Source organism: Dipodomys merriami, unplaced genomic scaffold (genome assembly GCF_024711535.1).
Source record: "Dipodomys merriami isolate MVZ:Mamm:240054 unplaced genomic scaffold, mDipMer1.0.p SCAF_8, whole genome shotgun sequence".
In the NCBI taxonomy this organism is placed as follows: Eukaryota; Metazoa; Chordata; class Mammalia; order Rodentia; family Heteromyidae; genus Dipodomys; species Dipodomys merriami.
In genome coordinates this window covers 23649608-23793786 of record NW_027206401.1, presented here as the reverse complement: position 1 = coordinate 23793786, position 144179 = coordinate 23649608, and the positions used below count along the sequence as shown (strand labels likewise).

The following is a 144179-nucleotide window of genomic DNA, read 5'->3' as shown; positions in this document are numbered from 1 at the left end:
TGTTTAATATTTAAGTTGTGAATGTATAGTTAAAGGTGTCAATTTTTCCAAATATCTAGTATGTATGTAGGAGTGTGTTTATGTGTGTGTGTGTGTGTGTGTGTGTGTGTGTGGTAAGTGAGGAAAAGAAAGAAAGTTTGTATTTCTAGCTGAATAGACTTTCTTATGATTAATAGACTTCAATATATTCCTGCGGAAATACTTACTGACCCTGAGGTCATTAGATATTTTCCTAAGCTTTTTTTTAGTGAAAAGTTGATCCTATAATTTTTCCTTTTTTCAAGCCACTAACGCATGCCTTTTAAAATATATTTAATTTCCTATTACATTATTTAAATCATCACCTTTGAGTTCACAATGAGGCTCATCTATAGAATCAATCCTTTTTGTACTATCTTTCTTTGGGTTTGGTAGCAAGTACATACTAACCTAATAGAAAAAATTGGATAATTTTTATTTCTCTTCTAGTGCATACAGACTAGAGATTTCCTGTTCCTTAGAGTTTATAAAACTCATGTAGAAAAAATTCCAGCTCTGATGTTGGGAGAAGAATCAGAACACCTTTGAATACTGAAATGATGAATGATGAGAAGATTCAATATTTGCTTTATTTTACTATCTTTTAACTAGTTACTAGGAATTCTATAAATAATGCATTTTATCTAATTATGAAGACAACAGTTTTATCTAATTATTCACAATGAAACGTGAATAATTTCTAAAGTTGCAATTGGATCTATAGTTTTGTACTATGATCATATTATTTATGCTATTTGTATTTTTTTCATTGCACAAATCTTGAAAAAATATTTGTACATGTTATTAATCTTCCTAAAGGACCAGATTTTAGTTACCCTTTCTTTTCCTTGTTCCTTTTAAAATACAAAGTTCTTGGCTGGATATTCCTTGCCCTCTTCTTTGTGTCTCATTTTTCAGAACACCATCTTCCAAGATGGGGCCAGCATCTTAGTAGGACTTGAGCAGGGAGTAGATGCTATACCCATTGTGTTCATTAGTGGTGAAGTAGTACAGCAGCCAGCAGCCAAGATCATATTTCAAGGCCATTGCCTATCTAGATGATATCGGTGGCCTCCTGAATGTGGCTGCATCAGAACCAGGTGTCAGAACCTTTTGTGTTGCATCTTGTGGACTCATGTATGGTTACTGGTCATGTACTATGACACCTTCACTGGGTCTTAGAGAGGGAAGGACAAGATGTGGGCTATGCCCTTATATACTTCTTGAGCGTTTGGGGCTGCCTCCATGTTCCAAGTGCCCTGTAGTGGGACCCACCATTGCCAGGGTCCAGTACCATGGTAACAACATTCTGACTGGCCAAAGTCTTATCTACAACAGTTGCCTGCTCACCCACAACCACATGGTCCACCTAGGGTTCTTCTGGGAGCATCCCAGAGCCAGCTTCCAGCATCACTGTCTCTTCTAGACTACTTGAATTGCTTGTTCATGTCCCATGGTGGAGCTGAGGATCCTCGTGGAATTGTGGGAGTGCAAGCCTCAGTCAGAAAGTGCTGGAACCCAGTTGTTTACTGCTTTGTATGTGGTGGCTCATCACTCTGGTAAGTCATGCTAGATGATTGATATCTCAACTGTTACATCTACCTATTTTTAAGCATTTCTTAAGATATGATTTTATACTCTTTGATCATTTTCAAACATGTTCAAATCAAACTAATAAAATGAACATGTGGATCTATCACTCAATCATCTTCAAAATTAATTAACACACAATCAACTTTACCTCATTTATTCAGTACCTACTTGATTTAATTTTTATGACCTTTTCTGGCCATATAAGATATTCAATGATAGCCCTCTGTATTTTGCAGATATAAACAATTTGTTTACTTAAATGTTTGGTTCCTTTTTATTGCATTCTTAACTTTTTGGTGATTTTTCTCTCAATCATCTGACTGAAATTTCTGGTTGGACCGCCTGTCACATGATAGCCTTCTTTGGGTGAGTGGTTAAGTAAGGGCAGCAGTGAGCTGCCAGAGTTTGTGCAGAAATGCACTTATAGAGATGTCTTAAAGAGGCAGAATATGCTTCTGGGCTGAGCACATTAGCAGCTGGTTCTCTGAATGTCAGTATATCTCTCTTCTCCTTGGTCTTGCTAACCACAGAAAGTTCTGTCTTATTCTTGCACCTAACTTTCTACATACTGGAGACTCCAGCATGCAGACATTCTGACTGGCCAAGAAGTCAAGTACTAGGAGCCTGCCTTCTTCAAAACTCTTGCTATTGTATCCAGTTAATCACCCTGAGGACTTATACAGCTTCTGTGTCTTCCACCCATTCTGTCTCCATTCCCTGTTCCCTCTATCTACCTAATGCTTCCCTATTCCTATTTGTTTTTTCTCTCTCAGGCTTTCCCACAGTCTCTGGTTAGTGAGAAGTTCCTTGTCTGTTGTTCTAATAAAGTTGTAGATTTAATATTTTTGCAGTCATATGGTAGTGATTAAGATTGTGGAGTCTGAACTCAAGCTGTCTGGGTTGACTCTTGGCTCTGTTATTTCTTAACTACATGGCCTTAAGTTTATTAACTTCCCAATACCTCAATTTCATTGTGAAATGGAAATCCAATGGGTTCATTTTGTTATTTGTTTTGCTTTTTTCTTTAAGTAGCTGTGCAAAGGAGTTGCCATTTAACCAAGTCATTAGGTTATCATAATGATGAACTGTATTGGCTTTGAAATGCTCAGGATGGTGCTTGATTCAGAGTGAACTTTAATTCTAAAACACAAGGTCACCTTTATTATACTCTCCAGAAAAGGGAGACCTGAAATCAAGAACAAAACCTCTCTCAACAAAACTTGAAAGACTTGTCTACATCTTTCTAGGTGAAGACCCCAAATTTGGGATAATCATAAAATACCATACTCTCTAACTATAGTAGAGTGTTCAACAAGGCTTTCAAACATAAAAATATATTGGTGTAATATTCTCTGGAGGAAATAGAATAAAAATGAGTGCCTTCATGACAATTTTTATACCACACTGTAAATTTTACTTCAGAAATTATGAAGAATATATCTGTCATCACAGCTAAATGTGCGAGGAAGGAGACAGTTTAAGAAATCTCCATGAGCAAATATGGACACAATACACAGGTTCTCCCCTAGCACAGGGCAGAAGGGGGGGAGATACTAATTTGTACAACAGCACCTAGAGTCAAGATTTTATTGAATCAATGCCATTTTTAAAATGAAATACCACCAAAGGAGTTGCATATGAATTTGTGTTAGATTTTGCTAAATATTTACTTTATTTTTATGAAAAAAATATTTTATTTGAAAATTGAATAGCCAATGTCCTCTTACAAGCATGATTAGTACAAAACTCTCTGGTGCTTCACCAAGATGACTTTCAAACAAAATCTCAGAAACAAAACTTATGAACACTGAAGTTACCGATAAAGATCTTATTTAGAGGGAAATACGTACATCTTCAGTACATATTCTTTATTACCTATTTGGTTCAGAAACCACCCACAGTGATAATAGAAAACTTTGTGTAAATATATACGCAAGCCAGATGTTGGTGGCTCACTCCTATAATCCTAGAAACTCAGGAGGCTGGGATCTAAGAATCCCTGTTCAAAGATACCCAGACAGGAAAGTCTCTCAAACTCTAATCTCCAATTAGCCACCTAAAAACTGGAAGTGGAGCTGTGGCTCAAAGTAGAAGAGCCTTAGCTTTGAGCACAAAAGCTCAGAGACAGTGCTGAGGCCACCCCCTAAATTCAAGCCCCACGACTAACAAACATATGTGTATATACATACATACATACATACATACATACATACATACATACATACATACATACAAACACATGCAATCCTCAGATTGAAAGGCTCCAGAGATGTGTGACACTCCATCAATTTGTTGTGGTTCTGAATATCCAGAATTGCAGGAAACTGACTCCTGTCAGGAGGGGTTTCTTGTCATGAGAAACCAGGACTGAATCAAGGTAGGAGGGCTAGACTCCATCTAGTGGCCAGAGTTTTGTGTTATTACTACCATTGCACAATGAAAACACTATTGTATATACTTTATAATTTAATTGTATTGTCTGATCATACTATGTTGCTGTTATTTTCTAATGTCTATCAAACTTGAAAAATAATCAGAAAATACAATTATTTTGAAATACACATACCAAAATGGATGGATTGCATATACTGTCAAATTCTGTGTAGCTAAATCTCTGCTACAAAAATAAAGAAAGGAGAGCGAAATTCAGCCTACAAAAAAAAAAAAAGGAAAGAAATTTAGTGATTCTTCTAGAGTCCTCGTTCACAGCTTTTTGGTGGTTAAATGGAGATAAGTTTTCCACAGACTTTTCTGCCTGGGGTTAACTTTGATCAGTGATCCTCATAAAGGTGAGTTTAAAAGCTTTGACTTTATTTTCTTGATTAGGCATTTCATTTTGATAGCTACATGTAAAATGATGTTCATTGGTGTTGGAGGAATATCAACACCAAACTTCAAGTTCTATTACAAAGCCATAATAATTAAAAACAACTTGACTGGCACGAGAATAGGACTGAGGACCAATGGAACAGAATAAAGCACACAGAAATGAACCCACAGACCTATTAATAGCCACTTAATATTTGATAAGGGAGTCAAAAGCACAATAAATGGTGCTGGCAAAATTGGCTATCTGCCTGCAGAAAAATGAAGCTAGATCTTTAGAATTGATGCTAAATGGTTCAAAGACCTCCATGTAAGGCCAGATATCATAAGGGAAACACGAGAACCCCGAGGCACAGATCAAAATGTCCTAACTGAAGATCCAAAATCACAATAAATCCAAGAAAGACTGGGTCAATGGGATTGCACTGTATTCCCAAAGCCATCTTCCATCTCTGGCCTCCTGCACTTATTCCCTATAGTTTTTACTCTAAATATGGCACCCCAGACATAAAACTCTGCTTCACTGTTAGTTAGAAAAACACATTCAACCTTGGTATTTGTGAATGTAGTAGTAAAGACTACTGAAAATTGGGGAAAAGAGGAAGAAGTTTAGTTGGGTCTCATATAACCCTCATTTGAACATCACATAGCTGGAATTTCAAGATGGCCTTCTGATTCTCTGCTGCTAGAAAATCCCCTGTGGTCTTTTCTCCACATTCTCTCTAGACTCAGCCAAAAGGCCACTGACAAATAGGATGCCCACTTTAGAAAGGAATTGTGAACTTTGCCCCCACTTTGGGTGAGCTAAAAAAGTAAGTTGCAGAATTTCACAGGACTACCCTGCTGAGCTCTTGAAATATAGAAGAGCAAAAATGGCTTTTTGACCTCAAAAATCTCAGATATCTAAACTCAAAACCATTCAACAGCAAAATGGTCAATCTGGTAGGTAAGAGATTATTTTGAATATAAATTTCTTACATACCTTATAATCTTCAAGCAAATCACAACAGAGGTTTATTCAAAATAAGAGAAGAAATGCCCTTCTTTGATTAAGTTATTTTTAGCACAATCAAAGTTGAATATTATTTTATAGCCTAGAATTTCACCACCTAAAACTTGTGGCAAGGCAGATTTTTATGTCTACATAAAAATTTAAAATTAAAAAAGATGATAGAAACATTGGCAAGACAACTCTCAGATGAATTATTCCAGATTAAAGTTGAATTTCTTTTTAATTGTGGTGTTTGAGATATCTCTTCTTAGCTTCATCAGATCCTTAGCAATTTTCTCTCAGCCCCATTTGCCAGGGGGAATAAACAAAGAGATTAGTGAGAAGAATGCATGGATAAGATTGGAGGCCTGCCTCAATTTCTTTTTTAAAAAATGACTTTACAAGAGGAATATGACATTAAACAATTATGAAGACCAGGTACTATGAACTAATGCCTTCACAGAGTTGTCTTCATACACACAGATGAATGCAGTTTTTGTGTAGCGTAAGAGAATGTGTTGATTCTATTGGTTAAACTTGGCTTGATATGATGGGTTTGGAGCTAAAAGATTTCTGAAACACCAGAGCAAGGGTCAAAAGTCATAATCACCTTGTTTGAGAGACCCTTTCTCCTTTTTTCCCCTGTTTACCTGGTGTGTGTCAATAGATGACTCCCTTAAGAGCCTCACCCCCTTTTGCTCAGAGCCTTATATGTCCTTTCCCTTTCAACAGAACGTTCCCCAGGACTCACTTGGAAACAACAAAATGAGGAGGAGTCAAGACCCATCCTAGGTGAGAGGATGCCTTAGAGCTTCCATCTGAGTTCATCAGAGCCTTCAATCCCTGTGAAAGAAAAGCGCTGTGGTTGACAAGGCCTGTGATCCAGAACCACAGTGTAAGGGGACCAGGGTGCAAGGCAGACATATGTAGGAGTGCACAGAGAGCAATGGATCCAAGACTTCCTGACAGAAGCGGAGTCCTGAGTGACCACAAGACCATCTGCATTCCCTTCCTATCTGAATTAGAAGCAGGGGAAGTGTATAATTACCAGAACAAAAATAACCTTATACCAGCCAGAATGTTTGGGTTATCTGAAGTTAATATCAAAGATTTCAGGCATATCTATCCCTGGCACAGATATCACTAGGTCCATGTTGTAAAGCTCCACCTATCATCATAATGGTTGGAGAAGACCAAGTAGGGCCATCATGGTAGTCATTACCCAAGATGGCTGCAGTCATGTCAAACTGAATCATCTTGGCTTACGAGAAAAAACATACAACTGTATGAAAATCATATGCAACATATTGATCAGCCAAATGCTGAAGAGATACTGAACAGCCAAACTCTGAGGAGATTCTGAACATACATTTTATTACTTACAATATGTAACAAAATGGCTGCTTGATGCCACTAAGTTTAGAAATTGTTTGTTGGTCAGCAGCAGAAAACCAGAGCCCAGTTTTCAACTTACATTCTAACTCTTAGTACATACATTTCATACATTTTAGGAAGATTTTCTTACTCCATAATGTGGATTAGACAGTCTCTCTAAGAACAACCTTGTCCTAGAAGCTCACATACTGTATTAGACTTGTCTGAGCTTACTGAAATGTCTTGTCTTTGCTTGTCTTTTCTGAATTGATTGTACTGCTCCCTCAGAACCAGGCTGGCTGATCAGCGCTATGATTCTCATACAGTATATGTTCTTCCAAGATTCAAGTTGTGCTTAGAATGGATGAGGTACTGGATCAATCTCAATCATGATCCTGCCAAAATAAAGAAAAAATAGATCTGGCTAGTGAGAATGTACTTTTCAAATATTCACTTAATTCTACTGTTTTGGATTTTTTATTAATCAAATATCGAATAGTCTTGGATTAAGATTATTATTCTCATAGCTTTTATGGATAAAGAGAATATTGAAACTCTGAAGGTTCATGATCTGTTTTCTAAATGAAGAGAAAATATCTCCATACTAGCTAAAATAAGGCATCTGTGAACTGGCAAGTGCTAGCACAAACAAGCTCATTTTGTAACAGTAAAACTGTCAAGAACACGTTTAAAGTGAAAACATACAAGTAGGAAAGTTTTTACAAGAGGCAGATGTCATGTAAGGTGGTGAGATGCGCCAAATGACCCAAAAGATGTAATGGGTAAGAAGTTTTTACCAAATGAATAAAAGATCAGGGAAAAATGAAACACATGCACGCACGCACACACACACACACACACACACACACACACACACACACACACACAGTGACCTTCACTCTACCTTCACTTGGTAAGTTTCCACAAGAGAATATGGTCCACAAGCTCTGACCTTGATTGAAGAGCCTCCAAGATAAAAAGGTCAAAGGTGTTTCCGGTTATCTTGGATAAGAGCATCAGTTGGTCTGCACTCTTGGCAGTTATTTTCAATTTTTCCTAATCCTGCTTCACTGCTCTTCCATGACGTGGAGAGTGAGGAGCTTCTGGGATACATGCTATTACAGTATGCTGCTATTACAGCGGCCCCCACACATTGCTCTCTCTGAGGTCTCTTTTAGGGAGTAAAATCTCAATTTAATTTCATCCTCCTCAGTGTGTCCTGCAACCTCTTTATTATTAAGAATTTCCTATAAAAGTCAAGTTCAGTATGAGGGCATTAGACTGATGTGACATAATACTTGTTTTTTCCTGATCTACTCCAAAACATGTTATTTTATGTCCTCATTTATTTTTTATTTGCACAGAAGATATGGATTATTAGTTGTATGTTATATTGTTTCAACATTATCCAAAACTAGATGATAGAGACACTTATCAGAAAATAATGTTACTCTATTTTTCCCTCGAAAGAAACACCTGAAGTCGTAGATGAGAGATTTCATGATTTGAATAAGAAAACAGATGGCCTTGCCCTAGAGGAGGGCCTTCTTCAGCCACAACTGTTTCATGTCTCTGCATTAGAATGTTGTAAATTAGAACTCAATATACTCCTAAAAATCATAGAGACAAACTCCTTACTTTAAAGCCAAGGCCTAGAAAGCTTATTTCAATTCATATAGATACCTGTGGTCACAACTCACACTTTCTATGCCTTCATTTGACATGTTCCTTATTTTTGAAGCAGAGATTTCACTACCTGAATCCCACTATCCCTTCTGTGGAAGAAAAGGCATACTGCTTTATAAAATCAATGTCACAGATGACCAAGTACTATTAATCATAATAGGCTACTTCCTAACAGATTTGGTTTGCTCTCAGACACAGGAAGAAATTTTAAAAATATTCTCAAGTAGCAGTGGCCAAGAATGACCACTGTGTATGTTTCCCAATCCATTACTATATTCTGGATTCTAGCCGGGGTAGGGGTAGGGGGAGTGAATCTGCTATAAGATAACTGCTGAGATCTCAGCTAAGAGAGTATTTTTTTTTCTTTCTAAGAAGTAAGGAGGTGATTTTTTGGATGACAAGAGAAATGGGAAGGGCTGACAAGGGGAAAGAACAAAGAGAAGAAATAATGAGGTCCCTTTAGTGGAACCAGATGCCTAATTACCTGAAGGAGAATTCTGCAGTTACACTTGTTATATCTGCTTTTCCCCGGTATTTCATTTCCCTCCAGTCACCTCTCTCAGTTCACTCTAGCTTTATTTATCAAGAAATATTCCTGTGGTACCAGCAGATTACTTCTGGAAGGCATAAAACTAATTTTAAAAATAAAAGGTCAACCAGCGTTTCATAGCAAAGCAATAATCCTGTCCCGTGGTTGTGTTTCCTTATGCCCTGACATTATGACATTTCTATTGGCTTTATGAACTCGGTCATGAAGAGGGGCCAGCAGACCCTACAAGCAGAGGGCTGAGAAAAGTTCACCAGCAATAGGGGTGTTTCTCTTGTGTGGGAGCTGGATGACTCTCATCACCCCCTTCTCAAGCCACACACTCTTAGATGTTCTTATTGGAATGAAAGAAGAAGAGGTTCCTCAAATAAATGTGTTCTACTTGATTTTTCTCCTAAGAGATGAAGTAAGAAACCAGAAAAAAGATTCATCTACTCCTGTGATTGATGAGTGGTGGTTTATAGGCTCACAATGGTGTTGAAATGCAAGTGTTAACAATTTGCTTGCTGATGACCACAAACATGGACCATCCCTTAGAAACAAGGGTGCTGCTAAAGTGCTGTTCCTGGGGCCAAACCCAGAACATGGCATTAAAATTATGAGGCTTGGGAGGATCCTGAATCATAAAAAAAATATTTCCAAATATGAAAATGAGGCACAAAAATTAATGTTTCCCAAATTAAGGATGCATGTGTACACCTGTTTGAAATCCATTTACAAACTTATCTTCATGTGTCAATTATGTATAGAATTGTCTATCCAAAAATTAGTCTACGTGATGTCATACATATGGCTATCCATCATACTTCCTACTCTAATTTTTATATACTTAAAAGCCTAGTTAAGATGGGATATTTTCCAATTAGATTTTACTTTCCTTCACTATCATTACTTATCTCAAAGATGTCAAATTATTAATATTTGAACATTTTCCACCAAATGATTGCTAACATCTCTGAGGGATTGTCAGGTTTTCAGTGAATTGTATCATTTATTTGCCAGACTTAGAAAAAAATTGAAATAGCTGTATAAAGAGTAGTGAAGGTCAAACTGCTTATAATGTTTCATTTTATCATCTGCCAAAGTAGGAACTATTTTTCCTTGCATAAATTTGGCCTTTAAATTCTCGGTTCTGTTGGATTTCTAACACTTCAAAACCTTCATGAGAATTCTACAAAGAACAAATAATAATCAAAAAAAGTGTCTGTTCTGTGGTTTAAAAAAATTCCTGACAGGTTCCTCCCTAAATAAAAATAAATGGAGAGACTCCCATAAAATTTATGTGGTCCACACAGAAATAGTTGGACTACATCAAGACCTCAAAAATGTCTGGTGAAATACACAAGAACCACATGAGAATAAACTTCCTATTGAAGAGATTTCTCTGATCAAGGAATTCCCATCAAGAGAAGTAAGGGAAAGCTTATCACTGGAGCCTTTGAAAAACACCAGACAAAACATCAAATAGTAAAATCACAGGGACGAACTCCATCATTTCCACAGGTGCTAAGATTCCCAGAGATTGTTTGGTATCTAAAGCTGATTTTCTTCAGCTCCACATGATGTAAGTATATCTTGCCTCTATGTTTTAGCCTCAGGTTCTCTAATCCATCATGATAACGATGAAAACATTTTAGATGCTTTTTTTTTGCACAACCTACTGTCTCTAGATCAGCATTGGTATATTTTTATAGTAAATTTTTATCCTCTACCCAATCCGAGGAAAGGGCTAATGTAATTGTAGGAAGACTAACTAAGAGAAGGCTGCTTTCTTTGACTTTGGACGAGGGGAAAATTAATTAGATTGCCTAAGGACTGAACTTATAACCTGTCCATTAATTTCATGCTATGACATGTCAAATTAAATTGCCATTTAAAAAACTAGCACAAATGAAATAGTAGTACTGAAGACATAAGTGGTTTTTAAATTTGTGTAATTATTAAGATTAAATTTAGTCATGAAATGATTAAAATCATAGTCAATTTTGGAAGTGAAAAATGACTTTGAAGATATACATAATAGTAATATGCTATATGCTATATGGATGCTATATTTGAATAGTGGCCGAATGCTTAAAAGTAGAGGATAGTATTTTATGCTATTAGTGTGTTTAACACAGAACTTATACTTGGCCTGAACACTTACACTAAACAGGATGTAGTAGCTACTGTAAAAAAAGATAAATGAAGTTGACTCACTGTAATATAAACCCTTAAGCCATTATTCATGTCATTCAATCTATCGCCATTATTCATGTCATTCAATCTATCACCCATTCTAGACATTGGAAAGGGACAATTTCTATTTTTATTTGCGTCCCAGATTTTGAACAAGTTCTTTCGTTTTGTTCAGTAGTTATTTCTACATACGATGTCTAAAGAACTGGGTATTTAGTATGTGGTTTATTTGCTGCTTTCTTTTTTATTCTATTCATTTAGAGTGCATGGAAATGAAGCATAAATAAACAAGGGGAAAGAAACATACTATCATACAAATATGTTCATAAATTGGTGGTTCACACAGAGCTAGTTAAGGTTTCCAACTTCCTTCATCAAGCTACTGCCTTCATCTGCCACAATAACATAATTGAGAGTCTAACTACATATGATACATGAGATTTCTGCAAAACACTATGGAATATCCAATTTAATTGATCACAACATATCAAGGCCTCATTCCTGTAAATGAGGTGATTGGTAGAATTTTCCTGTGTATCAGTTGAGTTAGTCAACATAGCTTGTGTGTTTCTAGACTTCTGTAAATATTTTATGTGGTTAGCATGTGACTCCTTCCACATCTGTTCATGGCTATGAGTTACTGATGTGGTCCTTGTGTTACTCATAAGATATTTATAATTCAGATGTGGTTCATGTATCACTGATGTGGTCTGCACATGCATTAAAGAATCTTTATTTTAAATCATTTTTTCAAGGAGGAATTCATTTGGAATTCCTCACTGTACAGTTTGGGGTTTTCTGAAAGATTGTAATGTTGAAGAGCACACCACTGTCATATTAGGAGAGGAGGAACTAGAGCCTTTGATGGTAAGTTGACAACGGTACTTTGTGCCTTGGGTCATTTTATTATACAACTACCATATTCTGCCAAGGAAGCTGAGACCACCTACCTGCACATTGAATAACACAGCTGAAACCTGTCTTAGTGACCCAGACACATGCCCTCTCAATTTCTCTGTAACTAAAAGAGAACATCGCAACCAGTCTCGATGAAAACAAGACTTTTTCCCAGTTATTTTCTGTGGGAAAGATGAGTTGAAACCAAAGTTAATATATTTGAAAAATCTGGGGGAAAAAAAACAGCACAGACTTTTTAAAGTCATTCCTTTACCCTTTGGCATGCTTCTTGCAGGTATCTTATGAAGAAAGCTTCTGTTGAGTGGAAAACATTGAGTGAAACCCATGTTATGTGAGACTTAATTCCCTGGAGTCTGGAAACGTAAAAGAATCAGGTCGCTATACGCTTGGATTGTTTTCATTAGTTACCAAGAATGTTTATACAACTGGTTTTAACCAGTTCATCAGGAATCCCCTTCATATCATTGATACAGTTAGCATAAATCAGTTAAAGCTAATTATAAAAAAAATACAATAGTATATGCAACAAAATTCTGTAGACAAAGGCACACAAGAGGAAGAGTTGGTTTGTTATTGTTCATTTTTAATGTTTTTTTAACTAACTATATGTCTATTTTCCCACCAATACAATTTGGCTCTAATTTCATTAAGTCCATGATGTAATGTTAGTCATGTCTTAATACTTTCTTCTTAGGATGGGTACATTGGTATTTTATTGTACCCAATTAATTCATAGTCCTCTGGCCAACCTTGTGAAATGATTGGCTCAAATAAAGCTAAATCGCCTAATAAAATTCTTAGCAACAGCTGCCTCCATTTTATTTGATCACTAAATTACTGATGAGTTCAATTTAACTATATAAAAATAAAATGTGCTAGGCTATTTGGTATTCTGCCTGATGGATATACCAACTCCACCAAGAGTGGAGCTCGGTTTCTATCAGATCAAACACTGATATAACGGGATGTACTTAAGATCAGTGTTCCAGATAAAACATTTCAATGCAATAATAATCATGCTTATTTTATGTGGTGTTCTTCAATTATGTTCACTTCTATTCTACCTTAACATATATAAATTATATTTCTATTTTCCTGTCCTGAATAACATTGAAATATATTGCATTAGTTAACATCTACTCTGAAATGGATGGCCTGGCACAAAGTAAAATTGCACCTGAAATAATTAGCAATGACCAGATACTACTGAGCACCAAGCCAAGAAATTAGGACAACTCATACTCTAAACTAACACCTACGCAGGAGGCTGGGTTTCAGATCACTTCTGAGACCTGGGAATATTCAATTTTCATCAGGTGCTGCAAGTTAGAGAGAATATTTGAAAGTCTTACTTGATTCTGAGAGGATCTCCATATCTATAGAATAATTACAGATTCCTTGCCCATATCCTTCACTGGATAGACAGCCAGCTAGACTTGGTCCTTTTCATGGGAACTACATATCAAGGCAAGGTATGTATGAGTCCACTGCCTAGGATTGCTTTTTATATGAAAGTAAGTTCATTCTATGATCTGAGAGAGCAATAAATTGATGACTTTACTCCAGCTAACAAAAGGGAAAATCCGACTATCATATGGGCCTACAATAAATCATAATGATAAGGGTTGGGTTATAGCATGATCCAGAATTTTCCTCTTCAGCAGCTGGAGTGATCATGGCACCATGTTCTTCTAGATGTAGAGATTCTCAGACATATCAGAGTGTTCCATTTTGTTTGGCCGTTGACCTCTGCACTGAGTTTGTAATTGTCACTAATTGGTAGATTGCCCATGGGACAAAAAGTAACTCAGATTTGTTATCAAGAAGCCTCTGAATTGGATTATACAAGATTATGTTCTCATAGACTGCCGGATGAAACTGTTTCATCATTAAGGCAATCTAATGGGTGAGCAAATAATTAATTGGATCTTATGGCAACCAAAACAATTAAGTAATTGAACAGAAATGACTAATAAATTGCTTGACAATTTAACATAATTCTGAATTAAATCAACCAAACTAATAAGGCTAAATGGGTCACAGGATAAGGTGTAGGTCTCTGATTTTAAAAAAGGTATGTATTCCAGTTTCTTTCACTCATTTTTAACAAAATTTTTGGCTGAACAAAGGAAATATTTTCATCTTAAGTTCTTTTATACTGTTCCCTGGAATACGTACATAGATTTTTATATAACTTAAAAATCTTGCCTTTTCTATTTTCTTTATCTTTGGAGGAAAATGTACTAATTCCTAAATTCCAAGACCACAAGCTTTTGTAGTAAATATGCTAGCACATTGTATGTGTTTCCACCCTTTCTTCCTAAAATATAAACTCCATAAGAACAGGAACTTTTGTCCTTCTTTGTGTCTTAAATTTTATCCTGAAACTAATCAGCTTCCTAGCAGGGATCATGTATTTTATCAGTGGTCATTTTCAGGAAAAAAGTTAAAAACATTAAAAAGATTTAAAAATTCATTAAACATTTTACAAACATGCATTTTAAAAATACATAATCATTGTAAAATAATATTTATTTCTGTGTTAACTGTACAAACATTTGAGTGACTTCTATGCTGTATTTAGGACTCTTAAAAGTTTAAATAAGTTCAAATGATCAAAATCCAATTTCCAAGATGCGGAACTATTCCTTACAGCATTTGTATTCAGATATCTGTTTTGGGAGAAAGCATCTCATGACGAATTTGTATTTGGGGGGTAGAGAATGAAAATTAATATTGAACAATAATTCTCACAGTGGCTGTAAATCAGTTAAAAATGTTTAGTAATGAAATAATATGCAGCATTAAAGCCAAGTGACTAAACTGTTCCCTGAAGGAAAAATGGTCATCTGTGAGCCATCTCTTCCTAAATTGGACCTCATTAATGGAGCTGGCCTTACACACAGGTTTTGTAATAACTGAAGTCATTGATCAAGCAAAAACAAGTCTACAAACTCTTTGGGCAGATGGAATGTTTTTCACTTCCCCAGGAAAACAATGTCCAATACCAAAGCTCTGAGAGATGCAAAATGTGTCTCAACTTCATACATCAGATCTCTAAAGAAACCATAGTAAGTTTTTCCTTTTTGTAAATCATATAATTATACTGAATAACTCTTACAGAGGTCAAGAAAACAGATTTCTATTCTTCTCCTAGCTGGTATAAGTGCATGTCTTACACAGACTTAGTCTACTGATGGTATGGAACCTAATTAGTTGATGCTTACAGATATTTAGGTGTTGTCCTACTCATGTGCAATATAAATTAGATATTTTTAACTTAAAAAAAGTGAGAAATAGTTTCAGTAAACCTTGTAACTTTTTACTTCACAACCATAGTGAAGACAACCTCCCTGAGTAAATAAACACTGAATGTACATATCTGAATCAAGTATGAAAACCTGCTGGGTCAAGTAGTCAGTGTGTTGACTTGTACACAGTCACACTTTTCTGTTTTGCCAAAACTTACCTGATAGGCTGGAAAATAGTTTCCTTTATATGTAATATGCTTCTGAACAAAATTCAGTCAGTAAGTTTTGTTCTGTAAGTTTGCTTTTTCTCTTCATGCTATGACATAATACGTGAGTTGTAAAGTGTTTTTTTCTGTTGGATTGCTACTGATGAGAGAGTATGTTAGAAACTCAATATTGGAGTTACATTGCTATAAAGCATCAAAGACAGAAATGAAAGACACTACCTACAGGTAATAACCAGCAGGTATATAATCTGTGAAATCCGCATTGTGCCTTTGCCAGCCATTTGATTCAGTTAACTGGTAAGCAATAACTCTTCCAATTCTTGGTTAGTGGTGCTTTATGCTAACAACCGGATTAAATGGAGCCCAAATAAAAGAATCCCTTTGTAACAGAAATTCTTCAATTCTTTCTCCTCTGTAGTTCCCGTAGATGTTCTTTATCTCCATTTTACCTCTGATGACATGTTTTCTACAATCTATTATTTGATACGTGTCATTTTGTTCTCTGACTCCAAATGCATTGCAATGCATTCACCACTGCAATCAATGTCTTTCACTTCCTTCATGTTCATTAAGATACCAAGTTTAAGGCTTAAAGCAAGACATAAAACAAATATTTGCTTTTAGTTTGTTAGTTTGAAAATATGATGCAATTTAAAAAGTATATAATAAATTTTAGAATATACCTATATAACATAGTGATAGTACACCTTTCTATCTAATTATACTTTTACTTGCTTAATAACATCTAACATTTATTATTTGGAAAGCTTTATTTAACAAATAATTATGTTTAATAATAGTACTTACAATATACTTGATATTATTAGTATATATAAAATGCATTTATATTTGATAATATTTTTCTTCCCTCAAATTCAAACTATATTTCCAGAAGAGCTAGTGAATGCTAAACAGATTTATGAAAATATTCAAGAAATTTCACATAGTAAGCACTTCGTTGGGGATGTATGAAACATTAGACCTTAGGCAAAGAATATTTTGTATGAAATGGAATTCTATGTCTCCATCAGAAAGAATGACATCCATTTGTTAGGAAATGGAAAGATTTGGAAAAATTATATTAAGTGAAGTAAGCCAGGCCTAAAGAAACATAGATCCCATGGTTTCCCTTATTTGCAATAACTAGTATATGTCTGGGTCAAGCAGAAAAGGTCAAAAACTATGTACATATGACCATATAAGATGATGTTAAGCTAAATGAACCCCAAGATAGGGACACAAGTTGTTTTTTTCTTGCTTGCTATTGTTTTTATAATGTGCTATGTGATTTTTTGTTATTGTTGTTTCTTTGGTATGTTCCTCCCCCACTGTATAACCCCTGTTTTCACTGCATTTGATTCCAGTGCACTGCATCTTGTATATACAATTTTCTAATTTAGGGAGAGGAAGAGAAAAAACAAAATGCTTAAATAGGGATACAGGTGGACCCATTGTAACAATGAGATGTACACTGTGTTGAAAACAAACTACAGTATTTTTACAACAAAAATGTACTAAAAAGAATATTTTGTATGAGAAAGAAGTTTGGATTAATTAATTTCTAAGATTATTCACAGCACTCAACATTATGGTACTATCTCTTACTGAACAGCCAGGGGAAAATACCAGCTTGTACTCACAAATACTGTTACAGTGAATAAGTCTGTAGGTACATATAGATCTAGGAAAACCATGGCCAACACCAAGGTAACATTTTAAATACCAGCTTACCTGACTGTCCTGAGCTATCCTACAATATTAAAAGGCAGAGGGAGAGCCCAAGATGTCCTCATTGCTCCCTGATGAAGGACTGTCTGAAAAACAGTGTTTACCGAAACATTCCTTTGCTGATTGTCTGCATCCCTTGCAAGGTCTAAGAATTCGGGAGAGCTGAGGCAGTGATGGGTGAATGCATCCTTTCTCACCATTCTAGAGCCCACCCTCAATGAGGCCATTCTTTCAAGCGAAGTGGAAAGGAATCTGATGGTGCCTGTTTGTGTTGGCAGTCCCTGTCCTGAAGATGCACACATCCAGAGAGTGACAGAGAACCATTTTTCCAAGCCAAGTCAAACTTGTGTTTCCATAACACAGTGGGGAGTTGGAGATGCAAGCCACACAGACTTGTCCTGTCTGTCAAGAGGTAGTCTTCTGCACTCAGAGACATCATCCCTGAATCACCTTTCATCGCAGAAGATTCATTGTAAAAGCAAATGCTTAAAGAGACACATTTTAAAACCCCTGTGGTCTAAGTTATCAAACAGATTCAATATTCTTAGGCAGAGACAGAAAGTGATAACTGATCATCCAGACAGCTTTAATGTCTTTGTTAGATTCTTTACAATCCTCAGAACATCAATTGAGTGTTATTCTTAATGTTCATGAACTTAGTTTTGAAAACCGAGATTCAATTGGCTCTCCGAACATTCTTCTAGCCAGAAATGAACATGATTATGCTTTGTTGACATAATTCTCATAGGTTGAATTTCTTCACCAATAGTCTAATATGTCATGATAGTTTGAGTTCAGGAGGGAGGTGATATAAAAAAGTAAATGAACTCCACATTAAAGTGTTCCCAAGTTTCAGTGAAGTCTTTTACACAGAATGTATAGCTGCCTTCCAATCATATCACATCTGAGAAATAATTCTTTTGGAATAATGGTGTTAACAATCCAGTATCAATGGTTGTATCTACTTCTTTATTTCTTTAGTCTTTTTATAGAATATGTAGTCTCCCCCTTTATATTACTATTGCTACTTAATTTTGGATACACATTATGTATATATTTTCCATTGTACATAAACCATTGATAGACAGTTCAAGCATCTTATTAGTACAAAAACTCTCAAATGCTATTCAGATTGATTTGTAATCTTCAAATAAGTAAGGGGCACAAGTCTTGGCCATGAACTTTCCAGACACATACAGTGACTTTACTTAATCATCCATTGTTTTTCCTGAATAGAATATAATCATAAAATCATAATAGTTAGCATTTACCTACACTTATTAGAATGTCAAGCACAACACTATTTTTGTACATTGATTTATTTAAACAGCAGAGTAACCATATGAAATAGGAACTAGGATTATTTTCACTCTAAGTAAAAGTAAGGATTAAGCAATCTTCCCTTGTATAAAGGGCATAAGAGAATAGTGAACTAATTAAACATCTTTCTGATGTTGCATCTAATATTTTTGTTTTTTAATGAAACTGTTGATTATGGTTGACTAAGCTTCTTGATCAACTTCCTACTGAAAACAACTAAAATGTCAGGTAAGGCAAATATATCACAACTTGGAAAACAAAGGCTAATTACAGGATTAAAAACTATGTGAAGTATAAAACCATGAGGGAGGGGGGATAGATTTCTGCTTTCATGCTTACAATATTCACCAAAACTTACTGGCTTTGAATTTAATTCTACAGCTTCATGGTGCACAGAAGACAAGAGTTAAGACCCACCACTTATCAAACTGTGGACCAATATATATTATCCTACTTTGCAAAAAAATAAAAAATAACTCAAATGCTGTTTCCTCACAGGAAAATTGGATGAAAATTAAAGCTGTTTCAATTTATTCTGGGGACTGTAAAGAAAAGACCTGAATGGACGTTAGTACTAGGCAGAGCAAAGGGCATTTCTCTTTGAGAATTTGTATTAAAAGTTTTATGTCTATGGTTTTCCACCAAATAGGTAATTCTGGGAAACTTCTAACTAAAACATCATAGAAATGAATTCAGATCTTCTGTGGAAGATCTTTCAAATCTAGATTTCAATTCCTCCAGTAACATGTCAAGAAACATGAGTCACAATGTAAATTAAACTATGTAGGCGTGGGAACAAGAGAGGAAAATGGAGGAGAATGAAGGACATAATGTACTCGTAACCTTATGGAATTTTGCCCTTTGTACATCTACTTAATAATAGCAATATAAAACAAAACATGAGCCCAAAATAATAAAACACAAAACACAAAACAGATAATATAAGAGCCACCCACAAGAGATAGCAGACTCATTCACACAGGTAAACATTAGGGAATAAAATAGGAAATAAGATGCCTCCTATTTTGAACATAGTAAAACAAAAACAAAATCCAAAATATTATTGGAAAAATGTACTACTAAGTGCAATAGGAAAGGTAAAACTAGAACTTCAAAAAAATTTTTTCCAGGCATCAGTGGCTTATGCCTGTAATACTAGTTACTCAAGAGGCTGTGATATGAAGATCTCAGTTAGAAGCCAACCTTGGCAGGAAAGTCCATGAGACTTATCTCCAATAAACTACTCAGAAAAGGCTGGAAGTGGTGCTGTGGCTCAAGTGGTAGAGTGCTAGCCTTGAGCACAGAGAGGCTCAGGGACAGAGCCCAGGCCCTAAGTTTAAGCCCCAGGACCCACAAAAAAATAATAATAATAAAATAAAATAAAAAATAAAAGAAATAAAGAAAGAAAAAGGTAAAAAGAACTTGATGTTAAACACTCACTAGTTGTGTTAATAGCTAAAGTCATGTTTGATTAACTACAACATAAACCTGAAAGTGGAAAAAAAGTACAGAAAACAGAAACTGAATATTTGAAATAAAGTTTAAAAGACATGGAAGAGAAAATGAGAAGATCCAGCACTTACTAGAAGTAGATGTCCTGAAGAAATACTTAAAGAGAATATGGCTAATAATTTTCCAATCATGAAAAGCTCCAACTCAAGACTTAACTATCCAGTTAGAATCCAATTACCCAAATGAATCTTAACAGAATAAATTAAAAAAAAAACTTCATCTAGGTGGGAAATAATTGTGTTTGAAATTGGTAACATTTGATGCATGCATAAAAATGACAACTCAATAATGCTTATTTAAAAAGGTTAGGTAGGGAAGTGGTGCTATGGCTCAAGTGGTAGAGCACTAGCTTTGAGCACAGAGAGGTTCAGGGACTGCACACAGGCCGATTTCAAACTCCACAAGTGACAAAAAACAAATTAGATAAACGTGAAGGGGGGAATCTATCTATGAAAAATACCCTATAGACTGAAATTAACTCGATGAACAGAAAAATTAGAAACTAAAGATCATGAAAGAAAATCCTCAAAGTGCTGAGGGAAAAAAAAAAAAACCAATAGTAGACTAAAGCTGCAAGAACTTCCAAAATAAGTCAAGAGAATGAAGACGAAAGAAAATTTCAGGCTAAAACATAGCTAATTGTTGTAGTATATGACAGTAACCCTAGCACTTGGGAGGCTGAGGTAACAGGATCAGTCTTGGTTACGTAGTGAGACCCTGACTCAAAAAAAACGCCATCCTTTTAGCTCTCCACAATCAAATTTCATAAGATTCAATTTAGGCAGATCATCTCAGAGTGGGAGAATTGAAGGCAGTGATATGCAACCATACACTCCTGAGTCTTGTGCTAGCTTCTGGTTTCTGCCAGGAGCTTAGCAGAAGCTGTCAGCCAGAATATCAATAATATCAACAGCTGGACTTTTCATGTGGCTTTTATTTTATTTATTTTTTTACAAATGGCTGCTCAGCTCCTAGGGCAAGCATCCTAAGAGAAAAGCCAGAAGCTGCATCCTTTTTATGACCTAACCTCAACAGTCACATAACATCATTTCCACACAAGATGCTGATTGCAGTGGTCACAAGTCATTGCCCGGAGTTATGTAACACAAGACCCTAGTGCAGGTTGGCAGGTATTTCTGGGTAAGGAGAGCATTTTGGAAGGGACCTCAGAGGTCTTCTTAGGTCATGGTGCTGCTTAGGTATATCGTGGGCTTTTTCTCCCTCAGGCTCTTCGCAAGCCCTCAAAATGTATCTGATCATGACTTGATTAAACCCTTCCCAGGAGTCACAGTTCTAAAAAGTCAAAGTGAACCTTTTTAACATGTTAAAAACTGGCTACCTGTGCTCAAGCCCCTGCCTAGTTATCTCATCAGTCCATTCTCTCATTTTCATTCCCTCAACAGACTTTGATCATAACTACAGCTTTTTAATCTTTAAAAAGAGAAAACAGATCAATACCAAGACCAACACTGAGACTCCAACTAGACTGATTTCCATAACTCAGCACCCTTCACTTGTGTGTTGGCAGTCTTTTATCTATTCCTTGAGAGAGTGAAGCTTTGAGAAAAAAAAAAAGTCCCTACAGTGATGCTAATTTTTCAGGTCTCTTCTGGAAGCTGAAAAGGAAAAATGTGTTTTGCACATTTGAAAAGCTGGAAATAGCCGTTCACGCTCTGGTTTTATTCAAACCACTGACTTCTAATTTGTAAAAGTCTTCAAATGGTGTGGACAGAGAAAGGCTCTCCTAAAATTCTTGAAGGTATTTACTTCTCTGAATTATGTATGTGCTTGTCATCGTTTCCTTGAAGGGCATTACTTTTAGTTAGCACTGCTCGTGCTTAGCATGCCTCTTGGTTAAGGAGACACCCCTGAACTGGCTTCTCTGTTGGAACATATTCCTTAGGTTCCAATCAATCAGCAAGTACCTTCTCTTAGGCTCTTCGTATAATGGAATCCTTTATTTTATAAAATTTACTTTTATTCTTGTATGTTGAACTCAAGGGCAAGGTAAGCACTCCACCATGGACTCAGATAGTCCTTTCTTGCTTTATCTGTTTTGTTTGTTTGTTTGTTTGTTTTAATAGGGTCTTGAGTATTACCCTGAGCTGATCTCAGACTGCAGTCCTCCTTCCTTCACTTCCCACAATGCTGAGATCACGAACCTGAACCATCCCATCTAGTTTGTTAGTTGAGATAGTGTCTTGCTAATATTTTGACTAGGTTGACCTAAAACCATGATCCTCCCAAATCTCTGTTTCCTGAAGAACTATATTACAACATGAACCACTGTTTTCAGCCATTGGCTTCCATTACTTTTTTTTTTTAATTTTTTTTATTGTAAAGGCTTCCATTACTTTTGAGAAAATCTTGTTTACTCTGAATATACAACAACAATACTACTTCACAAGAATGTACTACAGTTAATAAATGTTGAGTTTTTTGGTGACAAAGATCAGTGAGCAGATCATCAGATGACCTGAGCTCCTCACTGCTGCAAAGAAGAGTAAATCCATGCTGAAAATATTTGCATATGCATGTAACATCTGCACATTATTTATATAAAATGATTCTCATTGGATTGAAATGACTCTGACTTGTTTGTGGATCTTCTTTTCCCAACATAAAATAATGCTGTTACTCTTGCTTCTAAATGCTTTACCAAGCAACAGAAAAAAAAATAACCAATCAGATGAATTTTTTAAATTGAGCTTAACTATATCCACTCATTTTTTCTCTGGATTCACTACAAAATAGGTAAAAGTCTACTATGCTCTGGAAATTTGAATGGGTCTGAAGAAATGTTCTCTCAGGTAAAAACAACAATAAAATGGAGAAATAAAATCTTCTGTAAAGAATTCTTTGTTTCTTTTCAGTCCTAAAATATCAAAACTCAAGCAAAGCACTGGTGGCTCACGCCTGTAATCCTAGCTACTCAGGAGGCTGAGATCTGAGGATCATGTTTCAAAGCCAGTCCTGGCAGGAAAGTCTGTGCAACTCTTATCTCCAATTTATTATGGAAAATGCCAGAGTGGTGTTACAGCTCAAGTGGAAGAATGCTAGCCTTTAGCAAAAGTTGCTTAGGAACAACACCCTGGCCCAGAGTTCAAAGCCCAGGACCAGCAAAAAAGAAAAAGAAGTCAAAACTCATAGACAATTCATCCAAATTCAGTAGCTCAGCTATTTTTCACATGAGAACTAATTTTCCAAATAACCTTGAAGCAATTAGGAAGATATTTATCCGTAAATTACTTTTCCTAAGAGTTTTCTGGAAATGTCACCTTTCAAAAATCAACCTAGCAGTGCATGCCAGGGTTTTTTTTTTCCATGTTACCTATTTACTAATAAATACTGTATATACTTATGTAACTGTAACCCCTCTGTACATCACCTTTAAAATAAAATTTAAATTAAAAAAATAAAATAAGATGAACGTTTTCATAGATGACATTGCTTAGGGTTGATTTTTTGAGCTATTGGTACAAGGCTCAATTTTAATCCTTAATTGAGACTTCACAAACTGTAAATGTAATTATTTTTTAATGAAATGCATCAATTTGATTTTAAAAATAAATACTGTGTATATATGCATCTATGTGTGTATGTATACATGGTTATGTACAAAAGAACAAAGGAGATCAGATGGAAAATGTGGGGCAGTTTATTTTGCTGTCTCTATGAAACCCACCCAAACATCCTCCCTTGCTGCCTATTCAAATACTGGCAAGTTATTCAGCAACGAGAGCATATATTTGGCATGTGTTTTTTTTAGTGACCACATCAGTGTCAGGGATAAGAAATATTATCAGGTATGTGTGACTTCCAGAAATACCACATTATCAAAAAAATAATATTGTACCAAGTAGGTCAACCATTCATTAAAGTCTGGGGTAAGAGCAATCACAGACGAATGTCAAGAAAAAGTAGGTCTGGCACAGCCCAGAGAAAAGCACTTTGTCTGCAATAGACCAAACACAGAAGTTTGGAAATAAAGGAGGAAATTACTTCCTCTTCAAGGGTTCTTTTTAAAAAAAAATCTTTGAGGATTCATTCATTCAATAAATATTTATTAAGTATCTACTACATTAAAGACACTATCCTTAGCATATGGGATTTAACAGTAACAAAAAAGCTTCTGTTCACAAGGATCTCACTTTCTAGTAGGGGAGACAGAAAATAAACAGATAATAAAACAATAGCTAGTGACAGGTTACTCTCCAAAGACATATCTTTAGTTTAAAATTTCCCATCATCGTTACATCTAAGTTAACATTGGCATGATTTCCTTCAAATGACTATATCTACCGCTCATAACAATAGCTACTGTGTCACATAACATATAAAAGAAGCTAAAAGACACCATCTCTGTGACCAGGGAACTGAGACACATGGCATGGGCACAAATTTTTGTAAAATGTAATATTTATCAAAGTAACATCCAGTACTTATGCAGACTATTTACATTTCACACCATTACCAATAATGTCTTTTTGTTAAACAATGCCTTTATATCTACACAAACTCATACACATATATAATGGCAATTTGTAACCCGGAGTTAGTATTATCGAATGTGGTGCTACAAAACAGAATAAATAGAAAGTTGGCATGTAGACTACTAAGGTTGTAAACTAACCTCAAATTTCACCAACAGCCAACCAACTTTCATTGGATTCAGAGACTTGCCATGATATTTTCCCATTCATTCAAGGATTTGGAGAACACTGATTGTGTTCAGTAGATCTAGAGTTGTTTGTGAGGTTAAGGCATCCATTCTCAGCAGATCCCTATTGTTCTAATCTAATCTAATCTAATCTAATCTAATCTAATCTAATCTTTCACAAGGAAAACTCTAGCTCAACAGCAGGGTATCAAGATAACCAAAACTAGCAAATCTTGGCTAGCTGGTTCACACGTGAACTGAGTTTGAATGCTGGAAACTCTAAATCCTACTACTTTCAACAGACATACATCTTCCACATCATGACTTCCTATTACTGCCTGGATCGGTGGTAGGCTTCTTATGTAAAATTCCAAAGATATAACAAAATTGACCCCATTGTATCTCTATTCAGAGTCTTCTGTGTCAGATGACCCTATGGGGTCCTGGTCAGAGTATGGATTACTCTTTACTCTTGGTTTAGGTTGCCCATGCATGCATAATCCCATCCACAGTAGCAGTATATTGTTACAATTATGTGATTGTATTGCTATATTTAAATGCTCTGAGTGGGAGAGTTTCTTTTTTTAATTTTTCTTATCGTTAAGTAGTTGAAAAAAGGGGGTTCAATTTGACATATCAATTTATGAGTGCAATGCATCTGGATCTGTATCACCCTTGAAACGAGATAGGAGCGCAAGTGGAAAACGTGAGTATCCATATTAAGTGGAATATATCACTTGCACTCAACTACAGACTGACTCCTGGAACTCAGATTATTTGGTTCTTCTATCCTGGGCCTCAAGACAATAAAAAAGAGGTAAGTTTGAAGGAGAGTAGAGAGACAGGATGATATTGAGTAAGCTTTCATTCTACAGAGGGTATATTTGGATGGTATGCAAAAAGAGTAAAAAACAAACAAAAAATAACTAAAGAGACTAAAGGTGGAGAGAGAGGCTTTCTATAATGGAGTACAGAGTTCAAAATGAGGTGAACCGGGTGCCGGTGGCTCACGCCTAGAATCCTAGCTACTCAGGAGGCTGAGATCTGAGGATTGTGGTTCAAAGCCAGCCCTGGCAGGAAAGTCCGTTAGACTCTGATCTCCAATAAACCACTAGAAAACCGGAAGTGGTGCTGTGGCTCAAGTAGTAGAGTGCTCACATTGAGCTGAAGAGCTGAGGGATAGCGCCCAAGCCCAGAGTTCAAGCCCCAGGACCGACCCGCCCCCCCCGCAAAAAATGAGGTGAGTACAAAACCACACCGTTTCTTCTTCCTTAATTTTGTTAGAGGCCAGCCCTCTCTCTGTGACACAAAATGATGCATTTCCACTTTTTATCTGGTTGGTTAGCAATATAAATGTAGTTCTGATGCTTTGGAATAGTCTAGCAAAACAAAGGATAAAAACATAAGATTCTTCCTGAACTAAAGGAGGAACAAGTAAATGCTAATAGAAATGAGCTGAACACATTTTCCCAAGCTACACAGTCCTTTCTGGACAAACTCAAATAGTCAACTCCTTGTCTTCCACAGGAAGGGCTGACGGGCTGATGCCTGCCAGTAAAGCCATTTGCCATGCACTCTGTGAGACCCCTGTTCCTTCCCCCAGAGGGTCTGACTCCAGGCTAACAAACACAAGGAAGAGCAAACGATTTGGAAAGGAAACTGGTTGATGTCTCTTCCGCAGAAGTACTTCAAGCAGTAAATGAATACACAATCTGTGTTTATTTTCTTTGAAATATATTTTTGAAAATAGTCTGTGATCCAAAATATGTGTTTTCAATTTTGCTTGCTATTCCCTGGCCATGAAGTGATGTATTTTATCCATATTCATAACCATGCACAAACTTTCTATTCATAGCTCACTCTGCAGTATAAATTCTGGCTGCAGGGAAGAATTGTGTAGCTGTGTGGCTGGCATATGGTATTTCTTTACCAGAGACCTGGCTCTAAATTGATATTTGCATTCCTCCAATGGCTCGGATTAAACATAAAGGAATGAGGTACTTGGATCTTCCTTCAAATAATTAACTACATTTACATGTTTGGAGAGGATAGGACAGTGTGTTCATAAACTCTTGCTAGCTTCAGGAATGTCTAACCTGATTTCCTGTCATAAATATTTGATTTTTAAAAAAAAGCTTTAGAAATGTGCCAGTGCAAACTCAGTGTAGACCCTTCCAGCATAGTTCTCTGTGGTGATGGGAAATCAGCCTCCCAGTCCCTAGTGCCCAGCGCTGGGGAGGTCAGGGACCTCCCCACGCTCCTCCTCTTCACTCAGTGTGAGGGAAAGTCATCCCACCTGGGGGTTTCTACTGGGTGGTAGAGGGAGACTTGTGGGTGGTACCTCAGAATGTGTGTTGCAAGGTTTGGAGGAAAGATGTGTTTGCTAATGGGTGGCTTCAAAACTCGCATAGAGAAAGTCTCTGTCCCCAGGACTACGCTGGATGAGGAGAACAGGCCTTTAGTTCAGGTAGCAAATCTTGGTTAGAGCTCCCTCTTTGAGTCGATGCAGCCAGCTCCTTTGCTTTGCCCTTTGATGAGGTGACATTGGCTAATCCCGGGTTCCTTCTGGTGCCCAGACTTAAAGGGCATCCTACAGGGCATACCTGTGGGCTGATATCTGGAATGATCTGGACTTTGGAGGCAAATGAAGAGTGGTTAAACCAATGATCGTAAAGCCGGTCACTTCTCCCAGTTCTTCACCCAGTCACATCTTCCCACTTGGCATTGGTTCCTAGGGCTGCCAGTGAACTGAAACTGAGAGGCTACAAAAACACACACAGGACAGAGAGGGAGAGGAAGGGCATGTGTTGTTTCTCTGAGATCCAAAGTCATAACTCTTTCTGGTTTCTTGTTCTTGCCTTTCCTAATTTGGCAGTCCTGCCCCCAAGTAAGATATCCTGCTGTTTCCTTTGATTTACCTCTGCTGGGAATGCAGGGTAAACTTTGAGGAGGAAGCAAAGGGATGTGTTGAAACCCACTAGGAAGCAAACTCACAGAGTGCTCCTTCTTTCCAACAGGAGACATTCCTGTGAGGGAAACAGGAGAACTTGGGTGTTTGTATCCTACATTTCCCAGACGCAGTTCTCAGGTTTCCCGCAAATATGACTCGGGAAGATCCTGTTTTTGCTATTAAACTTGTGTCCGTTCATGTAGAGTTGTTGCAATCACTGTTTTGATGGTTTTTAACCCTACTAGCATGAAGTTAGTAACATCGACCAAGGTCGGCTGTGTCAACAGAAGCCAAGCAATGATTGAATGGCTAATTTTTATAATTCTGACATAATGATGGGTCAGTAATTATACATACCAATAGTTACTGAAACAATCTATGCATTCTGCATATTTGAAAAGCAACTTCATCAACAGTCTCATATTTCTTAACTGGAGTATGTGTCTTTTTCCAAAAACATTTGCTTCCTTCTTCATTCAACAGTTACACATTCATTCATGTAGCTAAGAAAGGATGGGTGGCATCTACATTTCTGAGGTCATGTGTGATGCACAGGGATAGAAGCAGGAAGATGTGACTTTGCTCCTTATAATGTAGATGAATGAACAAACAGTTATAAGAATGCATTACTATAATTTATAGAGTTGGAAGTCTGCTTAAGATACAATAACAGTAAGAGACCTATGTAAATTAGATTGAGAAGTAAAGTGTCAGGAATTCATTTTAGAAGAGAACTTTAGCTGAGTCTTGCTCAGGGGTATCTACCAGGCTTTGCTAGGATCAGGAGTGTAACAAGATATTCTGACATGTGCAGGGTATGAATTTGGACAATCAGAACCCTTGTCAAATATGAACCAAAGTCCAATTTAAACATTTGAAGACCACCTATTCTCTGGCAAAGCTAAGAGAAATTCCTCCAAATGCAAAAATCACATGGATGGATAATTCCATCTTGGATGCACTTGATGGGAATTGTAGGCCCTTCTCAAATCTTCTCACCAAGAAAAGGAACATAATCTTTCCAAAAACTGTGACTAACCTCATGACACCCTACAAATGAAAAGAAAGAACACTGAGTTTATTATGGGCTGGAATATAGCTTGGGAGACCCTCATACCCACTTTTAATTCTGTTTTTGCACTGAATTTTCTGAATCATCTCTCCTTGGTACAATTGTTCATCTCTTCCAATAAGCTGGAAAATGTCTGATTCATATTTGTACTTTTTTCTTATACTTCCTCTTCAGTATAGTAGAAGTCACTTTATTTTAATTTTTAAAGTTTTAGACATTCTTCAGACTTTCATAATATACATCCTGGATACCATCCAAAACATAAAAAAAAATTCAGAAATCAAGTAGAATGGCTCAAGAAGTTTCTGTAAAGCAAGATTTAGAAAATCTTATTTATGAGGCATTGCTACTTTATTTTTTTTTGGCTGAACAAAGTCTCCCATCATTCTAGCCTAAAATATTAAATTACCCAAATCCATATATTCCATCTTAAAGTCATTAAAGACTTTCTGGATTCTTTGATGAAATCACAGTTTACTTTTTAAAGAAAACAATGACATCAATATATTAATTTGCAGATCATGTACAAAGTTTTTGCTGCTCTGAATTTTAATAGCCCAATTAGCATTTGTCTTCCTGTTAACCATTTTAAAGATATAATCTATTTACATGCTGTAATGTTTTCAAGTTGCTATAGTTCACCTGGGCCCCAAGGCTTATGTCATTAAAACCATTACAACATTATAAAGTGATTTTAGTATTACACAGAGAACAATCCATGGCTTGTATACCACCACTGACTTACATCTGAAAATCCAAGAGTTAGAGTTTTCCCAGGAGGTGGAATGGTAATAATAACATTTGACAGTAAAGCAAAAGACTGATTTTTAGATGACCAGTTAGAGTAAACTAAAGCAATACTTTATTAACATCGCTATAAGAAAAGGTATAGGTGTTCAAAAGGAAAAATGTGACATCTGGGCACTTTGAAAGGTCCACGTTTTAGAGTATGAATGTTCGTGTTCAAATTCCTGCCATAGAGTTAACTTGCTTTTTTAATCTTTTTGAATCTTAGAAACTGCAAAGTTGCATGGAAAATAATTCAACATTCTTGTGAAACTTGGAGATAATTTATAGCAATTGCTTTGCATAGCAAAATAATTCATGCATTGGTAAAACTGTGTGTTTTTTGTCATTGTAATATTGTTCTACACCACCAACAGTAATATGCTTTGTACTTAGCTGCTGCCGAGTCTTTTCATGCATAGGAATATCCACTTTTTTCTTTATTTTTGGTTACCTTTTTAAAAGAGTAACACTTGGCTGGTATTAAGCCACCATTTGCCCAAACATGATCTCATGTAATTTTCAAATCAACCCCAAAGAGAAGGAACAATTATTATTCACACTTTAAACAAAATGGGTAGAGAAGATAAGAAAAACTGACCCCAGGATGACTAAATGTTAAATAGTAGGGCTAGGTTTACAATCCAGGTCTGTACACTAATTCTAAAACTAAGTATACCACCCTCCCTGCTTACTGAGGCCTTCTCTTCCTTTCCTCCCCACACCATGCCTCAGGAGTTTCTTGCTTTCCTCTGCATATGAGTACCTTGGCCTTCCTTGAAGTAGGATGCCTACAAAGCATCCTCCTTGTAGTTTGTTAATTAGCCTCTGAGTTCCTTGAGATTTGTGTCCACCAGTTTTCCACCACTGTGACAAAATGCCTGAGATAAATCAACTTAAAAGAAGAAAGGCTTATTTAGACTCACAACTGCAAGAGTTTCATTCCATAATCACTTGGCTCCATTGTTTCTGGGTTGTGGGCAGACACAGCATCATAATGTGGCAGTTTATCGTATGATGGCCAGGAAGCAGAAAATAGGAAAGAGAGGCAGGGATCAAGATTTACCCTTCAATGACATGTCCCAGTAAACTCCTGCCAAATAGGCCCCAACCTCCAAAAGGACCCATGATCTCCTAATCGCCCTTTACGTTAAGGATTTATAAATGAATGAATCCATTCATGAGGTAGAGCTCTCATAACCCAATCACATCCTAAAAGCCCCACCTCCAAGCATTGCTGCACTGGGGACCCAGCCTTGACCACATGAGCTTGAGGGAGACATTTAAGATTCCAAACTATAACAGAATCCTCTACCTTTCATCTTTTCCCAAATAGTATATTCATCTGACAGTGGAGCAGGAATTAATGCATTGTACATTCTTCACGTTCTCAGACATGGGAAACGTTGATCTACTTTTCTTTTGGTGTTTATGGGGTCACATCTACAATCTCAGGGATACTGACATACCACCATAGGATACACCCAATATTACTGGCCACCAGCACCTAAAACCCCAGCACGTGATACCAACCAAACACCAGCCTTAAATTGAGAGAAGACCCAGATTTCTATTTCAGACAACTCTTTCACTCAAACATTACCCATGACTTCCTTCTTGAGGGATGTCCCTAAAAGTCACAGTCATATATTTAAACTTGTCCTGGGAGAGATAATGTTTACCGGGAAAATAAACTTTGAGAAGTAGCTTTTGGGACTGCTAAATCTCAGATCTGTAAACTAGTAGGGGGGGGGGGAAAAACCTCCCCAAAGAATGTGACGCTCAGTAAGAACAGCAGGGCTTTCCTTTCATGCCCAGACTTTTCTCTGAGCACAGGCAAATCAACACCCCACGGGGGATTTTCCAGGTTGGTTTCCGCCAGTGCTGCCCAGCTCTGGCAATACATGTTGACAGCCAGATGGAAAATGTTGAAACACTAGGATGCTCTTCCAAGAAGCTGGAGCCTGTGGAATAGCCCTTTGATATCGGTCCTCCTTCCTATACTTTTCCAATTCTCTCAAGTCAAGAAGGGAAGAGCATGGCCTAAAGGTACTGTGCTGAGCTTTATTAACTAGTCTGAGTGGATCATTGAGGATAGATTTTTAGCCCTGGATGTTTTACATTCTCAAATATTCATGGACTCTTAAAACATGTTTTATGGTGGAGAAGACAAGGTGCACATTAGGGTGCAGTAACTGTGGGATTCCTTCTAAAGACCAAACATTGTCTTCTAGGGTAGTTCACAAAGACAAAGAGGGATTTATATCAATTAAAGGAGAGGGGATGTAAGGAAAATATGTTTGGCTTCAAGAGAAGGAGAAATCTGGGCTTGGAAGAAAATGCTTAAAAGCATGTCCCAAGAGTCTTAATTTCAAAATACCCAGGGCTCCTTACCCAGAGCCCAGCTCTTACTCCACCTTTCTGTTTTACCTTCCTAAGGCTACCTTACCTCCTTAAGTTCCTTCTTGCTACAACCAAGCTAAACTAGACTCTTCATGCCACCTTGTGGCAATTCTTGAAACTGTTTTAAAAGAGTATTTCTGGCTTCATTTAGTCCAAAGTATTCCCAAAAGAACCTCATGTAGTTTCTTTGTTTCCTAATTGAAGAATAAATCATTTTCTAGTTCTTCTCTGAAGCACTGGGGATTGAATACAAGACTTCACACATGCAAAGTAAGCTTTCTTACAAAGCCATTCACAACAACTCTAAAACTCTGTCAAATACTAAATAGTATAACATATATTATATTGTAATTCAGCAACATGAACTACTGTTGATCATGCCTTATCATTTGTAGTTATATTATTAGCTTTCATTTCTTATTAAAAATAGTTTCATTTAACTTTCTAGTTGAAATAACTTAGAAGTATGATCATAAGTATGCAAAATTATAATAATATAAAATTTTCAATTCAGAAAAAAATATTCAGAGAAAGAATTATATGCAGTCAGTACTCCTTCCCTCTCAGTATGTTTGCTTTCCAACTGTGGTTTAGAAAAATTAACTATGAGAAAGGAGAAGTTATAGCCACAAAATGCTGTTTCAGTTGTTTTATTTTATCATTAGTTATTGTGATTAATCTCCTACTATTGTGCCCAATTTATAAATTAAAGTCTAGAATCGGTGTTTATGTTTGAGAACAGAAGAATATATAGAGTCTAGAACTATCTCTAGTTCACCCCTAGCTGATGCCAGCATCGACAGGGCATCTTGGAACAAATCCTCTGCATGTAGTGGGACTACTGAACGAGACTTGCTGAGTTCTCCTTCGAGTATGAGGCTATTGATGGTACCTGCGTACATGGTACAGAACCTCATACTCACACATCACAAGGAGAGACAGAGAAATGAGCTTTTCTCCCACTTCCCTGTACAAAGATCTCTTCAAATAGTCTAAAGCAACCATAGCCTGTTGTTATTCCCTGTTTCCGAGAAAAACTCTTCAAACAATTGGTAGCTCCCAGACTTTACTACGCTCCTAGATATTCAACTAGAACACAAATATAGTGTGTCCTAGTTTTTTTAAATAGTCTCTTTAGGGAATGAAAACTTTTGAAGCCTTATTCCAGTATGCGGATTGTGTTCAAGATAGAAGGAAATGTGAATAAATAGCTAAAGGTGTGATGGTATCCACAAAGAAATGGAGATGTCAGCTTTAAAGAAAATAAGATAGAAGTTTCCAGATTTCGAAGGAAACTCCAAACTCTCATTCATTAGTAGGAGGAATTAGAAGACCACCCATAGCTTATGGGTACAAATGAGGGACAAGAGCCAAAAACATTTCTTATCCTCAGCTCATTAGGGAAATGGAAGGTATTTTAGGATACTGAGATCATGCCAATGAAGCAAAATGGGAAAGTTATGGTAGTATTCTTCTTTACGATCTAAATATAATCAGATGCTTTGTTCTAGGTTGTGCTTAATACATGGAGTTCTATGTACAAAGAAAATGACTTGGTACTCCAAGATTTTGGTCATAATGATAGGCAAATCAAGCCACCTCTCCAGCACTTCCCAGTGACCCAAAAATGAAGTAGCAAGGAGTACTTTTGGATTTTTTAACAGACACATGAGCTTACACATTACTTCTATATGAATTCTGAACCTGCTTTTCTCTTGGGTTTATAGAAACTGCAATCTAGCTTCTCTTCTTGGCACGAAACATCCTAGACCAGGCTCAGAATAATATACCCAGTGGATAATCTTCCTCTTGGCAGAGCAGTTCTATCAAAGCTGTAGCAGCCATCCGTTAAAAATCTCTCTGTCATGGTTGTCAGTGGAAATTCTACTTTGTAACTAGAAACACATTGTATCTGATTTTTATCATCTCATGCTAAGGAGATTTCCCTCTTGTGTTACACATAGAAAATTTTATTCTGTCACTTGAGCTTGTACCAGATTTTGTGCAACCTATGTGCTATACACTGATTGCCTCTGCATTGAAAAGGAGAAAGACCCAATGCCACCTGGAGCCAGCATCCTTTTCAGTGTATGGTGTTCCAAGATCACTCTTGTTGAACACAACAAGGGCAAACATGCTGGGACATCGTTAGCTACGAGTGTCAAGGAAGGACTTATTGCAGGCTTAGGCTTGCTAGGCTTTGAAATTGGTTCTCAGATTTTTTGGAAACATGATTATATTGTCTATGAATAAATGGATTCAGTTTTTTAGGCTGCCAAAATGTGATAGATGTGAGAGACAACATGGAAAGTTCCTGCGCCTACAGTTCCTAGTTCCTATATGTTTCTGGGATTGATATATACTAAGTAGGAGTTGGATCTAATCTGGAAAGCAGTTACCTTTGAAGCATCTCATTACTGACCTTTACATTTTTATATGCTATGGTATGTAGACATCCATATAGCTAAAGCTTAGGGAACAGAAATAGTAGCTAAGTATTTGGCCCTCAGAGTCATTTCTCCATCAATTTTTAATATGTAAAACTAGAATATTTATCCTTGAGATTTGTTATGTTACATTACATAATGCAAGTAAAATATTACTCAGAACAGACACCTAATATTATTGTAAAAACAACAATTACCTACAAACATGACTGATGCTAATAATCTGGATAAACAGTGAGAACAAGACCATCATCTAGACTTTATTTAAAAAGTTGAGGATCTGAAGATATTTCAAATAGTTTGTTGATTTCTTTTAATTTGGGAAAACATAAATCCTTAAATTGCTTTCTTCAAATACTTAAATGCTTACATTGCTTTTTCCAAATACTGACTCTTCACCCTCGATATTTAGTATAGCGACTGCCATATAATTCAGCAGTATAAATATTTATACAATGAGTAAATAAATAATGTTTTACACATCATACAAAATGTGACTTACTCATTCAAATCTTATGTAAAAAAATGCACCAGAGAGTATCCTCAGCTTTCCTGAGAACATCTGGAAATTGAAAGAATGGAAGTTTTTATGAATGTGCTCATTCCTACTGACAGTTACATTACACATAATGATAGTATCTTATTACTATAGTGTAGCTAGTAGTTTTAAAAACACTTTTCCAGTAAATACTTCATGGATGAAATAGAGTTGTCATTACATCAGAGGAAAGAAAACAATGTTCATCTAAGGTTATATAGCTAGTTAAATGAACTAGAAAAGTGTTCACATATGACTGAAGCTCAATCTGTGCTGAATGGATGAATCGAAGGCCGGATGTATAGCTGAACGGTTGGCTGAATAAATAGCTGTACACATCCTAAGTCTGTTGCCTTTTCCACTACCTCACAACAAAGAGATGAAGATTGTGTTTGTTACTATGGTTATCTCTTTCTAGATTACAGCACATACCTTTTCTTCATGTTTATATTAAATATATCATATTTGATAACAAATTATTCTGTGAGCAAGTAATGCAATGCCAGGCATCAGGCATTGGCAATACAGCTGTGATGAAGGCATTTGTATTCTCTTTAAGGACTGGTGAGTTTAGACAAGAAACATTACATTTGAAGAAAATAATTTACCCTTTTTAGTTACTGAGAACTTATGGAGAAAATAAAATGAGGCAATGCGATCAAGAGTAGAATATAGGATATAAAGGGACAGTGGCATATTATGATTGAAAAGGATACAGTATATACAGTGACATGGATGCTTTTGTAGGGCTATCGGGAGAAGCTTTTCTGAAGAGATAAGGAAGGAGAAGACAGTTGTGAACATGTGGAGAAAAAGCCTTAGTATTTCTCTAAAAATATTGTAAGTGGGTATAAAATATTTGTTCAGTGGTGCCTGTATATAGTGCCTTTTCATTGATGTAATAGAATGCCTGGCATAACTTCAAGCAAGAATGATTTAGTTTAGCTCTTGGATGCAGAGGTTTCATTCTACAGTTTGTTGCTCTGTTGATTTCAGGCTCATAGTGACGCGGGAGTATATGGCAGAGGTGACTTAACTCATGGTGACTCAGAAGCAGAGAGCGAGAAGAGACCAACAAAATACAGACCCCATGAACATGTCTCAGGAACCTACTTTTTCCAACTAGACTCTACCTTCTGAAGTTTCCAGAAGCTTCCAAAAAACATTGCCATCAGATCAACTCTTCAGCACATGAGCCTCTTTGCAAGAAACTTCAAACCCAACCCATAACATTCTGTCCTTGGCTTCCAAAAGGCTCATCTTCCTCTCACGGTGCAAAATGAATTAAGTTCATCTCTAAGAGTCCCTCCAGGATTGTCCAAAAGTTTAAGTTCAAAGTCTACTCTGAGACTCAAGACAAACTGTTAGCCGTGAACCCATATAAATAAAAGTCACATAGAAGATCACAGAATCGACATTTTCATTTCAAAAACCAGGACTTGGAGAATGGCCAAGAAAGACTAGCAAAGGTAAAGCTCAAACCCACCAGAGCTCCATGCCTGGCATTTAGAGAAAGTGATATCACGATGTGTGCTCCAGTAGGCCGGGACAAGCCCACACTTATGGCTTTGCCATTTACCAACCCACATGGCCTCTCTCCGAAGCTGGCTTCCCTCCTTGTGGCTTTACTGAGAAGAGGCTCCACATTCCTGTCATCACTAAGAACCTGGGGTCTCCACTGCCTTTTTAACCCTCAGCCTCACAGCTTCACACCTCACCCTATGTGAGGTTTCCTTCAGGGACTTTAATTGCTACATATACCTGCCTCTCATGCTTTCCTTTGAAATCTGGGTGAAAGCCTCCTTTATTTTTATTTTGCTGGCATTTTTTTCATGCTAAATCAGTATCACATTAATTTCCATCCATCACTAGATCTACAGACAGCTAGAGCAGTGAGACTTGCTTTGTACCACAGCGACACTGGCGTCTCACTGCCTAGACAGCTGAATGTGATTAAACAAATCCTGCAGAAACCATTTCCCAAGCAGCTCTGTAGGAGAAGCACACACTTTCATCCCAAGGAACCATTTGTAAATGTTTCTTCTCTTTTACCCTGAACCTACAATGGCTAGAGGAGAGCCAATTACTGGGGTACACTAAAGGCATCTTTGCCATTGTGCTGATGCCATAGGGGTGCTTTTCCTGCTTTGAAATCGTGATACTGTCTCTAGCTCCAATTTACACTGCTTTTCTGACCACACTCCTGTGCTTTTTTGCTTACAGTTCTCATTATGAGCTTGGCTAAAAGCACCTAACAATAACCCATGCCACTGTCTAAATTCTGATTGACCTGAAATTAAGATTCGTTAGTCCATCATCTTTAAACTCAGTTTCCCACAAAGTGTCAGGATGATGAATTCCTAGCGAGAATGTAGCATGAATATTTTCTAGTCCCGATCCCAACAAAATCCTTGCGCCCATCTGAAACTTATGAGAAGTATCTGTGCTTGCACACTCTGCATTCTGATTTTATTTCTTCTGTTCCCTATTTAACCTGAAAACTATTTGCATGTTTATAGTCACCTTAGTTGGCTGTAGTTATTTCCTTGCTTGGATAGGTGTTTTGTAACAGTTTAGGTAAGTTTTTATTGTTGTTGTTGTTTGGGGTTTTTTTTTGGTCAATCATGGGGCTTGAACTCTGGGCCTGGGCGCTGTCCCTCAACTCTTCTGCTCAAGACTCGTGCTCTACCACTTGAGCTACAGCACCACTTCCTGGTCTCTGGTGGTTTATTGGCGATAAGGGTCTCACAGACTTTCCTGCCTGGCTTTGAACCGCACTCCTCAGATCTCAGCCTCCTGAGTAGCTAGGATTACAGGTGTGAGCCACCAATGCCCAGCTTAGTAAGTTGTTTTAAAACATTTAGTATCTGACAGCATACCTAGCTGGAGATCCCGTAAGAGCTCAAATGACTTCTCTGCTCAGAGTTTCATAAAGCTGAGAGCAGATGCTAGCTGGGTTGGGTTCTTAAGTTGGAGTCTTGGCAGAGGAGAGAGGGGCGTTTAGAGTCGTTATCCATCCTAATTCTAGATGTTGCTGAATTCAGATGTTCACAGTTTTAAGGCCAAAGTCTCTAGATTCTTGCTAGATGTTAGTCTTTTTCAGCTTCTAGAGGCACTCCTTAGCTTAGCCTCTCTATCTTCAACCAACTGCAGACAGTCCTTTTCCATGAAGATGCCGAATACTTGTTCTTCAAACCTCTCTGAGCGCCTCTCTTCCTGCTTGTGGCCAGAGAGACTGTGCTTTCAAAGAGCTCAGGAAGACCTGTATAACCCTGCCCCTTTGCTATTTAAAATAACATAACCAGAGAAATGGAGCACTAAGAAACAAAGGATTCTCACTTTCTCCCTTGCACAGGACTGTGATGCAACGATGAATGCAGTAGGTGTGTCAGGATGAGGAAGGACAGACAAATGAACCATGTTCCATCCCATCAGTAACCCAGAGCTAGCACTGCATGAGCATTTACAAATCCAGATGTAACCCAGTGCTAGTACTTCATGAGCATTTACAAATCCAGATGTAACCCAGTGCTAGTACTGCATGAGCATTTTACAAATCCAGATGCAACCCAGTGCTAGTACTGCATGAGCCTTTTAAAATCCAGATGTAACCCAGTGCTAGTACTGCATGAGCATTTACAAATCCAGATGTGGAGGAAAATGTATCCTTTTTTCAATACTATCAGTATCTGTTTTCAAATATTATAGATATAGGGCATTTATGTTTTTTCTTGTTTCTACCTTTTTTAAGATTTTTTTTCTCTTGAAAAAAATGAAATGGATTTATGAATCCCCAAATTAAAATATATCTCATCACTCCACAGCTTTAACCAGGCATCTGAATTTCCATTCTCCAACCTCACATCATCTTAATGATGTTCATTCTGTCATGGAGGACTGGTTCTATGAGAATTCTAAGATAAATTAAGACTTTGAGGATATTGAAAACCAAAGACAGTCGACCTTGTGAGTTCAAGTTGCAGCTCTGTCAGCACCACCTGTGAACACTATGCACTAAAAAATATAATAAAAATATTATACAGATAAACAAAAATCATTTCTGTTGGATATAGGTAACCTTTGGTGATTAGTTTATAATCTATAGGTAGATCCACCCAGGTTTTAGGTCTTTTAAAATCATGATTTGTACCTGGGTATCTCTAACATCTGGACTTCCTCTGATACCTGCTAGGCCCATTCTTAAGGTTACATGTGTTCAATGGGTTAATGATTATATCAATCTCAGTAAAAATGAGATAATCATGTATGTCATCAGTCTTTCTCTCAGGAATGTGACAATAACCAGACATATTTTGTCTCTTTAGAAGAGTCATTGCCCCAGGTTTGAGACCATAACATGAGGTGTACTTCAGTACTTGAGACATGGTCTAGAAACAAAAAGCATCAACAGCATATTTTTTAAATGTGTTCCACAATTGAAACTACGACTGCTCAAGTAAGCAAATTAGTCTTTGATGATATGTTCACATCATTTAGAAATTTCCTCAAAACATTTATTCTGGATATAATACCATTATTTTCACTTATTTATTTTTGTCAGTTGTGGGGATTGAACTCAGGGCATGGGCGTAGTCCCTGAACTCTTTTGCTCAAGACTAGCAGTCTATCACTGTGAGCCACAACTCCACCCTCATAAATACCATTCTAAAGGTTTCCACAACTCCCTAAGCTATCCTTTTGGATAGTTTAGTGTATAATCTCTTCCTTCTATCAGAAATACTCATTTTTAATGTATATCATCAGTCACTAAAACCCTAAAGAAGATCTCATTTGCCTCTTTACCAGTGACACATTTGCCAATTTGCCTGATATTATATTCAGAAATCTTATCAAAAGCTTATCTAAAATTTAAATTTTGTATGCTTTCAAAAATTTATATAATACAAAATAATATATAATACAATCTATAATTACACACTCATATAATTGTATTCCTTATAAAACTATACAGCATGTAAACACAATATATATTTACCATACAATATAAATATAGTATAAATTATATATCAATATATACTATATATTTTTATATAGTGTATATATACTATATATGCTATATCTAATAGTGAGAATTAAGAACATAAATAATGAGTGATGAATTACTGAAAAGTATTTTTCAGTCAGTGGTACAAATGAAAACTCTACCACATGCAACACACTTTGAATGTCTGAGCCAAAGAAAATGTGGTCTTGAGGAAGCTCAGATGCTCTCCACAAAGAAGGCTGACCTGCTACTTCTGCTGCTATCCTCAAAGAGAAATGTCATCTAGTGGAGTCTACAGCCACATCTGGGCATTTGGAATGACAGTGTCATCATAGTATCACTGACTACCAATTGCCATTGGAGCAATAGCAACACAGATGTTGTTGCACAAAAGATAAATAAAAGATGTAGCCCAGTGCCTGTGACTCATGCCTGTAATCCTAGCTACTCAGGAGGCTGAGATCTGAGGATGATGGTTAGAATCCAGCCTGACAGAAAAGTTCCCATTGAAGTCTTATCTCCAATTAACTACTCAAAAAGCAGAAGTGGTACTGTGACTCAAAGTGGTAGAGCACTAGCCTTGAGAAAAGAGCTCAGGGACAGTGCCCAAGCCCCAAGTTCAAATCCTATGACCGACAAAAAAAGATGTTAATATTTAATATAGAAACAGTAAAATCCAATTAACACTCTACAAGATCTGGATGGGTCGTCAGCCATTCTTACGTGGCAATTATCACTTCCTCAATTGAAGTCTCCAGTGCACTTTGAAGAGAATGGCATTTATCAACCAAAAGGAACTGAATTCTTCAAAGTTATAGAGTTAATCCATATTTTGTTAATGTCACAATTTTTATTTTGATTATGAAACTAAATTTAGATATCCAACAGTTATGTTTAATTGAATCCAGCCAATTGAATCCATGCTGAATTCTCTAGAAAAATAATTAATTAAAAAAATTGTGTTATTTAAGCGAAATAAATCTCACACCTTAAAAGCCAGCTGGTTTTCAAATAACATTAATTGGTTTTTTAACGTAATCTATTAGAGTTTCCTTTTCTTCCATTTGAATACGTTTTTACTCAAATATAGCAACCAGAACTACAGTTTGGCTCTCCTGCCTCAAGGCATTCATGGGTCTAATTACCGCTATTTTTAGCTTTAAGCAGTTGTTCCAAGAACATACCTTTTCTCAGAAAAGTAGTGTTTTCTCTACCTTCAGAGAGAAAATTTAGAAAACGTTCAGAAAATGCAGACTCCCTAAAAATCAACTTAGTCTGTTTCTCAGACCTTAAAAACAACTGGCTTTTTTGAATCTAGGACAAAGACAACAGAAGAATGTGCCTGTTTTACTATATAACCCTAGACTAGTCTACTGTCTCTGCTATTAACTGACTTACCCTGTCTGGACGGCTCTCCCTTCTTCAACCCCCTTTCTCTCTTTATAAGATGGATTCTTGCTATGTAGCCCAGGCTAGTCCTGAACTCCTAATCCACCTGCCTCAGTTTTCTAAGTTCTGGGATATGGGAATATACTACTACACTGGCCTTTACTGTGTTTTATAGTTTAGACTGCTGCTCATAATCCACAAAACATTGACCCAAGAAACCTGGTTACTTCCTTCTTGTTTTCTGTTTAAGGAAAATGGGAATTCAGTAATAGAATCCTAACAGAGCAATGTCCTCATGAGCCACTGTATAATGGACTGACCATGGGTGCAACAATGACATTGATAGTTATGGAGCTGTGATGTAATGAGCTACAAATTAACAAGAACAAGTAATTCTAGAATGAAATACCAAGCAAAGTACCAGATTAGGGGTTGAGTGCAATTCATAATGATTTTAAATAATGAACATTATTAAAAATAAAAATGAACGATGGTGATTTTATAGTGTTTGGATAATTAATAGTGTCAAAATAAATCTCTATTCCATCGGGCAATGAGAACAGGCTGAAATTTTAAAGTTCCAATGTATATGAAGAGTTGATAAGTGATTCTTTGTTGGCTCAGACTTGAGAGGAAGATTAAATTAGGACACCCCAAAGTGCTTCCAGAAAAAGCAAGCTAGTGTCACATTCCCAGCCTTCAAACATCACGTGTTACAACTGATGTTCTTTGCCATTCTTCACATAGGCCCAGAATAAGGGATGCAAATTGGTGTTTGAAAAGGGGAATCTGTTCTTACTAGGGAAAGATGCCTCATCTACAATGTACATTCTGAAAATGAAGCATCTGCTACATTCCCAGTATTCAAATCCCAAAGGTTTTAGACCTGCTGCTACAAGTTTCTTTGTCATTCTGTACATACAGTGAGATGGGAGATGCCTGGAGAAAAAGAAGACAACAGTTTTTAACAACCAGTCTTCAGAAGAACCCAAAGACCCTAAAACAAGAATGGGGAATGAGCTGGGTGCTGGTGGTTCTCGCCTGCAATCCTAGCTACTCAGGAGGCTGAGATCTGAGGATCGCAGTTCAAAGGCAGCAAGAGAGTCAGTAAGATTCTTATCTCCAATAAACTACTAGAAAACTGGAAGTGGCTCTGTGGCTCATTGAACTGAATGCGCTAGCATTGAACTGAAGAGCTGAAAGAGAGCACCTAGGCTCAGAGTTCAAGCCCCAAACTCAACAAAAAAAAAAAAAAAAGAATTGGGATTCATTTCAGGTTATATGCAATCTGTAGCTATAAAAACTCATTGTGTCATACCTAAACTTTGGTAAAATCTGGAATAAACACAACATCCAATAACATCTGGAATAAATACAACATCTGGAATAAGCACAACAACCAACCCAAAGCTTTAATCGTTTTCAAACACTAGCTCAAATGTCACTGTACTATGTGACTTCACCAGTCACTGACCCACCAGTGTCCCACGAAGCCCATCTGTGCACACCTAACTTCTGCTATGGAGAACATGACTTCTAGAACTTAGCGCCTGAATTGTAACCGTGCTTTGAACATGCATCCCATCCATCTGAAATGATCTACTTTTAGTTGAGGCCTTCCTATATCTTTTTATGACCCCTCAATTCTAGTCCTTTGCATGGCTGGCACCTAATGAGTATTCAGAAAATGTTCATTGAAATGAATTAATCAAATGAGCTTTACAGAAGCAAGTAAGCTTTTTAAGAACCACCACCATCACCACCATCACAACAACAAAAAAAATAACCCTAAAACTTCCAACTGATCAGAGGGACTGATGGATAGGAACATTAATCTTATTAGGGTAGCAATTAATATAGACTTAGTGTTTGCAGCTTATTATCCAGGGTAAGAGGTATTTGGTATATGTATCCATTCATATGGTTGTGTGGCTATAAATTGCTTTCAAATACCCAATAGGCTGCCAAGGTCCATACCAAGACGATTTGCTCTTCTGATTATGCTCTTCAGCCACTTAGTAGCTTGCACTAGAGTGAGGGGCTAGGAAATTGAGAAAGGAATTAATGATACAAAAAAAGAAATTAGATGAGTGGAAAAAATCAAAGAGTCGAAATTTAAGAGTGGGGTATAGATAGTATTTTTCAAATGGATTTTTTTGGGATTGGCAATATCTTGGACAAAGTAAGGCTCTCAGATAGAGAAGCATTTCCAAGTTGACAGCGAGGGATCCAAAAGAAAAACTGATTCTTTCCTGTCTCCTTCTCGCTCCTCAGATGCCACATAGGCGTCTGAGCCACGTCAGAACAGAAAGCTGGATTGCTTATATAAAAATGTCCTGGCAGGCGATCCTCCTGACCTTTAGGAATCCATCACTGCCAATGGGCGTGCAGTCAAAAGGAAATGATCTTCAGCTGGGCTCTTGCTCTTCTACATATGCTGGCAAAGAGGCAGACATACACGTAAGTACAAGCAGTACCATTTCTGTGTTCAAACTGCTTACCCAAACCTTCTAGTATTTTCCATAGCTTTACTGCAGAAAGTAACACTAGCCTCAGAATTGAACAGGATGTGAAAAATTCCTTCCATGTCTCAAGACAATTTCCCTGTGATGCTGCTTTTCGGTTTTCCCAGCCCTTTCTTATTTAGCCCAGTGGTTTTAACAGCTAGATACCAAGAGCAAATATTGTCCTTTCTTCTTCCTGTGTTCCTCAGTTATCTTTTCCAAGTTTAGGGTCCACCTGCCTACATCTAGTGGGTTATTTTGAGAGACCACATACATCAGGGGGTTAGACAGCAAATGAAAAACCTATCTAGACCTTCAAAACTAAATACAGAATATGATTTCTAGGATAATATGACTGACAATTGTCAACTTATGAAGTATTTGCTTCTGTACAGTTAAGTGATAATGGATAGATTCTATTCTAAAGAAGACATAGATATGTACACACACACACACACTCACACACACACACACACACACACACACACACACACACACACCTGTACCTTCCTAGAGAAAACAAATTTTGTGTTTGAAAAACAGGAAGGGAAAAGTAGGAAAGAGGAAGTTGCTGCTTTTTTTGTAGTAGTGTATAATGTTTTAAGGTTTAAAAAAATCTGGTACATTGGCTACCAAGATTATACTATTATTTGGTTATGAGTCTTTTTTGTCCTGAAAAGTATATTCTACTATATATAAAAGTAAGTTTTAGAAATGAAACTAAGCAGCTCTCTCCAAACTGATGTGGCAGACACTCCACTTTGGACATAGGTTTCCTCACTAGCTAATGAGATGTAACTATTCATTGAAGAAGTTACCATAGCATTCAGTATCAGTCTAATATTGCAGATAAGATACTGCTGATCAAAACTCTCTCTATTCTGGACAAATCTGTAAACTGTAATACATACAGTAAGCCCACCAGATTCATAGATTTATTACATGACGTTTTAACCAAGTGTAGCGAAACCAAATCATTCCTGTGCATGCAATGTAAAGTTGAGTTGCTTTCATTGGTGTCAGTTGTGTTTAAACTTTACACTTTCTGAAAATGTGTGGGTTTTCTTCAGCAGTGATCTCCTTAGAACCATGATCCATTTTCTACTGTATTATATTCATAGATGCTGAGAACTACTGCATAAAAATCATATTCTAATCACAAAATAGGTGCTCATATAACTGCTTTTGAATAAAATTCATACAATATTTCCTTGCTTAAAAAACCTAAACTGATACTATCTTTTCTTTTAGATGTATCATAGGTGAACAAATCTCTTAATATTCGCTTGGAGTATTTTGTTTGGTTTGTTTAGTTGGTTTTTGTGTCTTTGCTGGTGCTGGGATTTGAATTTGGGAATTTGCACTTGCTCTTTTGGCACGCTACCACCTGAGTCTGGCTCTTTGCTGGTTATTCAGAGTGGAAATCTCTCAACTTTCCTGCCTAAGCAATTCTCCAAATCTCAGCTTCCTCAGTAGCTAGGATTACAGGTGTGAGCCATGGATCCCAAACTACCAACTGTTCTTTCTTGTTAAGATATGATACGGTTTGCATATGATTTGAGTGTGTCCCCAAGGCTTCATGTGTTGGATGGTAAGAGGAGGTGGTGGACTCTTTAATAGCTAGCTCTAAATGCAAGATCGTTCCATCATTGGATACATTGCTTTGCAGCTTTGGAGAGGCCACCTACTGTGGTGGGAGGGTAGAGTGAAGCAGAGCCTCTTACCTGTGGCCAGGAAGTAAAAATGATGTGGCCAGCATCCTATCTCCTTCCAAGGCATATGCCTCCCTTACTCCACTCCCCTTCAAAGCTTCGCTCTGGAGACCATGCTTTTAACACATAAGGGAAGGTTCAAGAATGAGATAGTTCTGTCAAAAAAAGAAAAAGAAAAGAGCTTTTCACTCTTCCAGTGTTTTTTTTTTTTGAGTTACTGTGTTTTCCAGAAAATTCATCTACTAGGAGAGACTTTGGTCCTGGAGCCATTAGTGGCAGAGCTGGGGGCGTCCAACAGCTCCAGAAGCAGCACATTCTGTTCCCATTCTTGACCAGACAAACAGACAGCCCTGCAGACAGACCAGAAAAGACGCCTCTCGATCTCCAGAGCTACATTCCAGCGTGGACCGCTGGAAAAGGGCCACAGCTCCGGTGTGCGTTTCCTTACTGGAAAATTCGCTGTGTAACCTTTTCCCCACGAGTTCCTGAAGCCTGACCGGGTGGACACAGCGAACAGCGCTCACCTTGCACGCCCCCACGCCGGCTTCCCTGCTGTTCCTGGAGCTCACTGCGCAGGGCATTTTGAAAGATTTGTCATGACTGTGGCTTAAATGTTTGAGTCTCTGAGAATGATGGAGAAGTGAAAATCTCAGTGACAGAACCTTTCATATTATATACGCATTCCAGGTGTGAGCCACAAACAAATTCTGTCTCTCTCTCTCTCTCTCTGTCTCTCTCTGTGTCTCTGTCTCTGTCTCTCTCTCTCTCTGTCTCTCTGTCTCTCTGTCTCTCTCTGTCTCTCTCTGTCTCTCTGTCTCTCTGTCTCTCTGTCTCTCTGTCTCTCTGTCTCTCTGTCTCTGTCTCTCTGTCTCTCTGTCTCTCTGTCTCTGTCTCTGTCTCTGTCTCTGTCTCTGTCTCTGTCTCTCTCTCTCTCTCTCTCTCTCTCTCTCTCTCTCTCTCTCTCTCTCTCTCTCTCTCTCTCTCTCTCTCTCTCTCTCTCTCTCTCTCTCTCTTCCCTCTGTTTTCTTCTAGCAACCCATCTGGTGGTTTTGTCTCAGGAAGCCTGATGGGAAAACAAATTCTCCCAGGATGCAGATCCACTCTCTATTGGACTCTATGTCTATTGCTGCACCGTTGGCCAAAGCTGCCCTGCTTTCCAACAGACCACCGGTGTGGAGAGCAGAGAAGGGGGCTGAGCTTCTGAGATCAGCTCAGAGGCAATCCCCGCTATGCGCAACCTCTGCTGCAGAGGCCGGCAGGCAGGACGCATGCTCCATGGGCTCTATGCTCCATGGGCTCCGCTGTGCTTCCACTAGCTACCTCTTCCCTCCCTCCGCCACCCCCCAGTCACTTGGCCTCGCCAGAGAGGCCATCAAGTTCACATTAGCAAGCTAAAACCTTCTTCCCACCTAGTGCAGACCGTTTCTAAGCTGGCACAAACCTCTAACTTTGAATCTACTCGCTTCTCCCACTTGTCCCGCGCTTGCTGTGGCCTGGGTAGACATCCCCCCTTCAGCGGGAGCCTGGCCTTCATGTTCACCTGACCATTGCTAGCCTCGCTCCTGGCTCCTGTTCCATACAGACCCACAGTCCTGCTTTCTTCTGCCACACCCCGTCGGGGCACGGTGGGCCTCTCTTTCCAAACTCTGGTGTCTTTCGGGATGCTATTAAATAAGTCTTATTAAATCAGGTATAGAAATCTTTTAGCACTGAACTAGCAACACGATGCTACTCTTGTTTTTTTTTTTTTGTTGGTGGTGGTGTTTATTTCCTATTGCAATGGTATTTATCATCGTGCATCCTTGTGATTTGCTCTACATCCAAATACACTTGGGAAATGCAGGGAACTGAAGCTCACCCAGACTGCATGGAGATTAACAAGGCTCATGGCCAGTTTTCCCTCAGCATTCCATTTTCTTATCCATACAGCAGGGATAGTAATAGCGGATTCTTCCAATATTTTGAGGTACCTGTATGAAGCACTTCAGCAAAATACCCAGCATATCATATATGCCTACATGTATAATGTTAAAATTTCTACTTAGAATTTCTACACTACTTGGAATATCTGAAATGAAAACACAAAGTAGAAGATACCTTTTTTAAAAAATGTTTCAGATCCAAGTGTTTCCCAAACATTACTTAACCACAGCTCTTTCTAGGGCTCAGTGGAAAACATTAGCTAAGGAATTCAGCCTTTTCGATCTTGTGTAGCTTGTAACAGCAATCTCCTGAAGAAGTGTCTTAATCCAAGGAAATGTTTAAGCTCAGGGAATCCTACCGGGACTGCTGACATAACGGGTCATGAGAAGGAATACTGGAGAGAGAACAGTAACAGCAAAATCATGAGTCATTAAGACTCCAGACATGGGAACATCCTAGCAGAGAGCCAATAGCATCCCCTCTCTTTTACAAATGCACACCAGAACTTCTGAATGCTAGTATGTAACTAAGCCTTGCTGGGGAAATTCGCTGTTTCTCTTTGCAGAACAACAGGCTACCACAGGAGGGCACTGTACTCATGGCTCACTCAAATAAATATATGAAAAATAAAAATCATATTCTTAGTGACAGGACAGTGCTCTGTCCTGGTTGGGTCTTCCCAGAGAGTTCCAACTGTTTGCAAAAAGAATGTATGCATGTGTCTCTTGTGTTTGGATGGAAGTGAAATAGAAAACCCATATGAGGTCCCCAGCTCCCAAAGCACGAAAACTTCTGCGACACCTATTGAACACTTAGTCTTTTGTAAGCCACACGATGGCACCTTGATCTCAATTCTGGTTGCACAGCAAAGAACGGAGCCATCTGTCAAATTTTTGCTTTTAGAATTTAGGATGGCCTGCCAGGTCTGTCATTTTGAAAATAGAGCATTTCTGATGAGAAGATACTATCTGAGGAAACCTTATCATTGTCAAGTTTTCTATTCTCAACTACTTACAGGAATGTGCTGCTTTTTTTTTTTTAATTGTGAAAATACCGTACAGAGGGGTTACAATTACATGGGCAAGATAATGAGTACATTTCTTATCAAGCATTGTAGCCTCCTCTTTGTTTCCCCTTCCCATCCCTTCCCATCTCCCCCTCCCCCCCAATGTTGTAAAGTTCGTTTTTCGACATAATGACTTGTACAGCTCATTGTTGCCATGGGTCCACCTGTATCCCTATTTAAACGATTGGTTTTTGTCCTTCAGCTGGGAAGGTGGCTCAGTGGTGGTGGTAGGAATATGCTGCTTTTAAATCATGTGTTCAAACAACGTGTTTTTGAGATCTTCGTGAGTCTTCCATCAGTGTAGATAATGCAGATTTTGACCCTAGTTTTCAGTCCTCAATTAAAAGTCTTAACAAGAGAAAGGAAGCCTTAAACAATGCATTAATACCAATTCTCCCATCCAAACTACCACATAAAAGATAATGCCACGGGTTTTGTTGTTTTGAAGAATGTGAGTTCATTATTTGATGTAGCCATTTGCTGTTGCACTCTGCTGAGTGATTAGCCTGACTACGTTGCTGACTTGAGCTTAAGGCATTTCCAGGTTGCGGGGAAGCTCCTTGGCCTGTGGTCCTTTCTCATCACCTGTGGGGAGGGGGGAGGATATGCATTCTTTTTGAGACCAGCCTGGGGTATAAGTGGGTGTCTGTGAGAAATATACATTGAGACAGTGCAACAGTGTGAATACAAATGTGTGTATATACATACGTGTATGTGTATATATATGTATATGTATTTATATACATATGTGTGTATATATGTATATCCATCAGATTGCTTCAGTTAAGTTGTGAGCAACCAGATATGGCTTTGAGGTCCCTCCTCTGAGACTATGCTGTAGAAAGAATGAAGTGGGAACTTGACATCTGTGTGTTTATAATGTGTCCCAAATGATTCAGACTCACAGCCAAGTTTGGTGCTAATTCACAAGGAAGTGGTGTCAAAAGACCAAATGAAAGATATCTAAGAACCTGAATTAAGTACATAGCAGTGAGCTGTGTGGCTTAAGACATAGGGAACAACATATCGCAAAAATTGGAGAAATTAAGTGTTGCACATGAGAATTCCAAATTTCAGTTTAGGTGAATGATAGGATTGTGGTTTTGGTTGCTTGGTTCACTTAAAAAGGAAATAGACAAGAACATGAATTTTTTTCTTTAAAAAAATCATCTTTAAGTAGACATACAAAGGGTTTCAATTCAATAGATCAGTTTGTAAGTACGTCTTGATCACCCTTCCACCATTATCTCCCTCCTGTCCAACCCCATGCAGCCCTGAAGTTACGTGAGAGTGTTTTCACATGTACATTGGATAATATGACTGCATTTGCCCACACTTTCTCTCCTGATTGTCGGTCCCCTTCAGCCCCACAGACCTCACGCCCCTTTTCACAAAGCCCCTTTCAGCCTCCTGGCATTCACTGAAAGTTAGCTGAAGAACATAGAGTGTTCTTCCTTCCATGCTCTATGAAGTGAGAGTACAGCTCCAGCTGTTTATCTAGTCTGATTGGAGGTCTAGAATGATCAGGACACAATTCTTAATCTTGAGAGGAAGACAGATCCGAGGCCCCCAATACAAAGCCCAGAAGCTGATAGTGGTAGTAAAACAAAACAAGACATAACATCTTTGAATTCATCTAAAATCCCCAGTTGCTCTCAGTGTTCCATACTTAGTAGATGAGCACTCTTGTGTTTACCCAGAAAACAGGCAGGTATATGTGTGGACTCTTAAATGGGGGACAAATATCAGCGTTCATCATAATTCTTTTTTTTTTTTTTTTTTTTTTTTTTTGGTCATAGGGCTTAAACTCTGGATCTGGGCGCTGTCCCTCAGCTCTTCAGCTCAAGGCGAGCACTCTACCACTTGAACTGCAGCACCACTTTTGGTTTTCTGAGTGGTTTATTGGAGATAAGAATCTCATGGGCTTTCCTGCCTGGGCTGGCTTTGAACCATAATCCTCAGATCTTAGCCTCCTGAATAGCTAGGATTACAGCCATGAGGCACCAGTGCCTGGCTTCATCATAATTCTTGTAACCATACATGATTTACAACTTGTAAAGAAATGCTGTGGTAAGGCTTTGCTGTATGCCAACAATGAGAAGAGCCTAGCTGAAATCAGGAAAGCAACTCCTTTTGTAATAGCCTCACAAAAAATAAAATACCTAGGAATTAAATTAACCAAAGAAGTGAAGGGCCTCTATGGTGAAAACTTTAAAAACCTGAAAAAGGAAATCAAAGCAGAACTTAGAAAATGGAAAAACCTCCCATGCTCCGGATTGGAAGAATCAACATCGTGGAAATGGCAATACATTCCCAGGCTATCTCCAAATTCAATGAGATACCTATCAATATTCCAACCTCATTCTTCAAGGAAATGGAAGAGGCAATCCAAAAATTCATATGGAACAATAAAAGACCCCGAATAGCAAAAATAACAGAAAGAACAGTGCTGGAGGAATACCAATGTCAAATTTCAAACTCTATTACAGAGCCATAGTAATCAAAACAGCTTGGTACTGGCACAAGATCAGACCTCAAGACCAATGGAATATAATTGAACCCACAGACCTATAGCCATCTAATCTTCCATAAGGAAGCTAAAAAAAAATAGAATGGAAGAAAGACAGCCTCTTCAGTAAATGGTGCTGGCAAAATTGGTTAATCACCTGTAGAAAACTAAAGCTAAATCCTTGTATATCACCCTGCACCAGAATCAACTCCAAATGGATCAAAGTCTTCGGAGTCAAAGCAGACACCCTGAAAACTTTACAGGACGGAATAGGAGAAACCCTAGGTCTCCTTGGCACAGGCTGAAATTTTCTTAATAGAGACCCGGAAACACAACAAATCAAAGAAAGGTTGGACAAATGGGATTGCATGAAATTGCAGAGCTTCTGCCATGGCAAAGGACATAGCTAGCAAGATTGGTAGAAAGCCCACAGATTGGGAGAAGATCTTCACTAGCCATACAATGGACAAGGGTCTCAAAAAATTAAATCCCTCAACAACAAATCCTCAAAGAAACAACTGCCCAATGAACAAGTAGGCTAAAGACTTACAGATAAACTTCTCTGAAGAGGAAATAAAAATGGCCAATAAACACATGAAGAAATGCTCAACCTCCCTAGCCATAAAAGAAATGCAAATCAAAACAACATTGAGATTCCACCTCACCCCAGTTAGAATGGCTATAATCAAGAACTCTAATAGCAACAGATGCTGGAGGGGATGTGGCCAAGAGGGAACCCTACTGAATTGTTGGTGGGAGTATAAACTTGTTCAACCACTTTGGAAAGCAGTATGGAGGTTCCTCAAAAGACTCCACATAGAGCTCCCCTATGACCCAGCAATCCCACTTTTGGGCATTTACCCAAATGATCACAAACAAGGCCACACTAAAGCTACCAGCACGACTATGTTTATTGCAGCATTATTTACCATAGCTAAGATATGGAACCAACCCAGATGCCCCTCAGTAGATGAATGGATCAAGAAAATGTGATATATATACACAATGGAATTCTTTGCCTCCCCCAGAAAGAATGATATTGCCCCATTTGTTAGGAAATAGAAAGACTTGGAAAAAATTATATGAAGTGAAGTAAGCCAGGCCCAAAGAAACATAGGTCCTATGGTTTCCCTTATTTGCAATAACTAGTATATGTCTGGGACAAGCAGAAAAGGTCAAAAGCTATGTACATATGAGCATATAAGATAATGTTAAGCGAAATGAACTCCAAGATAGGACACAAGTCATTTTTTCTTGCTTGCTATTGTTTCTAATGTATTTATAAGGTACCATGTGATTTTTTTGTTGCTTTGTATGTTCCTCCCCTATGGTATAACCCCTGTTTTCACTGTATTTGATGTTGGTATAATTTTGGGAAGGGAAAGGAAAAACAAAATGCTGAAATAAGGATACAGGTTGACCCATTGTAACAATGAGACGTACAAGGCACTGTTGAACAATGAATTTTACAATTTAGTAGGGGTGGGGGAGTGGGGCGGGAGGGAGAGTAGTTGTGGAAGGGAGAGAGAAGGGATGGTAGGGGAAAAACAAAGGAGGAGGTAACAATGCTGGATAAGAAATGTACTCATTACCTTGCTCATGTAACTGTAACAGTTACATGACATCTGTACAGTATTTTCACAATAAAAAACTTATTTTAAAAAACTCCAAAAAATGCTGAAGAGAAATTTTCCATCCTAAGAATATTAACGTTTGGCATATAGTAAAGAAAAGAAAAGCCTTCGTGCTCAGTAATAAGTGTTTGACTGGGTAAATAGTGTAGTGCAATTATATTCTGTTAGCAAATGTTTTTTTGGTTGTCCCCGCAGCCATTTGGACAAAGGTCGACGTTCTTAAAATGTCTTCCCTGTTGACTGCACTGCTTCTAGGGCCCTTTAGCCCTGCTGGAGCCCCTTTCAGAAAAAAATGATCACCCAAGGTGCCCTCAAACCTTAATGACTGTTAATGCAATGTCTACCTCATGCTCCCTGCCTCTCAGTATCGAGCTAGGGATGGGGCTCAATGCTCTCTCAGGTCTCAGGCAGTCTTATGGAATAATTGTAGAAAGCAAATGACATTGACTTGATACAAGTGGGCAGCACAGAGTCACTATGATCAAAGGATCAGTAAGAACCCGGGGATATGCAGGCAGGCCTACTCAGTATAAGAACAAACAACTTAGAATATAATCTGATTTCCACAGAATTCTCAATAGTCTATCCCTATTTCAATGAAAGAGTCAGTTCCTCAAAATCATAAAGATTCATGAGAATTCCTAGAATAAAACAATGTCAACTTTCTTCGGAGTAACTTCAATGGAAAGGATTTCTTTGGCTGGGTCTACAAATGCAAGTTTACAAAGTGCTTAACTCTTTTGTAGCTGATGTGGTCACCTTCCTTGCCAAAAGCAATGGAAATGGATAGAATATTACTTCATTTCAAATTGGAATCATTTGGGCTTGACGCTTCAGGTTCAGATATTTTAAAACAAAAATAACTATGAAATTTTAAACAGACTATTGAGAGTGATCGGATATCTCACCCAAATATTTGAATGGACCAAAAAAACCCACAGAATCTGAAACAGCTTTAATACAATAAAAGAAGTAAAGTTAGTTATAAGATACATCTTATAAATATGTAGAACAATTCCAAAAATGGACAAATAAGTTCTAAATATCAAGAAGAAAACATACATAATATTTAATAGACAAAATGTTTATGTTGAAGATCTTGTGGGGTAGAAAGGTTTTAAGGTGAATAGACTATAACTTCCTTATTATTTTTTATTATTTACTATAAGCACTTTTTTTGTAATTTTTTTCTAAGCAAGCACTTTACCACTTGAGCCATGTCTTCAATCCCTTTTTTGCATGTTTTTGTTGGGGTTTTTTTTGGTCATAGAGCTTGAACTCAGGGCTTGGTGCTATCTCTGAGCTTCTCTGCTCATGGCTAGTGCTCTACCACTTTGAGCCACAGCTCCACTTCTGGTTTTCTGTTGGCTAAATGGAGATAAAGAGTCTCATGCATTTTCCTGCCTGGGCTGGCTTCGAACCATGTTCCTCAAATCTCAGTCTTCTGAGTAGCTAAGATTATAGGCATAAGCCACCAGTGCCCAACTGCATTGGTTATTTTAAGATGGGATATCCTTTATGCCCTGTGACTGCCTGGACTTAGATCTCCCTCCTTGTGATTTCCTTGTGGTTGACAGGCATGAACCACCACACCCGTCATTGCTTCCCTGGAATAACAGGTGCACTGAGGCAGAGACTAGAATACTTTTATGTTGGTTTTGTCCAGGCTTATTAGGATTACAGGCTTGAGCCTCTGCTCCCAGCTAAACATTTCACTTCCTTAATTGATTTTATTGACAACACTTGACGATCTCCAGGAGCATAGAATACTCAAAACTCAGTGACGCAAAACTCAGCTTTCATTTAGTTTATTACGATGAGCCAAGCAAATTCAGCTTAAGAAAGGAGGCTAACACATATAACAAGTTAGGGCTAGATTATACAAAGAGAGCAAAAAGAGTGACAAGATTTTTCAATTGGTGGAACTTCTATGTGGAAAGATGATTATTACTAGTATGAAAACAAATGTGCAATAGCAACTATGACTCGTGCAGAGCCACATGCAGCAGGTGTGAAACAGCACTGCCCTTGGTGAAGCGGGACCTGCCTTTCACCCGCTGCACCTGCTCATGTGTCCGTTTGAACTGGGATTTCATTGAGGCTCCTTCACAGTGCCAGTGTAGGGTTGGCAATCAGCTGTGAGTTCTTCTCACACCAATCAGCAACTCCCTATTCTACATCTCTCAAATCCTTTTTCTTTTTAGTTAGTGATTGGGGGGGGGGATCCTCAGTGGAGAAGGAGGAGGAACGTATTTTGAGGTGGGCTTGGGGTAGCAGGGGAGGCATCAGTGGAATTAAGAAAGCAAGAGGAGTAGAGCAGACATCAAAAGGCTGAAGTGAGAAGTCCACGGGAAAACCCAGAGAAGACAGGCAGGCACACTTGTTACACTTAGAAAGTTACACTGACAAATAATTAAGAAGAACACTGGAGTGGAGTGTAGTTCCTTGTATGTTATTAAGGTAAAATCATATCACAAAACACAGCTATCAAGTGAAGAGTAAAAATGTCAGTGAAAAGGCATATAAAAGGAATTAAAATTTCTTCCTACTTGATGGCCCAATTTTTACAAGCAGTCATTTTATTACACACCTGCTCAGAACCTTAGGTATGTCTGAGGATAAGCAGAGAATCCCAGTGACAGTCCTTAGGGAGGCTGGTGAGGCGGGGCAGGGCAGGAAGGGAATGTAGAAGCGTATCCCCTCCAGGGTCTCCAGGACCAGCTCTTCATGCCCAGAGTGGACTGTCTTCACCTGCATTTGAGAGGCAGACACACTGCGATTGCCACGTTGAAATCGAGTACAATCACCAGCACTTGGTGTTCAGTGTGCTTCCGAGCAGCAGGAAGCCTAGGAGCACCTGGAAAGAGATGTTTCTATGAAGAGAAGGAGACGAAGAGGTTTCGCACACCGGAGGCTCTGCTTTATACGGTCTTTCGATATCTGGTGGTAAGGCTGTCATCCCTTGAATCTGCAAAGGAAAGAACAGACAGTGCATGGACACGTGACTGAAGATTGGGACCATGGGCAATCTTGCTCACTACAGATATTTCTACAGGGATCAAACTGGTCGTGGGCTGCTGCAGAAGCCAAACACCCCAGGAAGTCAGACCCTGAGGGATTAGGAAGGAGGCAGAAAAGAGGGCAAAACATTACGGGAGAAAAGAGCCACAGAGAAGGCACTGAGGAGTTTTGTTTGTTGGGGCTTGGTTTGTTTTGTTTTTGTAAAGGCACTAGGGCTGGATTTGGGGCCGTATGCTCTTGCCCAGGCTTTTTTTTCCCCCTCAAGGTTGGTGCTTTACCACTTGAGCCATACTTTCACTTCTGGCTTTTCACTCTTTCACTGGAAATAAAAGTCTCATGAACTTGTCTTCATGGGGTGGCTTGAATCATAATCCTCGCTCAGATCTCAGCCTCCTGAATAGCTAGGATTACAGGTGTGAGCCACTAGTGACTGAGTCTGATGCTTTCCAAAGCTCTTTTCCCTTCTGGTACCCACTTTACGTTCAGATAAAGTTCCTCCTTCAAAGGGAGCTCTCAGGAATCAGTTTTCAATCATTTCAAGCAATTACTGAACAAACAAATTATTATACATATAAAAGAACCAGCCAGGCACTGGTGGTTCACACCTGTCATCATAGCTACTCAGGAGGCTGAAATCTGAGGATCATGGCTTGCAGCCAGCCCAGGAAGGAAAGTCTGCGAGACTCTTATCTCCAATAAACTACTCAGAAAAAGCTGCAAGTGGTGCTGTGGCTCAAAGTGGAAGAGCATGAACACAGAGAGATTCAGGGACAATGCCCAGGCCCTGAGTTCAAGTTCCAGGACTGGCAACAAAAAAAAAGAAAAGAGGGCTGGGAAGGTGGCTCAGTGGTAGAGCGCTTGCCTTGCAAGCCTGAGGCCCGGGGTTCAATTCCTCAGCACCATATAAGCAAGAAGAAAAAAGCCGGAAGTGGCGCTGTGGCTCAAGTGGTAGAGCGCCAGCCTTGAGCTGAAGAGCTGAGGGACAGCGCCCAGGCCCAGAGTTCAGGCCCCACAACCGGACCCAAAAAAAAAAAAGAAAAGAAAAAGAAAAAGGCAGGAGAGAGGGACTTTAGATGTATAGATATGTCTGAATCTTCTATTTTGTTCCAGGCAAGATATGGCAGTAAAGTTCTCAGTTTTCAGAGGCGGAATCAAAGTGGGACTTACCGACCACTCTGCGTTGTCTGTCTTGGAGCATCTCACGTTCACTGGCAGACTAAGGACCAACTTATTGAAGGAGATACCTTCCTTTTTAGTCCATTTGAATTTATTCATCGCATCCATGAAAGAAAGATTTTTGTACTGCTTGGGGCTTTTGATAATAAAAGGCCATGTGCTGAAATTAAATAATCACAATTCTATTCAGAAAACCATTACACATTTTTTAATTTTTGACATAATAGAATAGACTTTGTACTTATTGTTATACTCACAGATAATTCCTTCTAAAGCATTTATGAACTCATTACTGGATGCTAGATTAAATGAGACTTTTTAAAGAATGGTATTTCTTGTTATAATAACAAGTGTATTACTTTTAGACAAATAATTTTGCCTCAGAAAAACTGTTGTCTCTCGGTTCCAGTTTAACAATTCAACTGGTAAGTATTCATTTCTGAAGAGTAAAGGCAAAAGATGGAATTAGGAAACCTGCAGATTCTTGAAAGCTAATGCTAACTGATGTTCATGCAAAGCATTCTGTGGAAAAGCCTGACCCCTACTGGTGGTCCTGTTTTGCTCACCTATGTGAAAAGATAACACAAAATATTTCCATTTGAATCAATTGCTTGAAAAAAATTGTGCCCAACATACTCTACTTTCACTTGCCCTCTTAAAAAAAGCATGTTAAATGTCCAAGAAAGACAGAAGAAGATATATGTTGCTTGAAATAATAGTCTTCCAATACTATTGTTCATTAACTGTTTTATGCCATTGACTTCAGGAAAAAGAAACACACTTTATTGACACATTAAAAAATGAAGACAAATTAATCAATCGATGTCACAGGAGATTAACATGGGGTGCCTAAAATGATGTTCCGGTGATTTCCAGTAATTATCAAATAATTTATCTCAAGCTGAGGAATCTTCATTTTAAATATTTCATTGTCACAATTTGTTTTTTTTGTCTTTATTTTCTCTCTTGCATGCATAAAGATTCTCAAGGAAACTGTATATTCTCTTTTTCAATAAGTGTTCTGAGTTATACAAATGAAATTTAATGTAAGCACTGAAAAGTACTTCTATATTCTTAACAAGGGACAAAATGAGAAAGGAAGTGAACAAAGTGTGAAGATCTCGATATTCTTCAGTTCTTTAGTTAAGGTCAATATACCTTTGTTGAGTTTTAAGTGCTTTATTTTACAGAGATCTTAAAGTTAAATAATAAATTAAGAGCTATCACATTCACATTATATGAAACATGTAGCAATTGCCTAAAATCTACAGCATTTTCTAATTAAATTATGGTGAAATACAGCGATAGTATCTAAAATTAGTATAGAACAAGAAATTGACTTGAAAGAAGCCTGGTGAATATGCATGCAATGGTACTTTCAAATACCTGCTAAATTTTATGAAATATAAGTCATTTAAAATAGTAAAATAAAATTTCCTTTTCCAAAAGATAAGATGACTATTTTGAAAAGCCTGTAAAATAAAATGAAATAATATAAAACAAAACAGGACATTATCAAGGGAGGGGAGGACAAATTCTCCATCTGCAGACACCTAATATACCACAAGGTGGCGAATGATTTCTACTGAGGTACTTAAGAATGAACCCAAACTTTTCTTACCTAGCTGTTAAAACTGAACACTGTAACCATATACAATGATGAAATAAGCCAATATACTAGTGTTTATTAAGACTGCATAGCACAAATAACCTCCGTTTGTAGAATTTGGAAAAGCTCAATGGTTCATTTAATGGGACGCAACGTCTGAGGATGGGGAATACATTTCTTTCATCTTGTAAACATACAGCTTTGGATGTCCATTTGTTTGTAATGTTCTCTCCAATCAATCCATGAAGAGGAAAATGTCCTATTCAATATATAAAGTATATTCTAAAGGAAGAAAAGCTATTTTGGCCTGAGTAAGAACAATAGCAGATGGGTGTTGGGGGCTGGGGTAGAGCTCTGTGGTGTAGCACTTGACTGCATGTGCCAGGCCCTGGGTTTGATCCCCAGCAGTAGAGCACAAATCAAAACAAAAAGAACAAAGAAGAAATCCCCAATGTATTTTCAATACAAGATCATACTTACCAAAGTATTTTCAAAACAAGATTATTTGTAAATGCCATTTTATGTGCTGTTTTGATTTCTATGAATGGTTTATTAGATGTGAATATTTTGATCTAATTACCTCAGTCCCTTTCATTTTGCAGTCCTAATTATCAGAAACTTCTTCCACAGGAGGAAGAGAAAGATACTCCTAACTGTCCCATTTATTATATACTGGCCATATTAAATCATGAGTCAGTTTCTTAGTTCTTTAGCTGCTGTTTTCTTTTCTATAAAAGTGGGAGTGTGTCCTGACAGACCATTATGTTGTGTAAAAACAGATTAAATAAAATCACGCATGGGAAGATTCATAGTACTACAACACAATTTACCAAATATTTTGTTGTTTGTATTTTACTAAGTAGACTTCTGTTCTCCTGGTCATTGGGTTGTTTAGAAATGAACCAAGTAAAATATATCTATGGATAATTAACTTATAAAAAAAAGAATGTTTTTAGTTCACAATTTATAATCTCACAAAATTAAGTCCTATTTATAACCTACTTGACTATCTACATTTTACCATATCCTCTATGTTTTTACCTCACTCTTAAAAATAGAATTCTCAAGGGGCTGGGAAAGTGGTTCAGTAGTAGAGTGCTTGCCTTGCATACATGAGGCCCTGGGTTCAATTCCTCAGCACCACATAAGCAGAAAAAGCCAGAAGTGGCGCTGTGGCTCAAGTGGTAGAGCACTAGCCTTGAGCTAAAGAGCTGAGGGACAGCCCCCAGGCCCAGAGGTCAGGCCCAACAACCAGAAAAAAAAATAGAATCTCAAAAATATATGTGCATATTTTTGTCTAATTACACAAGTCCTTACATTTTGAAAAGCATTAATTATCAGAAAGTACTTCTTTCTTTCTTTTTTTTTTTGGGGGGGGTCCGGTCGTGGGGCCTGAACTCTGGGCCTGGGCACTGTCCCTCAGCTCTTCAGCTCAAGGCTAGCGCTCTATCACTTGAACCACAGCACCACTTCCCGTTTTTGCTTTTTGCTTATGTGGTGCTGAGGAATTGAACCCACGGCCTCAAGCATGCAAGGCAAGCGCTCTACCACTGAGCCACCTTCCCAGCCCAAGTACTTCTTTCTTAAAATAAACTATTACCTATCAACATTTACACCAGCCATTCTAGTTCTTCTTATTGATATCTATAAGAACTTGTAAAATCTTTTTCAATATCTACTTAAAAAAAATTAACTTTAAGCAGTATGCAAAGAGGTTTCAATTCACATGGCAGTTTATAACCACTGGCTTCTACTTGAATTTGTCCAAACAATTTTCTCTGTCTTCTTTTCTTTTTTTTTTTTTTTGCCGATTGTGGGGCCTGAACTCTGGGCCTGAGCGCTGTCCCTCAGCTCTTCAGCTCAAGGCTAGTGCTCTACCACTTGAACCACAGCGCCACTTGTGGCTTTTTCTGCATATGTGGTGCTGAGGAATCAAACCCACGGCCTCAAGCATGCAAGGCAAGCACTCTACCACTGAGCCACCTTCCCAGCCCCTGTCTTCTTTTCTTTTTTTTTTTTTTTTTTTTAATTTTTTTATTGTAAAGATTCTATACAGAGGGTTACAGTTACATGAGTGGAGTAATGAGTACACTTCCTCTTGAACATTGTTACCCCCTCCATTGTTTTCTCCCTACCATCCCCTCCCTCCCTCCCTTCCCCAAGGTTCTTTTTTTTTTTTTTTTTTTGATTGTGATTAAGTGATTACTTAATTTCCGGAAATTCACAGTATTGTGGAATAATGATGCTCATTTAAAGTCACACGTTCATTCTAACTTTCCTGGAGCAAATTGTCTATCACAGTCTGTAATATATAACGGTGTTCATATGTTATATACCATACACGTGATCAGCAGCATGGGGATATTTAGTAGTGGTTCAACCAGATGAGTGGGAGTTCTTTGTTTCTTAAGTCCTGTTAGTTTTGTCATATCACCTAACATTTTGGATTTATCATCCGCTTATCAGGGAGACCATGTACTGTTTGTCTCTTCGTTCTTGGCTTACCTCGCTCAACATGATTCCTTCTAGCTCCATCCATTTCCCTGCAAATGCCATTATTTTGTCATTTCTAATGGCTGCATAATATTCCATTGTGTATAGATACCACAATTTTTGGATCCATTCATCTGTGGTGGGGCATCTAGGTTGTTTCCATATCCTAGCTATTGTGAACAGTGCTGCAATAAACATGGAGGTGCACGTGTCCTTGTATATTGGTTCCTGTTGTTCAGGGTAGATGCCTAGAAGTGGTATGACTGGGTCGTAAGGGAGGTCAATCTTTAGCTTTCTAAGGACCCTCCAGACTGCTTTCCAAAGTGGTTGTATGAGTGTACATTCCCACCAGCAATGTAATAGCGTTCCTCGTTCTCCACATCCCCTCCAGCATTTGTGGTTGGCTGATTTGTGGATGTGGGACATTCTGACTGGGGTAAGGTGGTATCTCAGGGTTGTCTTTATTTGCATTTCCTTCACCACCAGGGATGATGAACATTTCCTCATGTGTTTCTTTGCCATTTTTATTTCTTCATTTGAGAAGTCCCTCTTTAGTTCCCTTGCCCATTTAGTAATTGGTTTGTTAGGTTTGGGAGGGATTAGTTTCTTGAGTTCCCTGTATATACAGGATGTTAACCCCTTGTCTGATATATTGCTGGTAAATATTTTTTCCCAATTAGTTGGTTGTCTTTCTAGCTTGGTTGCGATAGCTTTATCTGTGCAGAAGCTTTTTATTTTAAGGTAGTCCCATTTGTCGAGTCTCTCTCCAATTTGTTGTGACCCTGGGACTCTGTTCAGGAAGTTCCTTCCTGTGCCTATTAGTTCAAGTGTCTCTCCTACTCTGTCCTGCAGTAGTTTCAGAGATTCAGGTTTAATGTTAAGGTCTTTAATCCATTTTGAGTTGATGTTGGTGCATGGTGATAGGCTGGGGTCCACTTTTAGTTTTCTGCATGTGGCTGCCCAGTTTTCCCAGCACCAGCGGTTGAAGAGGCTGTGTTTCTTCCATTGTATGTCTTTGGCTCCTTTGTCGAATATCAGCTGGCTGTAGGCCTGTGGATTTATTTCTGGATCTTCTATTCTGTTCCATTGGTCTTCGGGTCTGTTTTTGTGCCAGTACCATGCTGTCTTTGTTATTATAGCTCTGTAGTAGAGTTTGAAGTTCGGCATGGATAGCCCTCCCATATTGTCTTTATCCCCTAGAATTGTTTTGGCTATTCTAGGTCTTTTGTTGTTCCATATGAATTTTTTGACTGTTTTCTGTATTTCAGTGATGTATGTCATTGGGATTTTAATAGGAATTGCGTTGAATTTGTATATTAGTTTTGGAAGTATTACCATCTTTACTATATTAAGTCGGCCTATCCAGGAGCATGGGAGGTCTTTCCATTTCCTAGTGTCTTCTGCAATTTCTTTCTTTAACTTTTTATAGTTCTCATTAAATAGTTCTTTTACATCTTTGGTTAGGTTAATTCCTAAATATTTTATTTTTCGGGAGGTTATTGTGAATGGGGTTGCTCCCTTTATTTCCCTCTCTTCCTGTACATTATCAGTGTATAGGAAGGCAACTGATTTTTGTGGGTTTATTTTGTATCCTGCTATTTTGCCGAAGTGATTTATGATTTCTAAGAGTTTGGGGATGGAGTTTTTGGGATCGTGGAGGTATAGTATCATGTCGTCTGCAAAAAGGGATAGTTTAACTTCTTCTTTCCCTATGCGGATCCCTTTAATGTCTTTTTCTTGCCTTATTGCCCTGGCTAAGGGTTCTAGGACTATATTGAAGAGGAGTGGAGACAGTGGGCATCCTTGCCTTGTTCCTGATTTTAGGAGAATTGGTTGTAGCTTTTCCCCATTAAGTATAATATTGGCTATTGGTCTGTCATAAATGGCTTTTATTGTTTTTAGAAATGTTCCTTCTATTCCTATTTTCTCCAGAGCTTTTAGCATGAATGTTGAATTTTGTCAAAGGCCTTTTCTGCATCTGTGGTGATAATCATGTGATTCTTGACCTTGGCTCTGTTGATATGTTGGATTACATTTATTGACTTACGTATGTTAAACCATCCCTGTGTCTCTGGGATGAAGCCTACCTGGTCATAGTGAATTATTTTTTTTATGTGTTTCTGGATTCTGTTAGCTAGAATCTTGTTAAGGATCTTTGCATCTGTGTTCATCAAGGAGATTGGCCTGTAATTCTCCTTTTTGGTTGGGTCTTTGCCTGGTTTGGGGATGAGTGTGATATTGGCTTCGTAGAATGAGTTTGGGATAGCTCCTTCCTTCTCTGTTTCTCTGAAGAGCTTGAGGAGTATGGGTATTAGTTCTTGTTTAAAGGTCTTATAGAATTCTGCTGTGAATCCATCTGGTCCTGGGCTTTTTTTTGTTGGAAGACTTTTGATAGCTTCCTGTATCTCATTATAGGATATTGGCTTATTTAATTGGTTAACTTCTTCTTTGCTCAGTTTGGGCAACTTGTATTTCTCTAAAAATGCATCCATTTCTGCCCGATTTTCTTCCTTTAGAGAGTATAGCTTTTGAAAGTAGTCTGTTAGAATTGTTTGGATATCTTGGGTACGTGTTGTGATGTTTCCCGTGGCATCCCTAATCCTATTAATATGGGTTTCCTCTCTTCTTTTTTTAATTAATCTAGCCAATGGGCCATCAATTTTGTTTATTTTTTCAAAGAACCAGCTTTTTGTTTGGTTTATTTTGGTTATGGTTTTCTGATTTTCTAATTGGTTAATCTCTGCTTTTAATTTGGTTATCTGGCTTCGTCTAGTAGCTTTAGGTCCCATTTTTTCTTGTTTTTCTAGCTGTTTTAATTGCAACATGAGATTATTTACTTGGTCTGTCTCCATTCTCTTGATGTGGGCACTGAGGGCAATAAATTTGCCCCTCAGGACTGCTTTTGCTGTGTCCCACAAGTTTCTTTGTGAGGTGTTTTCATTTTCATTGAGTTGTAGGAAATGCTTTATTTCTTCTCTGATCTCTTCTGTTATCCAGGCATTGTTAAGGAGTGTGCTGTTCAATTTCCATGTATTAGAGAAATTTCTGCGGTATGCTTTGTTATTGAGAGCTAGCTTGATTCCACTGTGGTCAGATAGGATACAGGGGATTATGTCGATCCCTTTGTATTTGCTTAAGTTCCTTGCATGAACTATGATATGGTCTATTTTGGAGAAAGTTCCGTGAGCTGCTGAGAAGAATGTGTACTGTGTTGTTTTAGGGTGAAATACTCGGTAGATGTCAGTTAATTCCGCTTGAAGTATGGCCTCTCTTAATTCGGTAGCTTCTTTGCCAATCCTCTGGTTGGTAGACCTGTCCTTTGGTGAGAGTGGTGTGTTAAAGTCTCCTAGTATTATCGTATTGGGATCTATTTTATTCTGTAAGTTTGAGAGCATTTGTTTGACATATCTGGGTGCACCAATATTTGAGGCATATAAGTTGATGATGGTTATATCCTCCTCTTGGATTGTTCCCTTTATTAATATGTAGTGTCTGTCCTTGTCTTTCTGTACTGACTTTAGTGAAAAGTTTATTTTGTCAGATATCAGGATAGCTACACCTGCTTTCTTACTGGGGGCGTTTGATTGGTAGATCCTTTTCCACCCCTTCACTCTGAGTTTGTTTGTATGTTTGGCTGAGAGGTGGGTCTCCTGAAGGCAACAGATGGATGGGTCTTGTTTTCTGATCCAGTCCTCAGTTCGTTTTCTTTTGATTGGCGAATTCAGCCCATTTATATTAAGAGAAAGTATAGAGAGATGCATTGTTGTCCCTGCCATTCCGTTTTCCTAAGTTTTTTTTTTTTTTTCCTTTCCTCCTGTGCTTGCTCAGTTAGACTTTGAGTAATGCCTGTTTGGGGCAGGCCCCTGTTCCTGGCTGCTTTCTTCAGGTTGTGTCCCCCCTCTTAGAATTCTTTGTAATGCTGGCTTAATGTTTATGTATTCATTTAGTTTTTCTTTGCTATTAAAAGTTTTCAGTTCTCCATCGAATGTGAATGCTAGCTTTGCCGGGTAGATCAGTCTGGGTTGGCAGTTATTGGCTCTCAGGGCTCGTATGGTGCTTTCCCAGGCTTTTCTTGCATTCATTGTTTGTGTGGAGAGATCTGCAGTAATTCTTATTTTTTTCCCATTGTAGTATAGCTCCTTCTTCATTTTTGCTGCATGCAGGATTGTTTCCTTATTATTCAGATCTATCATTGTTACTATAATGTGTCTAGAAGTGTTTCTCCTGGGGTCTTGCTTGTTGGGTGTTCGATAAGCTTTTGTGATGTAGTTAAGATGGTCGTTTTTGAGGTGGGGAAAATTTTCATTGATTATATTGTTAAATAGGTGTTGCATTCCCTTGCTCTGGAATTCCTCACCTTCGTCCACTCCAATTATGCGAAGGTTAAATTTTTTAGCATTATCTGCTTGCTCTTGAATATCCCTTTGGTTTAACTTGAGTGATTTTTCCATATCTGTCACTTTTTGGTCCAGTTGGTGTATTCTGTCTTCTGTATCTGACACTCTACCTTCCATATCATTCACTCTGTTGACAGTGGCTTCTATTGTGGTTTGCATGGAGGAAATGGATCCCTTTATGGATTCAATGTTGGTTCTCAGAGTACTGATCTCACCTCTCAATGAGGTATGCATTACTTCTAATTTGGCATTTATCTCACTTCTTACTGAGGTTTGTGCAGCTTCTATTTTTGCATGCATCTCTTGTTTGATACCCTGTATCTCTTTGGATAGTTCATCCTTGTGCTCTTTCAATTTCTGATCAATTTCTCGCTTTATTTCTTGAGTCATTGCCACCAGCAACCCTTGGAAGTAGCCTTTGTCTTCCATTCCTGCTTTGCTCCCACTGGGGCTCTCCCCTGTGTGGCTGCTGGCTTTTGAGGTGAGCTTGCTGTCCTGGGTGGTAGTAAACCTTGTGTTTTTTCTCTGTGATTTTCGCATGGAGGTTCCGGAGACTGCTCTTCAATTTTGTTTTGGTGTGTCTGTCTTTGCTTGGTTGCTGATTCTGTATTGGTAGAGAGAGTCTGTGCCTGATCTGGGTTCTGTTGGGAGCCTATTTCCAGCTGCTATTCTGACTTACTTAGGATTCTCAGCTCTCTGCTGTAGATTGCTGGCAGTTCCCGCCTTTGGAAGGGTTGAGCAGCCTAGACTGCTTGTGTTTGCTCCTACGGGTGCTCTTGTGAAGAACAGATGCTCTGGATGCACTCTCCCAAATGCTGGAGTCTGCTATGGGCTCCTGATGTGTTTTTGTTTGTTTGTTTTGGGCTGGTTGTGGGCTTGAACTCTAGGTTTGGGTGCTGTCCCTCAGCTTTTCAGCTCAAGGCTGGCACCCTACCGTTTGAGCCACAGCACCACTTCTGACCCTTTTTGCTTTTGTGATGCTGAGGAATCAGATCCAGGGCCTCATACATCCAAGACTATCACTCTATTGCTGAGCCGCCTTAACAGTCTGAGCTCCTGCTTACTATCAGGTGCTGGCAGCCTGTGTTGCCCAATTCCCAGTCTAGGGTATATGGGTGGAGTTTTGGTGGGGTTTGGGCTTCTCTTGTCCTGGGCCTCCAGGTCTTTTGTTGTCACAGGCGTGCTTCCCCGGGGGTGTTGTTTCCTGGCTTTCTCCCCTCTGTTGAGGCGTATGCTCAGCTTTTTACTTCAATTGGGAGGAGTTGGTTGTGTTGTTCAGGCGCCGGATCCCCGGGCCTGGTTCCGGCCCCAGCCTGGAGCGCGCTTGTTAGGCCTGTGCTGATGTGTATACCACCTAGGTTATGCAGCCTGGAGCGCACTCGTTAGGCCTGTGCTGATGTGTATACCACCTAGGTTATACAGCCTGGGGGACACAGTTCAAATTTCTTCTACTGTTGGTAGTCTTGACCCAGGGGCGCTGTTCCTGGCTTGGGCATTTAAGCTCCCTTCCAGGAGTGCTCTTGCTCTAGCCTGGCCAGCTGAGTGTGCTCCACGGGCTGGTGGAGCTCTCAAACAGTTCCCAGTTTTAGTGGGTCCTGTGGTCCGGGTGTTGGGGTAGGGAGTCTAGGTCAGGGTCTGGGGATTCCCTCCAGCTCTGGTCTCCCTTGAGGGATACACTTCCCCTGTGGGGTACTCACCCTGGAGCTGGTTGTTTCTGTGTGGTGTAGGTCGTCAGTTGTTGTTGCAATCCGGGCTGGGTTGGGCGGTGGTGGCTCTGTGTGATTCTTTTCTGTCTCTGCCTCTGTCGAAGCTGTCGGGTCAAGAGTGTCCCCGCTCAGGCAGCTTCTTCGCGGTACCTCTGGGGCCCGAGTGGCCCCGCCGGGTCGCTGCGATCGTGATCGGGCGGGCGGGTGGTCTGCAGACAGTTCCCTTTGCACGCTGCTGGCGGTTTTGGCGGGATGGAACCTCTCTGCTCGGGTGGAGAGTGCCGGGTCGTTGCGATCGCGATTGATCGGGCGGGCGCGCTGCTGGTGCCGAGCGGCTTTGGCGGGATGGAGCCTCTCTGCTCGGGTGGAGAGTGAGGGGTGGGGGTGGGATCCTCGTGGAGACTCCTGGCTGGTAGGCTTCTCTGTTCCTGGCGATCCGCTGTTCTGTAAACCAGTACCTGGTGATCTGAAAGCGGCCCCCTGTGTCTCTGCTGTGTCTCTTGGGGCTCCCGCAGCCCCCGCCGGGCCGGCTGGCCGGCGGCTTGGCGCACTGCCGCGCGGCCAGTAAAGGTTGGGAGAGGGGTCTTCGCTTTTCTTCTGAAATTCTTCTTTTCCTCTGTTTCTTTTTTTGTTATTCTCCACCTCTGGTTTTTCTCTGAGTGTTCGTCTTTTTGTTGTTGTCGGTCTCTTGGGGAGATTAAGCGTTGGAGCTCGAACTCTCTTTTTGGTTGGAGAGAGCTGTGGCCTTTCCCTACTGCCCCGTCGCCATCTTGGTCCCCCCTCTGTCTTCTTTTCTTAATAGAGCTTTCTTTCTTTGCCCTCTGCCTCCTTGGGATGCAAACACTCAATGCATCCTGTGGGAGCCAAATGGTGACTGAATAGAATCACCTCTCCTTGACTCTAATACCATCATCTTGATCCAAGGCGCCTCATCTCTCACCTGGATAATTGGCAGTTCCCTGGCTGGAAGTATGCTTTCTTATGCTGCCCTCTCATAGTCCTTTCTCAACACAGTAGGGAAGTGATTTTTGTCATACAATATGGTGGGTCCTCTTTGCACTGCTCCTAGTTTCCCATAGTCTACTCCCTTTTGGCCTACTTCCACCTCCTCTCTTATTCTCTCCTGAACTTCCTCCTTCTCTGGACAAATGCGCTCTTTTACTGCCCCTCAAGCATGCTGGGTTCGTACCCATGCTCACCACACATTTGTGGATCTTGCTTTGCAGGCTCTTCACCATATAGGTGTCTGCTCAAATATCTCCTGCCTAGGAAAGCCTAACTGGAAAGAACTATATAGTTCCTTCATTGTTTTGATTGTTGCAATAACAACTGCTGCTAGTTAAAATTCTATACTCTCTCCAACTCCAGATTATAATCTCAAAAGGAAAAGAATATTTTCCTAACGTATCATTGTATTCCAAGTGGTTTCTGTGATGTGCATTTGTGCAGAGTTTATATGGCAGGTCTGAGGCTGCTATCCCAAGAAAGATTTCCTTCCAAGCTTGAACCCAGGCTGGTGTCAATGATTTCCTATACTCATATAAAATGATCTCTAAATGTTTGAAATGACTCAGTAATGTCTAGAGAGTTTGGTACAGTCAATGTGCATTTTTTTCTAAACATCTGCTTTCCTTATCAGAGTATAGAATTTTAGCACATATTAAGCATAGAACATGTATGTCCCTGATTTAAAAAATGAGCAGTGGGGTTGCAATGAATCCATAGTAGTTGTATTTCATATAACCACAGTTCTAAGCTGGTGGGATTCAGTGCATTTTGTGTGACTCTCCTGAAGAAGGCCCCTCGAAAGCTTCTACTGAAATTTCTCTGGACTTCATGTGATTTTACCTTTGTTCACTGGGCTTTGTATCCTTGCCTTGTAATAACTATTAGCTATAAGGACAACTAAACGCTGAGTCCTTTAGGTCCTCATAGTAAATCATTGATTTTGCACATAATCTGTTGTTCCCTAGACATGGCAATCAAGAAGCGTACTAGTACTATTACTACTAGTCTACTACTACTCCCCAGTGACAAGTAATGAAATAGAACAGCATATAACATAACCCATTACCTGATAATGACATCAACATAGAAAAAAAAGCCACCCTAATTTAGTGTATAACCGAACTACAAAATCCATTGACCACTTACGTTACTGGTCTGTAGATCTCCTTTACACCAATGAACTGCAGCTGTTCCATGATGTCTGGAATACTGGCACATCGGGTAAGATTAATTCTTGGGTAATAAAGTAGGTAAGAGAGACACATTTCATTCCTGGTACTGAGTCCTCCCTGAAAATGGAGATATTTAATTCAGCAAAGTTTGTGTCCTACCAGTTCTGGTACATAGATCACGAAAGTCACCAATATCATGGAGTTCCTTCCTATTCTGAGATGAATTAAAACTGAAAAGTAATGATGCAAATGACTGTTTCTCTTTTTCTTCAAAATTAAAAGTTGCTCTCCAAGAATGAACTTTAATAACGAGAAAAATGTTCTTACCCAAGTCATCCCAACTCTATCCTTTGTGTTATAGCGGCACTCAGTGATTAGATTGTCTCCCTAAAACATAAAAGTGAAAGGTTTTCGGGATGAAATTTTATGCTCTTTTAATTATCTCACAAATTTACAGACCAATGATTCATATTTGCTATTTGAATGTACATATCACACTTCTTGATTCATAAGACCTTTCATCTGTTTTACTCTAGGTTTGCTAATATAACTAGCAAGCAAACCTACAAATACAGTTCTCTATGTCAGGCCAGACTTAATAATACACTTTGTTCAGCTAAAAAAAATAATGATTAAAAACACCATGTAGTTCTAGGCACCAGTGGCTTATGCCTATAATCCTAGCTACTCAGGAAGCTGAGATCTGAGGATCACAGTCTGAAGCCAGGCTGGGCAAGAAAGTGTGTGAGATCTTTATTTTCAATTAGCTACTCAAAAGAAAAAAGAAAAAGGTCAGAAGTGGAGCTATCACTCAAGTGGTTGAACACTAGCCTTGAAGAATGAAGCTCAGGGACAGTGTACAGACCCTGAGTTCAAGCCCCAGAACCAGAACAAAAACAAATAAACAAATACCAATACCACTTATCTCTGAACAGCCTTTGTAAGAACATCAAATAACATAATACATATTTAGCCCTTAATAGAGATTAGATACTAGAGATACTAGAGATAAATATTGATGTGGTTATTTATTCTTTTACATTATTTCCTTTAAAGCTCTTTATTTTCTTAGAAAAAAATTATGAAGCAAATTAATGATAATTTATTGTTCTAATTCTTTCCAATTTTTGACCATAACAATACACAGGAAAATGCTGATAGTTTTATGGATCTCCATGAAGATAAGTGAATGGAACAACAGGTCATGTACAGTTTCTGGCAGCAGCCCCTAGATTTTCCCTCCCAGTATGGCTTCTTAGAGGGGCTGGAGATCAGAATCTCAGCAAGTATTTATGCACTAGTCATGATAGGCCAGTAAGGAAGTGCTGAGACCACACAGGCAAACTCATTGGAAACTCATCATATTGGACATACAGCCCTTAAGTATTTTGTTTCTCAATTTTCATTTTGCTAATCTCAGGGTGTAGCCAAGAGGTTCTGGAAGGAATACAGATTCCAAGCTGTGAATATAAAAAAGGATAATCCTTAGAACAAGCATGTCCCTTTCATCTTCCCAAGGTACTTCCTTTTGTTTTTCTTCTTAGTTTTCCCTTACATCCTCTTATACTAGGCCTTTTCCTGAACGGTCATCCATCTAAAAAGATGGTTCCCAGAATCACATAGAGAACATACTGCTGCCAATATCATTGCTGTTTCATATCCTGTTTAAGAATGTAACTTTAAAAGAGTTGATTAGAGGCAGGAAATTCTGTGACTATTGAGTTTGATGTCAATAGAATAAAATGTTGGGGAAAAAAAGAAGTATCATAAAATTGATGAGAAAAAAATGTCTCTATTACTGTAAAAGATAAGACCCTCTTCTTATGTAAAAACCCCATGTATTGTAGACTGCTGAAGAATGAAAATAAATACGTTCAAGTATCTTCTTTTTCTATGATTTTTTATTAGCATAGACTAGTTGTCCAAGAAAGGTTTCATTGTGACATTTCCATTCATGCACAGAATGCATCCCAAACAAATTCACTCACTCTCATTCCCTTCACCTTCCTCTTCTTAAACCAAATTCAACAGGATTCATCATTCTGCGTGCATATATGCAGATAAATACTTTCAACCATCTGACGAAAGAATTATTCTTAAATTCTTTTTTTACTAAAATGAAACGGCTAAAATTTGTCCTCTTGTCAAGGGGACAGAAAGAAATCTCTGATTTTATCTTATTAAAATCCTAAGCCAAAGAATCATTCACTATTGAAACTTTCTTTAAATTGAGAGAAAAAAGAACAGTAGCATACGTTAGAGATTGGAACCTAAAATTGGTTTCATTTTACTTATTCTTTTTTTTTTTTAACAAAACTTGTATTGCCCTTGGCAATAATAAGAAAGGTAAGTTTCAGTGTTGGGAAGAAGATGAAACACATTCCATCCGAGTTGTGCAACACCTGCCGTGGCTGTAAGAATATGGACAGGGTGAGATATTTACGCCACTGTTAGAAACCTTACTATATCTTGGCAGATTTGTATCATGACTGTTATAACATTTTTCGGTGAAAGAGAACAAGCACATACGTACAGGTAAGATTGTTTGCTCTTCCTTTAGATACTGAAACTCCTGGAAATTGAAGTCAAAGTCATCATCATATGCCAGTAATTTCATTTCCTGCCCCTTGCGAAAATGACGCAGCATGATGCCTCTGCCGGCCAGGTGCGCGTGGAGGAGAACGGCAAACACATGGATCCCGCTCGGCTTCTCAGCTTCCAGAGCCTCAGGGAACACAAAGAAGAGCCAATCAGCCCAAACAAGTGCCTGTCCAGACAGTTCATGTTCAAACATACTGGGAGGAACGACTGAGAAGAAGCTAAAGTGATTTAAGTGAGCAGTTGATCTGCCAAACCTGTTGAATTGGGATTGCTTAATGTTTACTTTGGGAAGCAACATTTGCCAGGACTCAAGAAAGGAAGCCTACCAGATCACGCCTAAATGTGTCTTCCCTTTGTCCTCTTTTAGGAGGTAAAAGGCAGTCATCAAAACTCCTAGCAAAAGATTCTAGCCTGTAGCAACCTGAAAAGTAGTCTAGATAGGAGAATTTCCCCTGTTTTTCCAGCTAGAATGAATTACCTATGGCTCCTACACTACCGAATGTTGTCATGGCAATTTAAATCATTGTCTACATCACTCAGCAGACTCTCAGCTACTTCACCTGCCTACAACCACTATCTTATATTTCCCAAAAGTACATGATCCATTACTTTGATTCAAAGGAGAAACTATCAATGGAAACTGTCATTATTAAGTGTCTATACTTGGCTTTCTCATACACAAGAGTATTTTACATTAGTTACTTACTTATACTCAATTAGTAAAAAGAAGAAAATTTTAAAAGCAGAGGAAAAAATGAAGACTGGGAACATACATACAAATAAAAGGTAAAGTAAATGAAAAGAAACTGAACACAGGTAGAAAAATGTAATAGACCAAAGTGTCCAATATAAAAGAAAGGAAGCCAGGTACTGGTGGCTCACACCTGTAATCCTAGCTACTCAGGAGGCTGAGATCTGAGTATGGTGGTTTGAAGTTTGCCCAGGCAGAAAAGTCCCCATGAGACTCTTATCTCCAATGAATCAATCAAAAACCGAAGGTGGTGCTGTGGCTCAAGTGGTAGAGGGCTAGCCTTGAGCACAAAGAGGCTCAGGGACAGTGCCCAGCTCTAAACTCACTCCCCACAGCTGACCCATAAGAAAAAAGAAAAAGGAAGGAGATAGAAAAGGAAGAAAAGCACCCTACAAGTTTTTCTTTCTGGAATTCTATGCCTATAGTGTTCATGCTTTAAAAACTCAGCCACATCCTGATGAAATAACACTGATAGCTTTAACAGTGTCAATAAGAAGAGAACAGATTTTCATACTAGTTTCTGAAATCATGGGCTAACTAATAGTAACTCCCAACAACCAGCTATTACTAACCTCCTCTAGACATTCCAGGGTGCAGTGACCTTCAGAGCGGAACTCAGGCAGCCCTGGAGGGATGGTATGGAAGAGGCTCACCCAGAGCCCAGCCTCGATCACCCCAGCATCGTACTTCCTTGTGTCCATCGTATAAAATAACCTCAGCCCAGAGCTATCTATTAAGCCTAGAACAGAAACACATGAGTGCATTTGAATTCTTAGGAAAAAAAAAGAATACCTCTCACATTCATTAGACTTATTCATATTCCTTGAAAGCTCACCAAAAAGGAAAGACAAAAGGGGCTGGGAAGGTGGCTCAGTAGTAGAGTGCTTGCCTTGCATGCATGAGGCCCTGGGTTCAATTCCTCAGCACCACATAAACAGAAGTGACACTGTGGCTCAAGTGGTAGAGTACTAGCCTTGAGCTGAAGAGCTGAGGGACAGCGCCCAGACCCAGAGTTCAGGCCGCATGACTGGGCCAGGGAGGTGGGGGTGGGAGAGTAAGACAAACAGATATTATTGGAATAAAATAATCCACTTTGTTTACTGAATTGAAAAATGAATCCCCACATTGTCAGCAACCATTATAGACACATGTGACATGCTCTGGGAGACCGCTTTGGTTTTCTAGCCAGTATATTTCACAGCTATCTAACATGAAGAATTAATGAGAATTCTAAGGTATTCATTAGACGATAAATAACCCCCATCCAATTTTATGCTATATTGTTTTTAGACGAAGTTCAATAACCTTTCTTAGCGATACAAATCCTTCCATGTAGAAACCATCGACTGATAGAGAAAACTGCCAAAGGTTAAATTTCTTCCTAGTCACTATTCTTTTATCCATCCAACAAATAGTGATATGATGAACAAATCAATATTAACAATCTATGATACAACCAGTAGTATATTAGCATTGTGGGGATCTAAAATAAGACAGACTTCTGGTTATGACATAGTTTTAAGAAAGAAGGATATAGACCCAAACACTTTATAAATCTCTTCCACTAAGTGTGCAATTCATTGACTTCTAGGAGTAATAAAACCTGAGTTTATATTTACAGCCTTGAAAAGTTTGCTTTTTCAGGGAAGATTCTTTAAACTACCCACCACACATCCCAGGATATGACAGATCACCAATGAAATACTCCCATAATATCAGGTACATCCTTCTTATGACAGTTGAAAATCATATAATATATAGTAATTTAATATTTAGTATCATTTTATGTGCTAATTTTATGTTATTGAGAGGCTTCTTTGACTGTTTCTCTTTCTCACTGGACTGATTTCTAGTGCCAAAGACATATTGTACAATCTGTCTTTCACCTATCTTAAATCCTCAAGGTTAGGAGTGGCACCCAGTGTTCTAGTGCTCAGTATTTGCAGAATAATTACATAAATCCAAGGATAATGGTTACTTGGAATTCCTTCCATTGAGAAGGAGTTGGGTTTTGTTGGGGAATATTACATAAGTAAACTCAGAAATCAAATGCATAGTCTTATACCTGCTCTTCAAATCAAAATCATATTACACAGACATATTTATGGATTATTTATTACATAACAAAATGCTATTAAGCTTTTATTTGTTTGTTTGCTTGCCTGTTTGGGGTAGTGCTTGGGTTTGAACTCAGGGTCTTGCACTTACTTGCTAGGCAGACGTTTTAGCATTTGAGCTGTAATGACCTCAGCCGTGTTTTAATTTAGTTTTTTTTCCAGCTTTTTTGCCCAAGACTGTCCTCAGACTGTAATTCGACCTACATCTCTCATGTTGTTGGGATCACTGATGTACACATATTCAGCAGGTTTGGTGAGATGGGTTGAGCAAACTTTTTTGCCTGGGCTTCTTGTAAGGCACTTTCTGCCCATTCTGTCTCCTAAATAGCTGGGATTATGGGCCTCTTAATACACCTTCTAGTATGACAAGTGATAGGTAGCTTTTTCTGATTTGCAATTAGAAAGAAAATGTTTGATAAGCACTATGTACTTGGGGAAAATGCATAACAAGGAAACACTTCTGTTAATGCCACTTTCTGATAGCATAGAAGTGATTTTTAGGATGAGAGACCCTGTGCCCATTTGTCTGGTTAAAGCCCATTATTGCCTCAGTGAAATTCTGAATAGCACTCTCTTTTGTTCTAAAAAAAAAAAAAAAGATAACAAATGTACAAAGATAACAGATGTCAAAGCTAACTCTTTCTCCTATTGGTTGCTATGTTGTTTCAACTCTTACAAACAAGTGACATAAGCTTTTCAAGCTCACAGGTGAAATGTGTAGAGAATGAACTCACCTTTCTTGTGTGTCGGGTTATCATAATGGACTTCCAGAAGCACATACTGGGGATCGAATGGAGTGCCCAGGGATAATCCCACATGAGGTGGATAAGAGAAACCCTAAATATGGAAAATTCTGTGAGACAATATCCTGTGAAAATCCTTAAAGGATCTACTCCATTCCCAACACATTCCACTTCCAATACTCAGTATTCAATATCTCAACCTTCTAGGATGCCATCCGTCAATGACCAGTCAAATGTTATCACTTAAGGAAAGAATCCTTCCCAATAAAAAGAGAAACATACTACATTCATATTAAAAAATACATAAGAGCTTTACGTAGACATATCAACACCATATTTGTGGGGAAACCAGATGTTCAGTTAATTGCTCTACATCTCCGTTTGTCAGTAGCCCCACCTCTCCACCAATGGCCCAGGCAAAAATCACTGTCTCGCAGGTGAGGAAGGCATCGGGCATGTTTGGGTGGTAGCATTCGTGGCCATAGTCCAGAACACTGTCATTAAAGCTGCTGCTGCACTGGTAGAGCAGGATGTGGTGGACCATGCTCTCATGGCCTCGCTGTATCACCGGCTCAACCTGCAGAAACACAGGAGAGGGACGATGAGAAAGGAAGACATCCTACAGTGTCCAGCAATGAGCACAAAATTAGTACCCGGGATAATGTAATCTTCAAAGGGCTTTTCTTCTCAATTATGAAAAGAATATGCCGTTCAAGATGGTAGGCGGTGGTGGTGAGGGACATAATGGAACCACACAGATAACTATTTACTCCCACATTTACAGGACATTACCAATCTTCTTTGTTTTCAGCTCGCCTTTGTGGCTCTTACCCATTCTTCAGAGCAACTGCTTGAAAACTTGTTTCCTCCTCTCCCAGGCCTCATCTTATGATTTCTCCACCTCCTTCTTACTTATTCTGCCACATTAAGAAAAAGGTCAAGGCTACAGGTACAATGTGCTCAGTCTTTCTCTTCACCTCAACTGAAGGTAGTAGAGGATGTCTCATTCATCTTTGTGTGTGCATGGGCTGAGCAGGAAATAGGGCTAGGAGATGGAAATTTTCATTTTAGTGGTAAGCATCCCATTCTCATAAATGTTATTATTATTATTTCCACTTTAAATAGAATTTTAAGTGGGAAAATATTGTCAGTGATGTGCCTCAGTGATACTAATGGAACTAGAAGGGGGAAAGGGAAGACCAATTATTATCCAATAAGCAATACTGTGAGCATGATCAAGTTATCTTCCTCCTTCTCATTGTCTCTCTGTAGGTGTCCTTCCTAACATCTGTCTATTTCATCACAATGAGTTGAGCATACCCTCCATCCTCCCAACATCAACATGAAATGGAAGCCTGTGTGTAGCCTTGCTGGACCGCTTCTATGGCCAATTACCTTAACAACAGCATGCAAGAGAAAAAACAAACAAGCTCATTTGTACCTTTTTTGTGCTATGCCCGCTTGAAATCAAGAATATGACTTTATTTGGAAATAAGATATTTGAAGGTGTAATGAGTTATGATGAAATCATACTGGATAAAGGTGGATTCTGAGTTCAATGACAGCTGTCTTTAAGAGAAAAGTAAAGGAGATTTGGACACACACACACACACACACACACACACACACACACACACACACACACACACACACACACACAACTGAATTGAATTAAGTTAAAATCATGATGACCCAAGCCAACAAAAAAGTACCAATAGCTATGAGAATCTGTTCTTCTCTAGAGCTTTCAGAGGGGACCTGGCCTTACCTTGACCTCAGATATCTACCCTCCAGCACTGCAAAATAATAGGTGTCTGCTATTTCATGATGTCTGGCTTATGTTCATTTATGATAGCACCTTGCACTCAATTTTCAATTGTAAATGATTTTCAAATCTATATATTTATATCTTGATCATGATTGTCCCTGTGATTATGACACAGACATAAAATACACATTTTCTTTAGTGATTACTAATTAACTTTATCTATAGCTAAATATACATCTTCCTCTAGATTTTAATTTGTGCAGTAAGAGAGAATTATCTTATGCACATATGCTAAGCTCCATGAAGGAAACACAGCACTCTTTTTTGTTTAACACAGCTCTTTTAAGCAATTTTCCTATACTCATTCTTCTTATGTTCTTTGCTTGTTGAAACATGAGTGGAAAAGAGGAACATAGCTCTCCAAAAACAATGGGCAACTCAGTAAGTTAAAATTTAAAACAAAGGGGGAGCGGTAATGGGAAGATATGCTAATAAGGTGGAATTTTTAATCCCTATCATTTTTCTTCTTGCCTATTCTTGTTCCTGGCACCTTACTTTAAATAAACAGCCTAAGGACCAAGTTGCAGTTCACATAAAAGCCCATAAACTCTCTCTGACAAAGGGCATCCAGAGGGTAGCTGGCTCATAAAGTGGTATTGCCTATGAGATTTCAGACAGAACTAGCAGTTTAGGTGGGTCTCTATGGTCCTGCTCATACGCTCCCATGAAGATGTAAGACAGAAGTATTTGCCCCCTACTCCTGTCTTATGCTCAACCCTAACAGGAAGGGGATCACTCAGCATGACAGTTACAATAGTTAACCAAACTGATCAAGGGAATGGAATCTTCATCCCATCAATCATCTACTCTGAAGGAAAAAAAAAATCAAAGATCAAATCAAAGTTTGACTTGCTGATGTGGTTTGAAGGGCCTACCATGAATGAACTTGGTAGCTGAATCTCTGGAAGTGACAGCATATTGAGGTAGAGGTAAAGAGATGGAATGAAGAAACAGGAGAAACAGAGAGGCGATGTGTAGGAAATAATTCACTTCTTACTGCAGTCCTAAATCGCATGAGAACTATCCTGTTCACACACATCTCTTCCATGCAGCCACATCAGCTAAGGAAAGGGAACTCAAACCAGTAGTCTCTTTCTTTTGGTATTTTTTAAGATGTAAAAAGGAATCCATCTTTTCTAAATGCTGGATGTTGTGGGTTTCAGCAAGTCCCTGGGCTGACAAATTCTAGCTCATGAAAAGAAGCCAGTATGTTTCACAATATACAATAAAGTTAGCAACCAAGAATTATCAGAGATAAGACTGTTGTTTCTGAAATTAGATATATCTCTACCAGGTCAAGATACTTAACATTTCTCTCGCTCTCTTTGTCTATTCTATAGGTTTGGAGACTTGGATTTCCAATCATCCTGACTGTCATAAAGGCAATGACCTTCATCTTAGACTTCCAGACTCTAGAAATACAAGACATACATATCTGTTCTTTATGAATTACCCATTGCAAAGTATATTGTTATAGCAACACAAAGATATAAGAAAGTTTCAGGAACTTGCCTTCTGTGCAATACTCTGAATCCCAGCAAGATAATCTTCCCAGTCATCAATTTTCTACAATCTATGGCTCCCACACTACTCTTCTGTAGCTGACCATGTCATCAATACTCCTTCGTCTGACACTGAGGGCCCTCTCTCATTAGTTGTCTTCACAGTCTTCACAATCCTTTTTTTCATTTTAAAATTTTATTGTAAAGGTGATGTTATAGTTACATGAGTCAGGTAATGACTACAGTTCCTTTTGAACAGTGTCACCTCCTCCTACATTCTCTCCCAGTTTTTCCCGTCCAACTTCCCACCCCTCAAAGTTGTATAGTTCATTTCCAACATAGTGTCTAGTGGGTTTCATTGCTGAATCGGTTCACCTTTTGTCCCATTCTATACCCTTCGTCCCCTCCCTTTGTAAGCTGTGTTCATTCATAACCATCAGTCTGGCTCACCCAGTCAATTATTTCCCCTTATTCAACTTTGATCAAATTTTACTCAATTTTGAAAGCCCACGTTTTGTTTTCCTTGGATACCATCTCTGGCCATTTTGTTTCACAGTTGTCTTGTTTGTCTGGTTTTCTTTCAGGAGGTAGTACCGTGTGGTAGCCTGATGCCAATATGTGGTTTAGAATCTGAAGTCTGCCAGCAAATGACTTCACCTTACTGAAACTCCATTTCATATATAAAATGGTAATATTTTACAAATATCTAATGGCTGATCCACCATAAAATTAAATATATACATTTATATATTATATATATTATATGTATATATATATATTTCACAGAATTTGTAGTAAATAGATGGAAGTATAATTATTTCTGTACAATTTATATTTATAATATTTTATATTAAATGCAGTTATTTAGCACACATTTTGTCCCTTAAGAATAGCAACTCAACATTTTATCATTTCTTTCTGATTCATTATCTAGGACACACATTTCCAAAGCTTTTATTATTTCTATGTGTGAGAGTATATGATTAAGAAAATTGTCAATGAAGATGAAATCATGCTGTTAATCTTGACACGCTGTTGCAAGTGCTTTTGTAAATATGAGCTCTTTTTAAATGCTAAAGTGAATTGATTTTTAGGTTAGAGTGCATCTTAAATTCTGAGAATTCATAGAATCAAATGTGCATCCTAAAAGTAAATATATATACATATAATTTTTTCTGTTTATCTAAAGTGTATATGCATAAAATTTTGTTCATATAAGGTATATATATATATATATATATATATATATATATACATGTTTTCTATTTCATACTGTACAAAATGGTCCCAAGATTCGTTTTCTATTTTTGTTTTTATTTTTTTCAATGTATGCTCTTCAAAGCAGTATGTCAAATGGATGAATATAATTGAATTTTACCAGTCCTACACAGAATGGGGACCAACAAGCTTTATAGAGAATAACAGCTGTAGACACAGAGACCTTCTCATAGAAACACAGTTCCACTTCAGAAAAGGGGAAGAGAGAAAAGTAGGCAAAATGTATAGTAATGCCAGCTTTCTGTGGTCCATCCTCCTGAGCCAGAGAAGTGAGCTAATGGTAACAGAAGAGCTGGAAGCTTCCAAGCTTCCAAGCTTCCAGTTCATACTGCTTCCTCCAGCCAATAACAGCTCTTGCTGGAAGGATTGCACTAAGGACAAGATTTCTCCTTAGGCTGCATTTTCCATTTCTCGACTGTTTTCTGCTTTTAGGACTCCTGAAAAGATGTAGTCACTGAGCTGTTTCTTGTTGATTTGGGAAGTATATTTACTGTATTTTATGATTTCAAGTCCCAATAATTCTCTCCACAAAAGGACAGAACTTAATCACTAACAGATGATTTTCATGACAAAATGCCACAATCCCAAAGTAGGAGGGATAAAAAGTAAATTTTTCATGTAGTCCAGCAGAATTTACATATAAAAACAAGTTAAACAGTTAAGCATCTCAATTTAATTCTGCACATTTAAAAACTAACTTCTTGTGTAAAAAGCTGTTTTTGCATCCTGAAAGTCCTAGTATTTATGTTTATGCATACTTGGTCATAATTTTAGCAGTTTAAATAAGCTTATTATTTTAACACCTATTCATCATAATTTAAGAGTTTTATTTCCTTGAGAAATCTAATAAATGAGGTATCTTTTTTTCCTTCTCCCAGGAGCAGTGACCTAACATGACGACAATTTTTATTCCTTTGCGTACAGCCTAAAAATTAGATCTAATTGAAAACAATATAAATAAATGGCATTGCATCATGAAGAACTCTATGCTATATTTTATTCAAAAGCCCAGAATTCATTGCTCTTTTAGATACCTGCAGAGAAAACTGCTTTATTCAGTAACAAAAAAAAAACAAGAGAAAAAAAACTAATGTTAAACACATTTATTTAAGGTTAAAAAAAAGTTTACCTTAGAACTAACAATTGGCTAGATCTCCAAATCATAATTTATTGCATTGTTATATGTAATTTCTGTAAGTCACAGCAGAACAGTTGTGCCTAGCCCTTCAACTTAAACTTATTTCATATACAATCCACAGTGTCTGTCATTTTTTTTTCTCTAAGTATTGAGAATTTAACTCGGTGTATCAAATGTTCCAAGCATATGCTCTGTCACTGAGCTGGGCTCCCATCCATCTCTCTCTCTCTCTCTCTCTCTCTCTCTCTCTCTCTCTCTCTCTCTCTCTCTCTCTCTCTCTCTCTCTCTCTCTCTCTCTCTCTCTCTCTCTCTCTTTGTCTCTGTGTGTGTGTGTGTGTGTGTGTGTGTGTGTTGCCCAGCATCTTTGATTTAAAAGAAGTCTTATAGACTCTTTTGCTGGGGCTGACCAAGAACCTTAATCCTCTTAATTTCAGCCTTCTACATGATTTAGTGGGAAAAAATAAAGTCAGTGACTTCTGTTATTCTGGTTCTTCTCTTTGTTTTTCTCTTATTCTTGATGTGTTCAAACATAGAGCCCCATTACTAAAAAAGCTTCATGGGACAATTCCATGAAGAAAAAAAAAAGAAAAAGAACTGAACTATGAATGTCTAAGGCTATGGCCAAGCTGAGTGTGATCTCCATGTCGGTAGGTGAATGTCCACTCTCAAGTCATGATTTCTACTCCATGGAATCTGTTTTTCTTAGCAAACTTGGTTCACACTGAATTTGCCTTTCCAGGCCTTAAGTCTCCTGCTGCCTTACAGCTGTTTGAAAAACAAGTCTCTCATACACACCAGTTTCTTGAAAGCAAGGAAATTGTCTTATTAACATTGGAATTGTTTGCTTGCACTTAATTTGGTAAGTTAGTACATCAAGAAAATTCTACAACATTTGTTCATATAATAATCACCCAGAATTCATTAACATTTTGCCATGCTTGCCTTACTATTTGTTGTATTTCTCAGTCCAGCACAATTCAGTGTTCCCACCAGTTATTCAAATGTGAAACTGCTCTTGCATCAAAGCGTGTGTCAAGAATAAACTCAGTGATCCATCAGCATTCATTGCCTAATCTGCTTTTCTTCCTAAATGTATTGGCTATCTCCATTAAATTAAGTCAAAAATAACTTACAGGTCTTCAGCCTATAGTGACATTTTTAAATGGATTCATTTGCCAGAGAACATAAGAGTATGACTAACTCATTCCATATTTCCTGAGTCAGATAAAAACAAACTCCATATACACTTCACAGGTCACAATCTGCATATGCACTAAAATAAAAAATCATTTTTAGAAATGTGGGTAATCTGTTTTCTTAAACAGATGAAAAGAAGCTCTAAAGATCTGGTCAGTCAAGTTATGATAATTTAAAAAAATGATTAAAAACTCTTTATCTTCTCTTTTTAGACTTATTTTTGTTACTATCAGTCTTATTTCTAACATCAAATTTGTTTAAAAGTCTCTAAACTTCCTGCACAACAACCCTCAGGGAATTCTTTCCTTATTTTCAAGACCACTTTTCCAGCTGAGGCTGACTTTACTCCCACCATACATAAAACTAAATTCCGGGTTCTAATGATATAAAATCTCTGTAAAACATCACACCATTCCTCTAACCAAACTCAATAGTTTTACTTCACCCTTGACCAAGAAAAACTATTTGTTGGCCTACTTTCCATGTTCTCTGTAAGCCTAACCCAAGGCCATCAAATACTACCAGAAATATCTTTTTGCAGTGTCTTTGGTATGTTACTCTGGCATTCTAAATCCCAAGTCTCGGAAGAATGAGTTTGTACTCAGCAAAAAATCCTACAACTAGATGAACTCAGTGGGGAATTCTATCACATCTTTAAAAGAACAACTAAATATAGTGCCCCTCAAACTATTCCATAAAATAGAAAGAGGATCCAGGCATCAGTGACTCATACCTGTAATCCTAGCTACTCAGGAGGCTGAGATCTAAGGATCTCATTTCAAAGCCAAGCAGGGCAAGAAAGTCTGTGAAATTCTTATCTCCAATTAACTACCAAAAAAGCCAGAAGTGAATCTGGGTTCAAGTGGTAGAATACTAGCCTTGAGCTAAGAAGCTCAGAGACAGCACTCAGGCCCTGATTTCAAACCCCAGGACCAGCCCCCCCATCCCCAAACACACACACACACACACACACACACACACACACACACACACACACACACACACACACACACACACACACACACACAATGAAAAATAGAAAGAGAAATACTACTTACCTATGAGGCCTTATATCTAAGCTAAATAAGAACATAACAAAACAAAGACTCCAATTTTCCTGATGTACATACATGCAAAAATTCTCACTGAAGATACTCACAAGACACTATGCTGGAAATGAACCTTACAACTTCAGAAGGGGGGAGTAGTGGGAGAGGGTTGGTTAGGAAAGAGTGGAAGGGGAGGGATAATGGGAGAAAAATGAAGGAGTAGATAACAATGTTTGACATGAAATATACTCATTACCTTACTTATGTAACTGTAACCTCTCGGTACAACACCTTTACAACAAAATAAAATTAAATTTAAAAAAAGAAAAAATCCTCACTAAAATACTTTCAAATAAAATTCAACAATATATTTTAAAAAATCATGAGCTATGTTCAACTTTGTTTCATTCCAGGGATGCAAGGAGGAGTCAACATAGGCACATTAATAAATGTAATACAGCACACAAATAGAATCAAAGATAAAACACAGCCTATTATCTTAATAGACATACAAATGTCCTTGGGAAAAATTCAGTCTCCTTTTATAATAAATGCTCTAAAGAAACTAGGAACAGAAAGAATGTACTTCAACAAAATGAAGGTTACTCATGGGAACACATAGTTAACATCATACTAATGGAAAAAATGTGGAATTATTTCCTCTAAAATGAGGAACAAGACAAAAGTGTCCATTCATCTCACTTATTTAATATAGTGCTTGAAATCCTAGCCAAAGCATTAAAGCAAGACAAAGAAATAATAAGCTACAAATAGGAAAGGAAGAAGTCAACTACTCTTACTTGCAGATGATATGATTCTATATGTAAAAGACCCTAAAGACTCCACCAAAAATATTATATATGATAAAAAATTTTCTGCACAGTAACAAGATACAAAATCAAGATACAAAAAAATGATAGCATGTCTATATATCAACTGTAAACAAGCTGACAAATCAGGAAAAAGTCCTAGTCACAGTAGCTTCTAGGATCTAGGAATAAACTGAACTAAGGAAGTATAAGGTATCTACATTAAAACCTGAAAAAAATTGAAGAAAGAAATTGAGCAAGACATCAGAAGATAGAAAACCTTCTTTGTTCATGGATCAGCAGAATTAATATTATGAAAATGACTAAACTACTGAAAGCATTCAGTGCAATTCTCATCAAAATCCCACAGTCATTCCTCATAGATATAGAAAAATCAATCTCTGAGAAAAAGTGAGTTAAAACAGTCGTAAGTATTAGGGTATTCACCTATCAGAGGCAATAAATTTAATGAACATAATACCCAGTACTTAAAATGCAATGGGAAAATATTCACAGAATGCTATATATACATTTAGAAAATAAACATTATAATTTCTAATGTACATGTTGACACAATACATTCAATGCATTTAGCAATCTGTCCTAGAGAAATGTTACACAAGAATATTCATTGAAATATCATTTATAATAGCAAAAAACTTAAATCACTTTCCACATGCATCAATGATAGATGGCTGTAGAAATGATAATTTGCATAAATAAACAATAAAAATATGAATGTAATCAGTTATTATATTTTAACTTGTACAAATAAGGGTAGTCATTTGATAAAGCTGGTAAGATAAGAGTAATAATTTCACAAGTCAAATTTCTCTCTAAACACTGTTGAAAATGAACTTCCTGTGGACAGGAAGGAAAAAATGGGAGAAAGAGAAAGGGAAAGGGTGACATTTTTCAAAAAGAAATGTACTCTTTGGGCTGGGAAGGTGGCTCAGTGGTAGAGCGCTTGCCTTGCATGCATGAGGCCCTGGGTTCAAATCCCCAGCACCACATAAGCAAAAAAAAAGAAAAAAAGCCAGAAGTGGTGCTGTGGCTCAAGTGGTAGAGTGCTAGGCTTGAGCTGAAGAGCTGAGGGACACTCACCAGGCCCCACAACCGGATCCTCCCCCCCCCCAAAAAAAAGAAATGTACTCTTTATCTGATTTATATAACTCTAAACCCTCTGTAATCACTCCTTTATAATAACAATCAAATGCCTGAAGAAAAAGAAATTTCAAATTAATATATTAATCCCAAATTTGTCTTTTCAAGAAGGGATATTAACACGACTAACACCCAGATTTTATTGTAAATATGTTCTTGAGCAGAAAGTTATAGAATGCAAATAAATGTGTTAACATGGCTTACTTAAGTAATATGGAATCTTGAGAAGATAGAACATCAATAATTTTCCTTTCTAATGTTTTACTTTGGAAATGAAATAAGTACACACAATATTTTCATGCTAGAAAAATTAAGTGCTCTCCTCTTGTGAGAGACAAAGTTCAGAACAAATTCTTTAATCTTCAAAATGATAAGGAATAAAAATATAATAATTGTGATCCCTCAAGATGTTTAAAGGCTAGTCAAGGACTACACAATATCACTTATGAACTTTATATGACTCATGCCTATCAATTCATATGATTATTAATTTAAGTTGATGAAAAAAGTTACTTGATAAGATAAATTTTGGAATAAGTATGGTTTAAACTAATATGACTTTTGGAAATTTTTAATTGTCATATGAGCAGAAAATATTTTTCAGGATACTGATGTTTCCTGTTTATCATCTTAAAAGAGAACATAGTTCTCTGATCTTGTAAATTTAATTTGGTTGTAAATCTTATAAAACCTTACAATGAGAGCCTGCCTTAGATGACAAAGTTGCCTTTGGCAATCTCATTCCGAAAATAGCACAACTTTATCTTAAAAGAGAACATAGAAATAAAAATTAAAGATAGTGAAAGTAATAAATTCCAAGATAGAACTGATAAGTCATAAAAAATTCAATTGTATCTAAGTAAACATATTTCAATTTTCTTCTGCTTTTTAAATGTGTTGAAAATGTCAATGAAATCAACATGAATTTCCAACTAAATTATTAGATAATTATATCCAAGTAATTTAGTTTTTTCAGAAGCTCTGAAAATTACTTAATTATAGATTATTAAACTATTACAGTATAAAAGGGTATAAATCTTAGATATATTTCTCAACTTGAAATTGTTTCATATTTCATATGTTGAAAGAGATAGATAAGAAATAGCAAGTTGTGGACAAAATTTAAATTCCAGCTTCAATTAACACTGAAAAAAAAAGAATTTTGCTCATTCATTTTCAGCAACCAGGAAATAAAATATTGACAAGAACAAGCAGGTGTTTTAGATTGCTAGGAGAAGTAAGGTTACAGGAAAACGACAGTATTACATTTATCATACTCCAGCTGCTTTCTATATAATTTCAAATAATATTCCCAGTAATAATGTGAACAGATCATATCTCTCTAGGCAAGAGGAAATTATGATTCAGCCAACTTCTGTACATTCCTTAAGATCTCTAAGTTGTGGTTGGTAGAGCCAGTATTTGGAACCAGATCTATGTGGCCTAAAAGACCTATTCCTTCCCATCTAAGCTCATGTAATTTAAATAAACTGTTCAAGTTCTTGCTACTCCTAACTTCTAAGGGTGTAACACCAATAAAAATCAGTCACTAGGCTCTGACCAGGCTAGGGTTCCTATTCTACCCTATCATCCTCTGCCTCTGTGGCATTGGCACCTCAGTTTTACTGCACCTCAGTTTACTCATCTGAAAATGGCACAGCTAGGAAGTACAGTATCTAATATCTATGCAAAATCAATATTTGTTTGCTAAAATTAAACATTTAAAAACACTTTCAGAGCCAGGTGCTGGTGGCTCACGCCTGTAATCCTAGCTACTCAGGAGGCTGAGATCTGAGGATCACGGTTCAAAGCCAGCCTGGGCAGAAAAGTCCATGAGACTCTTATCTCCAATAAACCACTAGAAAACCGGAAGTGGTAGAGCGGTAGAGTGGTAGAACATTGAGCTGAAGAGCACAGGGACAGCTCCCAGGCCCAGAGTTCAAGCCCCATGACCGACACACACACACACACACACACACACACACACACACACACACACACACACACACACACACACACACACACACACACACACACTTTCAGTGCACTTTTAAAAATGTGAATGATTTCCACCTTAATATTCAAAATCATTAACAGAAGTCATTCTAGAAAGCTTACCAAAGACTTTAGTAAATCAGAGAAAGAAATGCACACTTTTTGGAAGATATCTTTAAGGCAGTATTATTCATTCAAGTATTTGTTGGAAAATAAGTACATTACTCAAGATCTTTTTAAGCCTATATTTCAATAAAGGGAAGTGCTACATGATTCAAAGTTCTTCTCACCAAGGGTCTATATACATACATTTTAACTACTCAAAAGTAGGAGTGACATTGACACATGTATGTGTGTGTGTGTGTGTGTGTGTGTGTGTGTGTGTGTACACACACATTTACATGCATGCATGTAAGAGGTAGCCTGGGTTCCTGTTTTGGAAAGTCTAATACAGTGTACCGGAGTTTTAACACAAAGCAAATCGTGTTAACACCACACAAAGGTATCATTCAAGATAAAGACCACAGACTGTGGGCTACAGATTCTCTACATATACTGGGGTCTCCATGTGGGTAAAGTGATCTCTGATCAAACACAGGCAGTTCCCTGACAATAAGTAACTGTCTAATTTGACATATTAGAACCCTGGATTTAAGGCTGAGCCAGCAGCTGCTCATTAGTTACAGTCCAAGCAAATGCTCGCGGTAGCATCCACGATCCTTCACCACATGTGGAATCAAATGGAGCTTCCTCCCAGAATGCTAACGAACACTTCAGAAAGCTAAAGATGGAACAAGGCTCCTGGTTTTCAGTCAGGTTGCTGAGACTGAAGTATTAAAAGCACTGTGGGTGTTCATTATTAAAACGCACTGTCTTCCTCAAGGAAAAGGGACACCAACTAGAGAACTGTCAGCCACGGAAAAAATCACTTGGCCTCTCTGAGCTTTAGTTTCCCCATATGTAAAATGATGATGGTAACACTGTATTTTTCATAGTTTATTATTTTAGTGAGGATTAAATGTTAGTTAATCAAACGTTGATTACATGTTAGACAGACTTTGCCTCCTGGCCATCTTTACAATGTTGGCATTTCCTCTTAACCTAAAGTCTAACTATTTTGCAATTCCTTCCCCCAGTAATCTTGAGTATGGCATGGGAAATATGCTCAACTTTGATTAATCTCCTGTCCTGCCTTTATTCTGGAGTTTGACACGAATGCTGTGAGGCTTCTATCTTATTGGTATATGTATCTTTTCTCCTCATCTACTCTGTGTAAAGGTGAAAATGAGTATTCTGTATTCTGACAAAAGACATAGCACTGAATGCTACCTGAAACAACAATCACCAGTCATTAATCCTTCATGATTTAGAGATGTACAGTGAAAAGATGTTTCTAGCTAATTAGAACCTGTAGTGGGCTTATGAGTACACTTCTAGATCACACCATAAATCAAAGTGCTTCCTCCTGCAAACCTCAGAGCTGAGATGCTGGAGGTGGCAAGTGCACAACTACTAGCAGTTATTTACACAGTTTTGCCTTTGCTTTATATTAAAATTCTGGGCACAGAAATTCAGTGGGATTGTAGTGATGAGTAGATTTCTCAGTGTTGATAATGGAATTCATTTTTAAATCAAAGGTGACCCAAAGTACACAGTTTCTAAAATTATTTCACTATATTAGAGACACTAATGTGTAGATTTAATTTCAAGACGTGAGAATGTAAATCATTTTGTCTTCATAGAAGGAAGTATCTTTGATATGAATCACACTAAATTTTATAATGGAAGGCAGCTGTGACTTCAGGAAACAGCTGGTATTTTTGCCTACTTCCATAAAAGAAAATGCAATGCACCCAAGAATAAGCAAAGCTGAAGCCACAAATGCTTAATCCTTCTTCATATGCAGACAAAACTAATCCAGTGCATTTTGACAGTAGATATCAGCATGCACTTAATCTTGCCAATGTGGGCTGACTAAAATCATTTGTGATTCTAAAAACATGGCAAAAATAGTAACTAATATGAATACTATAACTTGCTGGGAACAATACAATAATACTTAGCAAATGTTGTCACCTCAGAAATGTTAATGAATATACAACAGCATCATAAAATTCTAGACTCCATCCCTAAAGCTGACTCATGAGATACTAATATACATCCTAGAGAATCAAGGAAAGTAAAATTACTCAAAGGAAGCAAGACTCAACCACAATACCTTTGATATGGTAGTGTGATGTTTTTTTCTAGAGTAGTTCTGTTGTCAAACTGAATTTTTGATGTAGAAATGCCTTTATAGTAAATAGATCCAGAAAACCTTGATAGTTTAATGATGTAGTGTTTTATGATTTGTGTTGTTAGGAACAATTACCCTCTAATTTGAGCTTCTCAAGCTTGAATTTCAAATACCTTATTTTGATAAAAGTGAGTTTCTACTGTATAAGTAACTATTTTTCTATTAATTATTAAAAGCTCATTCATAAGAGCTACAAAAACTCATTGCATCAATAGGGTAATCATTTTCAAACTGAATAAAAACTGATATGTAATGCCCTATGAAGACACAAAATCTGAAGGTCTGGGAATGTGGCTTAGTGGTAGGGTGCTTGCCTAGCATGCATAAAGGCCTGAGTTCAATTCCTCAATACCACATACACATAAAAGGCCGGAAATGGCTCTGTGGCTCAAGTGGCAGAATGCTAACCTTGAGCAAAAGAAGCCCAGGGACAGTGTCCAGGCACTACGCTCAAGCCCCAGGACTGGCAAAAAAAAAAAGGTATCTGAATTCTTTTTAAGACAACTTATAGCTTATTTTATAAAATAAATTTACAAACATGTAAATGTTTGTATTTTTATAAATTTACAGCTTTATCAGTTCCAATATTTAGTCACCTTGCTTTTTTGAGGGATTCCATTTCTCTTAAAACAATCTCTGAGATATATAGATCTGTATTCTTTAAGAAGTGCTGTTAACATAAATTTAATATGCTGAGAGACACCATATATAATAACATTGATTTTCAGCTGACCAGTGGTTAAGGTAGGATTAGAACCCAGGACCCCAGTCTGGTTGTAAGGCAAATCTGAGATGCCAGCACTTCTAGTTTTTGCTACAACTATGTGTCTCTTCTTGTTCTAGGGTATTTTAGGCATTCTGCCATAAACTTAAATGCCAAATGAAGATGTTAGTATTTCCTCTCAGGAGTAGCTTTTTATAGAATGTGATTTTGAAGGGGAGTAAAATAATCCATTGCTATTATTTTCATTTCCAATAGGATTTGATCTCAGCTTAGCCAGAAGTCTGCTGGCTTTTTTCCCAAGGATATTTTATGTTGCACAATGTGTCCAATAAGATTAACAGGCTCATTACCTTTCTTCCATTGAAATTATCACTAATTCCTTTCTCACTAACACCATCTCAGAGATTTAACGTTCTGTCCCTGTTTGCAGCCATATGCACCATCTTTAGTCTAATCATCTTAATTCTAATCTTAATTTAAATGATTCCCTAAATCACAAAGGAAACTTTTATGTGTCAACCACTGTTAGAGAGTTTTCAACCCCTAGGGATGAAAACATCCTGCTTCTTTATACTTAGTTGAAATCCTAAGTCTGTCAATTCTCAGACTGTTGAAACTGGCGTGTCTAGTGGGGTCTACTCAGCTAGCCCAGGAAATATGCCCAAGACCTTATAGGTGTCAAAAAAAAGAGTCAAACACAATATGGAATTCTGCACTTCAAAATTTATTTGGAGAGTGAAGCTCATGTTAAGTGTTCTTACCAAAAGAAACAAGAAAAAACTACATAGGAAAATTTGGAAGGTTATGATTATGTCTGGCTACCTCAGTTTGGGTCACGGAATCATGGGTGCTTACATGTGCCCAAACTCATCAAATTTGTACATATTAAATACACATAGTTCTTTATATACCAATTATGCTTCCATAAAGCTGTCAAAAATTAAGAAGTACTATGAGCTCTGAGAAATTGACTGAAAAGACACTCAGAGCTGGGTACAGGATTTCCCACACAAATTGTTGCTTACTGTAGCACACAAATATTAAGAAAGTATCACGAGACTCGAGCTAGTAAAACTGCAAGGAAAAGTCACTAGTTTTGCTAGGGAGATATGTGTTAAAGTCATGGCTCTGCTTCATACAATTTGCACAATGTTGAACAAGTTTCTTAAGTTTCCTTGGCTTAAGCGTGCTCATCTGGGAATTCGACTTATCTTGTAAGAGACTAAAAATCTAGTCGATACTTAAAGTAGCAAATATAAAAAGATTCAGATAAATATTTCACATAAAGGTTTCCCTGTGAGTTAGTAAAACTAGTCAATATCTTACTGGTATGCCATGACATATCAATCCTATTGTCCCATTACTATCTAGAATTCAACACAAATATCTTGGCAATGATTCAATAAAACTGCTGCTAATTAGTCATTACCATTTTTACAGCCAATAAATTCCATTAACTAGGCTCATGCTTCCCAATTTTTGTTATCCAACCTTTTAGCCTCCTTGGAAAAGAAATTAATAAGTTTGCGGGTTGAATTGGGTGGTAGAAGAAAAACTAAGGAAAATAAGTATCTTTTTACTTCCGTTGAAAATGGCATTATTTAAGGTCAGAGAATGGAAGGTTAATGGGTGACCTAACAATGTGAGTGAATATTTCCCAGAGGAAATAATCGCCAGTTGTTTTTTATCCTTCCTTAGACAGAACAGGAGGAAATTAGCTTAAATTACATTTGGTTTAGAGTAATGGAAGCAAGCTATGAAATCTAATTCTCAAGGAATCTTTTCTTCAAAATAAAATGGAGACTTACTGCCTTCCAAGGTTTCAGTACAATCTTGACTCTAACTATGAGAAAATAGTAAAGTTTTAGTCATTCATCTCTATAATCCCTTTCAAGGGAAGAAAACAAGCAATTACCGGCCTATTATGCAACAGGTGTTTTCACTTGTATTCATTTAACCTTTCCTGAAAATTATTTTTCCTACTTTGCAAGTGAAGATGAGTTTAGTTTGCCCAAAGGCATTGAGCTAATGAAAAGCAGAATCTAAAGACATTGAGAACTGTACTGAGCAATTTTGGTCAAGTCTTTCTGCTTAGAACTCTTCTATCCTAATGTTTACATGACATTATCTTCAATATTTAACAAGTTAAAAAAAAACAAAGTAAATGGAGTAATATGGCTATCACTTATTGAGCTATAATATACCAAATATATAAGCATTCTACAGTGTCTAATTTAATGATAGATTATATTTGAGACAAGTGTTTTTATCAGTCCTTTTTGTAAAAGGAAACCTAAGACTCAAAGTTAAACTGCTTGCTTGGAATTAACAGTCGGAGGGATTGTGGAGCCAAGATTCAAACCATGTGGTCTGACCCTAGCTTAGGCCAGGGCATAGCAAGTAGATAATAGGAACATTGTAAACATTTGTGGTTTCATAGTTTGATTTAATGAGAATTTCTTATAGTTTCATTATCATTATGTACCTAAAATCAGTTGCTACAGAAATATAATAGTCATTAAATAATGTCAGTAACAAATTTGGCTAAGTGCCTGGGTATTTTAAGATTAAAAAAAAATGAGTGGTTTCTAGCTCCAAAATAAAGTCTCAGGGCCTGTTTTGTTTTTTTTTTCTAAGTCAAGCACTTTTGTTAATAGGCCAAGTAACCACAGATTCTCCTGGGTTTGTGGCATAGTTTGTCATGCTCTAGAAAAGGTTGAGATGCATCAAAAATATATGCTAAGAAGCCCGTGCCTGAAGGGCTAAAGAAGAGGACCTTTTAACTTCGAGGGAGGCATTTTCCCCTGTGAGAAGCAAGTGTTTATGGAACTCAGAGCAGAGAGCACCCAATGCCAGCACTGACTCCAGTTTCTGTTTCATCAAGTCATAGATATTTAGAAGCAGAAAGAACCAATTGAGATCATCTGGTCCAATCCCTTTATCTGACAGGGAAGGAATTTGAGGAGCAGGCTAGGTTAAGTACTTTCTCTAGGGTCAAAGAGCTAATTAGTGGCAGAGTTAGCAATAAATCATTTCCATGAATAGACATGCTTTCGAAGTGAATTCAATTACCTTGTACTCAATGTGACTATTAAGAACACCCAGGTAGCTAGACATACTCTGATGTTTCCATAAAGCAGATGTAACTCAAGAAGGGCTACAATGAGCTTCTAAATATTGAACTGTGTAAATCAAACACCTTTAAAATATGCCATTTCTATTCAAATCATTATCATTTGATCTGGTATTCCAACTAAATTTTGGGTCTTAATTTATAGTTTTGACCCAGTAAATGCTCAAGTATTTCAATCTTTTGTTTAGTATATAAAAGATATGTTAAAATTCAGAGACATTTCAGCTAAACTGGGCATAAAGGATAAAATTATTTCACATTTGTAAAGTGTAGCACAAAATCCCAAAAGACATATTCTTTTGATTTTTAATGCATAATTTTTCCCTAGAATCTATATCAAGGGTCATCCCTGTTTCTATTTGATTTTTTAAATCTACAGGGTATAATGGTAATCCATTAGTATTAACAACTTAATAGCCAAATAGAAGGTCTCAAAGTGTTTAGAGGAAGTAAAAGTATTTTCATATGTGGAATATTATGAATGTTAATTTGTCTCAACTTGCTGAATGGATCTATCTCAGTGTCAAAGATTTGCCTTCAGGGAGCATGGTTAAATTAGTAAAGGATGAAAGGGAAACATCAGTGAGCAAAAATAAAAATAAAGTTCAGGGTTAAAATAGATTTGGAGAAAACAACCAATTACTGAGTCTACAGTCAATAACAAACACCTGCCAGTCTCCCCAGGCTAAAACCAGGAAAGACATGAGCCCGTGAAAATAGACATGAAGACCATGCAAATACAGCCTGATAACAGAACAAGAAGCTATTTCCACAAAGGGAAAAAGAGCCCAGATCAAGTAAAACATGTGGAATATCAATGCAGGGATGTTGAGGGTCAGAGAAGAGATTCACTCACAGAAGAACTAATTCTGATAGTTATAAAATCGTATAGTTTGACACACAATGCTCCAATGACCACATTACAAACATTAAACCTGAACAGAAATAGAAACCCTCTTTCACACTTCACATTTCTGAAATCTGTGCATGAAGTTCTCTCTTCAGCAGGGCCCTTTTATTATAATAGGGACAACACAATAAGGAAAGTGGATAGGGTATCCATTATATAGTATATAATGTCAAACATTCAAGCCCTGTGCCTGGCATAAGACATCATTTTTCTAAAAATTTTGTTATGGCTATACAGTATTCAGGCTTCAAGAACATTCCACAGCTATTTGATGTTAATCACTGTTGGATTTTCTTGTCCTAGGAAACATTCTCCAAAGTAAATCACTCAGATTTATGAATGCTACTAACAGAAGAACATAGCAGTGTGTCTAATTTCATGGAAAGATGTTTTGTTCAGTTGCAAGTAATAAAACATAGCATTTTTCTTCCTGGGCTTGTTAAGAATGCTAGTGTTGTGTTGTGTTTTGTTTTGCTTTAACCTCAACTTCACAATCTCCAAAGCAGAAAAATTTTCAAGATAACCTTCCTAAATGGAATGATTGATAATCTAGGTGTTTATTTAAAATCCATTTATTAGAAAGGTCTTATATAGAATCCCCGGGGAACCCAGAATCCCAATAAGATGATCAACAAATTAGCAAAAGTACACTGGAAAGGTTCTATTAATTTTATTTTATTTTATATACACTATGTGCCAGGCACAGTTCTAAATACTTTACCAATATTAAACACATTTCATCCACTTAGTACTTAATAATAGCCCTGTTAGGTATAAACTTTCATTACCCCAGTTCTAGAGGAAGTAAACAAGACACAGAAAGATAAATAATTTATCACTAGTAGAAGTAATTCTATTTTAGAACTTGGATATGATAAAAATTTCTAGTATGATGCTTTATTCTCTTCTGGACCTCCACCATGAAAGATAGTTTTGGTTGATCACTGGTGGCTTACACTTGTAACCCTAGCTACTTGGGAAGCTGAGATTTGAAGATGGTGGTTCAAAGCCAACCTAGGAAGAAAAGTATATGAGACTCTTATCTCCAATTAACCAGCTAAAAGCTGGAAATGAAAGTGTGGTTCAAATGGTAGAATGACTTCCTTGAGTGAAAAAACCAAGCAAAAATATTAGGCCCTGTATTCAAGCCCACGTACTGGGGAAAAGAAAAAGAACGAGAAAATGTTCATATTTCCTACCTTTGATAGGGGAGTAAGCAAGACAAGAACAGTACCCAAAGAGAGAACAAAAAGTGTAGGAGATGGGACAGAAACTCAAACCCACAAGTTCTCTAGATTCCATAATCTAAACACATGATCCTTTCTCACATTTACTCTGCATCATTATACAGACTGAGGCTGGTCAAAAGATAGAGCTGTCTGGCTTCTTCTGAATGCTTACAATTATTTGTATACTTTATATAATTCTATATTCTTTCTTGTGGCTTGATTATATCTTACAATTACTGGATGTTTTGAGACTGTAGAGCATAATCTTCAGCATCTATAGACTGAGTCTAGTACAAAAGATGTACATTTTTTCATAATTCTTGTTCATTCATTCATTCATCACAAACCTTTGGAGGACCTACCTCACTTTGCCACAGACAAAATAGGTGTATTTATTACACAATTCTGTACTTTCAGAAATTCTCTAAAAAAAATCAGTCATTTCCTTTTAGCTTTTATTCAAAGAAACACCACAACAATAATTTCTTGTCACACTATCATAAATTTTTATTGTAGCAGGAATTCACAAAACAAAATGTTTTGGCAAGTGTCACTTTCCTGAATTTATCAATAGGTAAATGTACTCTTTTAAATAATAAGACTTTTTAAAGGGTGTGTGTGTCCATCAAGCCAGTTACTTCTATAAATACTCCATGTGTGTGTGTGTGTGTGTGTGTGTGTGTGTGTGTGTGTGTGTGTGTGTGTGTGTATGCGTGAGTGCGTGCGTGCATGCATGCCCGCGTCACTCCCAAGGTTTGAATTCAGGGCGTGGGTGCTGTCGCTGAGCTCTTGTGCTCAAGGCTACCACTCTACCACTTTAAGCCACAGCTCCACTTCTGGTTTTTGAGTGATTAATTGGAGATAGAGACCCAAGGGGACTATTTTTCTTCCTGTGCTGGCTTCCAACAGCAATCCTCAAATCTCAGCCTCCTGAGGCATTAGGATTACAGGCATGAACCACTGGTCCCATCTAAATAACTTTTTTATAATTAAAACTTGTTTCTATATCATTTTCATTATTTTCATTTTAAAGACAGACATTTCTTTTTCCACTTGAAAAGTTTGGCCAAATGAGTCGCCTACCTTTATTACATGATGCTTTTCCTGGAACACAGGAATCTTAAACATTTGGCACCAATATGTTGTACCTTTGTTTGGGATTGGGACCTGTCTTAATAAAAAGGGGAGAAAGACACACAGTCACATTCTGTTGGCATGGTATTAAATACAATTTACATAGGCAAAAATGGTACACTTTCTGTAAAACCATCCACACAATCATAAAACCTAAAAATAACTTACGTCCTGATTTACAAGGTCAAAGTACGGCAAGACTGTAGGCAACATGCTGGCTTTCTCTGGATTCAACAAACGTAGACTCTTGGTACCTCTATTGGAGTCGTGGTACTTGGGACCAGCTTCTCCTACATCTTCCTGATGGTAGGCCCAGATCACTCGCACTGTGCTATCCTGATGAGCAGACATGGATATGTTAGAGCTCAGAAAAGTACTTTCTTTACCTTTGAGTTGAGTCTAATGAAATCTATTTAAAGCAGGATATAAAAATGGAGGAAAGAAACTGATGACATCTGAAGTTCTCAACATGGGCTCTGACTTCACAAAGCGCACTTAAGTTGTTAAGGTTTCAATCATAGGAGTTACTGTTTTTAGAAAGAGACCTCTTGACAGGCAAGATGTGTGACCCAAAATAGGCCCAAGAAAAACTGACTCTGAAATTTTGCTTTCATAAACACGACGGTAGTAAATCTGTCACCCTCAAAATTCTAAAGTAGCAGTGAACAGTTACCAAGTAAATATTATTGTGAATCAGCAGCAACTTTGGGAAATTGAAAGTTGTTAGAATGTGATGAGACCTTGTAGGCAAAATAAGCAAGCAAAATTAAAATTAAAATTATCATAAGATTCTTCATAATAGGCTTATTTTCCCAGGCACTAGGCTAGTCGTGCGTATGCATTTACAAATATGGAAGGAATTGTAGATTCCAGGTTTATTACACTAGAGTCAACCACAAATCCCTGTATGAATCCTGGGAATTTCCAAGGGACTGGGGTACTCCAACTGAAGGAAGCACTGTCAGTTGAAACAGGTTTCCTCTGAGCCACTAAGAGAGATTGCCCAGAGGGTTGTGTGGTGAGAAAGGTTTGCTGGAGTATCGAGAAATTGTTGGTCCTCCCACAGACTAAGGTGCTTTTGCCAGGTGCTGGTAATAAGAAATCTGAAAATAAACAACAAAGGAAAGGCTCCTGATTTTAAATGTTCTCTTTGCTATATTCTTTCTTAATAAGTCAGATGACTATAATTATTATTCCAATTAAAACATAATTGCCCTGTATGTTACCTAAAACCTGATCTATGTCCTGGCATGTGTTTTTATTCCTCTTTTACTCCTTACACTGAATGTTAATTAGAATTATTTGAGGGTTTTTTTTTTCAGACCCCAGTTGTGGGTCTGAACTCTGGGCCTGAGTGCTATCCCTCAGCTCTTCAGCTCAAGGCTAGCGCTCTACCACTTGAGCCACAGCACCATTTCCCACTTTTTTCTTTTTGCTTATGTGGTGCTGAGGAATCGAACCCAGGGCCTCAGGCATGCAAGGCAAATGCTCTCCCACTGAGCCACCTTCCCAGCTCTGAGGGTTTTTTAATATTCTTTTTTTAAAAGCTTTAGTGTATTAAACAAAAAAATTTTATTGGCCTATACAAAATGAAAATAGTGCAACTTATGTAAAAAAATGTTACATTTGCACATGGATTATTATTCTCTAAATGTTTAATTTGAATATACGTAAATTTTTTGTGTGAAATCTAAAACTAAAAAAAATGTTGTATAATATGGCAGTGGGTGATTCTAATCAGATTTTCATCATTTTTGTTTTGGAAATTGACAAAACTGAGTCAGTTATAAATCATGTGAGTTAGATCTTAATCAATATCATAATTCTCCCTGAAGAAAACATCTCTTACAATCTTTAGCTATTGTGCATTTTCAAATTTTATACAGAAGCAAAAATTCACTTATAAATATGATCATAAAAACTTTAAAGAGCTCTTCAAAATGTCAAATTAACATGATAATACATTTATTGAAATTTATAATCTTAGATTTTCTTCTGAACTCAGGGCCTGATGAGATCAGGCCTGGGATTTGTTCCTGAGCTTTTGTGCTCAATGCTAGCTCTCTACCACTTGGAGCCAAAACTCCCCTTCTGGTCTTCTTTGGTACTTAATAGGACATAAGTGTCTCATGGATTTTGCTGACCTGGCTGGCTTTGAATTGCCAGATCCTCAGATCTCAGGCATCCTAAATAGCTAGGATTACAGATGTGAGCCATCAGTGCCTGGCTTTGAAGGTACTTTCTAAGCATTTATTCATGTAGTTGGCAAAGTGGCTTACCAGTATACACATCCAATCCATCCCACCTGTCATGTCTTACCGTTATGCTCTTGTCATGGATGTCACAGGTGTGCAGTTCTCTGGTAAATTCAATTATTGTGTGTGTGCTGTTTTCCATGGCATATTCTAGTTGGTAATCTTGCTGTGAGTCTTTTTTCAACTCCTTCTTTGTATTTGTAAAATAGTCCTATGGAAAACATGAAAATGAAAAATCCAGACTGTCTAAATAATGAATGAAAAGAATTGAAGTGGATTCATAGGAACTAAAACCCTCATTCTGGGTTTGCTAATTACAACATCCTTTATCCAGACTTATTATGTAAATCCTGGGGATTTCTAAGGGAAATCTTTCAACAGAAGTCTTTCAACAGAACAGACATTTATTTAGGACTCTGGAATACATTGTAACTCAGGAAAAGACAGAGAGATTTATAAGTTTTCACAGAGTATCAAAAAAACAAATGGATACTCAAGATCATCAAATACTTCACTGTATTTGAAAAGGTGGACAATTTCAGCACTCTGAAATGTTTCTGCCCCCTAAGGAAATCACTAGTGAACAGCCAAGGCAGAGCCAGCCCCAAGGCCAGAACTCTTTTCCTATTGTGCCTGGTGGAGCAACTCCACCTTTCACAAAACCCCAAACCTGTGGGAAAAGTTTTAATGACACAGGCTTATGAGGATGAGATGTAATTTTAAACAAATATGCAAAGAAATGAAACTAGTTGAAATGTAAAATATCGAAATGCTAAGGAAGTTGTGTTTCTGTGGATCAGCCATAGTTATTGCACTACACTTGTCAGATGGTATACACAGCTCTCTAAGAAAGCACAGACTTTGCAATGTAATAACTAGGACCTAACCTCTGGCTGCAGAACATGAGGAAAGGGGCAACAATGATCTACAAGAATTGTACTCATTTCCTTACTTATGTTACTGTATATCACTTTTATAATAAAAAATAAAATAACCCCTGCCTGTCCTTTTTAACAGCCTTTCAGTACTGTTGCATCAGACCCTGAGAGCTTTAGCTGAACAGTCAAATGGAAATAATATGCATCTATTTTATAAATTTTGAAAGAAAATTAACTGAAATGGTATGGGCACTATCACACCTTGAGGGGCTTGTGTCCTCTCCAAGTTAATTCCCTCCCTCCTTTTATAACAGACTTAGAGCTCCCCCACCCTCAATTGTTTTGCTATTAGCTTACCATGATGAGATTTATCATGGTACTCATTCTCATCACTTATAAAAAACAAAAAAATATAAATTACATCATTTTATTCAGTAATTATAGTTCATTATTGAAAATAAAGAGTTGTTTTAGGATATACATGTTGAAATATAATTGTAGTTACTTTTACTGACACCACAATTATAGTGGAAGAATTGATTGTTTTGCTTAACTGGAAAACACACAAGAAAAACAAAATTTCTGTGAACGTCACACTGAAGTAGATGACATTTTATGTTTCATAAGATAATTACCAAATGTGTATAGATTTGGCATCCACAGTCTAGGTATTTTTAATGTGTTAAACCCCAGAGTTATTCACAGTACACAGTCTAACCAACCCATCTTCACCGAGGAAACAATAACTGCCATTTTACATTATACACCAGATCGTTTCTGCACAGTACACATATTAACTAATTTAATCTTCACATCAAATCTTGGTGATTACGCCAATTTTTTTCATCTACAAAGAAACTGAAGAAATGTCTAGGATTAGATAGCAGGTAAATGTTAAAGACAATATTCAAACCCTAGCATTCTGAATCCCATATTAGCATCCTTCCTCACTATTGTACAAGCTAGTGGCCCCTGCTGAATTGCTGAAATGAGTCTATTTACTTCTGTTTCTCTGTCTACTTACCTCTGAGCTTTATATTAAATATTCTTACATACAGCTAAAGTTGGAGCTTGAAAAAAGTTATTCAGAGAACCAGGCTGCAATTGAGAAAGCAATTTAAAAAACACAATCCTATGATACAATGGTCTGCCTATATTTGTCATGCAGACATTCAATATACAAATGAAGTAATGATGCTTATGGACAAAAGAAGATTTAGATCAACTTAACTATGCCTTTACCCTGTACTCCCATTTCATTACATTATTCATGCAATCAGTTTCTACAAACAAATATAATACAATACAAATTGTAATCAGTTTGAAGAGTCAAATAATTTATCCCAGTCAGGCAAATGTCCTTCCAAAACCATTATTTCCACAAATATTCAGCATGCTTGCCAATTTTCCATTCATCTTATTTCCACTCAACAGTACCAATTCTTTCCAACTATTCCATCCTTTTTTTCCGGACTTAACTGAATAAAGAAAGAAAACTTCCCTTGACTATTACTGAAAATTCCTTCAGCTCGTCTGCCCCGTGTAAAACAATGATCATTGATTATTTTGAGAATAAAACAGAGCCTGAAATGATGTTATGATCCTGGGATCCCAGCATTTGGGAAGCTCAAGGAGAATCCCTTGTGTATGAGAACCCAGGACTTGAACAACATAGCAAGGCCTCATCTCAAGAAAAGTAAATGAATAAAAATAAAACATTTAGGGAAAAAACTTCTACCCATTCCTTCAAAGTTCTGGGTTCCTAGGGAAATGTGATTGTCTAAAGGAAATGTTTAAGCTTGATGTAGAAAAATATGACTGGATCTTAATAAAATTAAACGGAAATGTGAACTACAATATCAGTATAGTTCCTTCACATCTTCCAACTTCTGAGACCTGTTTTGAGATATGTCTTCAGTTTACATAGTTATGTCTGCTGGACCCCGGTTAACAGTTGGAAATTCACGGGTTAATCTCTCATTGTTTTCCTGAGATCTCCCAAATGCTCCCAACTTCCTGTGTACAAGATGCCAACACTCTTCCACATTCAGCTTATGATGTTACAGCTTATTTTATTGAGAGAATTTTACCTGTTAAACAGAGGGAAAAACATCTTGCCTTCTCTCTACCCTAGAAAATACCCACCCTATTGAATCATAAAACTTAATTTAGAAGCAGAAAAAAAGGAACCAAAGGAAAATTTTAAAAATAGACATAAAGGAGTAAAAAGAGAGAAAATATTCCATGAGACCATACACATAACCTTTTAATGTTAGTCTTTTAATGTTAACCTTTGAATGTTAATGGTGACTAAAAATGGACAATTCAGATGAGATATGAGCATGTGTGTGTGTGTGTGTGTGTGTGTGTGTGTGTGTGTGTGTCTGTCTGTCTGTCTGTCTGTCTGTCTGTCTGTCTGTCTGTCTATCTGTGTATATGTCTGTGTGTGTGCTGGTTTGGGGGCTTGAGGTCGGGGCCTGGGTGCTGTCCAAATTTAGACTTGTGTGTACTTAATTGGTTCTGCAAAGTGAAATGTGAAGTACCGTTACCCTATGTGAATGACTTTATGATCTGATTCTCAACCAATCCTGACTCAAATACCTAACATAGGGTCATTATTTAGCTTGAAAGTTATTTAGATAAAATACTACCCATTATCTCTGAAAATCTTGAGTTAATTGACTACAATAATGAAGTTAAGGTTTACATGCAACAAAAACAATTTGAATAATGTTCTCAGAAGGTATTTCCTCCCCTTGGTATACGTTGTGCACTAAAAAATTATGAAATATACAATGGAGGTTACAATAAAGTATGTTACCATCAGCTGAAATCATCAGGCAGCTGACATTAATCATGGAGGGTGGTATCATGAGTACTGTCAATTTCTTTCAAACAATATCTTTAAGTCATTGCACAAGGAGTTGCCACTTAACAAAACAGTTTATGAATACAATGCATTCTGATCCACGTCACCCCTTTCAACATTCTCGCCCATCCCTCACAACATACCCCTTCCCTTACTTCTCTTAGTTTTGTAGTATATTCATTGATTCCTGACTGCATTCTCCCTTCATTCCTCTACCCCTCTCACCTTGGCTCCACCCCACTTCTTGCAAGTACCTGTTTCCTGGCATTTATTTTGTTGAGCTTCTTTTGCCTTTATAAGGAATACACTCTTTGGAGTTCTCCCTTGAATCTACTATATTTCAGTTAACATATTTGTAACCACCTGCATACCACCCAACGCATTTACTTATAGGTTTATAGGACTAATTTTAGTTTCTGCACATTGTGAGGGAAACAATACAACTTTTGCAATTTTTGACAATAGGATGACTTAATGAGAGACTTCTCAGAAGTAAAAATGGCCAATAGACAAAGAAATGCTCAACATCTCCTGCCACAAAGAAAATGCAAATCAACACTGAGATTCTAACTCACCCTAGTTAGGATGGCCATTATTAAGAAAACAAACAACAGCAGAAGCTGGGGAGGATATAGCAAAAAGGGAACTCTAATATACCGTGGATGGAAATGAAAGTTTATTAGACCACTCTGGAATGCAGTATGGAGGTTCCTCAAAAAACTAAACATAGAACTACCCTATAATTCAGCAGTTCTACTCCTGGGCATTTATCTAGGCTACAGGAAAGTCACCAGAATAAAACCATGTTCACTGCAGCATTATTAACCATAGCCAAGACATGAAATTAGCCCAGACACCCCTCAAATGGACAAATAGATCAAGAAAATGTGATATATACACAATGGAATTTTTACTCATCCATTAGAAAGAATAACATTTTCCCAGAACTGTCACTTTCAAACTAAGATAACATGGGCTGGGAAGGTGGCTCAGTGGTAGAGCGCTTGCCTTGCATGCCTGAGGCCCTGGGTTCGATTCCTCAGCACCACATAAGCAAAAAGAAAAAAAAGCCGGAAGTGGTGCTGTGGCTCAAGTGGTAGAGTGCTAGCCTTGAGCTGAAGAGCTGAGGGACAGCGCCCAGGCCCAGAGTTCAGGCCCCACGACCGGACCCAAACAAAACAAAACAAAACAAACTAAGATAACATACCAAAGAGCTAGCTAGCTTTGGTAATCAACAAGATTGCTAAGACCTTTCGATCAAAAGCTTGATTACACCGATGTTAACTTGGTTCTCACTTATTGTTAGTCTTTTTTTCCTTCTTGCTGCTACAGAACAGAGCTTTGACAAATGCTGTGTGTTACACAGGGTGAAGCGAATACTCTTGTGGGTGTAATAAGCAATACGCATAGACTTCAGTTCAGCTTGGAGACACGCATGCAGGCGCAGCTGCAGGGAGGTCCTTGAGGAAAGCCACACCATCTGTCATCATTTTTCTCAACAGGTGCCTGCAGCTCTCCCTTTTCTCATGTTCAAAAGCCTTGTGTCTGCAAACACTTTGGTTTGCAAGATCAGTTTCTGTAAGAAGTGTGATGATGGTTTAATACTATCGTTAGTACAATAATAAATACTGTTGTTAAGAAAAATGTTGGTCCTACAAAATCATCAAGTTGTATAAACAAACAGATAGACACAATCTTTAGATATCAATAACTTTTAGAAAGGTCTTTCTTCACCATTTTTAGAACATTTGCTTAATTTCAAAATAGAAAGTGATGGGGCTTTTAGAAACCAATTCAGATGAAACCAAACTCTCTAGGTGTAAGAGGAGATCTGTTTAATCTTTACTAGGATTCTAGCATAGAGATGAATATTTTGCATCCCAATGAGAGACCACCTGAGTGGTCCATTCTTTATATGTTATATTCTGTTGCACACATCCTAAATCTCCTCGTTTTAATTTCTATATGAAATAATTCATGTTTTGCTATGAAGATATAATCAGTGGAGATAAATAATAAAATTAAAACTAATAATAAAATTTGAATCCTTCATCTCTAACACTTCTACTGAGAAAATATCAGCTTTTGCTATTCAAACAGTATTATTTATTTTCATCATATCCCATCATTTTGAAAATATTAAAATGACTTCTCTTAACTTTCCATAACCAGTTTATACATGGAATAAATTTTGAGAAACAAGTTGGTTTCTTTCTTTCCTTTCCAATATGCCATTCTTCTTTCCTTTCTTTAGATCTTCTCTTTCCTTCTCATGCTACTGTGGGGTATGTGTGTGTGTGTGTGTGTGTGTGTGTGTGAGAGAGAGAGAGAGAGAGAGAGAGAGAGAGAGAGAGAGAGAGAGAGAGAGAGAGAGAGAGAGAGAGAGAGAGAGAGATGTATTTACATGCTAGAGAGGCTCTCCTGGAGATTAAGAGAAAAAATAAGAATGAGGGTCATGAGGAGCCTCAGTCAGGAATCTCACAAGAGTCCCAGTGGTTTCAGAACAACAAGTAGTAGTACAGCTAGAGAGAAGAGTAAAGATTTTTAGATTTCACTAGGAGAAGAGGTCTATAGAATCTAAAAATGATTCAGAGTTTAAAAATAACCACGTGTGTGTGTGTGTGCGTGTGTGTTTGTGTGTGTGTGTGTGTGTGTGTGTGTGTGTGTGTGTGTGTGTGTGTGTGTGTGTGTGTGTGTGTGTCGGTGGGGCTTGAACTCTGGGCCTAAGTGTTGTCCCTGAGCTCTTCAACTCAAGGCTAGCGCTCTACCACTTGATCCCCAGCGCCACTTCCGGCTTTCTGGTGGTTTATTGGAGATAAGAGTCTCACAGATTTTCCTGCTTGGACTGGCTTTCAACTGTGAACCTCAGATCTCAGCCTCTTGAGTAGCTAGGATTACAAGAGTGAGCGAGCCGCCAGTGCCCAGCTTGACCACTATTTTTTTTTTTACTAGAATTAATGTGTCATTTACTGAAATAAGGAAGGCTGACAAGTAGACAAGTTGAAGGAAAATCCAATAAGTTTGAGAAATTCACCTACAGGCTCAGTAGGTAGGTTAGAAGACAGAGAAGACTAAGATTGGTCAAAGGTGAAAGAGGATGTTAATCAACTCATCAATTTATATTCTACTTTGCTCTTAAAGTTTTCCAAACTCTTCCTTTGAATGTATATATATATATGTAGGTTGTATGTATGTATGTATATAGTTTACCTTTTACTTAACTTTTCACATTTCAAATGTATCCATATTCATTGCACATAATTGAAATAGACTGAAATTTATGACAGGAAAAGAGATAAGATACTCTTATGACATTGTAACAGCTTAAAGTACATCTACCCAGGTGAATTTCTTGAGGCAATTTTTAAACAAAACAGTGCGCTTAACAGTGTGTACACATACAATATTCTGTTTAAAACATCTTCTATTCATTTCTCAAATAAACTGGAAGCAGGAGTGTGGCATGATGTTTTCTTTTTCAACATCAAACTCTAGTTGGAAGCTAATCTGAAGGAAATCTAATCCTGATTCCCACCAAGGAGGATTTTGCTCAAAAATATTAGGAGATTATCACATAGCATTTAACATGGTGAAAAGGCTTATAATCTCAAGGGCAATCATTCAATTTTAATGTGTCTGTCAGAAATATGCTTTTTATACTAAGCTAAACTCTACTTTTTAATGTATTATAATTCGATATTTTCTTCTTCTCTGGAGCCTGATAGGTAGTATCTAATCTATATTTCTTGAGAAATACCATCCACTATTTCATCTATAATGATCTTCCTACTTGGCAAAATTTTGTCAAAGATTTCTCAATCCTTAGGCACCCAGACTTCCAGAGGATTCAACCATCCTTGGAATTTTCCCTTGTCATTTTTTTCTTTTTGTTTACTCACATGTCCTTTAAAAGTTCTATTTGGAGTGCTGGAGGAATATCAATACCAAACTTCATACTCTACTACAAAGCCATAGTAATCACAACAGCTTGGTACCAGCACAAGAACAGACCTGAGGACCAATGGAATAGAACTGAAGATCCAGAAATGAACCTGCAGACCCATAGCTACCTAATATTCAATAAGGAAGCCAAAAATAGGATGGAAAAAAGACAGCCTTTCAGTAAATGGTGCTGGCTTGGTTAAGCACCTGTAGAAAACTAAATTTAGATCCTTATATATCACCCTGCACCAGAATCAACTTCAAATGGATCAAAGACCTCGGAGTCAAAGCAGACACCTGAAAACTTTACAGGAAGGAATAGGAGAAACTATAAAGCTCCTTGGCACAGGCTAAAATTTTCTTAATAAAGACCCAGAAACAAAAAAATATCAAATAAAAGTTGGACAAATAGGATTGCATTAAACTGCAGAGCTTCTGCATGGCAAAGGACATAGCTAGCAAAATCAATAGAGAGCCCACAGATTGGGAGAAGATCTTCACCAGCCATACAACAGACAAGGGCATCATATCTAAAATATACTCAAAACTCAAAATATTAAATTCCCCAAAAACAAATCTTCAAAGAAACAACCGCCTCATTAATAAGTGGGCTAAAGATTTAAAGAGACTTCTCTGAAGAATTAAGAGTGGCCAACAGACACATGAAGAAATGCTCAACTTCTCGGGCCATAAAAGAAAAGCCAATCAAAACAACACTGAGATTCCACCTCACCCCAGTTAGAATGGCTACAATCAAGAAATCTAATAACAACAGATGCTGGAAGGGATGTGGCCAGAAGGGAACTCTACTGCATTGTTGGTGGGAGTGTAAATTTGTTCAACCACTCTGGAAAGCAGTATGGAGGTTCCTCAAAAGACTCCACGTAGAGCTCCCCTATGACCCAGCAATCTCATTTCTGGGCATTTACCCAAATGATCACAAACAAGGCCATACTAAAGCTACCAGCACAACTATGTGTATTGCAGCATTATTCACCACAGCTAAGATATGGAACCAACCCAGATGCAGTTCAATTGATGAATGGATTAAGAGAATGCGACATATATATACATATATTATATATATGTATATACATATATATATATATATATTTACAATAGAATTTTATGCTTCCATCAGAAAGAATGACACTGCCCCATTTGTTAGAAAATGGAAAGACTTGGAAAAAATCATATTAACTGAAGTAAGCCAGTCCCAAAGAAACATAGGTCCCATGGTTTCTCTTATTTGCAATAATTAGTATTCATCTAGGATAATCGTATCAGATGAACAGAATAGCTAAGTACATATGACCATATAAGATGATGTTAAGTGAAATGAACTCCAAGACATGAGCTCAAGAGGTTTTTCTTTGTTGTTGTTTGTAATGTACTATGTGATTTTTTTGTTGTTGTTTCTTTTTGTTGGAGGAGATGTGGCCGAAAGGGAACCCTACTGCATTGTTGGTAGGAGTGTAAACTTGTTCAACCACTCTGGAAAGCAGTATGGAGGTTCCTCAAAAGATTCCACATAGAGCTCCCCTACGACCCAGCAATCCCACCTTCTGGGCATTTACCCAAATGATCACAAACAAGGCCCTACTAAAACTACCAGCACAACTATGTTGATCGCAGCATCGTTCACCATAGCTAAGATATGGAACCAACCTAGATGCCTGCCCCTCAGTAGATGAGTGGATCAAGAATATGTGGTATATATATGCAATGGAATTCTATGCTTCCATCAGAAAGAATGACACTGGCCCATTTGTCAGGAAAGGAAAGACTTGGAAAAAATTATATTCAATAAAGTAAGCCAGTCCCAAAGAAATTTAGGTTCCATAGTTTCCCTCATTTGTAATAATTAGTACACGTATAGGACAATTTTGTCAGATGAGCTGAAAAGCTCAAAAGCTATGTACATATGACCATATGAGATGATATTAAGCAAAATGAACTCCAAGACATGGACACAGAGGTTTGTCTTTGTTGTTTTTAATGTACTATGTGATTTGTTTGTTTCTTTTGTATGTTCTTCCCCTATGGCATATCCCCTGTTGTCACTGTATCTGATTTTGGTACCCTGGTATTGTATATATGTTTATTTGAATTAGGAAAGAGAAGGGGAACAACAGAATGGTGAGACAAAGGACAAGGAGGAAACAGATGCAACCGCGACATGCACAAGCCAGTGTGCTGGAAATGATCTGCTCAACTTGGGGGTGTGGAGGAGAGGGAAAGTAAGAGAAAAATGAGGAAAGGTAACAAGTTTGATTTAAAAAAAATTGTACTTATGGGCTGGGAAGGTGGCTCAGTGGTAGAGCGCTTGCCTTGCATGCCTGAGGCCCTGGGTTCGATTCCTCAGCACCACATAAGCAAAAAGAAAAAAGCCGGAAGTGGCACTGTGGCTCAAGTGGTAGAGCGCTAGCCTTGAGCTGAAGAGCTGAGGGACAGCGCCCAGGCCCAGAGTTCAGGCCCCACAACCAGACCCAAAAAAAAAATTTGTACTTATTACCTTACTTATATAACTGTAACCCCTCTCTACATCACCTTGACAATAAAGAAAAAAGAAAAAAGTTCAATTTGAAAGTTCTGTTTCTATGAAGGACAATCTAGTGTAATCAGTCTAGAACAGAGTGACTTATCAGTATTGCGTTCCTTTGTGAATAGTAGAGATTACTGTCTAATATTACTCTTGTTGTTTAGCAGCTACATCACAATGAACTGAAAAAATAAATTAGCATGGCTTTTCATATGAACTCTTATTTTCGATAACTGTACATATTTTGTTCATATAAAGCTAATTTTTAATCAATTTTTTGGACTTTACTTATTTTACCAAGAATTATTTGTAATTAATTGTATCACTCACTATCTTTTAAGTACTCATTCTGTAACCTAGGGTAGTCAGTCTGTTAATATGTTTGGGTAGGAATCGCAAATAATTATAGCTATAACAAACTCAGTTTATTAATCCATCTACTATAATGGCATACTGAAAATGGCAATTTTCATTACTATTGGTGCATAATTCGGATGCACCATTCATTTACTTATCCTAAGGTGCAACAAAGTAAATGCAATTATTCACCATATCTAAGATATGGAACCAACCCAGATGCCCCTCAGTAGATGAATGGATCAATGAAATGGGATATATATATATATATATATATATGTATACATACATATATACATATATATATATATATGAATTCTATGCCTCCATCAGAAAGAATGGCATTGCCCCATTTGTTAGGAAATGGAAAGACCTGAAAAAAATTATATTAAGTGAACTAAGTCAGGCCCAAAGAAACATAGGTCCCATGGTTTCCCTTGTTTGCAATGACTAGTACATGTCTAGGACAAGCAGAGAAGGTCAAAGGCTATGTACATATGACCATATAAGATGATGTTAAGCAAAATGTACCCCAAAACAGAGACACAGATAGTTTTTTTTCTTGCTATTGTTTTTAATGTACTTATAATGCACTATGTGATTTTTTTTTTGTTTCTCTTGTGTGTTCTTCCCTCATGGTATAATTGTTTTCGCTATATTTGATTCCAGTGTTCTACATCTTGTATATACATTTTTCTAATTTGGGGAGAGGAAGGGATATAGCAGAATGCTTAAATGGGGATTCAGATTGACCCATCGTGACAGTGAGATGTACAGGACATTGTTGAAAAGGAACTTTACAATGTTGGGGGGTGGGGAGGGAGGAGTTGGGGAGGTGGGGAGGAAAGAGATGGTAGGGGAAAAACAAAGAAGGAGGTAACAATGCCCGATAGGAAATGTACTCATTACCTTACTCATGTAACTGCAACCGCTCTGTACAGTATTTTTACGTTTAAAAATATATGAATTATATTCGTGACTAGATAATTAGATGAACCAGAATTTTTAATTGTCAATCAACAGAGTTGTTTTTTATTTAGTAATATGCACTTCATGCTGTCTATAAAACAATTTCAGAACATTGTTTCATAGACTTTATGAGACTTCTAAAATTGTTGGTAAGACAAACATGTTAAACACTGTGGTTTAGCAAAGTTTTCTATAGTTTAAAGAGTTATGTAATCTTTATTTCCAAACACATAATTGTTGGTATAATCTTATTGTATTTTGATTCTGAAATAAATAAATGTCAAATAAATATCAAAAAACAAAGGAAATGCAAAAGAAAATGAAGTCTTGGCTTACTTGCTATTTGCAATAGATAGTTTCTACTCATTAAATCATGTTAAGTGTTCACAAACTAATTCTGTTTGTCCTCAGATTTTCTCCAAAATTTGCTGTATGTCTTCTATCTATGCACTTAGTGCTCCATTTTCCCAAGGTGAAAAACTGAGACCTTTATCTTCTGACCATTCTCAAAGTTCACTATCAATTCTTTATGATAATATCTGCTGCTGATTGAGTACCTTCAGCATGTTACATTCTTACTAAAAGCTTTGCATGCCTCTTTTGCTTAATCCTCATAGACAGCATGAATTAGAGATGATGAGCATCCTTCTATACAAAAGGATATTTATACCAGAGAGAGTTAAAGAGTTTGCAAAAATCCAGAGAAGAATCAAGCAACATCAGTGATGGCATTCACACCCAGCCTAGGAAACCTCTTGCTCTTAAGTGCACAGCAGTTATTAAGCCTGCCTTTATTGAGGATCTGCCAAGCACATGAAATTGGTCCTGGTACCTTGGGAAGACTTTGTAGCTTTGACACAGCCAACAGCTTGCAAGTGTTTCACCCATGCCCTAATAAGATACTAATTATCTACCACTCCTATTTTTCCTCTCTCTCCCCAGCCCCCCCTTCTTGCACACATGCGTGCACATGCAATTAGAGTTTAGAGGCATTTGCACTGCTTATTAAATAATCTAGAAGAATTGAGCAGGAAGGGAAAATAATCTATTTATGTCATGAAAGACACTGAGAACTTTTCCAAATACAAAAACAGTCCATTCGTTACTTCTAATCAAAGATGATCAATCAACATGTTTTCCTAGGAATTAACTGGAAATTTTATTTATTAAGAAAATGAAATAAATGTTTCTCTGCTACACTGTGACCACTCATGACTGATAAATTTTAAACACTATGTGGGTGGACAGCCTTGTTGCTTAGAAATACAGCAGCTGGTACTAGTCAGAAAAAAACTTTTTAAAAAACCAAAAACAAAAAACATGTACAGTTATGACAGAGGCTGGGGGAGGAGAGAGTTTCTTTACTCAGCATATTCTGAATCATACTTCTCATGTTGATAAATGCTTTTTTTAACGTTGGTATATAAGTTTGAGAAAATACAACTATGGATAAACTCATTAAACTAAAATCAGAAGGTTTTCTATGCCAGAAAACACATTTATTTTTCTTTTAAAGATAATGTTAGGGCCAGATACTGGTGGCTCACATCTGTAATCCTAGCTACTTTGGAGGCTGAGATCCAAGGACCATGGTTCAAAGCCAGCCTAGACAGGAAAGTCTGTGAGACTCTTATTTCCAATTAACCCCCAGAAAACTGGAAGTGGCTTAAAGTGGCAACACTCTAGCCTTCAGTGGAAAAAGCTCAGGGACAGTGCCTAGCCCTGAGTTCAAGCCCCATGACCAACAAAATACATTAATAATAATAATAATGAGGATGAGGATGATGATGATGATGATGATGATGAAGATGATGATGATGATGATGTTAGAAGCTGATGTGAATGCCTTGTGCCTGTAATCCTAGCTACTCAGGAGGCTGAGATCCAAGGTTCTCAGCTGGAGGCCAACCTGAACAAAAAATTCTGTGAGATTCTTATCTTCAGTTAAGCATCCAAAAGCCAGAGGTAGAGCCATGGCTCAAGAGCACTAGCCCTGAGCTTAAAAACTCAAAGACAGCACCCATGTATCAATAATAACAACAACAACAATAATAATCATCATCATAATAATAAGGTTAGATGGATAAGCACAAGCTAATCCTTGCTTCTATCGTCAGATGGTTACCCTGAATGATTTTGTATGGAATCCTGCTTTGTATTCCATACCATTTACTTGGAATCTTCCAGGCTGCTTCAAAATTATTCCCATGATTCCTTTCAAATATCCTGTCTATAATACTAAGTAGGTACCATACTTGCCTATACGTTGGAATCAACTGAAAAACCTGACCTCTGCTTGTACTTGTATCCAGTTAATTGACACTGAACTTCCATTAGCTTGCAGGTACAAATAGGAGGTTGTCTGAGCAATGGTGTTTTATAAAGACACCCAAATTATTGTATTGGATAGATGACTGGGAACTTCTGAAATGGAAATAGAAAGTATCTTTCCACTTATCAATTCTTTATTTTAACTCTGTGTGCTTATCACTGGAATACAATCTGCCCTAACACAAATTATTCTTGGCTCTGGCTACTGGTACAAAAGATCTGTGTGTGTCCACAATTCTGAGAGGCCTAGAATCCACATGATTGCACCTACAGGAGTTAGCTTAATGTGTGAGAGTTCAGTGCATCAACTCTGCATGGAAATTTTATTTTAAAAAGCAGCAATTCAGGAATTTTTTTAAACAAAACTGAGATCTCAAAATCTGCATGAAAGATGCAAATCTTGCCCAGATACAGGCTCAAAGGCTTTAGCTCTCTATTGTTATTGAGGATGAAAAAGCCTGCAGAATATAAGAGAGCAAAACATTTGTGCTTAGTTCTAAGAATTAACCTTCTACACAAATCACATTCTAGAGCTTGAAAGACTCTGGTTAAACTCTGTTATACTAGACAATCTGTATGACAATAGAAAAGAAAACTCATGCAGTTCTGGTGTATCTGTACTTGCATTTTACCAAGTAGTTAGTTTCCTATCTTCAAGATCTCCTGAGTTCTTTGATGCCCATAGCTTATCTTCAGAGCGTATACCCCCTCAGAGCATATAACCCACTATCTTTAATTTCCAAAGCAAACTTTAAAACTTAGGACATTTGTTTCTTCCATGTTTTGATTGATTAACATCCTAATGTAAAATAGCTACAATGGCCATTTCTTTAATCACATCAATCTGTTTTCATTCTCTACCCAGCATTTATCACCGCCCCCCATACTTTACTTGCTTATAGCTTCAAAAGACCCCTGATTTCAACTCATTCAATAACATATCACTCCCATATCTACAACTCTCAATAAGCATTCAGTCAATGGAGGTAAGATGAATGAATGCACAGTTCAACATCTGCTGCTTGTAAGTGCTCCCATCATGGAAACAGCCAGTATGAAAACCACCATTGATTCCCCAGTATGACCTGGAACTAGGGTTTATACTCTACAAGTGAGAGGAATGAAGTATCAAACCCAAGGAGTTATTGTAAGGATCATATGAGAGCTCACCTAAAGTACTTACCACAAGTAGCACATATGTTAAGAACTCAGTTGAATGAAACATTACAGAGTCATATAAAAATGTATTTGTAACATTTATAGTGGAGCAGAAATAATAAGAGAAGTACTATAATTTCATGTAGCTGTCTGTTTAACAACATACTTCATTATCCAGGTTCTTTCATTATTGAGGAAGGAAACTTGAATATGCCTTTATAGAAATTTCTTGTAGAAGAAGGGTCCTAAGCCAGGACTGAGAGGAAATAACTCCAGGATGCTGACCTGCATGATCTCCAACAAGCCATTTCACAGTGACTCAAATCTCAGTTTCCTCATTTATAAGATTAGGGGTGAGAATGAAGGGTATAGGAGATTGGAGAGTAACCTACCAAACACTGGGTTCATGAGACACAGCAAATAAATGCATAAATGTCCATAGTTAACCTGTAAGAGCAAAAAATAGACTTTTCCCTATTTTTAGCTACATTAGATGAACAAGCAAAGTCTTCCTAGTGACTTATATATTTATATCATAGTCAGATACATAGTTTCAGTCTTTTAGTTAATAGAAATTATCCACGGCAGAAATTTTTGCTGCCTACTGTCCTTACCAGATTTTTTTTGTCTATTCCAGAATTTAATAAGCTAAAATACATATGAAAATGAAGCTTCTTAAAGAAATATTTTCTGCTAGCTCTTTACTAGTTGTTTGAAACTACAATGAAGAGCATTGTGAAGCATCCATGAGCAGATTTTTTTTTCTTATTACATATGGATCAAACATTTCCAGAAACATGATGATATATAATTAATGCATTCCTTTTGCCAGCAACCTTATTTTAATAGAGTTCTATTGCGGATCATGAATCAATAAACCACCATTCTGTTTCTTTGAAGTGGACTCTTGCTTCTCCTTCCAAGACTCCAGAAGCAAGCTGTTGGTTGCCTGAAGCCTGGGGCTCTGTTTGTCAATTCAGGTGCATTGTTTGCTTGGCTGTGAGGTTGGCTTCTTTCCTTAGGCCAGTTATGAAATCCTGCAGAGGCTAAAAAGTATCATCATGTATTTGAACACTGGAGCATACATCCCCATCACTAATGCACCAAGCAATGTCGGGGGCATCATCCACAGACTTGTCGGTATTCAGACATATGAGGCTCCAGCTTAGATGTATCAGGACTGCACACTTCCCTCATCCCTTACAGCTTTCAATCTCCTTTCCAAACATTTCTTTGTTGCAGTTGGCTGGGGTACCCGTAAAAGAAGCGTATCGTTAGCCACAAAGATCGCTCTCTGTCTTCTGTGATTTCACATCATTTCCAAAAGTACTTCCTCCGAGTAGCCTGGCAGCAATTACCCTGCTGCTGAAGACACTTCTGGGCACAGAAAGGCTTCAGTTTTGGAGACGGCTCACAAGCAAGCCTACAGCAAATGATGACATATGTGTCGGCCTCCATTCACAAGCGATGTATACCCCATAGGAAGGGTGAATCCATTTTTGTGCAAATTCAACAGACACTTCCGACAATACCGCTCTGTTCTCTCATTCACACAAACTGGGTATTCATCGACCGGATTACTTGCCTCAAATGGGCACTCACAGTTGCTAAATAGTTCGGATGGGGGTGGAGTTGCTCTGTGTCAAAAAGGGGCAAAGAACAAGGAAGGGACACGAATCCATCAGGGAAATGAAAGTTGAACTTATTCACTGAGACAAAATAGTGAGGTCTGAAAAGCCAATGCAAAAGGACAGACTGCTTCCCAGCCCCCAACCCGGCCCTTCTGCCAGAGACAGTGTAGGAAGTGACCCGGATGCTTCCACAAGTGCAGACCACTCCAGAGGATTCTATCCAGCAAATCCATACAGACTTCCCTTCCAAACACAGCATGTCCTTTTAATCCCCATTTTGATTATACCTGGTCTACATTTCCCTTGAGGAAAAAGGTCTTCAGGTGGGGTCAAAAATCTCACAAAATGAGCAGGGAACTGTTCCATAACTATAACAGACTCCAGGTTAAGAGTTTGTTTGTTTACACTGAGACAAAGTCTCACTATGGGACTCAGGCTACCACGCACCTCCCAATCATCTTGCCTCAACCTGTAACATGCTGAGATTACAGGCATGTATTACCATGCCTAGCCCCAGGTACAGTTTTAAGGGTGGTTAAACCTGATGCCTGTTTTTTTTTTAAAGCTCAGTAAGAATGCAAGCAAATATTATACTGCAGTCTTGAGGTAATCTCACTGGGCTTAACCTAGAACTAGTAATCAGTAACCACTGGAAAATATGAGGTTACTAAAGTACCAAACACTTTTACAGGGGAGAGGCACAAGAGGAGGTGACAGAAAGAGTAGGCAATAAGACATTGCAAAGGTCACCAAGTGTTCACTAACACAATGGTGGAATATGTCCGAAAGGGAGGAGAAGAAAGGAAGGAATGTGAATAGGAAACATTGTCCCCTGATGTAAGTAGCATCGAGAGAAGGGATCCATGTAGATAGGTTCTGGGAAAGAGACTGTGGCAAGCCAATGAGAATAAGTATGGTAGAACATATTTTCCAAAGATGGAAGTACTAATGCAGTCCATTGCTGTGATACTAGATGTAGTCTATGATTCGTCTTGAATCAGTAAGCCTACAGCAACAGCAAAACATGCTATGCACTCACCCAAAGGCTAGATTATAAAAGGCTATACAGTTTCTACCTGGGCCTCTGGGATGTTCATGCTTGGCACCAGCCATAATGCTGTGCGGAAGGTAAGCAGCCACATGGACAGACCACAATCCCACTACAGAACTGGCTGAGGGCCCTGTCCATAGCCAACACCAACCACCAAGCAGACATTCAGGTGAGCAAGCGTTCAGATATTTCCACCCACCCACCTTTGAGATGACACAGAGTAAAGCAAAGCAGAACAGAACCCACCAGGCCCTGTTCAATATCCAAGTTTGTGAGCAAAATCAGAGTTATTATGTCACTATGTTTTAGGGTAGTGTAAGTAGGAATCAATAGTTTAAACACCAGCCTTCAATACTGGAGTCATTTCCTGATTTAGAATAAACTCAGTCTAAAGTTCAGCAGTGAAACTCATTAGACAGTATGTTAAAAATGAACTATACATACAGCTTGGGGGAGAGGGTCAGGAGGGAAAAAATATTGGGAGAAAATGAGGGAAGAGGTGACAACTGTTCAAAAAGAAATGTACTCATTACCTGACCTATGTAACTATAACCCCTCTTTACAATAAAAATTAAAGGAGGGGGGAAAGAAATGAAACTCTCCTCTCTGCCTTTCATGGATTTTTATAATTTGGATTGATTTTTTAATTGGTTTTAGCTCTTAACTAATCTGGTCCTACATTGGTTGCACTATGGGCTATATTCCACCCGAAAGTCTATATGTGTGCGCACATTGTGTACACAGTTGCTTTGTGCAAATTTGAATTCTTGCCAGTATTTAGCAATCAAATGGCTTACACACACACACACACACACACACACACACACACACACACACACACACACACACACACACACACACACACACAATCTTTCTTTTGAAAAAATACAAATGGAAAATCTGGCCATATAGAATTTTATTCCCCTGTAGCAGTAACTTCCGCGCAAAAACTCTCATTTCCACAAGGCCCATTTCTGTCCATTGTACACTGCCTTCTCCACTGAAGCCCCTGCCATTCATCCGTTTCCTTCCGACATTTAGGTTTATAGCAGCTATTCAGCCAACTGTCTTTACCTGGATAGCTAGGGAATGTGCACATAGACAGACTACATAGACAGTCATAGAGAAGTTGGCACCATTTGACAAAAACGAGATGGAGATCATTAGAAATTAAAAGTCAAAATAATAAAATTTAAGGTTCAAGTTTAAAGTTAAATGAGAGGATGATGTAAAAAAAGAGGAAGAGAAGCAAAACAAAACACAAGATGCATTGACTGGGCTGTCAGCTTAGGTTCCGTCAAACTGTCTAATGCCATTCCTACTATCTGGCTGTTTTACTTCCACAGATGCCTCAGGAGCCAGGGCCTTTTGTTCCATTGTTCCTTGTGCTCACTGGGATCACAGTCTGCGAACAGTCCACATACATACACTACATCTAAAAATCATACTTATTTTCTGGTTATAGTATTTTAAGACACTTTTTTCAAACTAATGTAAGAAAACCCTAAAATAAATAATTCATGGAGAGAAATTTGATTGGAAAATGGAATCCCTTAGCCTGGATCTTTCTGGAATTAAACTTTTTTAAAACTTATCTTATTTTTGATATCTTTCATCTTTTCAAAGAGGGGTGGGGGTGGTACACGTGAGCACATGTGTGTGAGTGCCAATCTTATGGTTTGACCTCAGGGCCTGAGTGCCATCCCTGAGCTTTTTTGCTCAAGGCGAACACTCTATCACTTGAGTCATAGCTTCATTTGGGGGGGGGGGGAGGGGAGGTTAATTGGCAATAAGAGTCTCATGGATTTTCCTGCCTGGGGCTGGCTTCAAACCACAGTCCTCCTATCTCAGCCTCTTGAGTAGCTAGGATTATAGACATAAGTCGGCTGCACCTGGCTTCTTAATGAGGTTTTAAATAAGCTCTCTTCCCAGTTAACTGATTCATTTTACATGTCCTACAATCAATGGGATACCTGAGAAAATGGAATAATAAAGAGTATCAGCCAAGTGAGAAAAAAGAGGAAAGTGAATAGCAAATAGAAAATCCTGTTTCTTACTCGTTCCATGAATAAGAAAGTGTCCGCATGTATTTTCTCTCACAGTGACATGTGTTTACTACTTTAAGAGAAGTTCCATGTTTCAAAATCAATCTAAAGCACACTTACATCTTACCCAGTCTTCTTGAAAAACCAACAACTAACAATGTACAAATATTGTGTAGCTATCTAATAAAATCTATTTGTGATGAGCCAATGAACTCAGTATTCTACTCTATCATTTCATATCAGACTGGGTGGGCCTTCTAGAAATTGGCTTCTTTTGACAAAAAATAATATCACACTAACTTGTAAAGTGCACTCTGATGTATAAGATTACCACTCTAATACTTCTTTCCCTTCCTACAGACCATGTAAAGATAGTTTAGGGGCATAGTACCCCCTTCTATTTACAAAGCAAATTAAAAAAAATAACTTTGACTGAATTAGGTATGTAAGTATTGTATGTCTACTTATATATAGCAGTCAGCTTGTAAGGTCTGTGTTTGCTATCAAATTCTTGGTTGAGAATTTCTAAAGGTTGCAGGAGAATGTATATAATGTATATAAATCATGACGTCAGTAGAGTGTATTCCTCATAAACTTTTATTTTATTGAGGCAGAGTACTGATTTGGGGAGGAAACGATTGATTTGTAGAAAAGCAGACAATAAGGCAGCTTTGAACTTTTTATTACTGTCACTTTGTTTCTAGCCAAAGTCAATAACTCAGAGCCAGAATCAGAGTTCAAATGCCAAATCGAACTTAGAACTCAGGAGTAAAACTGCTATAAAACACACACACACACACGCTGGAATCCACGGAGAACACACACACACACACACACACACACACACACACACACACACACACACACACACACACACACACACACACACACACACACACACACACACACACACACACCCTGGAATCCATGGAGAACATTTTAATTTTACCCAGGCTGTAAGACAATACACCAGAACAAGTGACATTTTCATCTAGCGTTTTAGCAGAGGGTACTGGGGTGGGACGAAGATTGACAGGTCACAGAGAGTGTACATTCATCACCATCCAAATGTTGGTCAGGATCAAAGATGTCCAGGAAACCTAGGAATCTAATTACTTATTCTGGTCATTGCATAAAATTTTTCTAAGCATAAAGACACCTATGAACAGGCAACACTGCCACGCCAGATCCCTGGCAGCAAAGCGGTTGCAAGAGATTGAATTAATTTCCCTACTTATTAAAGTAAAGTTAAAAATACGTTGCTACTGAATGAAAGCTTCTGCTTCGGGGACCTGAGACTAGGAAGCTCTCTTCATCTGGCTACACAGCTCCCAGAATAACCAACTTCCTAAAGACATTCTTAAGGCCCCTTCATTCATCTCGGGACGGTGTAAGGACATCAGGCCAGTGCCCAGGGGTTCAAAAATAGCCCAGGACTGGGCGGGGGGTGGGGGTGGGGGGTCCTTAAATTGACAACGCTCAACAGCAAGAATGGGAGGTGCTAACGTTTTCTGGTCCCCACTCTTCCCTGCCCTAGGACTCCAAAGTATGGGCATCCCACGAAAGGCTGAAGGGGGTCGGGCGTGAGGGGTGTGCTCCTGAGGGTGGGGGTCTGGTGCGGGTGAAGTGGGGACAGGAAGGTGCCCAGAGAAAGGAAACGTAAGCTGGCCTCAGAGTGCTTGGTTTCCCGGGGAAGCGAAAAGCCCCGATGGCGCAGCGCTTAGGGAGGCGGGGAGTCCCGGGGGTGCCTTGGGCTCCGGGGTACAGGCAGCACCCTACCTGATCGCCAAGGTAGGGGTGCGCAGGCCAAGATGATGCCCAGCCCGTGGTCCCCGGGGCTCCCCGCACCCGTGCTCTTCCGGCGGGGCGAGCCGGCCCGCGCTTACCTGGAGGTAGGGTCTCCCGTGGGCCACCCCGGCCACGACGATGTCGGCGGAGACCATGGTCCCGGTGGGCGAGAAGCCGAAGCCCACGTAGCCGGCGGTGCGCACCTCGAGGCGCACAGCGAGCCGGCCGCCCCGCTGGCCCCAGCCCAGCCAGTACTTGCCCTCCGCGTCGAGGAGCGTGCGGTGCGGGAAGGAGCGGCCCGAGCCCCCCGCCGGCGCGCCGGGGAGCAGCCCCCACAGCAGGAGCAGCGGCCAGCCGCACATCCTCGGCGCCTCCTGCCCGCCGCCACCTGGGCTCCCGGCACTGGGGAGCGCGGGGCGGCACGCGGAGCGGGCGGCGGGGCGAGCCCGAGGTCTGGGACCGCCCCTGGGGCGGCCGCGCCCGGCCCCCGGCCCGCCCTCCCGCGCTTCCCGCCCCGGCCCTGCGCGCCGCCCCGTCTGGTTGTATCTGGTCGGATCCCCTCTCCTCCCCAGTCCCACCATACTCAGCCTTTCCCGGGATCCACCTGCCGCCCCCGTCCTTGGCTGGGTCCTTGAGTTGGATGAGCAGGATTGCGAAGGGGTCCCCCCAGGTCAGGGACGCAGCGTCTCCTGAGTCTCTTTTCCTGGGGCCCCCAAGTCTTACAGGGCTGGGTTTGGCTTCCTTTGGTTGGGTGGAATAGGAATAAATTTTACCCAACTCTTGCGCCGTCGTAGTCGGGGTTGGTTTGCAATAAAAATCTTATTTTTTTCTTTTATTTTCCCCCCTTGATATTTCAAATCCTGGCCATCGTTTTGTTTTGTTTCCTTTTTGACGACCTTGGACCATCACACTGTCTTCAGAAAGCGCCACAGGGCATTTGACAACTCTAAATTACCTACGTGATCCACTAGGGTTAGCTAGCCATGGTTCAGAGAAAAAGTTCTAGGTAGCTTCTAACATACCACATCGGCCTCATTGGCCTCGCTGGGTATCCGGTGACAATTATGGATGAAAGGAACACTAACCATGTGTGCTATTTACTCTGGAGTTTCCACAAGGCCACCTGCGCGTGTATTCTTGCTCTTTAGTCCTAGTTCGGCCTGCTTTGTTTGTGTTTTGTTTTTTCTTACTCCTGTTTTCTCCCTCCACGTCTCGTCCCCTGTCTATGTCAAAGTTACCAACATGAATCTAACTTTTTGTTCTTCTCCGGATTAAGCGCGTTTGATGAAGGAGATAAGTAGAGCATGGGAGTTACCTAAAATGGCCAAGATCCGCACAATGAAACCAGAGGCAGAAGGTCAGCATTGGAGAGTGATGCTGAACCCTTGAGAGCAGGTGAGAAATCACAGGGCCCGAGATACAGCTAAAAGACTGAATGATTGAGAGTATAGATTCTACCAGATTCTTCCACGCCAAAAGAACCCGCTGGGCGGGTATCAGAGTCAGCAGTGTTCTGCTATCCAGAGACAGCAAACAGTGGTAGGTTTAGAACTGTGTTCCTACAAACAGCAGGACTTGGTTGAGCCATGAAGAGAAGGGGAATATGGAAAACAGAACAAAATGGTGGACACCAAGGCCAAGAGGAGTTGACAGTGATACCACAGGAGAGACACTCATGTCTCTCAGCAGTCTCTCACTCTACTGGGCAGGGTTTGGGGGCATTTAAAGTACTTCCAGTTACCCAAAAACCCTCCTAGCATGGATGAACCTGAACATCAACACATCACTGCTATCTGCTTTTCTGGGATCCCTTACATAAACCCCAAATTCACATGTATCAGTAGATTGTCTGTTTGCTTAGGGAAATCAAATGACATCATACCTTCCTGTCACTCATGGATTGACCTGGAGATGCATGAACACTACCTGCAGACCCTCAGTGGAGAGCCATGTCCTTTCCCATCACACACAGACCCCTTCCCATCACAGTCCTTTTCCAGATTGTGTGCTTTGTCAGGTTTATCTTACTTCAACCTTAGAACCTCTAAAATGTCTTCAGATCCTCTTTTTACACTGCATAGCCTGCTGGCCTCAGTTGATACACTCTGATGCAGTAGTGCCAGGAATCTTCTGTCCAGATGTCCCGTGGCACCAGGATGCGTCAGTGCTCTGCTTGGCTCAGCACTTGCTTTTCTTCAGAACCCTTTTTGGGTCAAGAACCACATCTGGTGCTTGGTTTTATCTCCCCGTCTAGAATAGAGAGAACACACAATAGGTGTCTCTTTGTATTTGCTCGAGAATGGATAGCTGGGTGTCCTGAGTGTACTAGAAGCATTCTCTCAACCAAGTTGGAACACAAAGGAAAAGTTTGGGCCCCAGATGTGAATCTTCTGCTCTGCATTAGTATTGAGGCAAAAATAGAAAAGACCACACACAACTACATAAAAGAGAAAGTTTTAAACTGTTTTTATTCATTAAGATCACTGTCTTTTGGTGTGAGTGTGTTAAATCTAAATGCCCTGAATATTCAAGAAACATTCGAACTAATGTATTTATCCTAAGATTAGATCAACAAACAACATCTTTAGTGTAATTGATACTCAAGAGGCTCATTCTATTTTGGTTTGGAGTAACCCAGTAATTCAAGACAAACTGTAAAAAAAATGTATCTTGTGTGCTTTGTAAACTGCCCGAGCTCCCTGGATAAAACCAGTTCTATACTTCAATGGCACACAAGACTCCATTTCCCTACTGTATTGCTATTTGTCTTTATTTTGTTAGGCAAGCAGGAAGAAGGCTGGAGGTGTGGCTCAGTGGAACAGGAACTGCTTAGCACATGTAAGGCCCTGGGTTCAATGTTCAACACTGGCAAAAGAAAAGGGAAATCATTGGAAAGGGAATGGGACAGAGAAGAAGGGGTGTGTTTTAGAGGAGAGGAAAGAGAAATAGAACGAAAGCAAAGACCCATGAAAAACTCAGAGTATATGGCAGAGAGAAAATAAAATCAATGGCAAGGCTTTCAAATTTATTTTTTAAACTATTGTTTTTGTAAAAAGTGAAATATGCTTACTTAAAGAAAAAAAGCCAAGACATTTTTAAGCATGAATAAGAAAGTAAACTAAAACAAAACAAAACAAAAATCTTAAAATCCATTGGCCAAAAATAACCCTTGTATGCATTCCTGGAACATCATTCCAAAACCCAGTTCCATTAAAGCCTTGAAGCAACTGGCTCCCTGGGCAAAAATTTACAAAGAAACAAATGAATTAAATTTTTAAGGCTCCACTGGAAATAAACAGAGTGACTGAAAACACAACCAGCTATCATCATATTTGTGGGGGCATACGGGACTTCTTTTCTCCTTGTATCCTTGAAACACATGAATAGACAAAAAAATCAAACAAATATACAAAAAACAAAGCTAATAATTCAGTGAGATCCTACAAACAGTTCAGAACATTCAACCAAATTACTCATTCTTAAAATGAATCATTTCCTCACACTTTTCAATCAGGGATTTCAAATGTAGTATTTATTTTGAGTCCATGTCCATTCTGATACACAACTTGCAATCAGTCAGTGTGACTACACCCAAGCTGAACTTCCTCACCTCCAGCCCCTATGTTGCTAAGGTTTATTTATATTTCCACATTAGTCAACTGTGAGGGGCTGGGAAAAGGAGGGTAGGGAAAAAAGGAAACCCTGCAGACAGTCAGATGGAAGCAAGCCAATGCAAAGTTGCTCAGTAGGAACTATGATGGTTTGAAGTAGGTTATTTCTTCTTGGGAGGATCATAATTTTCCTGTCTGCTTGTACCTAAGGTGCAACATTAACACTAAATATTTATAAAGTTCCCGTGTTCTAAGGAGTGCAAAGAAAAATATTTAAATAAGTGACCTCAGCAGTCCTTCAACATTCAAATCAGGAATCTAAAGCATTTTCTCACTTTATAAACTAAGCCACTTGTGTGCATAGGTAAGTGGTTCAAGAACATACTGAGTCAGTGGCAGAAAAGATAAAAATAGAATTTGAGTTTTTCCCTCTCCTTTTCGAAACTCTTAGCTTGCACCACATCCCCAATAAAATAATAATGTCTTTTTATGAAAGCCACCACATCATCATCATGAAACATTCTATCATCATGGCTAATATTTTGCTCATAAGCAAGATGCTATCGATGATTTACTAGTAGAGTTAATGTTATAATCCTCATTTTAATAAAGGATTCCATCATTGATGTCAGGGTTGTGGATGTGAAGGAGAGGAGATAGTCTTATTAGGAAACTCGGCTATGCTGAGTTCTTAAAATTTCCTTTTGGAATGATGTGCCAGGTAGCACCCACTCTTGATCTGTCATGGGCAAATCACTCTTAAGCTTTTCCTTTAGGTAATCCCTGCAGAAAAAGCTGCACTTTTAGTATTATCTATAAACTATACTCTGAAATAAAACTGTTTTGAATGCAAAATGTCTGTAGAAGTTAACAAGCAAGGCTCATAAAAAAAATCACTAATGCTATCTCTTAGAATTATAGGAAAGCTCAGGGGTTATCAGCAATGTCATAGGGAGAGCAGGTTTACTGTTAAGCCATGTTTAAGAAATCATCTGGAGGGCTTAGGGTGCCTTAGAGGTGTGTTGTGATCTAAGTGATTTTTTAAGATAATAAAAATATCTTTAGGTGCGCTCCTCTCAGAATGATCTTTAAGATAAGAAAACTACCCAGCCTCCTATTTTGGGAAATCTCATTTCTAAAAAGGATGAAGCAACTGAAGCTCGAAGTGACTACAGGAGGAGAAAAGATGTTGAGTAATAAAATTGTGCAAGATTATTCATGGGACTGTCAGCTTTGCAAAGAACTTTAGAGACCTTCTTCCAAGTTCTTATCTTGTAGAGATCCAAGCATGTCTTACAGAGCAGTGAACTGTTATAGGCCACCATTTCACAAGCAGCAGGGAGGTGGGCTACATGACAGAGTTGACACCAACATATATGCCTCTGTACTTCGAGGAGACTCTTACGTGCACCATGGGTCTTGTTTCAAGTGGACACATTAGGAGAAAGAACAGAGAGGAACTGTGAATAAACTATTATGCCTCAAACCCAGGACTCCTCAGAAACCCTCCTTTAGTTATATGGCACTCATTAACTTTGTCACTTTTATGCCTCTAGGGTCATCAATCGTATTTGGGATGAACAATCTGCACAGATTCACAGCCAAAAATGAATTTAACTCCACCCTAAAAATGATGAGCAGAATCAGCACAAATCACTTGACTCCAAAACTCCATGATTGTTTGGACATTTTGAAGAAATCTGAATGAAATAACATCAAAGAACATAAATATAAGAATTGAAGTATCCCCAAACTTAATAGAAGTCTCACAACCACTCCTCGTCGTAATAAACGATGCAGTTTGGAATAAGAAGCAATTCTTTTCAAGTAACTGAAGATTGAAGGTACATTCTGGGAATGAGTGTCAAGGTACTGAAGCTCTCTAGTCAATGCATGGATAAAATACAAGAATATGTATGCTTATTTCCTAGGCTGCAAGATTTTATTTCATCTCATCTTTAATCTAAGCAGTAGTTTCCATTGTTTGGAAATTTTCACATCTGAACTTACAAATTAGATAAATATTGTCACATAAATTCAATTTCATCTTCAAAAAGAATCTTTTCCTTAACTATTATAATTGAACATATGGTCACTTTTGCTTCACTTCAACAATTTTGACCAGGTGGAGTAGATCCAGACTCCAGAACATAACAAGATTAGCTGTAGGAGTAAAACCATCAATGATGAAGAGAATATTGGAAGTGCCTCGCAGGGCGTTTTCTCAGGAGACTTAGCTTGGGGAGAATATTACTGCATCTACAATGTCCTCTTCCTAACATGCTTATGATAGTTGATAAAACAAAAAAAAAATAACAATAAACTTGAGACATCTGAATAATGAAGAAGTGTTTAGAGGAAGATGTGAAAGGAGCCAGCCGCTGCTAACATTAGTAGTAAAATATTTACAATAATATTAATACTCAAACCGAGAGCTGCAGACATAATGCATGTCGTATCTTAGTTAACCCTCACAGAAGCTTTACAAGGTCTGTGTTCCTCTTTTTCCCCATTGGAGGAAATTAGGTTTTCAAAGAGGATGGAAGAAAGAGGGAGGAAAGAGGAGAGGAAATGAGAAGCTAGTAAGAAGTATGGATACTGTCAAAGCCTGATATATGCATGCATGAAAATGTGATACTAAGTGAAACTCACTAATTTGCACAGTAAATATGATTGTTTTTCAGGTTCTATAAGAACAAAAACAACAGGATCATTTCCTAGTCAGGAAGGAAGCATTTTCGTAAGATATTAAGTATCAGTACACTGAACTACTACTAATTGTAGCATGTTTTTATATCTCTTACCAAATAATTCTACTGGCAGTGTTTTTGTTGGCTACAAATAAATAAGCAACAGGGACTGAATCTACTATAGATATTTGGAGTTTTCTTGACACAAGTATCTAAAAATTTTATGTAACTGTTGAGTTCCCAGAAGCATGGCTATATGTTAAAACTAGCTACGAGGCCGGGAACTTTAACCTGAAAAAAGTTGTGGAGGGAAAAGTGATATGAAGAATGGGAATGATACTGAGTGAACCTGAAAGAAGGTAGTCATTTTTTCTCCCTATTTAAGTCTCTGTCTCTGTCTCTATATCTCTCTGTCTCTGTCTCTCTGTATACATGTACACACACACACACACACACACACACACACACACACACACACACACACACACACACACACACAGAGCAGTCCACTAGTTTAACAAGGGTAACTAAGTGGATAGGTAATTACCTATACACTTTTCTTCTCTTACTTTACAAGATAGGGAAAGGAGACTTAGACAATTTGGAAGTTTAAGTTTTGAACAACATAAAATGAGGGAGGATATATGGTAAGGAACAAACTTTAAACAATGCAGCTCTCTTTTTCAAGTATATAATCATTGCTTAGAATTTGCAGAAGCAAAAAGTTATAGAGAAAATTGCCATGATCATATTTTTTAATTGTGGGTTTATCTTATGACCTCTAGAGACATCAGAGAGGGAAGGCATTTAAATAATTCAGACCACAGCTGCAGACATAGCATTAACTCATCAGTGGGTACAAAATATCTTAAAAACATATTTTCATTATGATTTTTAATCAGATTAACTGTGCAAATTAGTGGGTTTCACTTAGTATCCCATTTTCATGCATGCATATATCAGGCTTTGACAGTATCCATACTTCTTACTGGCTTCTCGTTTCCTCTCCTCTTTCCTCCCCCTCTCTTCCATCCTCTTTGAAAACCTAATTTTAAAAAAGAAAATTTGTCTCCCTTAAATGAATCCTGACCAAAAAAGAAATGTTTTGTTATTGGTATTTATATGGTGGGAACCTTAAATCAGAAAAAGTTAATCTTACACAGTCAAAAATTATCATTTGGGAAATAAACCACACAAATTCTAACATTGTTTCTGTATCTTCAATACTGTTAAGCAAACAAGGACAACAAAAACTTTTTCTGACAAGTAGAACTCACACTTGGATTTGAAAGATACCTACTTTTGTGAGGTAGGTTACTCCCTGCAAAGAGTATTTAGGAAGCCTACATATTCAAGGAAACAGGTTTGAATGGCCTGTGGGCGTTGCGTTGATCTGCCTCTCAGAAAAAGGAAGCCTCTTGACCAGCCCAAAACAGACCATCTCCTGCTCTGTTCTTCCTTTCGCTAACAGTGAATCATAATTCAGTCTTGTAAATTTTCTAGATCAATATAGGTCCTAGGGATATAGTAAATACCATGGAGTAAAGAATGTTTACTTATATTCTCTAATTTATGGTGAATAAGAAAATGACATGAGATAATTTTCAAGTTACTTAAAGATGGCAAAGTTAGATAAAGACAGCCTCTGGTAATTGTTATTAAAACACCTTTACTGTCAATTCTGGACTACCCAGCAGAGCAAATGACACATTTAATATAAAGAAGTTACCTGGAACAAATAATTAGCAGTTTCATATGTTTCTTTGGTGGCTGAGAATGGGAAAGGAAAGAAATAGAAAAAGCAGAAGGATGCCAGTAGCTCACTCCTGTAATCCTAACTACTCCGGAGACAAAGATTGGGTGTGCTGTAGTTATTTAAGGCCAGCTCAGGCAAAAAGTTGCTGAGACTCCTTCTCATCCTATAGCTGGTCATAGTGATGCATGCCTGTCAGCAGCATAATAAGTAGGAGGATGGCTGGGTGCTGAGGCTCACGCCTGTAATCCTAGCTACTCAGGAGGCTGAGATCTGGGGATGGCAATTCAAAGGCAGCCCAAACAGGAAAGTCTATGAGACTCTTACCTCCAATAAACCACCAGAAAACTAGAAGTGGCTCTGTGGCTCAAGCAGTAGAGCCTCTAGCCTGGAGCTGAAGAGCTCAGGGACAGCGCCAAACCCAGAATTTAAGCCCCATGACCGACACAAAAAGAAAAAAAGGAAAGAAAAAGAAAGAAAGAAAGAAAGAAAGAAAGAGTTACTCAGATATTAAATACAAGAAAGCATTTATAGTATATATATTTTCAAATAACAAAGGTTTTTCTTTAATTTTTGAAAAAATCCAGCCTATTTTAAGTAGCTATCAGGATTTATAAATTCTATATTTTGAAAATCCTGGATTTTCACTTAACTAGAGAACTTCTAACAAACGAACATGAAAAAAAAAGTGTATTGTAAAGAAAAACACTTCTAAGAAAGCATGTTGACACCATGCTGCAAAATAACATTTCCTCTACTCATTAGAATTAGCCCTGCTATATATTTTGTTCACTTAAAATTTATGAATTCTTCATTTAGGTTTCATTCCAGGATGTTAACTTTATTCACAAAACATCTGAGAATCTATTGTGCACCTACACGTTTCCAAACATTGGAGATGGAGTGCTAAACAAAGCCATTTTGTTCTTTTGTGGATCTTAAACATTAGAAACAGAAGCAAAGTAATAGGTAGTTACAAACCTGACAGTGTTTTTCTTTTGTTGAATTGGATATGGTACACATTTTCTTCTTCAAAAGAAATGATTTTCTGAAATATTACCCACTTTCTTATTCTGAGCTCCATCAAAAGAAAGTACAAAATGAGGGCCCCCCTCTCCTAAATAAATAAAGTGCTCAAGTGTTTTCTCCATGTGGTAAGAATTATCCGAACATAGACAGTAACTAAAACAAAGCAAAAATTGGGGGCAGAGTATTTACATAACAGAGAACTACATCAAGATACTCTTCACGGAGCCAAAAGACCAAGTTTTAACCAGCATAAAGATATAATGCACCCTCAAAAAATTACCTTATAAATATGGTAGAAACAATAGCAAGAAAGAAAAAAACCACTTGTGTCCTTACCTTTGGGTTCATTTCATCTAACATCATCTTATCTGACCTTTTCTGCTGTTTTAGACATATGCTAGTTATTGCAAATAAGGGAAACCATGGAACCTATGTTTCTTTGGGCCTGGCTTACTTTACTCAATATAATTTTTTCCAAGTCTTTACATTTCCTAACAAATGGAGCAATGTAATTCTTTCTGATGAGGCATAGAATTCCATTGGGTATATATATATACCACATTTTCTTGATCCATTCATCTACTGAGGGACATCTGGGTTGGTTCCATATCTATGGTAAATAATGCTGCAATAAACATAGTTGTGCTGGTAGCTTTACCCCTGTTTATACTGTGTTTGATGTTGGTATAATTTAGGGAAGGGAACGGAAAAAACAAATTGTTTAAATAGGGATACAGATAGACCCATTGCAACAATGAGATGTACAAGATGCTATGTTGAAAAATGAACTTTATAACTTTGGTGGGGTGGGGGAGTGTAGTCGTAGAGGTGGGAGGGCAGGGATGCTAGGGGAAAAACAAAGGAGGAGGCAACAATGCTTGATAAGAAATGTACTCATTACTTGTAACCCCTCTGTACGATATTTTCACAATAAAACCTTATTAAAAAATAAAAGAAAGAATGCACCCAGACACTAATGAAACAAATGGACAGTGCCATTTGAAGCCCCGCCTAAGTATAATGTTCAGTAGGGTCTGAAAATGCCAATGTGTTTTGTTATATGCTACCTCTAGACATTTACACTTGCTAGATGAATTTATTAGTGAGCAAGTTTAATCAAATAAATGTTTGTGTATATGGGACACAAAAATCATTAGCTTGGTTGTGTAAGTATTTTCTGCCTTGCATAGAATCCAATAAATCACACACTCACCATCTTTCTTTGAGTTTCACAATCTCCAGCTGCACTACCCAGTCTTATTTTCTCTGTAGCAGACCACAAAGTTAAAATGCATCTCCAATCTTCTAATACCTGAACCAACCACCTCAGAACATGGCTGTATTTGTTTAGGAACATCTTGTTAATTATCTATTGGGCCTAATTTTTCAAAAGTTAAAACTCAGTCATTGAAAGTGCATTTTAAAACAGAATACAATTTTTTAGAAACATAGCAGAAACTGAAACATGCTCCTTTTTCCTTAGTAGGCTATGGAGATGCTTCAAAATATCTTAAAAAATACGAGGAAATAACTCCTTATTCTCTTATAATCATAGCCTATTCAACAAAATAGAATGTTTGATTTGAAGCAGATTCAGATTCTAATGAGTCACTTCACTGCTTTCAAGTACAAGCACATTTTGCATTATAGGAAATAAGAGATAACATTGCAAGCTTTTTCACATGGTATTTTAAATGTAACTTATTATAATGACACACCTTGCTTGTAATGATGGTGACAATGACACTGACTACTCACTGTCCCATACACAGACTTTATTTCTGTCTTTCTTCCTCCTTCCCTCTTTTCTCCCTTTCTTTCTTCCATATATAGTTTCTAAAGCAGAGTATATGTATTGGTAATAAGATATGGTACCAATTTCAATTTTTTTGTAAGACAGCAAAAACAAGAACTTTGGAAAAAGGGCCACCTGGAATGAGTCTCAACCTTGCCACTTAACAAGGTCTACAACTTCAGGGAACTTCATTAAAAACTGTGGATAAATTATTATGCACCTTATACAACTAATAGAAATAAGTGGACTCATATTTTCAAAATCTTTGGAGCCCAAAACTAGAAATCACTACATAAATAAATGTAAGTAGAGTTAAGCCTAGAACTCGTACACCTAGAAATGATTTGTGCTAAACAGAAAGATAATGTTAGTGAAGCACCCTCCAGGGTGTTCCTGCTCTTGCATAACACCTACATTCTATCTCAAGAAATTAAAGTTACTCTTTTTTGTTTATCAAACTCACATTTATAATAAAAGATAAACATAAGTTAAAAAGAGAAAGCAAAAGATATTCCATAAGTCACTAAAGAATGATAGAATAATTTTTTATCTTATCTTTTTAGTTATCTTTAAGTAGTTGTACAAAAGGGTTTCAATTATGACAGGATAGTTCTGAAATTAGATGACCATAAAGATGTAGGGTACAAAGAAAGACAAATGGGGCAAAAGTGATTAAGGGTGAAGCTCCAGATAATAGGAGAGAACATCTGCCAACCCTATAATTAAAAGCAGAGAATTCTTCTAACCTTGGCTGACTCCTAACAACATGGTTACAAGAGAAATGATCCACTTGGGAGTGTTATTCACCATAAATACAGAGGTGAAGAGTTCCAGAGAAAATAACATCAAAGGCAAAATGAATGTGTGATGGGCCAAGAGGTCCCACCCAGTTTCCCCTGAATGAGCTGGTTAAGGCACAATTTCCAGAACATTAACCAAGCCAGCAAGCAGCTTTGGTGCTAAGTGTGAGTTTTTCACTAGCTCTTCCATGTGAGCCTACAATCAGCATTATAAAATTACAACCAGACCTTTTATTCCTCTGTCTCTTGAGAACTTATTGTGTGGGACACTTGAAGTTGACTTGGATGAATAAAGCTCAATCAGACTTGTGGATTCACCCTAAGGGTTTTGACATCACTCTCAAAACACTCGCCCACTGTGAGCTGTATCATGTTGACCTCTGACCAAATGGAAAGCTCTTGTTCCTGAAAAAGTTCTGAGATAGCTATTCATTTGTAAGTAAGTGAAATTACAAGTCTAAGGACCTAGAGAACCATCTAGAAACAGTAATTAATTGTGGGGATTTAAAATGTGATGGCTATTTTTACTGCTCCATAATTGTTAATTTTTCTAAATCACTATATAGTAACTACTCTACAAAACAGAGTAGCAAAGTGTGAAAAATGTAGAGCAAGGGAAAAGCCAAGGAAGTGTTTATATTTCCATTTATCAAGAAAAAGGTAATGATTTGTTGTGATCAGGAGAAACTGCTCAGTATGGCAGATGAAGATGGTTTATAAGGGCTATGCTAATGTAATCCTCATTTTCAACAAGTAATGTACCTTAATGTACCTTAATGTACCTATTTCTGAACATGCAATTTTCCAGTAAGTTAAACTATAAAATCTTTTCTGACAAACAAAAAAAGATAAGAAATCTAATAAAACACTTTCAAAAAGATGCAGTGATTGAACCATCTTTGCACTTGCCTTGCCTGGACTCCCTTGTGAAGCTCACCAACACATTTGCAGGGCCCTAAATCCACAACGAAAAAAGATGTGAGTGAAAAAGCAAAGCTAACATTGGCAGCTATAATGTATATATTATGCAAAATGGCTATGCTGAGTAATACCAAAGCAGTAAGGTTTTTCCCATCCAAATAACAGAAGCTCCAGAAAGAGAAAACAGTAATTTGGGAAGATAGAAAGCGATATCAATAATTCCAGAAAGTCTTCCAGAAGTATTGAAGAGAGTCCACTGGGCCAACAATAAAAATAAACCTACAACAAAAGATATCATCATGAAATCATGCATACAGCTGGCAATAAACTAAAATTTTCCAGAGAAGGAAAACATTTGAATAAAGAAGTGAATATAGATTGCCTTGAACTTCTCGATAGCTTATTGTGAACCTGAAATTACTGGAGCAAAGCCATTACATTTCATATAATTTGTTTGTTTCTAAACTTTGTGCTTAGCTAAATAAAAATCTTAGAAACTCATATCTTAAACATCAATTTTAGGGAACATGCTGGAATAAGAAAGAGAAAGATCATGGAGTTAAGAATTAGAGTCTCAAAATATGAGAGACTACATGACAGCTCTCCAAAAACTTGACAGAGATTCAAAGAAGACAACTTAAATGGAAAGAAACTGATCCATACTGGCAAAGAACAAAAGGCATCACAACAACTTTCAAAAGATCAAAATTAACAGAATACCTGACATGTTTGAGGCCCTTTACATATCTGGGAGTGCTTAAGGACAGATACATGCCAAACACTTACGAAACCTTAACAGAGGACACAAGAGAAAAATTAAGATTTTTACTGATATCTATGATCTACCTGAATTAACTTTTATGTATGGATGAAATGGGCTCTAACCTTCTCTTTTTGCAAGTATACATCATTTGTCTAAGCATGCTATGTCTATGTCCTATTCTATCTCCCCCACATTTATTCTACTGTACCCAGAAGTTAGAGATATTTCTTGAGAGAGAAAGCTCACAATATTTTTGCCACTATATTGTCAGAAATAAAGGTACATAAAGGCATGAAGTAAACACATCTGATACCTACTTGCCTCAAGCTTGCTTGTGTGTGTGTGTGTGTGTGTGTGTGTGTGTGTGTGTGTGTGTGTGTGTGTGTGTGTGTGTGTGTGTGTGTGTGTGTGTGTGTGTGTGTGTGTGTGCTGTCCTGAGCCTGGGTTCAAGGCTAGCACTCCACCACTTGAGTCACTGCTCCACTTCTGGTTTTTTTGTAATTCATTGGAGATAAGAATCTCCTGCCAGGCTGGCTTCAAACTGCAGTCCTCTGATTGCAGCCTCTTGAGTGACTAGGATTACAGATATAAGCCTCAAGTTTTATTTGCTTGTACTACAGTCTCTTGAATTTTAATGCTCTTCTTATACTTCCTGTCCTCCTTCTTTGTTTTCCCTTACTACAACTACTACTGAACATATTAATAATCCTATTTTTAAACTGTCTACATGCCAACTAGAATATGTATACGTATTAGAACAAGAATTTTGATCTCATTAGTTCACTGTCATGACTTATAAGAATGGTGCCTGGCAAAATGGCAAGTATCTAACAAATGTATGTAGAATGAATAAAGGATCAATTAAAATTTAACATGAGCATCAGTTAGATTGTCACTGGAAACAATACTCTTCCAAAGTTTTCACAGTTTTCAGGACCATCAAGTGTGAGGCCTCAAGTCTCTGAATGGAGGGTAGAATGTTCATTTCTACTGTTCTTCCTGTTTATGATACTCACCTGACTCTTGTCAATGAAATATTTTTGCTATTCAAATTCCTGAGGTTCCCATTTTCCTAGACAGGATTTACTTTGGCTCAAGTTTTCTGCTTCTTGAATTTTATTTAAACACAACTCTTTCTGGAACTCTAACAGTTGAAAAGGAGATAAATTCCTTAACTACTTCCATTGACATGGGTTTAACATTTCTCCCATTACCTTGCTTCATTTTTAAACTTAAAAATATGAATCTGGCTCTTCAGAATATTAGATTTAAAGAAAACATGCATTGGAAAACTTCAGGAAAGAAAATAAATATAGTTTTTAAGAGCTTTCTTCCCCACCCCTGCATACAAGTCTTTTCATGTTTGCTTAAATGCCACAAAAGAGTATGCTTGTTTGGTTGCTATTTACCAAAAGAAAAAAGGAAGAAAAAGAAACAGGAAAGTTGTGTTTGTTATTATAAATATTAAAGGAGAAGAATAGTGATTTCCAAAGAATAAGGATGTGACTTAATTAGACGTATTCCTCCCTCTCTTCTTACAGATTTTTGTCATGCCAGCAGAACTCTGATCAAAGCATGGCCATTTGCTGTAGTAGAAGGAATACAAAGGAACAGTTGTCTTAATTGAAGCAACACTGCCCCAAGAATACTACTAAGAAATATTTGCTTGGACAGAACATAGAAGGGGAGGTTATTTCTAGTATTGGATGTGTTATATATGCCATGAGACTGTCATATGGCTGACTACAGTCAGATCTCCACATGGCAAATGAACTAAGCCAATTACACAGAAAGTGTTCCTTGTTTTGAGTTTAATTTAGCTGTCAGGGTGATGGAGCACAGAGGATCAAGAAATAATCAAAATCAACAGCCTATCAAAATCAGACACTTTTTTGGTTCTCAAGGAGGTTTGTTATGATAATATGAAAATTAAAGAGAAAACATGGATCTGTTTCTTATACTGTAATCGTAATGATAAGGCTAACATAGTTTCTAGCAAATGAAAGCCCAACATCTCTCAAATTCTCCTTTCTTTGAGATAATCATAATGTTGTTTTGTTTTAGAGACCAACTCTGAAAGGAGGTGAGACTGTGATCAATGTACTAGAGAGAAAGACACCCACAGTGTTCATGGGAGAAAGTGTCAGGGTGCATGGGAACACTCCTGGAGACAGGGAGAGAATGCCAGTTGGCACTTCTTTCCTCCATTACTCTTCCTGCAACCCTGATGTTAAGCCATCCAGCTCCTATTTCTTCAGTGCATGCAATAGCTTTTTGCTGAGATTTGCAAAACCTATGTGCATGGTATTTTCTTAGAGAAAAGTTCTCAGTGCAGTGGTGCCTGTGTATGTTCTTTCAGCAGGCATTCAGGCTATTGTCTTCAGGGAAATCTGAGCTAGGTTAATTTAATAGGAGGCATTGGGAGACTTGATACAGAGATACTATTAAATGATAGCTTGTCATAGAGATGGCAGCCATTGAGAAGACAAAGAGACTTGCATTTCAATGCAAAGCAAAGAGGAAAAAGCAGTTAAACAGAGTTTAAACTTGAGTGAGGAAGATGAACTTTAGTTGACATTCTCTCTCCCTCTTTCTAGTATATAATATTAATGACCAATGTTTTGGACAGGAGAGAATACTGCAGTGAAAGTGGAAAGGGTCTAAAACAGGACACAAAACACAAGTAGGACCCCATTTCCATTTATGAAAGTACCTGAGTATTGAAGTCATTAGACCTTTGCTTCTTATTTTCACCAAACATAAGTCTGGGAGGAGAGCAGGATGTTTTCTTCTTAGGACATCTTTTGAAGTACAGGATGAAAGAGTCAATCTCCTACTCCAAGGTATGGGAGTCCCTTATGCCTACCCATAGCTGCACTCAATACTACTTATTCCTAGCTCTGTCTCTTTTTCTTATTGGGAGACTGGAACATGAGTGCTGAGACTCCACTCATTATATCTACTTAACTGCTCTCTCAAAAGTGAAAATAATATAAATCTATCAACTGACTACATACTACTCAATAAGTGTTTGGATATGTGAGGAGTATAAAAGGTCAAACTATAAGCATGAAATCTAATCTGTCACCAAACATATACATTCTAGATTTATTTTTTAATTGCAAGGTCAAGCTGGTAAAACATTATTTACATAATGTATTCTGTCATATATGATTGTTTACCATATTCCACAGTAGAAATTCAATAGATTGACCAAATAAAATGTTTGTTTTCTTTAATTGACTGTCCCAGATAGAATTTACAGTTTGTTACTCAGTTCAGAACCTCTTTCATAATCTATGAAATATAATCTATGTTTATGGTTCTTTTGACTTCTAAAAATCATTTCTGAGGGAGGAAATGCTTCAGGTTTATGTATAATGTAAATGAGAATTGTGATCATTGCTTGTTCTAGACAGCTGGCTTTGTTCATAGTGTTTATAGTCATTGAACTTTAGGAAAAAATATAATTGAAGGGAATATGAGTTTGTAAGTCTTTTTAAATTCAATAAAGACAGCCTATAGTGAATTTTCTTAAATGTAAACAGTGCTGATTTTCAAATGTCAAAAGTTACTCACTCATGTTCTTTCTGCATATGGAGCCAAATGGTATAGTGATCACTATTGTACAAACTGGTTTAGACAAAATATGAAGGTACAATCATAAAATGTCTCATTATGTCTACTGTGATTTCAAAGATAAAGATTAAAAGGTTTGACAAACAAATTTAGTACTTAATAATGTTTTTACCAGATTTTAATTTTATGTACATGTGTGAAAATGGAACAATGAAGCTTGGGATTTTGGGAGGCAAGGGTTGGGGGACTGGGGTAAAAAGGGAGGGGATAAGTTTGATTAAGGTACATTTTGTGCACATATAGACACATAGTAATAAAATAGCCTTGGTACAAGCAACTGTTAATAACAAAAATGTGAAAATTAGTTTTTAATAATAGCTCTGTCATCTGTTTAGCATATGATTTTCAATATTATATTTTTGCTTGATGAATCTTACCTGTTTGCTTGATTTTCCTCTTGGAATGTCTTCTTTATTACTATTTTATATGAATAATGTCAGGTAATGAACTGTCATTTCTTTTGTAGGTGCTCAGCCGTGGAGTACCTGCCTGGCAAGGCCCTGAGTTAAAACCCCAGTACCACTAAGAACACAAATAAAAGACATTTCAACTTTTGTTAGTACTTGGGTTGAACTCTGAGCCTTACTCATTTACTCGCTTGGTTTTCTTGTTCATGGCTGGTATTCTACCACATTTCCAGTATTACCAGCCATTTTGGAGATGTTCTCTCAAGTACTTTTGTGTCCAGGTTGGCTTGGAAATGTCATCCTCTAGAACTCAACCTCTTGTGTAGCTAGGACTAAAGTCATGAGCCATTGGTACTCAGCACATTCAAGACACTGAATGAAAATTTTTGAATAAGAATACACAAGCATGTCATTTGATGTTTCAAGCTCCAACTTACAGATAAATAATGGTATGATAATTGAAACTAAATTGTATATTAGGTCAGTGTCAGAATTACTCTGTTTACTCTGATGATGTTGATTCTTGAGAGGTAGATGTATTTAAGAAAGTTGTACCTGGGCTGGGAAGGTGGCTCCGTGGTAGAGTGCTTGCCTTGCATGCCTGAGGCCCTGGGTTTGATTTCTCAGCACCACATAAGCAAAAAGAAAAAAGCCGGAAGTGGCGCTGTGGCTCAAGTGGTAGAGCGCTAGCCTTGAGCTGAAGAGCTGAGGGACAGCGCCCAGGCCCAGAGTTCAAGCCCCATGACCGGACCCAAAAAAAAAAAAAAAAAGAAAGAAAGAAAGTTGTACCTCCTTTCGGTTGAGGAACCCAAGCCAATACTCATTGGAAAGAATCTTAATATAATCAAATCATTTTCGCTGATTAAAAAAAGGGAGGGTACAGAGAACAGATGATAGCATTGATGCAAATAAAGAGATATTGCAGTTCAAATGTGTGTTCACTTCTCTTCTGAGATCTACCTGAGTATAATTTAATACAACTTATCCCTTGGAAACACTGACTGCTTCTAAAGGACTATGTGTCCTTTCACCATTAACTCCCTTCCCATAACAGTTCCCATCAATAGCTGTAAAGAAACTATAAGGACAAGAAACTAGGACTCTGAGAGAATTATAAAACTAGTGACCCATGATTCATGAATATAGGCATATGCAAGTTAGCTATTATAACCTAATCAGAAATACTCATCGTTGCAAACATCTTACTATTTTAGTCATCCTATTTTATAATTGCACAGAACAAAGATTTGCTAGTGTAAATTAAAAAACCAGAAATAATTCTTAATTTTAAGTGCTTGGTAATAGAATAAGATACTTTGATGATGAACTTCTCATTTGAATTTGAGTTAAACTTTACACTTCATAATCTGCATGACTTACTTCCTGAATCTACTCAGATATAACTTATTCAACTTTAAAACTTTTTTACTTAAAAATTCAACCAGTGGGATGTAATACAGGGGTATTGTTTTCCTTTTAACTTAAACAACTTCTGATTTAAGGGACAAAGAAGGGAAGTCAACCTTTTTTTCTCCCATCCAAGTACTAACCAGGCCCGACCCTGCTTAGCTTCCGAGATCAGACGAGATTGGGTGCGTTCAGGGTGGTATGGCCATAGACCCTTTTTTTCTAATATAATGTTAAATGTAAACTTTAAAGCCCACAGAAAGTGGAATTGAACATTGATTCACTCATCTTTGAAAACATGAAAGAGATTGTTACATTCTTTGAAATATATGGTTATATTCCTACCCTGTATTTAAAGCATTAAATGGTTGTAGAGTTCATTTACAACCTAGTGTTTTTGGTGTATTGCTGTTGCATTGGTTCACCCTTTGTCCTTTGTTTCACTATTATTCCTTTTTCCTTCCCCAAATCAGATAAACATATATACAAGACACAGGTACCAGACTCAAACACAGTGGCAACGGGAATAAACCAAAGCGGGGCAGGATGAGGGGGAGAACTTCATACAGTACATCAAACACACACACACACACACACACACACACACACACACACACACACACGCACACACACACACACACACAAACACACACAAACAAACATACATACACACACACACACACACAAACCTCTTGTTTACATATCTTGGAGTTAATTTCAATTAGCATCATTTTGTATGAACATAGCTATTGGGCTATTGTGATCCCCTGCTAGGACTGTCCTACACATGTACTAATTGTTACAAATGGGGGAAAACTGGGAGCCTATGCTTCTTTGGGTCTGGCTTACTTCACTTAGTATGATTTTTTCCAAGTCCATTTGCTCATGAATGGAGCGTATGTCATTCTTTATGAATGGAAACAAAGAATTCCATTGTGTGTGTGTGTGTGTGTGTGTTTGTGTACATCACATTTTCTTGATCCATTCATCAACTGAGGGGCATCTGGGTTGGTTCCATATCTTAGCTATGGGAAATAATGCTGCATTGAACATAGTTGTGCTGGTAACTTTAGTGTGGCCTTGTTTGTACAGATATAATCTATATAGAAAATACATACATAGAATATATACATATGCCATTAAGGTATTGTACATGTGTGTACATATCAATAATGCATATGTTGATATATGACATGTGTGACATGTGTGACATGTGACATGCATGACAGATCATTGTGTGACATGTCAGATGCTACATAAGACATTCATGCCACATGTGACACTTGTGGTGCACAAAATATGTGCATGTCGAAGTGACATACATGACATGTGTGGCTTGTGTGGTGCATAACATGTATGACATTATACCTGTGACATGCATGACACACATCATACATGACATTGTGATATACACAGCACAAATGACAAGCATATGAAATGTACATGGCATGTATGTGGCACATGGAATTCATGTGGCATGTGGTATGTGTGGCATATGTGCAGGTGTGGCATATATGACATACATGTCATGGGTAACATGTGTGACCTATAGGTCACCAATGACAGGCATGATGTGTATGATATGCATAGGATGGATCTGTCACATGGATGGCATATGTCACATATGACATAAGTGACAGATGTGACATTTATAACATCATATATGACATAAGTGACAGATGTGACATGTGTAACCCATATATGACAAAAGTGACATACGTGACACGTGTAACAACATATATGACAAAAGTGACAGATGTCATATTTGGCATGCATGGTATATGTGACACATACAGTGTACATCACACATGTGCCACTTGTGACATGTATGGCATACTGGTACATGTGGCATGTGTCATGAGTGGCATACAATATGACACATATGCCACGGGTTGGTGCATGACAAGTGTGACATATATGATCAATACATGTATAGCGATGCAACATTTATGTCACACACAACATGTGACATATGTGGTGTGCATCTCACACAGGACTTGTGACAGATGTGAAATGCACACATGTAATGCATATGACATGCATGGCACCATGACTTACATGTTATATGCGTCATATTTGATGACAGATATGGCATGTATGGCAATGCAACGAATATGACATTTATGACATCTCATATATTATGCACATGGTATGCAACACATTACATGCACATGGCACATGTGTGACACATGCCATGGGTGTTGTGTGTGATACACATGCAAAATGCTTGTGACATATATAAGCTATGTGACACATATGATGTGCACAACATATATGTAGCGTGTATGACATATGTGTCTGATACGGCATACAACTTATTAAACAGTGAGTTAAATATGATTCAACATGTGAATTGTGCCACAGTAGTGTGTGTTTGCCTGGTTGTATGTGTGCCTTTATTTCTCAATCAGAAATTTATGTTCCCTGAAATAGGATAATGCTTTATAAGAATTATCCTTATAAAAAGACATTTTTTTGCTGATGAATTTAGATAATTTGTAAATAATCCTAAAGGGAGAAATAAAAATTAGATTTTAAAATACTGAAATGTAGGGTACAAAAGAGATGTTTTTGTTCTCTCAGTGACAGTAGTATTTTTATTTAAGATCTTGATATGACAAATGTTTTCCAGTTAATGATTCACCAAGATTGAATGAAAGAAAGAGAAATGCAACATTTCTTTGTTTCAGGGAGCTTACAGATTCTAGATTAAAAAAATAATAATCAAATGTCAGATTTGAGTCATTCAGCAGAAGCCGTGAATCCTTTTAATTTGTTCTTAATGCTATAATAAAAATTAAGGAACAAAATGAGACCAAAAGAAAAATCTTGACAAACCATAAACAGCGTTGAGAATGAGGAAGCCGTAGACTTTCAAGCATTCGTCTGCATTTAGTCATAAACCACTGCTCAACCTCACCCTCCTTCTCTAAGGCACATTCTACCAAGTCTTGGAGATTAAATGGTACCAGAGCAAAGACATGGCCTGCCCATTTGAATCAGCTCCTCTCAGTGCCCCTAGCCCACCTACGCGTTTTCTTGGATCATGTTTAATTTAAGCAAAACAGTCTACAGTGTGAAGATTAAGACTTGCTATTAGGGTTGAGATCTTAAAAGCCTCTTTAAACACAAACCAAAGAAAGTCTGGATAAGTGGAATTGCATTAAACTGCAGAGGTTCTGTATGGCAATGGACATAGTTAGCAAGATAAATAGGCAGGAAGTCCACAGATTGGGAGATCTTCTCTAGCTATTCAACAGAAACGGGCCTTACATCAAAAACATACCTAGAGTTCAAAAAATTAAACCCTCCAATAACAAATCCTCAAAGAAACAATCACCCCATTAAAAAAGAATTAAAAAGAGATTTCTCTGGAAAGGAAATAAGAATAGCCAATAGACACATGAAGAAATGCTCAACTTCTTGGGCCATAAAAGAAATGCACATCAAAACAATATTGAGATTCCACCTCACCCTAGTTAGAATGGCTAAAATCAAGAAATCTAATAACAACAGATTCTGGAGTTGATGCGGCCAAAAGGGAATGCTACTACACTGTTGGTAGGAATGTAAACTGGTTCAATCACTTTGGAAAGCAGTATGGAGGTTCCTCAAAAGGCTAAACATAGAGCTCTCCTATGACCCAGCAATCCCACTTTTGAGCGTTTACCCAAATGATCACAAACAAGGCCACCCTAAAGCTACCAGCACAACTATGTTTATGGCAGCATTATTCACTATAGCTAAGACATGGAACCAACACAGATGCCCCTCAGTGAATGAATGAATCAAGAAAATGTGGTATATACACACAATGGAATTCTGTGCTTCTATCAGAAAGAATGACACCACCCCATTCTTAAAGAAATGGAAAGACTCGGAAAAAAATCATATTAAGTAAAGTAAGTCAGACCCCAAGAAACATAGGCTCTATGGTTTTCCTCATTTGTAATAATTAGTATATGTCTAGGATAGTCCCGGCAGAGGATCACAATAGCTCAATAGCTATGTACTTAGGATCATATAAAATGATGCTGATTGAAATGAACTCCAAGATATTCCCTCTAAAATGCATATGTTGAAGGCTTGATCCTTAAATGATAGCTCTACTGGGAGGTAGAGGAAACAGGGCCTCGTTGGAGAAGTAGGTAGTGGACAGTGTGTCTTTAAAGAGTAGCTTTAGCACCCTTCTCTCCTCTTTTTTTCTTTCTTCCCAGCACCCACAGTGTGAGCCAGCTTTGTTCTACCTTGTACTCTGTTCCCTTGTTTGGCCTTGCTTCAGGCACCAAGGCACCAAGGCTCAAGCAAGCCTGGGCTAAAACCACTGAGATCATGAACTAAACTAAGACTTGTCTCCTTTATTGCAGATAGTTTGAAACAGTGATGGAAAACTAACACATCTGCATTGATTTTGTAAGAATCCATGTCACTTTGTCATTGTGTAACAGGATATATTTAGGATGGAAGAGCACTCTGGGCCAGACCTGTTCAAGAAGAAAATAAGCCCGGATGAGCCCCAATCAAAGCATACTATTTGCCATAAGTGATCTGAATTTTCCTCTATATAACATTCTTCCTCTCCATGTATATTTTGGAAAATT

General features: G+C 37.9%; 1 protein-coding gene across 2 annotated transcripts; it reads right to left on the bottom strand.

The window, feature by feature from the left end:
• Nucleotides 1–54559: 54559 nt before the first annotated feature.
• On the bottom strand, nucleotides 54560–121142 carry Moxd1 (monooxygenase DBH like 1). 2 transcript variants are annotated; one of them, XM_070010260.1, is made up of 12 exons: nucleotides 120862–121142; nucleotides 99267–99413; nucleotides 97116–97283; nucleotides 96897–96980; nucleotides 75959–76138; nucleotides 75553–75655; nucleotides 73274–73440; nucleotides 71883–72074; nucleotides 69677–69736; nucleotides 69324–69466; nucleotides 56956–57124; nucleotides 54560–55735 (listed from the first exon to the last, which is right to left on the bottom strand). In XM_070010260.1, exons 1-12 carry the CDS (start codon nucleotides 121123–121125, stop codon nucleotides 55571–55573), a joined length of 1842 nt encoding a protein of 613 aa, XP_069866361.1. In that variant the 5' UTR covers nucleotides 121126–121142; the 3' UTR covers nucleotides 54560–55570. The 2 variants fall into 2 exon arrangements, with proteins under 2 accessions (XP_069866361.1, XP_069866362.1); XM_070010261.1 differs by lacking the exon at nucleotides 120862–121142 and adding an exon at nucleotides 114274–114337.
• Between the last annotated feature and the right edge of the window lie 23037 nt (nucleotides 121143–144179).

What these genes read in the sequence shown, in the direction of transcription:
- Moxd1 (XM_070010260.1), bottom strand. Translation starts at nt 121,125, where the DNA reads ATGTGCGGCTGGCCGCTGCTCCTGCTGTGGGGGCTGCTCCCCGGCGCG. An exon ending in CCCTGGAATGTCTAGAGGAG is followed by an intron (nt 72,075 to 73,273) that starts GTTAGTAATAGC and finishes GTGTTCCCTGAG; the next exon opens with GCTCTGGAAGCTGAGAAGCC. An exon ending in CAGACAACGCAGAGTGGTCG is followed by an intron (nt 55,736 to 56,955) that starts GTAAGTCCCACT and finishes TTTCCTTTGCAG; the next exon opens with ATTCAAGGGATGACAGCCTT.